The 144,179-nt window shown below is 36.4% G+C and overlaps 3 protein-coding genes, 2 non-coding genes and 1 pseudogene across 8 annotated transcripts; 4 read left to right on the top strand and 2 right to left on the bottom strand.

Annotated features, from left to right (window-relative positions):
• The first annotated feature begins 23,181 nt into the window (after positions 1-23,181).
• On the top strand, positions 23,182-60,420 carry LOC129280131 (transient receptor potential cation channel subfamily A member 1-like). 2 transcript variants are annotated; one of them, XM_064111987.1, is made up of 22 exons: positions 23,182-23,272; positions 27,363-27,702; positions 28,461-28,475; positions 35,281-35,498; positions 38,660-38,810; positions 39,247-39,408; positions 39,906-40,015; positions 40,932-41,054; positions 42,129-42,220; positions 43,081-43,207; positions 44,095-44,172; positions 44,585-44,724; positions 45,896-46,071; positions 46,893-46,976; positions 47,815-47,933; positions 48,547-48,662; positions 49,367-49,568; positions 50,064-50,289; positions 51,775-51,952; positions 52,467-52,511; positions 54,500-54,746; positions 55,515-60,420. In XM_064111987.1, exons 2-22 carry the CDS (start codon positions 27,414-27,416, stop codon positions 55,551-55,553), a joined length of 2,937 nt encoding a protein of 978 aa, XP_063968057.1. In that variant the 5' UTR covers positions 23,182-23,272; positions 27,363-27,413; the 3' UTR covers positions 55,554-60,420. The 2 variants fall into 2 exon arrangements, with proteins under 2 accessions (XP_063968057.1, XP_063968058.1); XM_064111988.1 differs by lacking the exon at positions 28,461-28,475 and having other exon boundaries at positions 35,299-35,498.
• A 2,035-nt stretch (positions 60,421-62,455) lies between these two features.
• LOC129280133 (C2 domain-containing protein 5-like) lies at positions 62,456-110,185 on the top strand. 3 transcript variants are annotated; one of them, XR_010296347.1, is made up of 33 exons: positions 62,456-62,553; positions 67,893-68,018; positions 69,222-69,308; positions 69,823-69,863; positions 70,818-70,863; positions 71,806-71,986; positions 72,387-72,472; positions 74,533-74,663; positions 75,750-75,881; positions 77,432-77,592; positions 82,971-83,068; positions 83,716-83,824; positions 87,448-87,562; positions 88,173-88,340; positions 89,110-89,229; positions 90,655-90,744; positions 92,065-92,122; positions 92,452-92,505; positions 93,741-93,815; positions 94,324-94,386; positions 95,180-95,281; positions 96,169-96,270; positions 96,882-96,942; positions 97,479-97,540; positions 99,074-99,160; positions 99,905-99,994; positions 100,777-100,843; positions 102,119-102,205; positions 104,909-104,964; positions 105,748-105,873; positions 106,493-106,639; positions 107,384-107,574; positions 109,725-110,185. XR_010296347.1 is itself a non-coding variant. In XM_064112554.1 (33 exons), exons 2-33 carry the CDS (start codon positions 67,929-67,931, stop codon positions 107,510-107,512), a joined length of 3,069 nt encoding a protein of 1,022 aa, XP_063968624.1. In that variant the 5' UTR covers positions 62,456-62,553; positions 67,893-67,928; the 3' UTR covers positions 107,513-110,185. The 3 variants fall into 3 exon arrangements, 2 of the variants coding, with proteins under 2 accessions (XP_063968624.1, XP_063968625.1); XM_064112554.1 differs by adding an exon at positions 78,635-78,682 and having other exon boundaries at positions 107,384-110,185; XM_064112555.1 differs by having other exon boundaries at positions 107,384-110,185.
• An 8,854-nt stretch (positions 110,186-119,039) lies between these two features.
• On the top strand, positions 119,040-119,158 carry LOC129281095 (5S ribosomal RNA). Its single transcript, XR_008586497.1, has one exon. It is a non-coding gene; the product is annotated as a 5S ribosomal RNA (ribosomal RNA).
• Positions 119,159-119,627: 469 nt separating this feature from the next.
• Positions 119,628-119,746, top strand: LOC135157375 (5S ribosomal RNA). Its single transcript, XR_010296368.1, has one exon. It is a non-coding gene; the product is annotated as a 5S ribosomal RNA (ribosomal RNA).
• Positions 119,747-124,977: 5,231 nt separating this feature from the next.
• Positions 124,978-126,516, bottom strand: LOC129280134 (uncharacterized; annotated as a pseudogene).
• A 2,207-nt stretch (positions 126,517-128,723) lies between these two features.
• Positions 128,724-139,685, bottom strand: LOC135157340 (uncharacterized). The gene is made up of 4 exons (XM_064112556.1): positions 138,229-139,685; positions 137,601-137,801; positions 133,963-134,015; positions 128,724-128,979 (listed from the first exon to the last, which is right to left on the bottom strand). The coding sequence occupies exons 1-4, from the start codon at positions 138,331-138,333 to the stop codon at positions 128,832-128,834; spliced, it is 507 nt and encodes a 168-aa protein (XP_063968626.1). The 5' UTR covers positions 138,334-139,685; the 3' UTR covers positions 128,724-128,831.
• Between the last annotated feature and the right edge of the window lie 4,494 nt (positions 139,686-144,179).

The raw sequence follows: 144,179 nt of genomic DNA, 5'->3' as shown, positions 1-144,179 counted from the left end.
TAAACTATTAAAACTTTTAGTGCATGTTATCAGTGGCGTGCATGAGCCATTTTTGACGGAGCATAATATGGCATTTGAGGCAACATTTTTGACATTTCTTTAGATTAAAAATAATTTTGTGATAGATTATGGAATATCATTAAAGAAAGTAATGATATCCACTAATTTTCATTTCTTTTTCTTCTTTCTTTTCTTTTACTTTCCTCGTCTTGGATTTGTATGGAGGGGGGGGGGGGGTCATTGCCACCCCAAGCCGCCCCCATCCAACACCAGTGCTTATACACTGTAAAAAAAATTATGAATCAGTAGTTAACACTAATTAATGTATTCAAGTAGAATTTACAATTTGTAATTATTTATCGTTTTTTTAAGTAGTTTTAACTTGTCTTTTAATTTACTTGATTTATTTGGGTTCAATATACATTTAAGAAAATTCATGTATTGCTAGCTTGCTTTGATTGAGTAAATCTAACTCAATTAGGCAAAGATGATTATTACTTATAAAATCATGTTGAATGTACTTATATTTTTAATTAACGCCTTATTTAAATAATGCATGAATATTCATTAGAGCAAGTAAATGTTTTTTTTTAATAACTGTCATATCTATTTGTGTTTGAAATTGTTTTGGATAAGGGTGTGCTAACTATTTTATTCTTTTGTTGAATCAAAGAAAGAGCAACATTAAATAGTCATTTAGCAGAAAATTTTAGATTTCTTTTTAGGTTTTCGAAAAAAGCAGTAATTTCTACTAATTTTTTGTTACGGTGTAGTAAAATGAAATACCTACTGAATCCATGAAAAATATGGCAATGATTAATAGGCATGATCGGGCAGTAATCAAGGATATGTACCCTCCTTACCTAAATCGACAAACTAATCGGAAATTTCACGAATTTTTTACATGTTTTGACAGACCTTCGATTGGTTCCTTTCGCAATAGATGACCTCATAAACTATTTCAAAAATCTGAGGTGCACAGAGCAAGTCATATTCGCCCCCCCCCCCCCTTCCTGATTATTATTTTCCGTCCGATGTCGCCTATTTTACTGCTTTTTCATAGAAGTAGGTGACAACTGAAATGAGTCTATTATCAAACAGATTAAAATGGATGTTGAAATTTTGTATTTTTTCCGTACAGAAATCTAGGACCCTGTCTTACAAATAGTTGCGAGTGATCCTATCAACCTCAACTATGGAAAGCCAGCAACATCTAAGATATACGTTTTTAATTTTTTGTTCAAATATTTTCTAGATATGGTGCATATTCATACATACATTCACTGTTTTCTTGACCATCCAGCATGCTTCTCCTTGTTTTCAAAGGACATTGTGCAAATTTCCTAAAGGAAAAATTATGTCATTAATGGATTTCATATACTTGAGGTTGATCGGATCAATCGTAACTCTTCGTAAGACGGGGCCAAGGTTTGTTACCAGTCCGATAACTGAAATTCGCAGATTGGTAAACTTTACATGACAAGTTGGTCTTTATTTTGCTTGCCTTTATATTGCAAATGCAGATAAGATCCCGAAGAGTGTTAATTTTGCTGTTTGTTGATCATTATTAAAGATGAAATACATTTTTCTTCATGGCCTAGATTGGAAAATATATGTTGTGTGTCGTGTACATTACTCCATATTCGGTGGCGGAGGTAGCGAGTCAAATTTTGGACGGGCACATCATCGCGTATATATGAGGTAAAATTTCTTTAACAAAGTCGCGAGCGAGCAAAAATGAAGACCATTTTCCTATAAGCATGATAAATAGGAAATGTTAATTTTATGAAAGAATTTGACAAAACATTCAAAAATGATATTATATATCAAATTTTTTTCCATTTACCTTTCTTTCCTCCTCCTCTTTCTTTTGTTTTTCGTGGTGTTGGAACTTTCGGGGGACAAGTGCCCCTACCCCGGGGCCCGCACCTTTTTCAACGCCAGTAATGTGTTCATTATATTTTCTCACTGTCTATGTCTTTTCATGAGAAATCGAAAGTGGTACTTGATTGCATCCGAAATGGAGGGCGTAGATCAAGAGACGTTCCTGTCTAATATGTATAACTATAGGCGAAGGTGAAGGTCACATATGTGCTCTCACCTCCATGTTACAAGGACGTTTGATCTGCAAGCATGCTTGATCTCGATATAACAATGAAGAGCTTAGTTCCAAAAGGTACTACTTACATCTTTTTTTTTAATTCAGAGAAAAGCGCATCTGTTTACCGTTTTTGTATAATTGCAGTAATAATAATAATGATATTAATAATATGTAACATTTCTTTGCCACTTATACCCATTTATTACACCTGGGTGTAGAGTGGCAAATTTAGATAAAGCCTTGCAAAAAAAACGAGTGCCATCGTGGGATTTGAACCCCGGACCTTGTGGTTCAAAGTCACAACAAGTCACACGAGCAACAGAAGCTCTTTTGTACAGGCGTCTATAGAAATGTGACATTAGAAAGTGCTTTTTTCCTGATGGTTGCGTGCAAAATTAAGATCAACGCTTTTGTTCAAAGACGGGTTCCTTCCTGAAGTGGTAGTATATCAATAACTCAATTTTCATCAAAAGTGGATGTAGTACTTTTTGGAACTAAGCTCTTCATATCAACACATTGAGAACGTGTCGATATTCTGGTGACTAGCAAAACAAAATGCTCCCAAACTAGGAGAATTATAAATGGAATTAACTCACATCGAAGCCAATAATGACTACCGCATTAGTAATGTTATAGAGGGTGGTAAATCTCATACTAAAAAGGCCAGAAGGAATTTTCAAATTTATAGAATACTCACCTAACTTTTAATATATAACATTATTTAATTAGCGGTTGGATAATACACACTATTGAACGATTGAACCTTAAGCAAATCTTGAAACGGATTTTAATTAACTTGAATTAATGGGCTGTGTCTGTTCATGACACCTGCATTTAACCTGTTTTAATGACCTTTTCCTGTCCCCTTCCTCCTCTTCCCTCGACAAGCATGATTATCGCTGTTGTATACTTCCCCTCTCATAGCATGGACCTATAACTCCGACCTGGACAAGGGCGAGGTGAATCGGGTCGACTGTCACGTTGAGGGCCGAAGTCTTGACTCTCACTGGTCGAGGCCGTAGGTCGAGGTATGACTCACGGGAATTCCCTGGGAGAAGGGAGCTTGGCTAGACCGGAAGGGCAGGTGGGCTGCTGGAGGCTGGGGAAACTGGACAGCTGAGCCAAGGGGCACCCAGTGCATAGGCATATCTTTATTATAGGCTTATATTTCCATACAAAAGCCACTGAATCAAAATTGATATAGGAACTTGATAAGTTGAAAATCATTATTGGTGCGGACGAGAGTGTGGGGTAGGGTGTGGTGGGTGAGGGTGTGTGTGTGCACGCGCACGCACGGGCAAACATGGATATACATGTATAAGTACTTTTTTTTATTATGGGATAACCTCTTCACTTAAAAAAGTCTGTACTTTTTATTTTTCATCATACAATACGGTATTATTATAAAGTAAATACATGTGAAATTACGAGGTTTTTGTTATTGGTATTATGGGTTATGATAATATTTATTCGAAAAATTTATATCAAGATGTATATTATTTAATTTGTTATATTGCTGTATAAGTGTACTTCACTTTAATTTGCATACATTTATTTGATTTATTACCCATTTATTATCTCAGGATAATGAACATTTTCAGCACGCGCTCGCATTATCCATTTGGTGATTTATCATCTTCATAAGTCACTATATAAACAGCCCTTAACAGGTCCGTTCAGAAGGGCCTGTATTTAAAAATTTAGCTCGTGCTTCGCGCTCGATTTCTCGAAACTGGCAATAAACAAAAAAACATTTCCGCCTTTGCGCCCCTCAAAAATTTTATTTTGCCCCCCCCCCCCATTCGCCCCCTAGTTTAAAAATACTGTCGCCGCCACTGAAGCTAAGTAAAGAAAACTAATCAATTAACCAATAATGGCTCTATTTAAAAAATTGCATAGCAGCCCAGAGGCTTAGTTTTGCTTGTTTTACAGTTTTAAATTGTGCATAAGTACATTTTTATTCCATACACTTTCTGATAATAAAAACATTGAAAAAAAATACACATGTAATAGAGCTGAAGATGAAACTATCAAGATGCGAAATAAGAATTAGGATAAAAGTAAAAGTGAGCCTACATAAATGGAGCACACACGAGATGACATTACAAAATATTTTATTCATATTTATAAAATATTATTTATGAAAAACCCATCAAACAATGCCATGAGAGTGTGGATGTACTCATGCTAATAAATTATGAAGACCATCATTGTACACAAGGTGAAGGCTGACTTGTAAAATAACGATCATAATAATCTATTTTACGTGATATAAGTGCAATTTAAGCTTTATATTGCCGTTTGGTTCTACCTGCAAATATGGTTGGTATACCGTGTACTTTCTTTAGATACCCGTACACATATCAATCCCCCGTAAATTTAATGTCATTGATGTGAAAAAAATATACATAAATTCATTACGTGATATCTCGTGTCGACTGATGGCGATATGAACGTGTCAATTTTAACATATAGGAAGTACACGATTTCGAGAATAGCTCAATTTCTTTTAGCCACTTTCTACAAACAGCCTCCTCCCCCCCCCCCAAACAAAAAGATATAAATAATGATGATGATAATAATAATAACAAGTGGAATGCCTCTGGCCGTCTCACCTGCATCACGCGATTCAATATAGCAGCAGTGCCGATTTTGAAAACTACTATAACTCGCACAAGATGTTCAGTGATACTTGGTTACTCTTATTTCCACGTTTTATGAACTAGACCAATACACTTATAGAGATATGATGGCAATTCAACAAATACCCCCAACGTGGCCAAAGTTCTTTGACCTTACATGACCTTTGACCTTGATCATGTGACCTGAAACTCGCACAGGATGATCAGTGATACATGTACTTGATTACTATTATGTCCAAGTTTTATGAACTAGACCAACACACTTTCAAATTTATGGCTGTAATTCAACAAATACCCCAATTTGGCCAAAGTTCATTGACCCTAAATGACCTTTGACCTTGATCATGTGACCTGAAACTTGCACAGGATGTTCAGTAATACTTGATTACTATTATGTCCAAGTTTCATGAATCAGATCCATAAACTTTCAAAGTTATGATGGTAATTCAACAGATACCCCCAATTCGGCCAAAGTTCATTGACCCTAAATGACCTTTGACCTAGGTCATGTGATGTGAAACTCATGCAGGATGTTCAGTGATACTTGATTAACCTTATGTATAAGTTTCATGAACTAGGTCCATATATTTTCTAAGTTATGATGACATTTCAAAAACTTAACCTTAGGTTAAGATTTTGATGTTGATTCCCCCAACATGGTCTAAGTTCATTGACCCTAAATGACCTTTGACCTTGGTCATGTGACATGAAACTCAGGCAGGATGTTCAGTAATACTTGATTAACCTTATGGCCAAGTTTCATGAACTAGGTCCATATACTTTCTAAGTTAAGCTGTCATTTCAAAAACTTAACCTCAGGTTAAGATTTGGTGTTGACGCCGCCGTCGCCGTCGCCGCCGTCGCCGCCGCCGCCGCCGCCGCCGCCGTCGCCGTCGGAAAAGCGGCGCCTATAGTCTCACTCTGCTATGCAGGTGAGACAAAAATGAAAAAAAAAATAATAGTAATAGTCTGCTTTCATATCAACAACACAATGCGAACTTCTTCCCCGAAACAATCACCCATTGGAACAATCTTACAAAAGAAATTGTCACATCAAGAAGCCTTCAAACCTTCGAAATCAAACTACAAAGGCCCTCCCAAAACCCAACCCTAAACTCCCAAACCATAGACAACACACCAATCTCGTCAGCCCCAAGTAACACTCCCTGGCGGAGGGGGACTTTGGGGAAAACGACTACAAGGTACGAGGTAAGAGTAATAATAATGATAATAATAATAATGATTATAATAATAATAATAATAATAATAACAATCATGATAATGATAATTGCAATAATAATGATAATGATAATAATAATTAAAATCATATAAAAATCATAACAAAAAAAACATAAATTTCTTCCAACTATTTGGAGACTATGCAATAATTAGGGGATATAATTCTAGTGTCAATCCCGGTTACATCTTTATAAATTAATAATTTCGTCGCTAAATCATAGACCTTATTAATTCGGGAATAATCTACCATGTCTACTGTACATAAATTTCATGTTAGATGATGAGTGTGTTACTATTGAGACCCCTGCTTGATAATAACGGTGCATTTTGGAAGGTAAGTGTTGTACCTGGAAACCTTGCCAAGAGGCTGAGATTTCTGACAAGCCAAACAATAATCATTACCCTTTTTGGAGGCACTTTCGAGTTAAAAAATTGTTTGACGAGCAAAAATATGTACTTCAAATCATGTCAAGGTGCATGTAGGCACTGCGGTCCCTGTCCTCCATCGGTTTATTTCCAGTTGGTCTAATGCCATTTCATCCAATTACCAACTCGTCTACTATAATTTGGTCTACCATCAGTTCGTCCACTGCCCACATGGTCTAAATGCCATTTCGTTCACTCACCATTTCGTATAATAACCAGCCGGTCCAATAGCGATTTAGTCCGTACACCATTCGGTTTCATTGGATTTGGTTGAAAAGAAAATGGGTATTTGACCATCTGGTTATTAGACAAAATGGTCATAGACGAACTGGCGATTAGACGAAGTGATTATTGGACTAAAACAGACATTGGACCAAATGGCTGTCAGACGAAATGTTGATGGCCGGAATGATACTAGACTAAATGAAGGTAGGCCATGTGTTGAGTGGACGAGTAGGCAATAGACGAATCGGCAGTTTACCCCTTCACTAGCTCGGGTACGTTAGTGGTCTAAAATGATACCTGTTTGTTTTGGGGTTTTTTTTTTTGGGGGGGGGTTGTTTGTGTGTTTCTTTTTCTTGCGGCCATACACGTCGTTATGACACGAATAAATATGCATGTAGAATCAACGATGAACATGATGAATAGGGCATTGATTTCAATGTTTGATTATCATTAGTCATCATACGTCAAGACATTCAGTTTCATTACATCTTTCTTAACAATTTATTCTTACTAGAGAAAAAAAATCTGAAGTCGAGACAAAAAATGTAATAAAAGAGGGCCCCACGCCGTGCGACAATGCCAAAGACTCCATCCAACTCTGTAGCATTGTCCAACATTTCGGAGGCCCCAAAATACTTTCAAATTGTTGCCTTTTCTCTGATTCTTTTTTTCTTCAATTTCCTTCATATATAATGAATTTTTACATCTGTTTGTAATCCCTCTTTGCAAATCCATCCACCTCGTTTGTGTATTGTTGACATCCATGCCAGGTTTTTTTTTGTTCAGAATTTGAAGAATCAAATGCATTCAGAATGTCATTTTATAATGAATTCGATTATCGATGAATATCAAATAATAAGTGTTTTTTTGAAAAAATAATGACATTTTGTTTGAAAATCGACATGAGTAAAAGCACCCAAATTAGTCTCCATGTATGCCTTCCGATTGAGGTAGGGTTGCTAAAGCGCATGGTCCTGGGAAGCGGGGGTGCTGCGTGTATTATTCTCCATAAGCAGCACCCCCAGGCAGTATTCGGGAAGGTGTGTCAAAACATAAAAAATGTAACCAAAATGACCTTCATTTTAACTTTTTTTTCAAAATTCCATCAGCACCCCGAGTAAAAAAATCGTTCCCAAGGCCCTGCTCTAATAAAGCGATGAAAGGAATTTTGATTGCAGTAAGAAAATTGTACGAATTCAAATTAAAATTGAATTTATTAATGAGGAAATAATTATAATAATAATAATCATCATCATAACAATAACAGCGCTTTATACTTTGGTTTTTTTAAGCGTTTTTAAGCGCTTTATTATCATTACCCCGGTCATAGGATCCATCGCTGCTCCATCTCCACTCACTGGGGAGTATCCTGGCCAGGTAAACGTTTACCGGTGCACACATGCCAATTTAATCACATGGAATTTCACATCCTACCGTATCCATTTAAAACCAGGGTGGAGAGCCGCAGACGTCGATAGGTGCCTTACCAAAGGACATTGGCGCCAGGTGGAATTCGAACTGTCGATCCTTGGTTTAAGAGTCAAGTGACTGAACCACTACACCACGACACCTCCACAATCCGATATCGTGATCACCAACACCAAATGTAACGCAAATTTATGGTGGTTCTCTAGGCTTTTTTTTTATTATTGAAAATCACGTCTACAAACAGAAGAAGCACCATTGAACAATAGAGAGAAAACCAAGACAGTTACTGATCAAGCATCTTGTTCTGAAAATGCATAAATGAATAGCTACCCCCACCCCTCCCATACACATACATATCCTCACACACAGAGTGTTGATTTACCTCGAGCTATTCGTAAACTAAGTCATTAACACATTTCGGAACCGAAGGGGGGAGGATTCTTCGGCTCCCCACTCTTTCCCAAATCCTGTTCAAAATCGTAAATAAAAATTACCATCTGATTGTGATTTTGTGCGTGGGAACGTTTTATTTGCTGGGGATGCTGAGGTAAATTTGACAAGCAAAAATAAGGGTCTCGCTACAAAATGAAGGTAGTTTTGGTCTGAAAGAAATTTGACAAGCCCCCAAAAAAGGTTTCAACACTAAATCTCGGTCATTTTCCATACATTTCACCAATTTGACACACCTACCAGAATCCCAGGGGGTGCGATCTATGGAAATAATACACGCAGCACCCCCCTGGGAAAATCTTGGAGGTGCTTCAGCACGCCCGCTTCCCCGGGCCATGCCCCCTCCCCACCGCCCACACACACACATCCTCACACAAACACTTTCAAATCCATTCCGCTGCCTCTCCGAAACATTTTGAGGCTGGCTTTGGGATCGGATGTACTGTTATGAATATTCCGGCAGCGAACGAAGCGAGTAATCAGTAAACAAGACAACTTTATATTCAAACTTATTATTTATTGTGTAACATATTTTATTTTGTTTATTTCGATTTCCAACATTTTACAATTTGTTTCGGACACTTTGATATACAAATGCTTAGTAATAATTCATATAATGTACAAAAATTATAATATAGATTAACATGTAAACAGGTTGGGAATGGAGGAGGCATGTAGGGTGCAGCCTCCTGATAAAAAGAATGTTCTTGTACATAGTGTGAACAATAACCCCACCCCCCCCCCTCTACACACACACCCACTCACACACACACAAGCACACACACAATTACAACTTGAGCAATGGACCAGGAAAGGGCCTCGGAAAGGGTGGTGCCGAGCGTCGTCGCAAGGTTCTACGAGACAACGAAATCTCGCGTGTACAAGGTCAAATACACCAATTTTTTTTTTTTGGGGGGGTCGATGAAGAGTACATTGATATGAATAAGATTTAAGAAAAATTCCACGTTTTGGAAGACAAAAAGTACATGAAATACAGGAGCCCTTCCCAACCATCTACCATCAGACTCAAGACTATTAATACACTGCGCTTCAAACTTTTTTTTTATTATAGATAATACTTGCAATACAATCGTGCTTTTGTCCTCTAGTTTCTCAAATTTTCCCAGTCTCTCATTCTCGCTGTGTTGCTTTATGTCCTTTTCTCTCTAGGCCTATATCTATGTCTGTCTCACCCCTTCCCCCACCCCCTCCTTTCTAATGGCAGTAATTTCAATAATTATAGGGAGGCAAAATATACCCCAAATGCCAATTTCCCCGATGAATCATCAAGGTTATTCAAGAATCTTGTCATACTTGTCTTTATCTTCTCTCTCTTTCCCCCTATCTATTTCTTTCTCTCTTCCTACCCCCCCCCCTCTCTCTCCCCCTATCTATCAATTTCTTTATCTCTCCCTTGCCCACTCTCTTTCTCTATCTCTCTATCTATTCCTCTCTATCCCAACCTCCTCTCCATATCTTTTGCTTGTTACCACTCTCCCCTTCTCTCCCTTTACCATCAGGGGTCCGTCACACAAAACTTAGCAATGATCGTAGAACATTTTTCTACGATACGATTGATACCATTGACTACAATGTACAATCAATCGTCAAAATCAAACGTACAATCAATCGCTAACCTTTGTGTTACGGGACCCAGATCACGCCTTCTCCCGATGATATATATTTCATATGTTGCACAATACGAGACACACTTGTTTGGGACGTTCCCAATTAAAGGGGCCCCAAACCCTTCATTCTTGGATTATGTCAACTTTTTTTTCTTCTATCACTTGAATAAATGGGCAACGAATGTACCCATTGTAGGGGGAAGCTGCCATCAAATTGTCTCCCTTTTTGCCAAAGACCTTGGAAATTATTTTTTTTTTCTCGATGATTTTTTCTTTCTTTTTTTTAGGGGGGGGGGGGTTGGTTGGATGGTTCTTTATTTTTATGAGTAATGATTATTTTCTAGTTAATTTAATTTTGTTAAAGTTGTAAATGCTGACTTTACCATTACTAAGTGGCGCCTTCAACACCGGTAGCCCATTGGGGAATATAGGGGTTGGGAATAAATAACAGGCATGTTAGGAGGAAGAAGGATATAAGAAGGCGAGAGTTGGTAATGTTACAGGGGCGGCCGCCGCTGTGATTTTTCAAATGTAAAAAAAAGAGGAATAAAACAAAAGGATGTGGCAAAGGGACATAGAGATGAAAGAAGAGGAAGAAATTGAAAGGTATTGGTCATGCATTTCTCTGCCCCCCCCCCCTCCTTCTCCAGTAATTTAATCAAGAAAAGTGATCGGGCCATCTTACCCCCTTTCACAAATAACCCTGACTGGGGAGGGGGTTTATGGGACATTGGAAAAGAGTAATGGTGAAGTAAAAAGATCCCGTCATTATAAGATACATATTTATTTCAAACATTCTTCGTCCAGCATGCAGGCTGTCCTTAATGAGATAAATTATTGGTAGGCATGTCACAGACCCCCAAATTGGGAAAGGTTGATGGGTAAAAAATGTATAAATTAAAATGTAAAACGTAATACCTCTGTTAGTCCCTGTTGGATTTTTGCCAAACGTCATGGTGTTTCTTTGAGTTGTTTTGTTTCTATCACAACTAACTCAATGTCAGGGTGAACTTTCCCCTTCCCCCAACCTCCCTTGAAGAATCAAGTTTAAGCGTGAACAGGGGTCCATATTTTCATTGACAGATCGACCATCAAACTCGGTTATGATCGTCCATAGACTGGGTAATAGAGAGGAACAAATGATGTAATGCGATTGGTTGTTACTAGGATATGATATGCTTGGTGTCGTATTTCACGATTTGTACCTTTTGAACCATTCTGAACCAGGAAACCCCGCCCACCCTCAAGGTTACACTTTGTCGCCATTGCTCTTCATGTTACTCAAGTATAAAATGATTGCGTGGTATAGATGCTTAGAATCTTTAAAATAGAAGGTGTACTCACATTCATTACAGACAGGTAAAATAACTTATTTGTTGTTGGTGAACTATGCGTACCTTGTGTTCTACCAAAATAGAAGTGATCAGAAATAATAAAAAATTGTTTTGTTTTTGATGGACACAAGAAGACATTCAAAAATTTTTACTAGCAGAGTTGTTATTTTTTTTAGTTAAATCATTTTCAAGATTGCTCGGTATATTATAGATAAGCTTCATAATGATTATTCAATTCAATGAATTACCTATATTTAGCTTAACCGATAATAAATGTTTCGTTTTCTACTCTGTACGCATACATTTTTTTTTCAACGTAATTATTTCAACTTTTCGATTTCTTGAAATTTCCCACCAAACATGCGATTTTGATTGATTACGCAGCTATAATCTAAGGCAGAGCGTATTACGATCTCGCGATTACTTGGCAAAGACCCTTTAAGTGAACCCTGGGCGGGATTAGACATAACGTCAGTTGGCATGAGGGATAAGAGAAGGGCAGAAGGGCCCCCATATTTGGAAACTTCCATTGATTTGCTGTCCAAGACATTCACAACCAAGGGGGAAGTTCCGCTGCGGGCGGAAAGGAGTTAAGTTGCGCCAATTCAGTGACCTTTTTCCGTGATTTGGTATCGATGTAGACGTAAACTTTCAATGGATCTAAATAATCCCAACCGGGATAAAAATAAATAAACAAAACAACAACACGAACACAAAGGTGAGTAATAGGGTAAATATGCAGAAGTGAGAATGGAGGCTTCCAATAAAATAGAAACCAATAAATCATAAACAAGACATACGGATAATGATCTTTGTCTTAATGATTTTTAAGACTTTGAAAAACGCGGCTTAATGGCTCCCAATGAGAATATTTTGTTATGTTGATTTGGGCATCTTATTGAAAGAGTGTTAATAAATAAAGAAATAGGGCCTACATTTAAGTAAAGATTATAAATAAAAAGCAAACAAAATCACAAATGTATATACATAAATTTGGAAATGATTCCATCGTCCTGCTATTGCACCCCATTCCTCCTCGGCTATTTTTGTTTGTTTGTTTTTTAGGTTTGCGTTAGGCCCTATAATGAATATACTTGTGAGATTATTATATATTTTCTTGTATGTACCAATGTTTCCCCGAGCCTGAATACATAGGCCCCTATTCTGAAGTCAGGTTTAACTTAGACCGTGGTCTAACTGTGTGCTAAAATTATGGAAAGCCAAAAGTGTCAACATTTTAATAAGTTGTATGTTTCTTATGTTTACTGTCCTCTTTCCTGGATTCATCGATGGTGAAGACAATCATCTATTTAAACTTCTTATAGACAATAATGAATGATTTGAGCGCCAAATGAGCTGAAATATGATATCTCTATACTGTTAGTGATTTATGTAACAATTGGCTATACATACTTAAACCACAACTTTAAACCTGAGTTTAACTTAAGCCCGACTTCAGAATACGGGCCATACAGTCTTACTATTCAGTGGAAGCGCCACACTAGAGGGCTGGGGTTTACCGAGCGATCGCCCTTGTTATCTTTAAAAGTGACAAAAATGGCTGAGAAAAAAAATGAAGAGAAACAAAAGGAATGACAAAGTGAGAAGGAAGTATTGAAATACGTTATGCTTGTAGCTACCCCCACCCCTTTAGTCGTACCCGCTTCAAATCATATATATCTAAACTGAATACACTGAATATTGCACAAAAAGAAAATATCATGTCGTCTCTTCTTTCGGGGGTTAGAATATTAAAATGGCCTGTCCTTTAAAGTAATTCTCAACAGAGAATTAAAACTTTCAAAACCTCCGATCAGAGTGAGTACCCCAGTGTGTTGGCTCGTGTGTAGCCGGGACGCTCCAAGATCCACCCCTCATAAGCCCCTAATAACCTTCCGAAGTAAAATGAGGGCTCGAGCGTGTAGCCCGCTGTGTAGGGGTTGCTTATTGTAATCTAGGGAATTAGCGGGCGGGGTGCCAAGATACACCCAAGTGTGTATAAATTCCAGGATGACACCCGTCTCCTTGCATTTTATACGAATTTGTAGTATATAGTATCAGTTTTATTTATAAGTTTTCATTTTGTAATATTTTTTGTTATGGTAGGTGTGCTGCTAGACCTGTAAGAATACAATGAATGCGCACCCCTCCCCCCCCCCCCCCGCGGGTGGCAGCTCATCCCTTTCCCTCCCTGGCATAAGCAAAATCCCCTTCCCCGTGGATTTTTTTTTCCTCTTCGCCTGCCCCCCCCCACCCCGTTTTGTCTCCGGTGTGTTTAACCCCATTATCTCTCTCCCCCTCTCTCTCTCTCTCTCTCATTCTACCCCTCTACACCCCCCCCTCTATCTTTAAGTCTCTGTCCCTCCCCACTCTTTTGGATTCGTCTTGCATCGGAGAATTATCACCCTTCATACTAACTGATAACTTAAATGATAATATTTCACCCAATTTTGATTAATCCTCTCTTACGGGACAATTCAGAACACCTTCTAATATTCATAAGCCAATAACAATTGCTACTTCGATAATACCCTTTAAAGAGATAATTGACTGGTTATAATATTCCACAATAATGGATTTACAAAGTTTAGAAGTAATTGCCCTAATCTGTCACGACTGACAATAATCCAAGTCAAATCAAGTTTAATGCCAAAAGATGAAAATAGTCCGCTACTGTTTTTGGATAGTATATCACGCAATCTCGGTCACCCAATAAGCCAGAATATCACACTCATTTTGTCCCAGTATCACTACCGGAAAAAACTATAGCTCCAACATTTGTGTAAAAACTCCCCCCCCCCCCCCCAAAAAAAAAAAAAAAAAAAAAAAAAAGTTCTACGACCAAGAAGAAATGGAAAAGAAAATGGAAAGATATGATTTTAGTTTCTTAACATAATGTCAAAATCTGTCAGAAAATTAGATTTTTAAAGGTAAATATTTTGCTCGATCGATTCGCTCTCTCTCTCGCTGGATTTTTAAGAAATTGTGTCACAGACGCCATGCTGTGCCCCCCCCCCCCCCAAATCGATGTTGGTTAAATTTCTTTGACATGGTTGATGTGATTGCGACATTCTTGTACGATTTATATCATGAATTTTGATTGGATTAGATTGGATGTTATTTTATTTCTTGTATTGTTTTACTTGCGTCATTTGCATCATCTCTGTCTATTTTCTTTATTGAAGGTCGACGGTATCGCAAGTTACGATATATATATGTTTTCTTCATGATGAATATTTTTTGGCATGCAACTTATATTTGATTGCAATACCATGCATGACAGTTTTACTTAAAGAAACAAAGAAAGAAAGAATAAAAGAAAAAGAGATCAAAAAATAAAAAAGAATATAAAACAGAAAAAAATAAACAAAGAAAGAAAGAAAGAAGCGAACAAATTAATTGGAAAGGGACAGGCAAAAAAAAACACAGCGAGAAAAAGAAAGGCCTGACATGATCATGATAACGATAATGGCAAAACCATAAATTTAATCAATGCAATACAATATCGCTAACGGCTGTTTTACAGGTACCCCTACCTGGAAAATTGATACCGGTATTTTTATTTCGATCAAATTTTATATCAATCGCGTGAGAAAATAATTCATAACAAACCAGCTCCAATGACACTTGCATTTACATCCGCATGTCCGACCGCAAAGTAGGTTGCCGCCCCTGATAAAGTTAGGTTAAAATTATTGATTTTGGGTCACAACATTGACATGCCATTATTATTGCCTATTTATTTGGTAACGGCAACATCACTTGAATGAAGAAAAGAAATGTCAATACCATTTCAAAACTTCGGTTTGATAATAAAAATCATTCTGATTTACATAGTTTAATAAAGTACAAGCACCTGGGTCAAAGGAGGAAAGTGATTTGTTTATTCGTGTTTCACAAAGAATTGCAATTATGGTAACTTTGTCATTTCTCTTTTTTTCTTTGCAATCAGGGGAAGGGGGGGGGGGGCAAATCCCGGTCATTAAGGGATAGAAATCCAACCAATATTGGAACGTTTATTAAAGGAAAAAAAACAGAAGCAGACAGTTAACGGTCTGAAGTCCACCCCCCTTCTGATAACATTATCATTGTAGAAAATTATAGTAAAATTATGATTACTACCATGAATGCTTTCTTTCAAGCGCCCTCTCCTTATCGCTCAATTTTTTGTTTAATAGTTTACCAACATGACCAACACTGAAATAATTCATTAGAATATTGAAAACACCGAGCATGCAAACACTATATGAATATATGCCATACACGTATAATATTAATCATTTAAGCCTCACATATCCGGTATCTCTATAACTTCGGCAAATATCCAAATTAGCTGAAATTTTATCCTGCTATCATATTTATATCTCGATGAGGTTACACGAAGAATGTTGACGTTCGAATTATTATTGGGATTTATGAAAGATATCTTCCCAATTTTCATTTCTTGTTTACTTTTCTTATTACTGGATCGTAAAAACATTGTATGTTTATCCGTTTCCCCAAACCATAAGATTACTACTGTTACTCTTTGATTAAATACACGTAGGCCCATTCCAAAAAAAATATATATTTAAGAAAAAAAAACACGAAAATTTAAAACAGGAATCCAGCCAATATAAGAAACATGCATGTTTAAAGAAAAAACAACAACAGAGGCCGAGGACAAACGGTTGGAAACAAAGTCGGACAAACTATATATATAATTTATCATGTTTGTAAAAGTTGTAAAATGATTTATCATAAGTATATGTATTTCAACTGGCTGCGTATCTCATTCTGATACATTTAAAATAGCGACAACTCCTTAATTTGCTCAAATACTATAATGCCTTTCTATTTTATTATAATTATTTTCATTTTCTGTTTATTGCTTTGTTAATTAATGAGAACTGTTCCGTTAATAGTGTAAAAGTATTCAAGCTAACACGGAAAATTATTGATAAAAACCTCAAAAATCAGGGGAGATGTGCTTATCACTTTTCACAACCTTTTTTTTCCCCTCTCATTAAAATTAATTTCACTGGGGTAGGATGTCCCTTTAAAGTACAGGAGTGCTCAAAAGTTTACAATGAAACCCACCACAAAATGCACATTCATGTTGAGTGTTGAATGTAGACAACAACGCTACAATGTTCAGCGAGCCTAGAGAAACTAACGTTATTGAATGTCATATTCAATCACCTGAATTCACAATTAAATATCTGGAAACATGGCATAACTTGAACACTTTAAATAATGTGCATTTTCTGGTGGCCAGGGTTCACTAACTTGAGTGAGCATCACTGTCGTTGGTCTTCGGATATTTTAACACCACCCCCCCCCCCCCCAAAAAAAAAAGAGGGGGGGGGTAACCTGCCAAATAAATATAAAAGAGGTCTTGATAGAAGGAACGGGAAGACATAAACATGCAGTTCTGACCAATGAAGAAACGAGATGTAAACTAAGAAACAAGAGAGGGCGCTAGACTACTATGCGCAGCAAGCATACTTTTTGTCGTCAACTTATGAGGCATGCCTTGGGTGTTGCAAGAAACATCATTAGACAATCAAAGGTATGGTCCTTAAACCAATGGTAAGTCTGGCAATTAATCGCAATTGGCACTTGGTTGATGATTTTTTTTCAAGAGAAAGTATATTTTGTCAATTGTATTCTGTAACTGATTTGGATGACCATATACACCTTTTTAACTTAAGGTCCAAATCAACAACGAATAAAAAGAGGGGATGGGGGTAACACATAACATTGAAAACTTCATCGAAATTAGATTTCAAAATATTTTTTTTTTAGATTTTGCTAATAACACCATGATGTTTGCCGACAATTAAGGTGGTATGCAAACGAGGCGAACAATAAGGGGTCCCATATTATTAATGTATTTTATTATGAAATATGATTTTTTTTTAATTATTATTATTTCTTTAAATTTTCACTCAGTTGTGTTTCGATTTAGTGAATTACAGAACTGCAGAAGGCATGGAAGGGGGACTTAAGGGCGCTTTGCCACAACTTTCTAATTTTACATTCGATTTTCAGAGCTACACAATGTCCATTTGTCTGTTCCTTTTCTCTAGTTCTATACGTTCGTTCATATCAACCTGTTGCTATACGATGGGCTCGACTGTTCACAAATCAAAATTCTAGCCAACTATGGCAATTTAATGGAATTGACTACTCTACATTCTGTTTGACATTGGGACGTGTGGGGTCTTGCAAGAATCTTGCTGTCGATTGTAAGTCAATTTTAGGCCACAAAATCAATCATAAGTGTTGCAATCAAATTAGCAATTGATCGCAGCTACTCTGCTTCTTGCACCAACAGCTATGGATCGTTTTGCTTTACTTGAAATTGATCTATCTCTTGTGAATTTGCAACTGAAATTTTGCAATTGATTGCAAGTAGTTTCGTGCAACACCCCCTTACTATAACATATTTCACCCGATTGACTAACAAAAAAGCGCTATAGGTATTCGGCTATGAATACTGCAAGTTACGCAAGACACTAAGGTTCTTCTTCATGTTCTTATGTAGTTATTGTTATGGAGTGATTATCTTATAATCCATGATAAAAAAATTGTAATAAAAATGTTCTTCAAACACGCCAATCAGACGGGTGTGGTGGCTCAGTGGTATAGAGCGTCCTCAAGAACAGGAGGTCGTGGGTTCGAACCCCGTCCTCAGCAATTAGCTTGTATGGAGTATAATAGCATGTTATGTTATAGTTTTGCAGGACCCGCTGAAAGATTAGTTTTCTAACTAAAGTGGCTACCATGATTGAATAAAGCATTATTAGTTTTATGATGTATCAAGAGTTCAATTCAAGTTATAACCCTAAACAAGATAATAAGAGAAAGCGTTATACAATAAAATATTGGTGAGAATATGAAACGTTTTATAATTCCACTATGTCTGAGTAAATGAGTAAAACTTTGATATCCAAATAGTAATTACTTGTGCAGGCACATTTGTTAAATCGTTTATAAACAGAGAATGTTTCCTGAATAGAACGACGCTAAGATAAGATTCCCCAAAAGTACAGTCACCTTATAAAATGTCAACACAAATGTAAATAGAACATGGTATTAAGAAGTGAAACTCTGTACCAAATCAATGGCAACACATCAATTTACATATGCTGTACATACTTATACAACAATGTATAATAATTTAATCGTGTCTGTCATGTTTGTTGTAGTGGCTCATTCTAGTGCAAATGTATTCAAACATGAATATAATTTGATCGTCATAAATTCATTAATATCTTACCAATTATCCGAATGATTGAAAAGTTGTTAATTGTGGATAGAACGAGTACGAAATACAGGAGGAGAAGAAGAAGAAGAAGAAGAAGAGAAGAAGAAGGTGGAGGATGAAGAGGGGGGAAGAGGAAGAAGAAGAAGAAGGAGGAGGAGGAGGAAGGAAGGAAGGGGGAGGAGGAGAAGAAGAAGAAGGAGAAGAAGAAGATAGTATGACGATATACCCAGTGCACTTTCGGAAGTAAGATTCACCAAGTGTATAGGCCCTAGTGCATATACAACATGCCTTTAACATTTTAACAAAAAAGTACAGTGAACTTTTAAAGGCCATATAAATGCCCAATTCCCTGAGGTAAATGATTCTGCACAATTAAAAAAAAAGTCGCGGTAAATGTACATGTAACTAGCTTATGAAACGACATACTAACAGATTTATCATTTTCCGGTGGGGGGGGGGGGCAGTCAAATGTATTGCTGTACACATGCGTGACCAAATTATTTCCAAACACCCCCTAGACGAGTTTTTCTCTGTGTGCAAAATAACCCTCAAACAATTTTGGCCCCTAAACAAGTTGTCGCCAGAATATGACCCCAAAAAGCTTGGGGAAAAACATACCCTAAACACGTTTGGCTAGTCTTTAAAAAAAAGCTTTGGAAAAAAATTACCCTAAATACCTTGGACCCCGCTATTGACCATTGACCAGTCTTTCAAAACCACCTAAAAAAAAAATCGGTGTTTTTTATCGTTTTTTATATACCCTTAACGAGTGCACGCGCGGCCCGCGTCCAAAACTGAAAAAAAAAACACGCCTTTAAACGCGGGTTTTTTTAGGGGGGTCACGCATGTATACAGCCCCCCCCCCCATGGCCATTTCAAAGAAGTTACATTTACATGTGCATTTATAATGATATAGGCATATAACACCTGCCGAAAGGAAATTCTTAAATTAGTTGCCACACCCCAAGTTTACCAGCATCCAAGACCCGATTGAGACAGAATTACTGTTATTCAATTTCGTACTTGTTATTTGTATTCAAATACTTATGTCTGCCACGGCATTGTACCATGGTTCACTTTCGCCTATGTGGCATTTTTTTTCTTCTTTAAATCCCAAAAGATATCTTGACATTCTAAAACATAAAATATAGAATGAAGAATTAAACGCTATTTTTTGTTTGTTTTATTTTAAAGCATTATACCGTTATAATTACATATTTTGGAGTTGCGCTATTGGAACAATATTTTGTCTGAAATTCAATTTTCATATTATATTTTTTTTAACTTGGAAGGTACCGTGCTTTCAAGCAACCTTGATGTTTTCTTAATTAGTTTCAACGAACCGACCTCAATATAATTTTGATAGAGGATTTCCGAAAATTGTGACTTTGATCCCGGTTAGGCAGCATTTCATTGCGTGGGATGTAAATCATGACAGGCACATTAAATACCAAGTGCAAACAAAACAGACAAAACAACAATGATAAGAAAGAAGAAGACCCCCCCAAAAAAAAAAAAAAAATAATAATAATAATAATAATAAATAGATAAATAAAAAAATAAATAAAAATAAAAATGAATAAATAATAATAATAATGGAAATAATATTAATGATAATAATCATCATCATCATCATAATGATAATAATAAAAATAATAACAATGAATAAATCAAATTAATCAAAAGTAAAATAAAAATGAAAGGTAGAATAAAAATAGAAATAAAAACGCTTGAACTTAACAACTAAATACCTCAGTAAAAGATTGATTGGACTATTAAATAGATTTGGTAAACAGGCGAAATACAAATGATTTCGTGAGGTTTTCGAAATTCGAAGGGGGCACTTCACCCCCCCCCCCCCCACACACACACACTAATTGACTTCCGTGAATACAATAATGTATACGCCTATGTTATCGGTTCCAGGGACCCCTATATTTATACCGGAAATATAGGGATGGGTGTGTCATGGTGTGAGAGTCCGACCACTGGTCATAGAGATCAGTGAGTCGTAGGTCCATGGTCCGACGTACGTGGGAATCGACACGGGACTCTCGTTCACATGGAGGCCAAATCCACCCCCCCCCCCCCCCAAAAAAAAAAAAAAAAAAAAAAAAAAAAAAAAAAAAACTTAAAGATTAATATAATTTCATGTATTACTACGCCTCACTCACTCTTTGTAAATATTTCTAAATAGTTGTGGCACATAATGATTTGTTTTTTTTTTCTCTTTGTTTTATCATTGGCTAGTTTCGTTTTGACTTATTAGCATTTTTTTATATTTATGTATCTGTATTTTATATATCCAAAGGTGTGACAACGGCTCAATCATCTGCTTATACTGTCATACCTCTGCATGTCTGCAACCTTGGTATAATTAGTTATGTAAATGATCATAATTTATACATTCTTTTTTTTTATGTAAAAAGCAATGTATTTACTTTTGTGATGGTCACACTATGTACATTGTCATGACATGCAGAAACGAATAAATAATTAAAAATATAAATGAATAAATAGATAAATAAATAAAATATGAATAAATAAAATAAAGTAAGTAAGTCAGTGGTGTAATCAGCAACATTTTCGAGGGCCTGTATGAACGAGTAAAGTGATCAGCTGTGATAATATTTCGTTTGAAAAGAATGAATACTTTGCAGTAAACTTGGAGCGTTAAATTAAAACAAGTCAGTTATTGAAGGAAAAGTATGCTGATGTTCAATAGCGATAGAATCATTTATAAGAAAAATGCTCCCTTTCAATAATTAGGGCTAAATATTAAAATAGTATGGCTAATGAATTATGAGCAACCACATAAAACCTCACTACTATAAGAAGTAACGGTCGCACGGTAAAAGTACACCAAGTCTAGTCTCATGCAATTTGTACCAGAAATGAACTATTCAAATACTTCCTTAACAAACAAAAGTACAGTTCTAAACATGCCATAAATTCGAACGTTTGCAATGAAAACATGATCAGGATACGATGGAAATTAAAGCACGTGGTATAATAATTTTGAAATTCGTTTGTGAATGGAATTCAATTGCCTCTCAACATGTTCAATAACAAATGCATGGGAAAATCATCGCGTCTGAGTTAGTGTTTTCTTATACCGAAGTTCAGTTGTGAACCCACAAATTTTAATAAAAGGGGACTCAAAGTCATGTACCCTCGAATGTTGACCAACCTCTCGTTATGACCTGTCAACTGCTGGGCAAGAAAAATCTCCATTTGTTTTGCATACAATTCTATTTTAACCAACAGAAAACTATGTTATTTTTTCTGAGCGTTATCGGGGGGGGGGGGTGCTCCCTCCCCCATTTTAAAAGATGAAAAGACAAGGAGAAATGGGAAAAGAGATACCTTCTTCGTTATTCACGTATGTACAATGCACGCAATCTTTATATATTTCTCCATGGAGTATTATAAGAACATTGTTTGCCTTTTCCCCCCTGTCTTATCTATAGTGAAATTTCAGATGATACTGAAACTGAAACTGAAACTTTATTCTATCGACCCCTTTCGGAGTATGAGAATATACACATTTATACATACATCATACATTCATACATAGTATACATAGATACATACATAACAAAACCTGAGTAAATATAAAAAGCTATAACAAGATGGCAAAAAAAGGTGAAGAAATCCTTGAATGCAAAAGATAATACTGTTGAACACACGAATAACAAAAAGAGATAGAAAAAGGATATAATAACAGATTAATATACAGGTATGTACATTTGGTACTTATCTACGAAACTGTGTCATAATAATATTAACAAACTTGGCAAGTTTTGAGTGTTTTGGGAATTTTAGTATTAAATAGACTATGCATTTTTAAAGTGTTTGGACGTTTGGCAAACTGAGAGGGAATATATTTCCTTCTGTCTAATTTGAAGTAAGAACACTCAAATAAATCCTGAAATTCATCACCATTCTTACCCAGGTTACAAAGATTACATAATCTATTCTGTCTATGAATACCTTCATAACGACCCTTGACGCAAGGCAAATAATGACTGCCACATCTAAATTTACAGAGATATGTTCGATCACTAGCGTACCTACGGGGGGGGGGGGGGGGCAGAGGGGCAGACTGCCCCCCTGACGAGTCACAACCCATGCAAGGGACATATCCCTGCCCCCCTGACGAGTCTTGAAGACCTTTTTTTTTTTTTTTTGCTTGTCAAATTTTTTTCTGGTACGAAATCCTTTATTTGTGGTTGAAGACCTTTTTTTTTTTGCTTGTCAAATATTTTGGCGAACGAGATCCTTTATTTGTGGTTGAAGACCTTTTTTTTTTTTTTTTGCTTGTCAAATGTTTTGGCGGACGAATTTGCCCCCCCCCCCCCTTTGGAAAATCCTAGGTTCGCCACTGTGTTCGATCTTTTTCATTAAGTTGTAATCACTGATCTCGTTAGGGGAGAGATCAGTGGTTTACATGACAATCCAACCGTTGAGATAATGTCCCCGACACGAGATGGCGCTGCTCAGTTTCCATGGAAGCGGTCGGCATAGGATCTGTCACCGACTGTGTGGTAATAATAAAGCAATTTTCCATTTTAGCTAAATTTATGTTGTTTATTTTATCACCAATTAGCAATCTTGCCCTAATTAGTTTTATTATTTCATTTTTGTGGTCAATTAATTCAAGTATTTTAAACAGTACAGCGTATAATCAAAACGAAATCGTGTAAAATGCCATGCCCAGTCCCATATGTTGTAATTTGTGTTGGATCTAGTAAGGCTAAGCTACGTATACCCAGTTGTGTGTCCGGACGATCAATTTTAGAAAGTCATTTGGAAACATTTACAAGCGAATTTTCATCAATTTTTAGTACAAAATGTTAGGAAATATTATAGAGAACAAAATAGAAGATGATAACAAATTAGGGTGTCTGGAGAAAAAAAATATTTTTCGTATTTCAAGAAAATATCACATTTTCTTTGTGAATTTGAAGAGAAATAACCTTCAGACTGACAGAAATATAACATTTTTTTTTTTAATCCAATTATTGGCTGCAAAAAAGAAGAATGAAATTAGGTCAATTTTCAGCATTTCCCTGCCATAGACTGTGTAGTTAAGAAATGGACACACACAAATCCAAATTTTTAGCTTCCGAGAGCTGTTGTAAATTTATTAATATTAGGGCTTAGGCCTAATGCCAAAAACTTGTCCATTAAGTGTCAAATAGGAATTTTTATGCTCTTTCTGATGGTATGATTTTTATAAAGATTTGGAAACCAGATCACAATGAAAAATTGCGACAAATTGAAAAAATTGTGCAAAACAGAAATTTCATTTTCCCATAGAAAACGCATGGGGAAATGGCAATCTCAACACACACACAAATAAGGGTTTGCAATTTATCTCTAAATCTTCATTTCAAATAATCCTATAAACTTGTCCTTACTGTCAAAAGAAGCCCCTGAATTTTCTCTTTCCATACATGCCAAACACAAGTTAATAATTAATTCAGATCACATTTTTATAGCAGCCTGAATTTCCAGAAAAAAATGGGCCATATTTTCCCCTAAATCAGCCTGTTTTATGCTGACACTTTTCAGTGTGGCTTCAGACACCCTAAACAAATATTGAATTTCAAATTTTTAGTGTAACCAAAGACAAAAAAGAAGGCTTCACAAATTTAAAGTGTCCGGACACCCGACCCCCCATCCTACTATAGTATAGTAGTTTTCGAACGCAGTAATATGCGCGTCCGGAATCATAATAGTGTCCGGTAATACAATACGTGACTATATACCCAGTGGTGGTGTGTCCGGACCACCCACGGCTACATCTCAGCCGCCGACTACAGAATAATTGAAGGCACGGCGCATTCAACAAATAACGTTAATTTACGAAAAATTAATACGAGGACTTACAGAATGAAGTCCTCCTACGAAACTTTGTGAAGTCAATTCCTCATAATTTGATGAATATCCCTCAAAATGCGTCATTTAAGCGTTGATTTTTCTTCTCGTTGACAAAATACGAGAGCTTCCTTTCTAGCTCTCAAATTTTTCGTCTAATGAGCGAAAGAGGGCGCGCGATTTATCTTCATATCAAAGACACTACAATTGAAAGACTAGACACAGAAATTATCTTACACGTAAATCGATGCAAAGCGTTATGCGAAGTCGGCAAAGTGTTCAATCTTTTTACTGTAAAGACTTTGGTGGAACGTTAATTGACAAACGAACGGTAGCACTTGCGGGGCTTTGTTCAAGGTACATAGAATTTTGAATATTTTCCAAAAAGTATTCTCGTCAGCAAAAATAATAAAAAAGTATGTTTTTTAAGTTATTGCATTTATTGGGGTCTCTATTTTATCAAACAATTATTGTAATTGCGCATACAATGAATCATGAATCTAGTTTAAAAAATACCACCAAGCTGAATTAAGGTTGCGAACTGTATTAGCGCCACCAACGACCTTCCTTTTATTTCCGTGGAAGAGACGTGCGAAGCCACTTTCCAGGCGGAGGTAAGCGATTTTGCTCTTTTTTGTGTCCTTTTTAAATTAAAAAAATATGTTAAAAATTGATAATGGAACGCTTTCTACCAGAAAAAGCCCTGGTGAGTAGCGGAATGGGTTTCGGCTAACATCATTCACGTTATGAAGCGATGTTAACGACAACTCTAAAATCCACTACAAAAACACGTTGGTTGTGCGAGGTTCGTATAGCATATACTAACCTCGCAATAGTGTGAGTGTGTCCGGACAGGTTGTATGTCCGGACGATCAATTTTAGAAAGTCATTTGGAAAACTTTACATGCGAAGTTTCATCAATTTTTAGTACAAAATGTTAGGAAATATTATAGAGAACAAAAGAGAAGATGATTACAACTATTGATTTCAATATTTTTAGTGTAATTCAAAGACAAAAAAGAAGGCTTCAAAAATATAAAAGTGTCCGGACATAGCCTGGAGGCGTCTGGGGAGTAAAAGTCATCTACTCTACGTAGGCTTACTCCCCACTGACGCCTGGTTTGCTTAGCCTTTGGTCTATACACACCGTAGGTTTTCCCACGGTGAAAGTAGACCTAAATTATAAGTTTTAGTTAGGATTTTGACCCCACACTAACGTACATGGGCCAAAACTAAGTTTTCCCCCCAAATTTAATATGTTTGTATATATTCCTTCAATAAATATTAGTTAATATGAAAAATAATTAAGAGCACGAGCGTTGACTTACCAAGTCTGTTTTTGGTTGCCATCTTGATGTCTTTGTTATTGATACCTAGGTACCACACGTGTGTATAGCTGCCAATTTAAATTTTAAAAATACTTGCATCGGCAGATAAATATCATGAATCGTAAAATACTTGCATCGGTTGATAAATATCATAAAATTTGCTTTATGATATTTATCAACCGAGGCAAGTATTTTACAAATTCATACCAGAGGTCCATCTCCTGAAGGCACAGGTCAAGTTCGAATATGAGTCAAATTGGAATAAGGTCAAAGGTCAATGAACTTTCCATGACTGGCACTGTGCTGTGTTGTACACATAATAACTTTGTACACCCAATAACTTTTTAAAGCTTCGAGGTGGGATCACCAAATTCATAACAGAGGTCCATCTCCTGAAGGCACAGGTCAAGTTCGAATATGAGTCAAATTGGAAGAAGGTCAAAGGTCAATGAACTTTCCATGACTGGCACTGTGCTGTGTTGTACACATAATAACTTTCTATATCTTCGAGGTGGGATCACCAAATTCATACCAGAGGTCCATCTCCTGAAGGCACAGGTCAAGTTCGAATATGAGTCGAATTTGAATAAGGTCAAAGGTCAATGAACTTTCCATGACTGGCACTGTGCTGTGTTGTACACATAATAACTTTCTATATCTTCGAGGTGGGATCACCATCACGGATGTGCTCGAGATTGTTTTGTGCGCGTTGGCCCACTTTTCAATGGGTTACTGCTGATATCGCTTCCGAATTCTCTATCTCCCCCTCTATGATTGCACTCCTGTGTTGTGAATGCACGGCATCATAACCGGCTGGATTTCAGCTGGATTTTAATACCAAATTCAGCTTTGAAATCCAACGTTATCCGCTCAAATCTGTTGATTATTCCAATATTTTGATATCTTATTTTAAATTTCGCCACATTCTTTTCTCATTTTGGGGGTTAATGAGGATAACAGACCAATTGATTGATCACTTTCAAAACTTGAATTGTTGATCAGCATGATCAGCAAGTGGTCAGTCTAGCAGGGTTCCCACAGTCGTGGAAAATCCTGGAAAATGTTGTGGTCAGGGAAAAGTTGGGGAATTTTGAAAATTTGTGAAAAGTTGTGGAAAAGTCATGGAATTGCATATACCTCTTGGCTATGGCAGCTTTCCAATTTTTCGTGTCTCGTATTCTGCTATTATAATTGGTGTTCATGATTTTCATTTCATATGATTTCACCCAGTTTTGTAACATCCCAAATTTTACATAACTCCCAGGACGCAGCGGGAAGTCATGGAAAGCAGCAATGTAGCCATGGAAAAGTCATGGAAAAGTCATGGAATTCTGTTTTCAAATTTCTGTTGGAACCCTATCTAGTTCCCCCTTTTAAATAATGCAGATATTTTTCCTATTCTTTTCTCTCTCTTTCTCTGATCCAGAATCAAGTCTGGAATGTTAAATTACTATTAGTATAGCTCACCTCAAAACTCATGATGAGCTCCTCTGCAGATGATACCCACTCAAGGAATGGCAAGAAAAAGAAGAAGAAAGGGAAGGTGGGGAAGGTCTACCCCATGCACCCGGTTGTCAACGGCAAGGGAAGCGATCAGGAGAAGCTCATCAATCAGAGATCGGGGAAGGACAAGGACCTGCTGGAAACCACCACCAAGAGGAATTCCGCAGCCAACGTCATTTCCAATTTTCAGATGGTGAAGAAAGGGGTGGAGAAATTCAAAGGCTTGAAGTGCGGCAGGAGGAGTACGGCTGGTATCTCTTCAAGTATGTTGATGGGTTTATATATCTCTTCCAATAGTAAACAAATATGTACTGCCACCAGATGAGGTGGTTGGTACTAGGTTCCCAAAGTGAAGCCAGTGTGACTATTTTCCAGAGGGGCGCTGCCCTGAAGGAAAATGGTTTGCATTTGTGTCACTGAGGGAACCATGTAGTCAGTGTCACCAAACTTCTGAAGTCTGTATATATGTGACCTGCAACCCCCAAACCAACTATAAGTCGCCCAAAATGAATACTGAGATTTCTATTAAGCTTGAAAAATCAATTTCTGAGCTTTGAAATTATATACATACATAACTTGCCAAAGACACACATTTTTGAGAAAAGATACTTGCCAAACTGTATAAAAAACATTCAAAGACAAAAATGTACAAATTTGCCTCAATAATCTGATGGGATGGGATGGGACAAGTAGATGGTCGTACTAAGTAACAAATGCAGTATTTCATCCAGTTGGACAGATATGACATTACCATGAGGTTTTGCATGATAATAAATACTGATCTGTGTTATGGAAAACACAGATGATATGCATTTATTATTTTCATTTTTTAATGCAGCATATTTTCTTTTTCTTTTTACTGTCATGAATGTTTGCAAATGTTTGACATATTTATTTCTTTGTTATTTAGGTAGTTTATTTTGTTGCGTTTGTTATAAATATTTGTCATTTTATCTCAATGCTGATTGTTGTGTTATATATATATACAAAGTCTCTTCTGCTTTTGTACTTTAATATATAGGTCTCAGAGACAATGGTAGGTTTGATTTGATTTCCACTTGAAGAAAATGAACTAATACACTTGGTGCTTGATTCTTTTTTCACCACTGTAATCACAAATTGGATCCTTTTTTTTCTTCTTCTATCTTATCCTTTAAAAATATTACTTTAAATCCTGAAAAGGCTCATTGGTTTGTGAAACTTAATTTCTCTTATTTGCTGTGCTTATTTTCATTTCTTTTCTTTATAATATGCATGTTGGTATATTTCTTTCTTTCTCTTCTTAATGCATAAAATGTAAGTATGAATTGGTACATTCGTATCATTATCACTTCTGTTTTAAATCCAAGTCAATATTCACCATGGAGCAGAATTTTTTGTCAATAAAGATTCTTTCACTTTTGTTCCTGGAATGCATAGTGGAATTATAACACTAACATTTCTGCGTATATATATGCTGCTATGACACTTGCACAATTTTGGGATCCCAAAAGTTTACAACTAGTTCATGCATCGAATCGTGCCAGGTTGTTCATGTCGTGAAGTGTGCAGAACAATGCTTGAAATTTTAGAATTTTTAAAAGCCTGGCACGACAAAATTCAGGGATTATTGGCGTGAACTATTTGTAAACTGTGCGCAATGTCGTCGGCCAAGTCGTGCCATGGCACGAGTGGCACGCATTTCACAACTAGTTAACTTCACGACTAGTTCACTACTATTCATTACTAGTTCACGAGAAGCTTACGAATAGGTTATGCATAGTTCTCGCAAATCTCAGAATTGCTCGCCTGAAAGGCATACGCATGCCGTTGCGCAGTTAGGCTCTTACGAACGGCATTCCATTGTGTTAGATTTTATGCTCCAGTGAATGATGATGAATTGAATGACTGCATGACCATGTCGTGCCTATTCATGAGTAAACCTGTCAGGAATATGGCGTGAACTAGTCTGGACTATGGCACGACCATTGATGCGCTTTGCTGGAACCAAAATATCATGCAAGTGTCATAGCAGCAATATTTACCTTGTCTATAAAGCAGTTGGTCTACTTCTCAAGATTTCCACGGGGGCATTTGGTCTACTATCAATTGGTCTACATGTAGTTACCATTTTGTATATACATCACATTTGGTCTAATACCTTTGTAATCTAGTTCTCTGTCAGTCTTACGCCCTGTAGTGTAATATTCATTTCATCCTCAATATTTGTTTGGAGCGTTGTGGCCCAGTGGATAAGTCTCCGGACTTTGAAACAGAGGGTCGTGGGTTCGAATCCCAGCCATGGCGTAATTTCCTTCAGCAAGAAATTCATCCACATTGTGCTGCACTCAACCCAGGTGAGGTGAATGGGTACCTGGCAGGGATTTATTCCTTGAAATGCGTGTGCGCTGTAATCTTAGTAATTACGGCTGCCAAGCTACAGCTGGGGTAATAATATCCAAGTCCTTTGGAAGCGCATAGAGACATTATTCATAATTGTGATATGCGCTATACAAGAACTGTTTATTATTAGGTGGTCTGTCTATGACAGATCACCTCTTAATTTCGTCAGATTTTTCTTTATTTTTATTATTTATTTTTAATGGCTATATTTGTCGCCAAGATATCTCGAATATGTATGTGTCGATTTAATTGAATTTCAAGGCATCTATAGGGTCTGTCATGGAAACGCCAAAATAAGCTTTTCAAGGTCATCAAGTCATGATGACGTCATCTAGACGCCATTTTGTAAAATCACATTATCAATCATATCTCCATTATCAATTATCAAAAATCAATCAAATTCACATGACATAAACTTCAGATTAAGGGTCATCAGGTCATGTCATCAAAGGTCACCTGAAGGTCACGACGCGCGCGTCAAAATTTTAAAATGCTCAAAATCACTTTTTGACCAAAACAGAGTACGTTTTAGGTCATTTTAAGCATTTCAAAAAATTGCGCGCGCAAACGTATGCGCGCGCGTTTCCGCGCGTAACGCCTCAATGCAACTCAGAAACACCGTTTTTTTATATCATTGCATTGATAATATAATTTTGAGCAATTTGATGCCTTGATCAACCTTCTACGACCATTAATAAGGAAATTAACACCCGTTAAAGTTTGCAGCACGTGTGCGCGCGAGCTCTCACTATAGGCCATATATGGGCAAAAACATGCCTATAGAAAATCCGCTGTAGCCCTTCAGAACGCATGGGGACCCCCAATTTTTTTTTCATATTTTGATAGAGTATGAACTAGAGTTATAATTTCATGTCTCATTTGACCCTCAATTATATTATGACGTCATCAAAATGGCGTCGGAAGTCAAAATATCCATTTTGCGTATTATGACGTCATTATAATTGTGCAAATCTGGCTCTAACTCCGTGAATATTGGTCAATTTTCACCCAATATTTGATATGTTGTAGCTTAGGTCTTACTCTTTCTGAATTATTGCCTTTATTTTTCATTTTGATAAACAGATCATCCTCAAAAATTGCAAATAATAAAGGCATGTCATTTTTACTCATTTTGCGTGTAATCTCTATGGGACATGACTTTTTCTCAAAACTAGATTCTACATTCTTCTATTTCGTAAGCTATATCTCCAATTTGTGTTGCCAGTTATCCCTGAGCTTTTAGTATGTAGTAGCTGAGATTCTAAGCTTTTGGTTGTGTTCCTTTATTTTTCGATCAGATGCCGGGATCATGCCCGTATTTCACTTGCAAGATTGGATTTGAGATTCTCGTGTTTTGCTTACGTGTAAAGTCTATAGGAAATATTCTAGCTCAATCGGTTAGGCGTCAGACTTGCTTCTCATTCCATCATGCGGGCAGGGGTTCGAGTCCGCGGGTGAACATGATTTTTTTGTATAGCTATCTTGCCCACGATCAATTATAAGAATTCTAACAAATAATAGCTAAAATATTGCAAAATAAAACAGATTATAATTACTTTTTTATATCATATCTATTTATCTGTCTGTCTATCTACCTACATGACATATCTATCTCTCTGTCTAATATATATCTATCTGTTTGAATATGTCCCTCTCTCTCTATCTATCCATATGTCTGTCTGTCTATCTACCTACATTGTATATCTATCTGTCTGTTTATCTCTCTCTCTCTCTCTGTCTAATATATATGTATCTATCTGTTTAGATATGTCTATCTATCTATCCATCCATCTGCCTGTCTCTATCTATCTATCTATCTATCTATCTGTCTGTCTGTCTCTCTATCTATCTATCTATCTGTCTATCTATCTATCTATATGTCTGTCTCTCTATTCATCTATATGTCTGTCTCTCTATCTATCTCTGTCTCTCTATCAATCTATATGTCTGTCTCTGTATCTATATGACATGACATATCTATCTCTCTGTCTAATATATATCTATCTGTTTGAATATGTCCCTCTCTCTCTATCTATCCATATGTCTGTCTGTCTATCTACCTACATTGTATATCTATCTGTCTGTTTATCTCTCTCTCTCTCTCTGTCTAATATATATGTATCTATCTGTTTAGATATGTCTATCTATCTATCTATCTATCTATATATCTATCTATATATCTATCTATATGTCTGTCTCTCTATCTATCTATATTTCTGTCTCTCTGTCTATCTATATGTCTGTCTATCTATCCATGAAGCTATCACGAGAAGGAGAACCATCTTCCAATTTCTCTCTTAATCCTTTGTTATCGCTTCCTTCGGGTGAAGGAACGATATCTAAAATCAATCGGCGAGCCGCCAGGCGAAAGTTAGAGCCCGCTTACATAACGCGATAGGACCACGCATGAAGCTATTACGAGATAGCTCGTAATAGCTTCATGATATGTCTGTCTCTCTATCTATATATATATGTCTGTCTATCTATCTATCTGCCTGTCTCTCTTTCTATCTATATGTTTATCTATGTTTTATTAATATAACCACCAATCATCTATCTATCTATCTATCTATCTATATATCTATCAATCTATCTCTCTATCTATAAGTTTGTCTCTCTATCTATATATATGTCTGTCTCTCTATCTATATGTCTGTCTCTCTATCTCTATCCATATGTCTATGTTTTATTAATATAATCACCTATAATTTATCTCTCCATCCATCACTCCATCCATCTAATATAATTATCTTTCTTGTATGTATCTGTTTGATTATGTAAATCTGTTTGTCTATCTATTTTTCAATCTAATATCTGTTTGAATATTTTTTCCTGTTTATCTATCTATACGACAGACCACCTAATTCGTCCGCATGACGAATTAAAATCTAGTTATTATTATTTTTTTTTTTTCTTTGTCTAATGAAAATTGGGTTCATAAACTGTCCATCAAACCATAAAGACTATTCAAGTGGTGTTTGACTAAGTGTATAATTTTCACCTTTTCAGTGTTATCCTTGTTTATGTACATTCACATTAACTTTTTGTTCAGGTGGACTTGCAGTATACACTGTAGGACAAGTGCAGCACACCACTTGGATAATCTGATATTTCAGCAGTTTGTGTTCATTGCCTTTCATTGATCGTTATATTCAAATATCATACATCTCATAAAATTACATATTTCAGCTCTGGGACCCGTTTCATAAAGAATTATAAGTACAGCTGGGCCCCATTTCATAAAAAGTTGCTGTGATAGCAACTCTTGCTGGAATATCAGCTTTCATTGGAAGAGCCTGGCAATCAAAAAGCAGAATCAAAATGTCAATTTTACTAAGTTACGAAACAGGCCCCTGGTGTTTGCAAATAAACTAACAACAGCCTGGTGATGGGTTTATTATTTTAATCTAAAAGAGAACCGACTCCAACTAACAACCACTGACAACTGACTAAAATGACATTTTAAAAATATTTGTTTATTTTTCATTATCACTCTTACATGTCATAACATATTGCACATCATTGGTTGTATTCACAGGTCAATTAATGCAAATTTGTATCTTTAGCCCGGGGGGGGGGGGGGGACTTCCATTAACGAGTGGATACCATGCGCGACCATGGGGTATCGAAAAGCACCATCAGCAAGTATGTTCCATATTCTGAAAATGCACCCATTATTTATTGGCATGTGAAACCCTACCCTTAACAAGTATTGGAAACAAAATGATACTCTTGGCAAGTATTCCCTGAATTGAACCCCTATAAACAAGTACCGCGATATTTTAATTGTTATGTCACGGGCGTCGGTTTTACCTTTACCTACATCATTTGGTTTAGTGCGGCCCCACCCACACCTCGCGCAAATTGTACTCTAAACACGTAGTGTTGACTGTTGGAGCAAAAAGCTAAGTAGGCCTACATCCTTTATAAAACATTTTAGTTTTTTATACCCTCGCAAATACATAGCTTTCATAGCAAAAGAGATGCCCTTTTTTCATTTGATTGTTTTTGACACCCTTATTACGTTACGTACGTAACATGCCCTATCTTGAAAAAGTCATCCTTTTTACGTGTTTTTTTTATTGCGCATGGTATCCACTCGTCAATGTAAGTTTGTAATAACAAGGAAATTCTCCATGTGAGCTGAAAATTAGTGACTTATATTGTACAAAAAGCATATGTCGGTTGTTAAGAGCAGGTTGTGCAACACGTAAATCTTTTGTTTACAAATCCTGAGAATATACCTCATTCTTATTTTAATACAATGTAGGTACATGTACTAGTGCATGTTTATTCGTAACAAAGAGTGTAGGCCTACATGTGTTTAATGCTTTTAAGGACGTTCCACAGTTAAAGGGAAATCCATGTCATTTTCACCAAACTTTGCACATAGATACTTTGGAACCTTAATATTCGAAATATGCAAAAATCAACATAGGTCCATGTGCTTGATTTTTTGCTATAGAGCTTCAAAGTTCACCCAAATTGATGTTCTTAAGAATTGCGCATTCAAAAGAATTTGGCATTTTCAGACCGCCCAAGATTACTACAATGAGTTTAAACCTCTATTACTCAGTCAAAATACATGAAAAAGTCATAAAATTTCGCAAGAGAGTTAATAATTGTACCATTAGAATGGAGAATCTATTTATAGTGCTATTTGTTTGCAATTTTTAGTTTAACAGCACTGTCAGTTCTTAAAAATGGCGTAAAAGATAATAAAATCCCAATCTAAAAAATGTGAAATTTCAGTAACAAACTACAAAAGTGCAATAAATGCTGCACTTTATTCAAAATCCATGTCATTTTCACCAAAATTTGCAGAGTTGTAGAGGAAGGTATACCAAAGAGGTACAAACATTAAAAAATATGGGTTCATGTGCTTGTTTTTAAACTACCAGCATTTTTATTAGAGCAAATGTGCTTTTTAAAACACAAAAAATGCGCCGAATGCTTTGTATCTATGTGAAGAAAAAATCAAAACCACTCTACCGTTTATTCAAACTCGGGGTAATATTCGTGATTCTTGGCAGCACTGCAGAGTAAAGTATTTTAAAATTGTAGAGAATTTTTTTTTAATGGTCCATGGAATAATTCAATTTTTTAGCTTCATGAAATAACGCATCGGATCTGCAGTTATAGTGCAGAAGATGAGAAAAATCAGCTCATACCCGCAGCTAATTAATCACCTGTTCATCCATTGTGACGTCAGCGCGCAGAGTGTAAACTATGCGCAGATCATAATGCGCACAAAAATAACTGTGGAACGTCCTTAAATAATCTGATTCAATCAAAATGATTTATAAGAAGTGACTTAAGATTTGTATTTGTAAAACGTAAGAGTATATTTATGACAAGTAAGTTGTTAAACGCTTTAAATTAACGTTTATATTTTCAGTGATCATTCCTGCATTTCAAATCATTTGAGTACCATTTATTCTTGTATTCTTTCTTTCTAGCGAAAAAATTTACTTTAGTCCGTGGGATCGATGCCAGTATTTCGCCAGACCCACTGAGTGCTAACGTTGCCAACGGGGAGCTGATTGGCTATTTTGGACACCTAGCGACATCAAGTGATGCTAATTTGATGATAGATTTGGAGTATTTAGAATTGATACTAAATAGGGGGGCTGATATTAACTGTACCGACAAGTATGGTCAGACAGCACTTCATGAGGTATGTTATTAAACATTATAAACTGGTGCTATGGATCCTAGGATCCTAATCATATGATTGGTTGAAATGTGTCATGTGACCAGTCAATTTTATTTTTTGTTATTGTGTATGCCTGCAGGAAAATTTGCTCCTGACTAGTATTAATGAAAAATTCTATTGGCCAGTCAGGATCCCAGGACCAAAATCCAATTGAAACCAGTTGGATTTCCAACTGGTTTCAATTGGTTTCAATTGGTTTTAACTGGTTTCAATTGGTTTTAACTGGAATTTAACAATTTCCAGTTGAAACCAATTGAAACCAGTTGGGCAACTGGAAATCCTAACTGGAACCAGTTGGGTAACTGGAAATGACTTCCAATTGGAAATGATTTCTAACTGGAACCAGTTGAGTAACTGGAAATCCCAACTGGAACCAGTTGGGCAACTGGAAATCCTAACTGGAACCAGTTGGGCAACTGGAAATCCTAACTGGAACCAGTTGGGTAACTGGAAATGACTTCCAACTGGAAATGATTTCTAACTGGAACCAGTTGGGTAACTGGAAATGACTTCCAATTGGAAATGATTTCTAACTGGAACCAGTTGAGTAACTGGAAATCCCAACTGGAACCAGTTGGGCAACTGGAAATCCTAACTGGAACCAGTTGGGTAACTGGAAATGACTTCCAACTGGAAATGATTTCTAACTGGAACCAGTTGGGTAACTGGAAATCCTAACTTGAACCATGCAGTTGTGTAACTGGAAATCCTAACTGGTACCAATTGGGTAACTGGAGATGACTTCTAACTGGAAAGATGGGTAACTGGAAATGAATTCTAATTGGAACCAGTTGGGTAACTGGAAATAAAACTGGAACCAGTTGGGTAACTGGAAATGATTTCCAATTGGAAACCAGTTAATTTGCATATTATCTGCCAGTGTGCACAGATTAATGTTTTATGAGATTCATCATCATTAACAATGTATCTATTTAATTCTTTTCAATTTCAAGTGCCACACTTTTTAAAGATAAGTATTTAGAATACTTAGCAGTGAAAACCATGTTCATAAATGTTATAGATTATAATTAAAACAGATTAAAGGATAATTAGTACACCACTAACTGTTACCAAATTACATCAAATAAAAATACATATATTTGAAGATCTTCCATACAATATATACATATGAAAGTCTGTATTTTATCAATGCCCTTTACATTGGTATTAATAGACATATAATACTGCTTCTGTGTTGGCATATGAGCAATAGTTAGTGCAAATGCTAATTAATTTGTAACTAATTAAGTTCATGCATTCCAATTAGTTCCAATTGGATCCAGTTGGAAACCAATTGGTTTCAACTGGTTCCAGTTGAAACCAGTTGCCTCCAATTGGTTTCAACTGGAACCAATTTGAAACCAGTTGCCTCCAATTGGATTCAATTGGTTTTAATAGGGAAATTGGAACAACTGGAACCAATTGACACCAATTGCCAACTGGTTCCAATTGCCCAATTGGTTTTAACTGGAACCAATTGGCAACTGGTTTTCAATTGGAACCAATTGGTTTTAACTGGAACCAATTGGCAACTGGTTTTCAATTGGAACCAGTTGTTCCAATTTCCCTATTGAAACCAGTTGGCCAACTGGTTTCAATTGGTTTTGCCCTAATTGGTTTTAACTGGATTTTGGTCCTGGGATATTAGATAGTGAACCCTCATGCCCGGGGGGGCCACTTCCATTGACGAGTGGATACCATGCGCGACCACGGGGTCTTGAAAAGCACCCTAAACACGTATTTTCCATATTCTGAAAATGCACCCCTTAACAAGTATTGGCGTGTGAAACCCTACCCTTAACAAGTATTGGAAACAAATACTATTGGCAAGTATTCCCAGAACTGAGCCCCTAAACAAGTACAGCGATGTATTTTCCATATTCTGAAAAGGCACCCCTTAACAAGGATTGGAAACAAAACGATACTCTTAGCAAGTATTCCCTGAAATGATCCCCTAAACAAGTACAGAGATATTTTATTGTTATGTCACGTGTCCGTCGGTCGTCGGTTTTATCTTTAGACACCATCATTTTGGTTTAGTACGGCCCCACCTTCCACACCTCGTGCAAATCGGACTCTAAACACGTAGTGTTGGGGCAAAAAGGACATCCTTTATAAAACATTTTGGTTTTGTTTTATCATCCCCGCATATTTGACCCTAAACACGTATATTTTTCCGAGCAAAATAGATACCCTTTTTTCAATATTTTTGTGTTTTTGACACCCTTATCACGTTACGTATGTAACGTGCCCTATCTTGAAAAAGACATCCTTTTTACGTGTTTTTTTGGTCGCGCATGGTATCCACCTTTAATGTAAGTGGCCCCCCCCCCCCCCCCCCCCCGGGCCCTCATGCTATATCTACAAGTATTAAAGTTTACAAGGAATCGTTTTGCTTTTAATAATACCAAATTTGATTGGCATTTTTGCTCAGAAGAGAAATTGTCTCAACTATATTCTGTATAGTCCTGTGTAAAAAATCTGCTATGACACAAAATGGTTTTTGTGTAAACAGTCTTTAAAAAAATGTGGAACAAATTGGGATGTGATACCAGAAAAATTGTTCCCTGGTTTTGAAGTATTTATATGTATGCATGCGTCGTGGTCTAGGGGTTATGACTTCTGTTTTTCAATCAGAGGGGAGTTGGATCAAATCCAGCCCTGGTGTGATTTCCTTCAGCAAGAAATTTACCCCCATTGTGCTGAACTCAACCCAGGTGGGTGTTTCATAAAGCTGTTCGTAAGCTAAGAGCGACTTTAAGAACGACTGGTGATCCTTTATTGTGGTAAAAGGTGTACACCAGTGGCGTTGATTTAGCACGTAAGGAAGGTTCACCGGTCGTTCTAAAAGTCGCTCTTAACTTACGAACAGCTTTATGAAATGGCCCCCTGGTGAGGTGAATGGGCACCCAGCAGGATTAATCCCTTGAATGCACTGAGCACTGGAAGGCAGCTCGAGCTAAAGTTGATGTACAAGTGCATTTCAGAATATATTATTTCCAGATAGATAGTGCTATATATATATTGTTCTTGTTGTTATTATTATTATTATTATCATTATTATAATAAGATATTTGTTTCTTGGCATTAACTTTATTCTTATTGATTATACTCTCTCATAGATTTCCAGAACCTGGGATCCTGACATTGCTGTGTTCATGATTGAGAAGGGAAGCAATGTCAACCAGGCAGATCTGTATGGCCGGACCCCTCTCCATGTGGCCGCTGCTGTTGACTTTCCTGAAATGATTAAAGTTCTTCTTAACAATGGAGGTATGTATGATGACAACTGGGGAGTTTTTGTGACAGCTGTGGAACATAGTGAAGGCTATTGTCAAGTGCCCTCGTGACAAGGAAGTCTTTGTCGTTGGTCGGTGAATCGAAACAGCAGTTTCGTCTGTGACTCTGGACAAAATAAATTGTACAATTCAAGAGTATTACAAAGAAGAAAAGCGGCTTCAGATGAGTGGGTGATACCCTTATAGAGAGTGAGAGTGCGTCCCATAATTTGGGATCCACATACGTGTATGTAAAATGCTCTATCACCAAGGATAGGATTTGCTTTGGCAATTCAAATTTTGAAAAATTGCTATTTGGAATGATTAAGACAAAATACAGGTTTTCGGCAATCTTACTGTTACACTTTATAATTGCACTGGGTTGTTCTATTAAAACCAACGTGTATTGTTACTCTTTGAATATCTCATAGCGTACTTGGAGAGCCTGACAGAGAAGGAACAGCAAACGCCTCTCCACTATGCTGCGCGGAACGATGCCTGTGAGAGCATGAGAATTCTTCTAAAGAAAGGCGCAGACATTCACGTCCGAGATTATAAAGGGCGTACACCGCTCTTGCTTGCTGCAGAGTTAGGTATGTTTACGTCTGTTTGAATTGCGAAGATCATTGTCAGTGTCACTGTTGTTTTATTGTTTTTGTTTTTGGGGGGAATGGTTACAGAGAGAAATAAGGATGTTGGTGATGACGATGATCATGGTGACGATGGTGATGGCGACAGTGATGATGACAGTGATGATAAAGATGATGATGGTAGTGATGGTGATGATGATGGTAGTGATGGTGATGATGATGGTAGTGATGATTGTAATGATGATGATGGCGACGATGATAATGACAATGATAGTGGTGGTGATGATCGGGATGATGATGATGATGATAGTGCAGAAGATGTTGATCATCGTAGTAGATATAGCATAGAGCTAGTGATGATGATGATTATGGTATGAGTGATATAATGATGATTGTGATCTTTGTAAATCAGCTTTGATTATATTTTTATATGTATAATTCCTATTTTCATCAAATTATGTTGACTTTCATTCTTATTCATGTTCATAATCAATTTTCAGATCGTAGTGAGACCTCGCACCTCTTATTAGAGATGGGAGCCAGGGCATACGATGTTGATCGTACAGGTCACACTGCACTCCAAGTGATGGTCACCAAAATGCCAGCTGTGGTAAGGTTCTTTCTCATTTGTAAAAGGTCAATATAAAATGGTGATACGGATTCTAATCAAACGATTGGCTGAAATCTGTCACATGATCAGTCATTCATTTTTGAGCTAATATTTTAATGACTGGTACTGATTACTAGTTACATAGACTGTTGATGGTTTTGAGAGTTGAGGATAGTATATCAAATAATAACGATCAACGTCACTATCTGATAAAACATATAATACACATCATTTTGGTTTAGGCATTAGAATGATTACACAATACCTATGAAATAGTCCAAGCTTTAAGGCCCTGTCACATCGTTCCTAACTATGGAACTGTTAAACCCACAAGGCGCAGGATTCAGACTGGTTTTCATAGTTACCGCAGGCGCGATAGCTCAGTCGGTAGAGCGGGGGACTCGTATTCCGGTGACCCGGGTTCGATTCCCACTTGGTGCGCTAGTGCCCTTTGGTAAGGCATTAATCCTCAGTACCAGGTCCTTCGGAGAGGACCTTAAGCCGTCGGTCCTCTGGTTGCTTGCTTACAAGCATTCATGCTTTCTTAGCAATCAGGTAAAAAATCACCACCACCACCACTTATGTATTTCACTAGTCCTGCCGATGCACGAACAAACCTGTGTCCCATTTGTTTTGAATGGTGGGCGAAAAGTCAATTTTTTTACAACCACGCATAAGTAATTACCGAAGCATGGCGAGCCATGCTTCCAGTAAATTTGCCATGCATAAGTAATTACCAGACGCATGGCAAATTTACCGGATACATGGCTGGCCATACGTCAGTAATCATGCATGCTTGCCATTCTATGATACTCCACAATGTATCAAAATCTGTTAGTTATCCAGGACCCTGACTTATTACTAATATAAAGATAATTTCTTACTTTTATTTACTTGTCTATTTCCCAACTCTTAGGCTAAGGAAGGTCTGAATCAGTTGTATCGATGTGATCGAGCCAACCGTAAGCAGTACTATGATCTCCATCTCTTAGAACCTCTACCACTTGATTCGGGAATAGAGGTCCCAGCACGCACCGTGGTAAGTTTATCTTAAAGTGCAAATCCAGATTTGAATATTACTGTATGACTTCTTGGTTTTTAAGAATAATAATAATCATAATATGCAACATTTATATAGCGCCTAATACAAATGTTTCTAGGTGCTGCATACTACATGTATTACTCGGGCTTTAGCACGGCTACCCTGATCGGACGCTCGAACATTCAAGGAATTTCTTCTTACCAGGCACCCATTAACTACACCTGGGTGGAGAGTGGCAAATGTAGATAAATGCCTTGCCAAAGGATGCGAGTGCTGCGGTAGGATTTGAACCCCGGACCTTGTAGTTCAAAGTCTGGAGACTTATCCACTGAGCCACAACACCTTTTAGCTCAAGTAGCAAGGCAAAGGTGTCATTCTGAGAAGTTTCTGTCCCCGTTATGATGGAAAATAAGCAAGCGAGAAACATGAATAATGCAGGATGTGTCATGCTTTTGCTTTTCTCCCTAGCATGAAGAAGAAACAAGTAGTAATGTCATTGAGAAATCTCATTTCCTTTCGAAAAGGCATACAAATCTTTAAAAAAAATATATGAAAAGATACAGTGGACTTCAAGTCATGTGATTATGATGTGACCGAAGCTTTCTGTTGTATCAAATTTTTAGTGATATTGGTAGATTGATTGAAATAGTAATTTTTTAATTTTTTCAATGCAAAATCTGACATTGTTAGTATAATATGGGGGGGGGGGGGAGTGAGATCTCTGCCATGTGATATAATGAGACATTGCACATTTGTGCCACCCTTGTATTAAAAGGGCATATTCTACAATGTATATATTGACACCCCCCCCCCAAAAAAAAAAAATAATAATAATAATAATAATAATAATAATAGATACCCTTTTTTTATTTCCTGAAATATATATATTGGGCTACATGTAGGGTTAGGGTTGTGATAGGGATTATGTTCAGAATAAAGTGGGGATTAGGGTTAGAACTTGGTTCAGACCAAAGGGTTTAAATGTATGTTTGGCCCAATTTGCAAATTCACACCAGGAACAATTGTCACTGGATCTCACACCCTAAGTCTGTTTGTATATTTTACTCACAGCTTCAGAGCATAGTCCTGTATAATCAGCTGGAGCTTATCATGCACCCGGTCTGTCGTCAGCTCATAGAGGTCAAATGGCAGAAGTTTGGAAGGTCAGTATCTAATCGTTTCTTTTTATTTGTTTGTATTACATATGAATACCAGGGGGTGTTTCACAAAGATTTTATGTATGACTTCAGAGTCACACTTAAATGCCCATGCGCACATGATCTGTAATGCGAAATCTGATTGATGGATATGAGGTAGTGCGCATACCGTGCACATGATCTGACCATGTGGTGATGTCTTATATACCGTATGCAACTGGGAATTTAAGTGCCTTTTACGTTGTACTTAAATCTTTGTGAAACACTCCCCAGTTGTGTTACTTGTCACAATTCGTCACAAGATGAATTTACAGCAGAAACTAACAAAATTACCTTCAATTGTGTTTGTGTGCCTTAGTTTCATTTTTGTTCTCAATGTATGAGCTGGATAGGCTCTCCTCAGCCAAGAAGGCTTGTCTATTGAAGAGTCTGTGCACATGTACAGTATGAATGAATAAATGTATTATAAATATCAGATTATTCTGCCACAAAACACTTGGCAGCATGTCAGTTCATAGAAGTATTAGCATTTATGAGGCGCTGATTATCTAGTTGCCTTTTCAATGGCGCACTATACTTCTATATTACCCTGGTGATAGCTCCAGCTTATAAAAGCACCTAATCCTGCCGGGTACCCATTTACGCTGAAGTAGTAATGAAATTATTTTATTTTCCATGTATTGGAAATCAAATATTCATTTTGTTGTAGATGGTCATGTTTCTGTTATTGTTTTGCCCTGTGTAATTTTGTGTAGTGATAGGAGGATTGATGCAATTACACATATTGCATTCGTATTTGTTCGTAAAAATAAAATGCAGATGTTTGTTTTGTATTGAGGCTTGATTCTATGTTTTGTTACTTACAGGACTGGGGCATTCAAGCAGCTTGCCTTCAATCTTCTATTCATCCTTATGTGGACGGTGTTAGCCTGCAGTCTCAAGAATCCATTTGAATACACATTTCCACAAGACATTTGGAGACTCGTTCTCGAGGTTTGTGCAAGCTTTCAAAGTGAATCTTAAAGCTAAATTACAGTAGTTGCAGTAAAACACTAATTTCGTGAGAAAGTCTGCAAAACCAAGGTTAAGTATGACTATATCATCGTGGATCTAGATCTGGTACAGTTACATAAACTGAACTTTGTGAAATCATAAAATCTAAGCTGAAATACGATCACACCGAAGATCACCAACACAGATAGGCACACGTGGGACAGTGTATTATTATTGCTGGAATAAAGACCTGACGGAAGTGACCGAATCCGCGCTTATTTTGCTTATTTCTCAGCAATTACACAATTTCTTCCAGAATCATTTGGCACATATTTTTTATTCATACAAACAGACACTTGGGTGGTCATTATATCAGATTCTGTAAAAAGTAATTTTGAGATCGTTACCAGAACTGGAATTTACCTTCAAATGCAAACGCTCATTGACTAATGCACATTGAGACGCATCCCACTAGTAAGATCTAGGGCCTGTTGCAGAAAGAGTTGCAATCAAACGCAACTCTAAAAATCATGCGTAACTTCATTTTCAACCAATCAACAGCGCGCATTTTGGACTTGCGATTGATTTTTTGACTTGCGTTGAACGCAACTCTTTCTGCAACGGGCCCCAGACCAATTAAGTGATGCATTACACCACAAAGCAACAGGGAATTTAAGAGCTGTTTCCAGTCCTGGGCCCCGTAACACAAAGATAAGCGATTGATTGCTAATTTGAAAGAACAATTCTGATTGGTTCCTAGTCAGTTTCCTGAGCAAAACTTAGGCAGACTCACTTGTGTAGGTCTACATAATGCAAAAGTATAAATCTATAGAATTGTTATTTTGTGCTTGCATGAAATGATAAAAATGTTATATATTCTTTGGCAGATATGCGGTGGATTATTGACCATATACCAGATCGTCTTGGAACTCAATGAGTATTCAGACTCAAAAAAGAAATTCATTGTAAGTATAAGTATGTTATCACAACGTTCATGTTTAAATGTAAAAGAGGATTAAGTTGAACTTTAAGCTACTGTAATTATATCTGCTCAGTGTCGAGATCAAAATGGTTTTCTTATATTCTGCCCCTAAACTTTGGAACACAGTCCCATATTCCATTAAGGGAACTTCTTCATGTTTTTAAGTTCAAAAGACCTCTTGAATCTTAATCGTTCAAACATTTTTTTTATTCATTGATTCTTTGTTAGCGCATGGAGATGCACAGGAAATGATAGACACTTTATAAGTACCATAGTATATTTATTATCATCCTTAAGTAACTATATTTTACTGGGTTGAAAGCCATAAATTGTATTTACAAAAATGAGACTTCCCCAGCACGCCTTCAACATTCTCACTCTATTTCTGTCGACAGGCATGGAGGAATTGGCGTATTACAGAGATAGAGAAAGATTTCAAGTTCTGCCACCCCCAGTGGCCTCAAGAAAGGCAGTACTTGGACCAAGAGGTCAGTGACATCAAGGAACAGGCCCCAAGCTACTTCTCTGATAAATGGTAGGTCCAAGAATAGTTGCAAAGGTCCGTTTGGTCCGTTTCCCAATTAAAACGATACATTCAAATTCAAATTTATTTATTTCACTTCCATCAAACAAAAACAAATTGTATACCATATATAAACATAAATATTTGTATCCGTTGCAAAAAAAAAATTAATAATACATATGTTGTGAAGAAAAAAAAAAACACTTTGACAATTTGGGCAACACATTGTAGGTTTTAAATATGTACAGGTGTATACTATTTTTCAATAGAAATTAAATTAAGATGGAAATGGAGGGACCCACTAAAAAGCAATGCTTGTACAATGTGGGCCCCTCAAAAAATAGATAACACAACAAATAACAAAATAACAAAGTACAAATACAGATATATGTAATCAAATGAGAAAAAAAAAATTATTTCCATCATAATAGTCTTGAAATAAACATTTTGTTCACATGTATTGTAGAGTGGGACTAGCATCTTGAGTGTCTAGACAGTGTGCGACTCTCAATAAGTCTGTAATATTATCATTATCATTATTGTTATTACAATTATTATTCATCTCTTCTATCTCTGGTATGTTTTTCATTCTTGAATATTGACAGTTTCTAGAATGTACATGTATACAGGTGTTTGTGATGCAAACTTAGAATGCCACCAAATGAATGAGATTCACCTTAAAAAGCTACATGTGTCCTCTTTTTCATTGCTGAATACATGTATGTACTGGATTGCAAAGTGTGCAGCAATAATAAAAAAAAAATTGCACTTTTATATGATATATCTCATACATGTACTTACAAATCCAGTTTGCCGTGATATTCACAGAGTCAAAGGACTTGAATTACCCACATTTTATATTTTTGGCAGTGCTGCTACTGATGTCATAAAGAAAGGTTATGACCTTGCTTTTTTACTGCTATTTTCATTTTTCATCCACTTTGTATTCATATTGTCAATGCTTTTCATATTCATAACAAAATAATGCACAGTGTAAAGTTTGTGGTGTTAGGGCCGGGGTGAGGTAGGCATCTTGGGTCTTCAAAACTGTTGTGTATCACCAACACTGAACATGGCCAATGCTTGGACTGCACTTTAATGCCAATAATATGTTCTTACCTATGCATTATTTGTAGTATATTACCCAAGCATCAACCATTGATATCAAATTTTATTGTCACAGGAACTTATTTGATTGGTTGATCTACATCTCACTGCTCATCGTGACCTTGCTCCATGTTGTTGATATCTTTGTGAGTGCGAGCGGTCTGAGTACAGCTACCCAGAACATATTTGCCATCGTCATCATCTTCGTCTGGTTGAGGTTGATGAAGAGTGTCAGAGCCTTTGTCAGATTTGGTGAGTTTGTCTTGTGAAAATCATCTTGAAAATAAACTCTAGTTGTTATATCAGTTTTATAATAAACTCATACAGAACTGTGTATTAATCCATAAAATTGTGTAATACATATTGCGTATGCGTCAGCATTCAAGCATAAGTCACATTTATGTCTTTGTGAACCCCTCCCCCGATGTGTTTATAGTTTTTAGTAGAATTTTACATGAAATTATATTTGAGCCATTTGTGGTGTTGATTGTGGCATTGCAAAGCAAAGCATGCATTTATGAATAACCCCAAGACAGGTCAGTGACAAGGACAATAATTATTTTTTTAGCAAGAGTTTCTGCATTTATTGTTATATCACAATACAAACTCACAATAATGATAGCAAAAATACAAATAATCAAAATATCAAATTTGCATAATTCTTACATACAAACGTATAATTAGTAATTAAGCACTATGGTAAGTAAAATGGTTGATTGAATATCAGCCAGGAGAAAAACCACATGTAAACCATGGTAAATATTCAGGTCGACATGTATATTACAAAAGTGGTGTTCCTTATATTAAAAGGGAAAGAGGGACAAGGAAAAACAAAAGGCTGACATTACGTGTGTGAATGTGGGTGCGCATACTTTCATAAAATATCATAAAGAGAAATTACAAGTATGGAAGCCACAGGACGTATACTTGATGTATATTGCAGTATATTACACCTATCTTGATCACATTTTATAACAATTTTCTAACAAGATTTTAGCTCTGAAATAAATTTTCTGTATCTCAGTGTGCAATTATTCCTAATACTGTATCAAAATGCTCGCATTTTTTTTCAGGACCGTTCATTGTTATGCTTGGCCTTATTGCAAGTGACTTTGGGACATTCCTGTACCTGTATGGAAACTTCTACGTACCTTATGGTAAGGTGAATCTCGTTATAATTATATGATATAGAAAAAGTTGTTGAGTCAGTCATGTGTTGTGTTGATGCTGGCATTGCAATATCATTGGTGGACTGACTAACAGAATATATCTGATGAACATGATTTATTGAAATAAAACTATGTAAATGCATATAGATTAACCTGAAGGCAGTTCAATTAAAAATGATTTTTATGATTTTCTGATTTTTAAAAAATATATACATGTATCAGGGTGTGATATAAAGTAGGTTGCCTTGTAATGATGATAAATGATAAATCCATAATTTATTGTTCGAAATAGACATGAAATGAAATACTCCGAAAATTTGCTTTGCCCAATTGATCGTGGGCCCGGCAGCCGCTGTGCAGCGCCAGATCGACGAGGCTCTATCCCTTTAATCGTTGAACGCCAAACAGGGTAGCAGCAACTCCCATCTTTTAATGTCTTTTGGTCTGACGCGGCCGGGGTTTGAACCCCCGACCTCCCGGTTGTGAGACGGACGCTCTACCAGCTGAGCCAACACACCGGTTGTATCTTTGTCTATCTATTCTAAAATGGGAGAAAAGAATCATTCTGAATTTTGATTGTTCGAGTTCTTGTCTTGGATTTTTCATCTATATGTAATGGTAATTCTACTATGTACCGCTATTATCTACTTTTTTACTTTCACAAGATGGTCATTCTCTACTGCTTTTAAAGATTAATTTCTCTGTTTGTAATTTATTCTTTCTAGTTCAGCAGCCTTATAATTCACACTTTGCACCTTGCCATATTTTAAATTACCCAATTTATGGTCAAAATGGTTGTTCATGTCGATGTTTTCTTTGTGTATAGCATGTGCCTTCTGGATGACATATGGAGGTAACAATGGCACCATCCCAAGCATGATGACAGTTGATCAGCTCATGTACAGTCTCTTTAGGATCACACTCGTCGATGAATATGATTATGAGGTAAGTCAAAAGATTCTCCATCCTCCTAAAATGCACATGGCTCGTATTCGGGAGCCCAGTTCAACTTGGGCCATGGTCTAAGGCATGGCGCACATAGCATGATCTTTTGCTATCTGATTTTCGCAGAAATTGTAATAGAATTAGATATGAACATTCCAACCTATAAAATCTTAACGATCAGAGATCCGAATAGTGGTATGATTACTAAAATTGATAGCTTCTGTACTATAGCAGAGGCATTGGTTTCTAGTAAGCTGGGCTTGATTCCCATGTGGTGCACTTTTGACCTTTGATATAAAAGCCTTTATCCATATTACCTGGTCTCTCGGAGAGAGGATCATTAGCCTTCAGTCCTCTGGTTGATTGCTTTTTTTTTAGCAGTCATGCAATCTGGTAAAAAAAAGTCATTACCTCCTGATAAAAATTGAAATGTGTAGACTTTTAAAAGGGCTTCCTATAAAGATAGAACTTTCTATTATGTGCTTGATATATCAATCTTTATTATTATTATCATTATTATTACTATTATTAGTAGTAGTACATGTAGTAGTAGTAGTATTATTATTAATATTATTATTATTATTATTATTATTATGATTGTTTATCTCCTCAGGGCATGCGGCAGGAGAATGTTTGGATGACATACATACTTCTGGTGTCGTTCCTCATGATATCAGCTATCCTCTGTATCAATGTACTCATTGCCATGCTCTCCAACACATTCCAGAGGTAAGGCATACTCTCAGGGTTATTAATATGATAAGAGAATGGGGGGGGGGAAAGAAAGAGAAGGTCATGTTGATGTTTGCATGACAGAGTAGAAAATACATGAGGACTTCAAGTTGTTTTGCCCCCATGATAGCCCAAACCGCCATCTTTTCTAAAGTCGCCCTTAAAGCAGATATGAACCAATAGCGCCATCTCGAGTCCTCAACTACTCATACGTGGCCAGTTTCCTGACCCATTAGGCTAGTGTAGTCTAGTAATATAGACCCACTTGAATTATAACATGCTAATTAACTACTTAAATCATTGATAATAATAATTAACAATTACTTTTCCTCTCAAAACATTGTAGTTTCTCTATACAAATACAATTATAGGTCAATTTATTCTCTGTAGTATAGTAGATATCTGAAAATGTATATTTCAAGACTATGTATTTATAACACACAGTCAATGAGAGACCACACACAATTCACTCCCCCTTTACGATCTCCACAAAAAATATTCATGCCCCAAGATCTCCACAAACAATATTCAAGAAAATTTAGAAAATTTATTTTCTACTTACAGCAGAATAATTATATGATGTTATTGACATTTTACAAATACTTTTAAAGCAAAGATCTACCATGGTTATAAAAGAATCTGTCCTGTATTAAGCAGAGGTAACGTTACAATCCTCTCATCAAAACTATTCATCTTTTCAGGGTGTATGACAATGCCACAGCCATTGCCATCATGCAGCAAACCAAGATCATCTTGAGTATTGAAGATAGTCTTGGGAAGAAGAAAAAGAGGAAGTACTTTGACTACATCCGGGCATTCTGCAGTCCGCAGAGCCTCTACTACGACGACGACATGACCTCGGAAGGAGGGGATGATCTCAAGAAGATGACCTTTCAAATTAAGGTAATGATTTTGTTATATCTGCATGCAAAGAAAAAGAGAGGATATCATTTTATTTTATTTTTTTTAATGATTTCTGATCATGTGGTATGTGCCATAGTTATGTAGTATGCATGATCTGTTTGTTGACGGAGCCGCAGCGCCTATGTTCAGATCGGGACCTGCACAATCCCTTACAGTATCCTGACATGAACATATAGATCACTCTAGCCCCTTACCACCCCTTTTTAATGGGCAACGGACAGCTACAGGCTTGCGATTGTTACGGTCAGAACGATTTCGGGGAAAATATCCTAATAAAAATATACTTTTTTTTCTTGAACATGGTTGGCATATCTGATGAACTGCTCAAACCATGATGATCTGATAGCATGGCAATTTATGAACTACATGTACATTTAGAAAACAAAGACAAATTATTTTAGGAAGGCCCCACATATGGAGGATCAGACATCCACATTTTATAGAGTTGCCAACGCTACTTTTTAACACTTTCAGGATTCTCTACAAGAGCTCGATGAGTACATCAGAGAAGAACAGCACCACGCCCACAACGGCAACATATCCAGCCTCCGATCGGAGATGGAGGAAATGAAACAGTCACATGAGAAGGAACTCAAGAAGGTCAACAGTGATTTGAAGGTGGTCCAGGAACTCTTAAAAGCAGTCCTGGACCAGCGGTCAGATCGAGGAGGCGGCGGGGGAGGTGGAGATGGAGGCATTCGTGAGTTTGAACTCTTAATATTCCCAAACTTGGCTCTGTAAAATGAAGGTTATCGATTGATCGTTGGGCTGATTTTTAAAGGGAAGTTCACACTGAAGAAAAATTTGTTGTAAAAATAGCAGAAAAATAATGAAAAATATTAGTGAAGCTAGGTTTCAGGACAATCCATTCAAGATTGAGAAAGTTATTAGAATTTTAAGTTTCTGATTTGTGACATCATAACCGAGCAGTTGCCCCATATGTTTTGTAATATAAAATGCATAAATTTCATTTTGTAATGGTTCGTGATGACTTATTTTTGTTTTCTCTTCAGGAACTGATGTGAAATAGTTCATCTATTGATATACTGATGTGAAATAGTTCATCTATTGATATACTGATGTGAAATAGTTCATCTATTGATATACTGAAGATACAGTAAAAATCAAAATTTTCTGAGAAAATGACATTTCATTGATTTTTTGCCATTCAATTTGTAGGAAAGCTGTTCGCATATGACGTCACAAATCAAATAATTAAAATTCTAACAACTTTTTTATTCATTGATGGGTTTTTCTCAAACCTTTGGCAATATTTTTAAATTATTTTTTGTGCTATTTTTACAATAAAATTTTTGTCAGGGTGAACTTCCCCTTTAAGACTGATTTCATTGATTTTTAGTGTATGATCCTTTGTAAACATCAGCCTCATGATCAGTATCAACCTTTTATGTTACCTGGTGCAGGAAACCTGTTGGTGTTGGGTTTTGGCATCAAGGGGGTGTTTCACAAAGATTTAAGTATGACTTAGAGTCGCACTTACTTGCTGACGCGTATATGATATGCAACGTGCAATCTTATATTGATCAATACGCAGTAGTGCACGTCCTCTTGGCATGATTCAACCAATGCGGTCACGCCTTTTATACCGCATGCAATTAGGCCTTTCAGTGCAACTCTAAGTCATACACTTACATCCTTGTGAAATACTTCCCAGGTGTTTTTTTTTTATCAGGGGCCTGTTACAGAAACTGTTGCATTTAAACAAAACTAACAAAAATCAAGCACAAGTCCTGAATACATGTGTATGATTGGCTCAAGACCAAGTTGCTTTTCATTTCTTGCATTGCATTTGATTCCATCTCTTTCTGCAACAGGCCCCAGTACAGCATCAAATATGAATTTTAGCTGGTTCTTAGATGAATCTCTCTAGGTCTTGAGTTGTCAATGTGATTTAGTTCACTTCTATGAAATAAAAAAAGAGGGATTTCATTCAGGAATGTCAAATATCATTTATCCTTCAGCTTGTGCTGTAATCATACAGTTGCAAACCTTTAGGTCAGACTGAAATAACCTGAGATTTTCAAGCTAATCAGTCACCTAATTCCTGCAATAATGATGAATAAAGTCATTAGCCTCTGTCTAAAGTTTAAATTACATGTGATGCATTTTGACCAATCATGATGCTTGAAATTATGTCCCTGTTTTATAATTGTTTTTATGGTAGGTACACTGCCTACACTTTCTACCCAAGAGCCACCGTGGAATGATCCCTCTGGTAACCAACGCAATGAGCCTCAGCCGATAATGGCCACTGGGAGTCCCCGCTTTGTTGGTAGGAGAGACACGGGAACTCCGAAGCCTCCACTCCTGGCTGAAGATATTATGGATGGTGGCCCATTAGGGTAAGTGTACAAATATCAAAGCTTTTGTAGAAACCCCTCAAATTGCATGTCACTGTCCTAATTCATTTCTAGATTGTGTGAATTTGTGTGTATTAAAACAGTCATTATATGCATGTGAATGGTGTCAATACAAGGAGTTTTACTTCATATATTGTCATATCATTGTTATCTTAACACCAGGGGCCCATTGCAGAAAGAGTTGCAATCAAATGCAACTCTAAAAATCGCGCGCAACTTGATTTTCAACCAATCAACAGCGCGCATTTTGGACTTGCGATTGATTTTTTGGCTTGCGTTTAAACGCAACTCTTTCTGCAACGGGCCCCAGAAGTGACAAAAGTCCCTTAAAAAATATATTTTGCTTTTCACTGTTGTTTACATGTAAAATGAAAATCATTACAGACCATTCTTGAAAAACGAGAAATAAATATTATTTAAACTGTGTTTTTATCATGTTCATTGTGTATCTATGGAAACACTAAAGATTTGCCCTTGTATTTTAATTTCCAAACAGAGCACCACCCAAGACACCAGACTTGAGTGTTGATGATATTGAAAGGTTTGTATGGCTTATTATTATTAGATCTTCATATTTATGATGGTAATAATAATGATAGTGCTTGATATTGTTATTACCAACATTATTGGTATCATTGTCACCATCATCATTAGTATTGTTATATTAATATCATTTTAATGTTATTGTATTAGTCTCTACTCTGATACCATGCATTGTTAATACAGACATGTTAGGTTTTTCAATTTCACAATGCACAGCTTTTACTGGAGCAGGGATGCCACATTTTAGACTAAAGTCTGAAAATTTTTGATATTTTCAATTTATATTCAGCCATAGAAAACGCCTTTTATATGTTGAATAGGGGTCATAGTAGATGATTCTCAGACTTTTTCATTAATTCTAAAAGTGGGATGTATCCCTGGTGAACCCTTTCTAGGCCGGGGTATTTTGAGAGATCATATGGCCTGCAATCGCGCTGAAAATTGGCATGCAGGTTTTCTTGGACATAATCTACAATATTGTATAGTAATTTATTGCATGCAAATTGCCATTAAGTCATTATGCTAATTTATGTGTAATTAGTATGCAAAATCATACTTTTTCCTCCTACTCCTTAAATGAAGCTCCAAATGTTCTAATTTTTGGTATAGAAACTCTTTTTGGTGTTCTTAGCAAATGAATGTGAAAAAAATTGCGATATCAAATCAATTTCTTGTGTATTATATTTTTTTTGCAATTTCTTATGTATTTCCTTGGTTTTTTGGACCTTTTGTTTTTCATTGTTTTTTTATGAACTTTGTTGAGGATTCTTTTGAGACCATAAACAGCATAAAATAAATCCATTTAGACCAGCAAAGCTAAAAATAATCATACATTTATGATTTTTGGTTGAAAACACAATTTGCATTGACTTTGTACACGAAATCATGTTTATGAGCAATCTTTGGTCCAAGACGCACTTACAAAATGTTGCATGATTTTGGAACCGCATACCCGGTTGTCCCAAAATTGTTCTCAAAAGATGCACAAGACGTGAAAGTAAAAAGTCAGCTAGCGGCGCGTTTAAAAAAAAATTAGCGGCGAAAAATATTGCGCGAATCGTCGAGGGGGGCCTCCAAGACCCCCCCCCCCCCCCCCGGCCTAGATAGTGTTAACAGGGGTGTGAGAGTTCAGATTTTTATCTGATTTCAGATTTTTTTGTTTTGAATTTCAGCTTATTTTTGGCCTTCCTCTGTACAAAAAATATGGGAGCTCTTTCTATTTCAGACTTTTTTAACACTCTTCAGCTTTTTTCAGATCTTTTTATTTGTGACCACTCACACCCCTGTGTTAAGAGGAAAAGATATTGCTATATTGTATTATAGTTCACTGGTGGAAAATCAATAACAGGATGTCAAAAGACAAAAGCACCTTCCTTTAGAGGGATGGAACATGCCTGTGCTTATTGATTTACCAAAAGTAGTTTGTTTTAACAATAGACAAATTATCATCTTGAATAGCGAGTGTTCTATTGTTCCATTTCCACTCAGCTGATAAAACAAACATAATCTGAAAACCAAAGATTGGAAAATAAAAGGATGTCGTATCCAACCCCACCATTTTAACTACATGCACTTTATAACTTTGTAGCACTCTCAAGATTTATGCATAGACAACTAAAAATATGAGAAACAGATAGCTAAAAAACAACCACACAGATTTAAAGTTATAACAAATCTCAAAATAATAATTAAAAAATAGAGGCAGCTTAGAAAAAGCTATATATTGCTATAAAATGTGGTATTGGTGCCCGGCAACCTCATATTGTCTTCAAACATTTTCTTATTTCTCATAAAGAACTTGTTCTTGTCAAAGGAATGTTGCCTCATATGTCATAAACTCTAAAATTAAGATTTTACTGAGAGTTGTCCTAAAACTGTTTACATTTTGAGGAATGAATTTTTAATAACCCACCGATGGTATGCAACAGTGGTATATGACAGGGATGTGTGTTTATCATTGTTATATTTCCTTTAATCATTTTCCAGCATAAGAACCTTTAAAAAGGAAAGCAAAAAACAGCGTAAGCTGAGACAACAACGGGAAGAATACCTCCAGCTGCAGCTGAACTCCTTTGATCAGCCGGGAGGGGCGAGGATACCAGGTCAAGGGTCGGTGAATAGGAAAGGGAAATCGGGAGTCCTCCCAGCAATAAGACAGGATGGTGATGAAGGAGATGAGGAAGCGCCCCCTGAGAGTCTGGTTGAGTTGGTTAGGATGCAACCTTCAGTGTTGGTGAGACTGCCTTCCAATGATTACAGATAATGCAAATGATGCACAGGTTATAATGTCGGGGGGTTCAAACATGCATATATTATCACTATGCCTGCATGACTCATAAAATACTGTAGATAGGAAAAGTATTTTTTTTTCTGGTTGAGATGGGATACAAGGTTTTTCATGGTGAATATTTATCTCAAAATGATCAACCTTTCTGACTCTATAATGGAGTGTTGCAAGAAACTTGCGATCAATTGTAAGTCTATTTTTGGTCCCTAAATCAATCACATGTCTTGTAGTTATTGCAAAGTAGTGATTGGTTGCTAATCTGCTCCTTGAAACAAGAAGTTTATATCTGATTTGCTGCAGCCAACGTTGATCTATCAGTTGTAAAATTGCAACAGAATATTTGCAATTGATCGCAAATATTTTCTTGCAACACTCCCTTAGGGGGTGTTGCAAGAAAATTAAAAAATTCCCCCTCCCCCTTTTTGCCTATTTATATGAACTAAGAACTGCAATCCGTGAAGTCTAGTTAGTATATCCATTCTTGTATATGAACTAGGAAGCATAAACAAACTATCATCTCTTTTTCCATTTGAGAAAGGTCATGCATGTAGATGAATATGAAATTAAACTTTCGTAAGTGTTACAGATTCATGAAGTCCCAATCGATCTAACTTTATAGGCAAAGTTACCCGTATATTTCCTGAAATTTCCAGGATAATTTGTTTCAACTTCAGCAATAACTTATTTCCGTTCCCTTTTTTTTCTTGCATGCAGTTTGATTCTGAGACACAAGGTGATACACCCAAATGCTGATGAAGTACATCTCTCCTTGTGATGTTCGCATCACAAAGACACATCACTCTTAACCCTGCCTACCTCTTCTAGCCCAACCTAACAATGTATCAAGGCCATGCACAATCGTGATAGTCACAAGAGGTTGAACTCATTGATCTGAAGTCCAGTTTAATAGGCCATGGTCTATCTCTATGCAAAAATTATGGAATGCTGAAAATTTTAATATTTTGTTTACGTTATGTTTCTTATCTTTATTTTTTCCCCAGTGTTTTAGTGGGAATAAATATAGTTAAGCTATTATTCCCATAATTGAGCATCAATTGTGCTGACAGTTAGAACCTGCACTGTTTACTATAGATTTGTGTCACAATTGGCTATTTGTATTTAAACTACAACTTTAAACCAGAGTTTGAATTAAAACCCGAGATCTGGGCCCCGTCTTACAAAGAGTTACGATTGATCCAATCAATCGTAACTCTATGGAAATCCATCAGTGTCATATTTTTTTGTACAGGAAATTTGCAAAGTGTCCTTTGTAAACAAAGGAGAACACACCAAATTGTCAAAAAATCAATGCATTTATAAATATACATTCATATCTAGATTTATTTTTGAAGAAACGTGCATTTTATATGTTGACTTTGCAGGCTTTCCATAGTTGCAATTGATCCGATCGATCGCAATTCTTTGTAAGACGGCCCGCAGAATACGTGCCTAGGTAATCGATAGTAATATGAAGGTGGTCCACAAATTCTTTGAAAAGCAGTTCCTATATTTCTGCCTCTTTGAGCTTGAGACACCAGGTGATACAGCCTTAGCTGATGAAGTACATGTACCTACATGTAAGTATGTTATCATGGCTTGAAAACACATCACCCTCAATCATTCCTACCTCTTCCAGCCCAATCTAAGAATACATTCACTGTCACTTTAAAACATTCCCTTTTTTTTTTCATGGACTACTTTCCACAACCTACTGCACAAATCTGTATTATTGGATAAGCCTTATTATATTTTGGATCAAAAATTTATCCTCCGGTCATTGGCTAAAAGAGCTTCACGTGATTATGTGTATTTTCAACTATTTTGGAATGTTGGCAGCTAGGCATACTATTTGAGAAAATTACGTCATTTTTATGACGTCATTTCCCCAAATAGTAAAACTATTTGGGGAAATGACGTCACGGCGCCATACGCCTGATGCGCGTGATATCAAAATCACCAACATTCAGCGGGGTATACGAGAGCTCGAGTGCTTACCATGGGCGATACTCGCGACGTCGCGGCTACGTTTTTAGACTACAGTTTCTGCTTTGACTTTTTCAGACATTTTCATTGACTATTAAAACTTGGATTTCATTAAAATTGGGTATGATTTTTAAAAAGAGCATAAGACCATGATAGTGACAAGAGAGGATAAAAGGTAAGCCATTATTCTGTTTTTTCCTTTTGTTAAAATTTTTGATCCAAAATATAAAACAAATATACTCTGCCATAATTTCGAGTTTCTGGTTAAAACTATGGGCCTCGGTGCCTCCAATAGTACCATTCACTTCGGGGCTGCGCCCCTCAGTGAATAGTACTATTCTGGAGTCACCTCTTGCCCATAGTTTTAACCAGAAACTCTCAAGGCAAAGTATATTTGTATAATATTGCAGTGAATGAGGATTTCCAGGGCTCTTTTTAAATTTAGTTTGGAATATAAAGCATATAATCACCTCTTGATTTCATGTGATAGGGCAAACTATAACTTCTGGAGGGATCTGGTTGCTCTCGCCATCTTTCCTCAGCTTCGCTTCTGAAAGACAGCTACATTCGGCTTGCTTCAAAAGCGATATATTGCCTGTCACCTTCGCCAAAAGTGATTATTTGTTTATTATTGTTTTTGCTACAGATCACAGTGTATGTCAAATTTTTAATGTAATAGCATTGACATGCTGCTTAGCAATGCTACTTGTCAATTAGTTTATTATTATTTGTTATACTTTCTTCTTAATTCTTACAAACCAAATACTTTTTACAGTGCTATGAATGTTTTTCTTTGAAGAATTATTTAATACACCCAAAGACAATGCCAGTGCACATTTTTATGGAACATCATTTAATGATTTTGTGTAGATTTGATTTGTAAATGTCAAGATACCAATATTTAAAAATTCTGCTATAAATTGACATCTCAGGTGAAATATTTTTATAGAGAAAGCATATTGTATTTTATGTGGCTTCACCAATTTGAATGGGATCGTCATATTTTTTTTTTTTTTAGATTATGATTTGGTAATTTCAATTCAAAGGGTGCATAGATATAGGCAATTCTTTCTTTTTTATTAGAAGCTTTTAATATATCTACACAGGTTAGAATTGTTAATGATAAAAAAAAAATCCCAACTTGAAATAAAACATTCCTGTCCTCTTAATTAATGGAAAGTAGGTTTTGATTTTTTTCATATAGTTCAGTTTACTTTAATCAATTCAAATTGACATGACCATAAACCTGGTATTTATGGAAATCAGTTGTGATTACCTTAAATCAGTCATAACTTTGAGTGTGTGTGATGCATATTATATATGATGACTTTTGTCTCACCTGCATAGCAGAGTGAGACTATAGGCGCCGCTTTTCCGACGGCGACGGCGGCGGCGGCGGCGTCAACACCAAATCTTAACCTGAGGTTAAGTTTTTGAAATGACAGCATAACTTAGAAAGTATATGGACCTAGTTCATGAAACTTGGCCATATGGTTAATCAAGTATTACTGAACATCCTGCCTGAGTTTCATGTCACATGACCAAGGTCAAAGGTCATTTAGGGTCAATGAACTTAGACCATGTTGGGGGAATCAACATCAAAATCTTAACCTAAGGTTAAGTTTTTGAAATGTCATCATAAATTAGAAAATATATGGACCTAGTTCATGAAACTTATACATAAGGTTAATCAAGTATCACTGAACATCCTGCATGAGTTTCACGACACATGACCAAGGTCAAAGGTAATTTAGGGTCAATGAACTTTGGCCGAATTGGGGGTATCTGTTGAATTACCATCATAACTTTGACAGTTTATGGATCTGATTCATGAAACTTGGACATAATAGTAATCAAGTATTACTTAACATCCTGTGCAAGTTTCAGGTCACATGATCAAGGTCAAAGGTCATTTAGGGTCAATGAACTTTAGCCAAATTGGGGTATTTGTTGAATTACAGCCATAAATTTGAAAGTGTGTTGGTCTAGTTCATAAAACTTGGACATAAGAGTAATCAAGTATCACTGAACATCCTGTGCGAGTTTCAGGTCACATGATCAAGGTCAAAGGTCATGTAAGGTCAAAGAACTTTGGCCACGTTGGGGGTATTTTTTGAATTGCCATCATATCTCTATACATGTAAGTGTATTGGTCTAATTCATAAAACGTGGAAATACGAGTAACCAAGTATCACTGAACATCTTGTGCGAGTTATAGTAGTTTTCAAAATCAGCACTGCTGCTATATTGAATCGCGTGATGCAGGTGAGACGGCCAGAGGCATTCCACTTGTTTTTTGTAGAGCCCAAAATCATCATAGAATTATTTGCAAGTTTAATGTTTGATTTTTTTTTCCACAGCTCTCTCCATTGTTAAGTGTGAAAAATATATCTTTGTTGAAACTATAGTGTTGGATAATAATAAATAACGAGGAAAGCTGAGAAATTATATATTTTAGGATTATGAGAAAAGGGGGACCTTCTTTCACCTTGAGAGATTTCTGTACATGTATACAGATATTGTTTTCAGACGATAAAGTGGTTGTCATCATCGCCATAAATCTAATAAAAAAAAGGCTTTTGTTTAAATGTCAAAATTCTATTAATATTATTTTTAAGGTACAATATTTTAAAAGCCCACTGGTAGTATGCAAACGAGTTTTGTGTTATTTCCTTTTGTGTTTTTACAAAGAATAATATATTTTTAAGTACATTTATTTTGTCAAAGAACCTCAATTCTAATTTTTGTTTTAAATATTATTTGAAGACTTGGGGGAAAACGATTCAGAAAGATTCAGAATGGAGCCTAGGTTGTTATTTCCTCTCACACACCCCGTAACCTAACCTAGCATATCGTGAAATAGAATGATTAGCTTTGGTCAGCCAATTCCTAGCTGATATTGCAACTTAGAGTTGCAATTAAATGCTGATGCATACATGATATGCAATGCGTAATCTTATTGATCAATATGCAGCAATGCGCGTCCTCTTAGTCTTAGCATGATCTGACCAATACAGTGATGTCTTTTATACAGCACGCAACTCGGCATTTAAGTGCAATTCTAAGTCATACTTATTTGTGAAACACCCCCCGTTTATTTATATTGTATCAAATACTGTGCCATTCCAGGACCCTGTGTCACAAAATCTGACATCAATCACCAGTTAGATGCTCTTGTTTCAAGCTATGTTATTTCATTCGATTGGCCGATACGATAAATGTCAGTGATAGTCTTTTGAAATGTGATCCAACTTTGCCTGGAATATTCTTACTAATAGGGTTAATGTGTTAATTATGAACAAAGTTTTGATTTTATTGTTGTTTGCTGTTCGTGCTCTAGAAATACTTATGTGTATAGTATAAATACAATCATGTGATAATGTATTGCTCTCCAAAAAATGATATTTTATTATGTCCTTGTAAAAAATACACTATTCTTATATCAACTATTTATTATTAAGCATATAACAAAATTGATGTTAATGTTTTGTTTTTTCTTATTTTCTTAAGAACTGATTTTTCTATTTCACCTTGACTGCTGATGTAAATATTATTTGCATTTTCCTGTGTGTGAATGTCATCTGTATTAAATGTATCTAAAATTCTATTGTACATTAAACTTGATACCATACAATGCGTTTTTTGTCTTGCTTGTTTATGGATACTGGATCAATTGCTTAAGAATTCAGTTCATTTGTTTTCCATTAAAAACTGTAATAAAATAAATACATACAAAATTTACCAGCAATTGTAAGTAGCCCCCCCCCCCCTCCCCGAAAGCTTATACTACAATGACAGGGCCCTTTAGAAAAATAGCTACCAAACAAATTCTCATTTAATGAAAGCGCGAATCTAGTCAAAAGACAATATTATCTGCAAACTTACTGCATACAAGTAAACCCCATGCAGACCCAGAAGGAAAAACCAGTTCCACTGGACCAGTTAGACCAGTAGAATTTTAACTGGTAACTCTGGAAATTGGAACATCGGTTTACTGGTCTAACTGGTCATACTGGTCCAGTTAAAAATTAAACTGGTCTTGAATTACTGTAATTTTATACTGGTCTTTTTTCTGGTGGTTGTTACTGGTCTCACTGGTCTTCATACTGGTATCCAATTCAAGCTGGTCTTTACTGGTATTTTCTACTGGTCCTCGAACTGGTCGAACTGGTCCTCGTACTGGTCTTACTGGATCAATTTATTACATGCATTTGGTTTGTTATATACCATGGTCAGTGGAATGTGATGGAAAAGATGGTTAGTAAATTAATGTTTCTGCTGTTATTTTAAATGTGATATATGAAATTACACGTTTTCATTGTGGATTAGTTCACACACTTATTTGGAAAGTTTTTAAACAACAATGAGTGCCATTGCAAGGATATTCCATCCTAAATCCTGATTTTTCTTTTTAAAATAGGAAATATGCAAATGAGGTAAACCACGTGATCAGCATCATGCAGAATTACTGGTATTACTGGTCTTGACCAGTTCAATTTCAAACAATGAATTACTTTAGACCAGTTGACTATATCAGAGGAATATATCTTGCTTTGATCTTAATCATAATTAAAGGAAATAATTATTTTAATGATAATGTTAATACTTGAAAATTATGATAATGTTAATAATAATAATTACAATATCAATAACAACGATAACAGTAATAAGAATGATAACAACAATGATCATAATAATCATAATGATAATAATTATGATAATTATAAGAAGAATGATGATAACAATGATAACGATAATAACTTTCTCTGAATTGCAAGATTCATATTCCATAATTCGTCAAATGATCCGACTTGAAATAAAGTCATTATTTATTGGACCAGTAACACCAGTTTGATGAAAAAACAATTTAACTGGTATTACTACTTTGCTTCAACTGGAATGCAATTGTTTGAACTGGTCTCCAGTTGATTTTTACTGGTCCAGTAAAAATATACTGGAAACCAGTAAAATTCTACTGGAAACCAGTAAAAATTCTTACTGGTCTTACTGGTTTTTCCTTCTGGGGAACACTGCAAAATGTGAATGAAGAACACGAAAGGAGAGATCATGAGAGAGAGAGAAAAGTGAGTGAAAGAGAGAGGAGAGAGGGTTTTACCATGAATGAACTCTTTGTGCGCTGGACCATGAACCCATCTGTACTGAATGATTTTCAGGAGGGAAACAATGCATTGTTTGTTGAGTGTGAAATGCGAAGTTCGCACGGCACCGAGTGTGCATTGGTGCGAAGTACGCGTGGAAAGGGTTAACATTCGCTGATTTAGCTTAGCCAAGAAAAATTGAATGTGCTCCCTCTTTTTTTTTCATATTTGATCTTTGCACCCCCTATATCAGAATCATGAATTCAGCACTACTGCTATATATAGGCTTATAGTTAACTTTTTCATCCCAAGGTAGGTTTGAAATCTCAATTTTTTAATAATAGAATTTGTAACCAGAAAAATGAATTATATTTTTGTATGCGTATGATATAGGTATGTTTAATAGTCTGCCGACCATAGCTGAGATAAATTGGAAATGAATTAATTCATGCATTATTAATTCAGGCTGGAAGGGTTTTAAGCAAGCAAATGAAAATGGTGTTGGCCCTCTCGGTTTTTTTTTTCCTGGAAGATGCGATATTCCTTGTTGAAACGATTATTTTTTTCCTTTGTGATTTTGTCAAGAAATGTTACCGTACAAGCTTGTGCCAAGGAATGTCTCTGTGAAAGTGTCCTTGATTTTCGTCATTTTAATAATTTAGAAACTGATTGTAAGTATTTTTTTGTTTTTATAGTTTGCATATTTAATCATCAGATCTTTTTAAGTAGAATTTAAAGTTTGCAGATTTTTGTTTGTCTCACATTTCTGAGCCGACTAGCTCACTAAAACACTAGCTCATGAGCTGCAGCGGCCTGGCCTGGGTCTGGGACAGTCTGACTCAACGATGCCGCAAACATGAGCTCCCCCAGCGCATCGGCGGATTCTTCGCGCTATCCGCTGCGGAGCGATAATCTGCTGGGCCGTGCCGGGGCCAGTTTATTAACACCGGCGTCCATAATCATCATGACCATGGTTACTTCTTCTTCTTCTTCTGGAAACAGAACAGGCCACCGTCTCATGTACAGGAAAATTGAACTTTGAAGGCACGGCGCATGCAAAATTGCAACAAACTCCCGCAAATTTCATAAGACTAGGCACTTCAGGTGAAAATTAGGAAAGGCTGCCGGCTGTTCCACTTCCAGCATATTTGATGGGCTCACAATGTCAATGAGGCTCAATATCTACAAAACTGTTTGAATTGTCAAATTCCGATATCTAGAAGTCGAGTTATTGTCATCTTTGTGATGAAAAAACAGGCCTTTTTGTGGACAAAAGAAGATTGCGAAATCTTATTATTCTCTTTGTTTTGGGCATGGCACATTTATAATACATAACATAGCTTATGGGGAATTGTACAAGCTTTTTATTTAAATCTTAAAGTACTCAGATTGATTTGACATATTGGCATATGATTTCTTTGGTTCAAGGGCAACTACCCCTGGACGATAACCCCCCACCCCCACCCACCCTGGACAATTCCCCCCCCCCCCCCCGGACAACTACACTGTACCCCTATCCAAAAATCTACACCTAACCTAACCCTATTTCGGGGGTAATTGCCCTGTGGTAGGTTTGTGCACAGGGTAAACATGACTTGATATTGATTTTCTTTGCTTGAACATTAGAAATTAAGTTTTCAATGAATATAATTTGTAATCAAAGAAAGAGAATTAAAATAATAATCTTAGGATTTGTAGAAAAAAATAAAAACAGATTGATTTCAATTGTCTATTATCTCATTATTGTCTTGTTATTATGGTCTCAATAAAATTGTTGATTTTATTATTGTCTCATCATCGTTTCATTATTGTCCCAATTAGAATTATGATTATAATAATTATTATTATGATAATTATTTTTGTTTCATTAATATTATTTTCTAAATAATTATTACAATTATAATTACTATCATAGTAATTATTGTTATAATTATTTCATAATAATAATTATTATTGAAATAATAATTATAAGGCCTATAATTATAATTATGATTATTTTTATGATTATAATTATAATTATAATAATTTTTATAATAATAATAATTATTGATGACTTATCAATATTACTGTCTCAGTAATTATTACAAGTACAATTACTTTCATTATAATTGTTATCATTATAATTATTTTATAATTATTATTATTGTAATAATAGTTATTTGTCTCAATAATTATAAGGCCTTTAATTATAATTATGATTATTTTTATAATCATAATAATTTTTATAATAATAATTATTGACCTTTCAATATTACTGTCTCAGTAATTATTAAAATTATAATTACTTTCATTATAATTGTTATCATTATAATTATTTTATAATAATTAGTATTATTGTAATAATAGTTATTATTGTCTCATTAATTATAAGGCCTATAATTATAATTACTATAATTGTAATTGTTTCTACAATTATATTTATTTTAATTATAAACATTATTATTATAATGATTATTATTGATATCTCATTAATATTAATATCTCAGTAATTATTACAATTCAAAGTACATCATTATAATTGTTATTACAATTATTTTGTTATAATAATGATTACTGTAATAATTATTATTGTCAATAAATACTAGAATTGATGTCTCAATTATTACAATTATAATTATTATCATTATAATTATAATTGTTATCATTATAATCATAATAATTATAATTGTCTCAATGTTTATTGTCTCATATTATTAATGTCTCATCATCACTGTTAATTGCCTCATTATTGTCTTCTCTTACTTTTTCATAATATCTTCAAATTAATAATTAACACCATAACAAAGGTCCATAAATCAGATATCAAATTCATGAAACACATCTCATGTATGTAAACCTATTTCTAAATTAAATTCATGCAAGGAGCTTTCTGTGCCATTCAAAAATACGACTTTCATTAACAATACCATATTCTAGACATTCAGACGCATTCCAACAAAAAATCACATATCAAACAAAATTCTTGAAGTTTACTTGCAGTTTTGCTCTTAATACTTATTTCACACGAATTCTACAAAATTATTTTCAAAATAACAATTTGATTTTCATAATTAACACAGCTCAAATCGTAATTTAAAAAAAAATATACAACGGCTGAAACATACTGTGTCTGAATACCAAGACTAATCTCAGGCCCAACGCAGTGGGGATGACGTCACTCACAGCTGTTCGTATACGCTCAAAACAACCCTGCTCGATCGGCCGAGTCAGATTCACAAACACCTCATGACACTCAAAACTGAAGCTCATATTCGCAAACTCTCTACGGACCAAATTTGATTAGAATTTCACAAAATGTTCTCAAATATACAATTTTATTACTGACCGAGTTTACAAGGGATCCGATGATTACAAGAAGGTGATTTCAAGCAAAGAAAAATAAATACCTGAATATTAGGTCCTTCCCTCGCATGAAGGTAAGTTAGACTCCGTCTTGTATATTTCCGATGTTTACCGAAGATGTACGAAGCAACCGCGGGAATTTTTGACCAATCAAAATCAGCGGAATAAAGGAAGAAACTGACTCTGTCTTTTCGAGCAATGCCGAATGCAACTCCAGCGCTCGGCCAAAGTGCCGAGCGGAGCGAACTGTGTGTGTTAGATAGGCGCTCGCCATTCACTGCAATGCAAAAATCTACGTGTAGCGCTGTGTCCGCGCGATCGCCCGCCCGACTGAAGTGCCTAATAAGACTAGAGTAGAGTAGAGTCAGTACCGGTACTCAGTAGATCCTCCTCCGAAACTTACCGAACGATGTGAAGTCAATTCCCCCATGATGAATATCCTTCAAATAGCGTCATTTAAGCGTTGATTTTTCTTCTCGTTGACAAAATACGGAGCGAGCTTACATTTCCCAAATTTTTCGTCTAATTAGCTATTTTAGGGACAGTGATTTTCACGGAAAGGGCCTCTTGAAACGGAAAGTGGCATTTCAAACTGAAAATCACGGAAAACCTATTTTTCCTCAAAATACACAGAACAGCAACAGAAATTTTCCAAATTCTCAACAAAATATGAATATTAAATGGCCACAAAACCCCAGAAAACACGATCCCACTTCGCTACAATCATGACAATTCACACATTGTGTCTTTGTGACTGCACTTGATATCATCACACTCGATCGTACCCCAAGCCCGTACCCGGCCGGCCAGGCGGGCGCCGTGTTGGGCTTCACATGCACACATCGTTCGAACAACACGGTTGTGTGTTGCTGCCCTCTATGTTCGAAGATGTAACAGCAGTTACAGCACGATATCAAGGTCTTAAAATCCAAAATGGCGGGTAGGCGAAAGTTGTTGACTGCTGATAACGATGTCCAAAAAACCCCCCAATTTATCGATGAAATTTCATTTGACCATAAAATAATGCTTATGACAATGTGAAGGTGAGGATGTATTCATGTTAAATGCGTTTGTCAAAATATTTTGTGCACCCGCATAGATCCGATTAGAACGGATTCTATTTCGTTGTTGGTACAGTGGCAGATACAAATTTTGACCAGCGCGAGTGTTGTGATATTTAGGGACAGTGATTTTCCGTTTCTAAAAATTGCCTTTTCCGTTTGAAGAAAAATCTTAAATTCCGTTTCAGCATGTCTGAGAACGGAAATTCCGTTTCCCCATAGACTTTGTGTACACGAAATTGTGACAATTCCGTTTACATAGAAAACCAATACGCAATGAGTAGCGCGATGTCAAAATGCTAGCGCTGGTCAAAATTTGCATCTACCAATGTTCTAACATCGCTCTAAAATCCATTTTAATCGAAGAGATTTGAGCTCAAAAACTATTTAAAGAAACATAATCAACATTAATAGATCCTCACCTTTCATATTAGCATTATTTTATGGTAACATGGGATTTTATTGCTGATTTGGGGACTTTTCGGACATCGTTTTGAGCAGTCGACGACTTCCGCCTATCCGCCATTTTGGATTTGTTGAATCACCGTGATCATTGTATTATGACCGAACGCAGAGGGCAGCAACACACGGCCGTATTCTGCCTTATATGCGGACGTCAGTGTAAACTAATTTAGATCTATACGATCGAGTGTAGTTACGATGTGTTGATTGTCATGATTGTTGTTGCAAATTGAGATCGTGTTTTTTTCAGTTGATATTCGTATTTTGTTGAGGATTTGGGATTAATTTCTGATGATATTTTGTGCATTTTGAGAAAAAACAAGTTTTCCGTGATTTTCCGTTTGAAAGCCACTTTCCGTTTCAAAAGGCCGATTCCGTGAATTCCGTCCGTTTTCTGCGATCGCGGAAAATCACTGTCCCTAGATATTGCTATTCAATGGGTTAACGGAATTGTCAAATTTTTTTGTACACAAAGTCTATGGGGAAACGGAATTTCCGTTTTCTGGCATGCTGAAACGGAATTTAAGATTTTTTTTCAAACGGAAAAGGCAATTTTTTAAAACGGAAAATCACTGTCCCTACTAAAGAGGGCGCGCGATTTATCTTCATATCAAAGACACTACAAGGGAAAGACTAGGCACAAAAACTATGCTGTTGCATGTCTATGGTCTATATTATGTTCCACTTTATATGTTTGTCATTTTGCCTCCGACGAAGATTCTGCTAGGATCAAAATCTTGACTCTCTAAAGACTATTTTACCCGTAAATCGATGCAAAGCATTATGCGAAGACTTTGGTGGAACGTTAATTAACAAACGAATGGTAGCACTTGCGGGCTTCGTTCAAGGTACATAGAATTTTCTATATTTTTTGTTTAATTTGTCATCGCTTTAATATTTTCAAAAAAGTATTATCGTTTTTTAAGTTATTGCATTTTAAGCAGTTCAAGGCCCTGTCTGACTTTTTTTCTTTTTTTTTTGTTTACACACAAACACAAACTCACCGAACCATTGGAAGAACATCTTAAGTATTGGAAACCCTTAGAATAATTCTAAAAAAAATAAATGGTAACACAAAAGTTTATTATAATCGGTTATGAAATGAATAAACCTTACATGTACTTTGTGCTCATTCTTTGTTACAGTTACTTATTGGCATTTAATGGTATATTTCGTGAAAGATGCCTGGTAAACTGCGGGTTCGGATCGTGGCAGCAAGGGAGCTGCCTGTCATGGACAGAGCAAGTGACCTTGCTGATGCTTTTGCGGAGGTAAGTGGGTGGCCAGATCTAGCCATGTTTAACACAATACCATTTCAGGGGCCGTATTAAATTATTTGAATTACACAATAGTCGGCCTCTCAAGATTAATGTGTCTAATCAGAAGCCTGTCTTACAAAAGAGTAGATATGATTGATCCAATCAATCTCAACTATGGAAATCCATTGATGTCATAATTTTATATAAAAAAAAATTTGCACAATGTCCTTTGTAAACAAAGAGTAGCACACTGACTTTTCAAGAAATCAATGAATGTACGAATTTACAGCATATCTAGAAAAATATTTTAAGCAAACATGCATCTTAGGTGTTGATGTTGCTGGCTTTCTATAGTTATGATTGATTGGATCAATCGCAATTCTTTGCAAGACGGAGCCCTGGTTAGATCCGCACTAGGTACAAGTATTTATAGTAACAGTAATCAAGGGAGCTTGTCCTGAAAAGGTTTGAACAGTGGATGCTCTCAGCCAGTCGGTTGCAAGGATTTGCAGTAACTTATTACAATAGCAATTAAAAACCAGTGACTCTTTGTTTCATGAAGTACTCTCCATAAAGTTCATGATTCCCTTCTCTTTTTTAGAGAGATCAAAGGGAGTTTTAAAATTTGATTATTGTTTTAAATATGCATTAGTTTTTTAAAGTGTTCTTTGTATCATTAAAACAATACTAACCAATACAGTAGGAAGGGGAGTGGGGTGTTACAATTGACTTTTAGCAGTGTTTTGTATCTAAACTTTCACACATAGTTTCTTGAGCACCTTACACAGTGGATATGTTTGCTATTTTATAAATGGACAACAAATTATGCCAAAATTCAGCATTGGGTCTATAATGTCATTGCTATTATGTGTAGAGCTGAATAAAAGCAGTTTCATGCAATTTTTAAAATAATTTTAAAGGATCATACCGTGTTATTCAGTAGAAAAAACTTTAAATACTGTGGACCTCAGGCAGGAGACAGTGGTTGACCTTTTGAATATATAGAGAAGATGCATCATTAGGCCTACATGTGTATACTTTTTGTCATTGAGAAAAGGTTTGGGACAGGTCCATATTTTCTCTTCAAATTGGCAGTGCCATAGTTTGTCTATTTTATTACTGAATGCTATGTAACATGTATATTTTATGTACAGTAAGTCTTAAAATTGCAACTTCATCCTCTCATTCTGGTCTGTTTTTTTTTCACCTTTACAGGTGCGCTTTGGTCAAAGCACATACAAAACAGATGTCTATCCAAAATCGCTAAACCCCCAGTGGAATTCTGAATGGTTCAAATTTGAGGTTTGTGTGAAGCTGTATTATAATTCGATAAACTCTTACAGTTTGATACAAAAAACAAGATATTCCAAGTTTGTGGTTGATGTAATTTATCTGGAAAATAAGTTGTTTTTATGCTGAATGGAAAAAAAAAATCCCCACTGTTTTTTTTTTTTACAATGGGAGTGCATATCTATAGATCAGTTTGAAAAATTATCAATTTTGTGGAATTGTAATCTAAACTGAACAGACTTGATTTTGATCTTAATAAAAATGATGGACTATCTGACTTGGCGCCCAAGGGTGTGGGGAGGGGGGGGGGGTCACCAAGAGTTACGTCTGAATTCAAGTCATGTTAAGTGTAAAACACAAATTTCACATGTGATCTCATTGATTAATATGCATTAACATGCTACTGCTTATTTTACTTTTGACCATCATGATGATGTGTCCTTTGATGAATGACATTTTTACCTATTCTGATTTGAATTGAATAACATTTTTTCTGATTTTTATACATCCCCCCCCGGTGTCACAGGTTGACGATGAAGAGCTCCAGGATGAACCCTTGCAAATTAGGTAATTTCCTTAAAAATTTGGTGTATCTTAAAGTTAATAATAATAATAATAATAATAATACAGGTATATTTACCCAGGGAAGCCGCTTCAGTTCCGAAAACTGTTCTCCCAGCGGGCCCTGCTATTATTATTACCCCGGCTTTAGCTGGGCTACCTAGGCGCTCAAAGCATTGAAGGAGTTGAAGGAATTGAAGTTAAGAGAAAGTACTTGCAGCCAGCAAAGAATTATTCCATGAGAAGGCCTTTATAATCAAGTTAAATTTTCACTTTGTCAGCGTAGATCTAGCTCTGCTACATTATTACATATGAACCTAACTGAAATATTGGCTGAAAAACGCTCACACAGAGGAGACTCAACAACACAGATTAGCCAATATGTGGGACAGTGTATTGTTATCGCTTGGAGAAAAAAAAATGGGCATTTGGCGGGAATGCCATTTTTTTTCATTTGTCAGCATTTACAGAGTCATTTGGCACAAATTCTCATTTATGCATACAACACTTTGGTGGTCATTTTAGTATGTTCAAACTATTTTTCAGCTTGTTACACAACTGATCTTTACAGAAACCTGGTTTTCCATTGTGTAAATCAGGTTGTTTGATGTGTTTTTCTTTTTCATTTTTCCATATTCCCTTTTTTCCCCTGGGAGGGGGGGGGGGCAAAATTTGATGTTTATTTCCATTTTGCAACATTTCATATTTGACTATGTAAGCAACCTTTCAGCTCATTGCATAGATTTTTTCTCTGATTTAATAACCATCATGATCAGTTTTTATTTCCAGAGTGAAAGAAAAATAGTGTCAATAATTCTAGTATCTGGTGCGATTTCCAACCGATAAAGAAAGATGTAAAGTCGTAGGTATGAAAGAAAATTACTTTTTAAGCATGGAATTCAAATAGGTTCACTGCAGTTTTTTATGTCATTCTTATTTTCATGTATATTCCTTTTACAGGGTGATGGATCATGACACATACAGTGCACACGATGCGATAGGAAAGGTCAGAAAAGTATATTTAAAATAAGATTTAGATTACAGCTGCATGATATTCCAATGATAATATGAAGATATTGTGACACTGAAACCCTTACTATTATTGATATGATATTGGGTTTTTGAAATGACACAGTATCTTCTCTCATTATATGCATGTTGATACTGTTCAGTAATTAAAGCTACAGACTGTCAATAGGAAAATCCTCAAGCCCAAGTAATGTATTTAAGATATGGCAATTATAACAGGTCTAATCCTTTTATGCAGTGTAGAGGTTATAAAAAGCATCACCTCCTTGCATAGATTCAACGCAATTTACACATACATATCTTAAAGCAGATACGAACCGATAGCGCCATCTTGAGTCCTCAACTACTCATACCTGGCCAGTTTCCTAACCCATAATGCTAGTGTAGTCTAGTAATACAGACCCACTTGAATGATAACATGCTAAATAACTTCATGTACTCAATACATTTATACCACAATAATTATGTTACCAAGTAGCAAAACAATTACTTTTCCTCTCAAAACATTTCAGTTTCTCTATACAAATACAATTATAGGTAATTTTATTCTCGGTAGTATTAGTAGATATCTGAAAAAGTACATTTTAAGACTATGTATTTATAACACACAGTCAATGCGAGACCACTCCCCCTTTAAGACTTGACTTATTTTTTTCCATCCGGGGCCCATTATACAAAATATGGTTATTAATCATTTAGTTGATTTGGATGATTGATTACACATTATGATCAGCACAATCAGTTGTATACATCAGTATTGTCAACAATCGCTATGGTTTGCATTATGGCACATAATTATCATGACAATTGCCCTTGATTTATATTCATGAAATTATTGCACACTGCCATTACATGAATTTGGCAATAATTAGAGAGAGCAAGACTACCAACTGACATCATTTACATCTTCCTTCCGCAGGTGTACATTGACCTAAATCCCCTACTGTGGAAGGACAGCGTCTCGGATATCGCTGGCTGGCTGCCCATCTATGATACAATGCACGGTATAAGAGGGGAGATTTACATCATAGTCAAGGTGGATCTTATCGAGGATGTCAACAGGTTCAGACAGTCATCCGTCGGAGTCCATTTCTTTAATTGTGAGTTCGCCTTGTAGCATCCGTGTGACAAATTTGATCTAAAAAATGTGTCTTAAAAAATTTGGTCTTAAAAATTGTGCGAGGCTTGGAAGGAAAAAAGTTTTGAAACGTTGCGGCGCAGTCTTTTTGCATTACAGATTTATAATTTAAAAAATGTTGAGGGGGGATAAGAGTTTCGCAAACTTTATGAAGTAATGATCAAGCACATTGAAAATCCCTTACACAGATAAGCACATATGGGAATGTGCACTATTATACCAGGGTGGTCAGTTTGAGATTGTTAGCACAAAAAGTAATACAATTAATGTTTAAAACCAACTATATGTCGATTCCCATTTACTTTAATGAGTCAAGAAATGATTCATTTGATGTGTTTGTTTGTGTTTTATTCTTTCAACAGCAAGTACAATGCCATCAGGTTACATAGTGACCGCAATCCATGGCTTTGTGGAGGAACTCGTGGTCAATGATGATCCAGAACATCAGGTAGGCCTTGAAGTTTATTCCCACAATCCCCCTACCCCTCCTATTTGTATGGTAGGGGGTCCAAAAGCTATGCACCACTCATCGCGCATGCAATTTCAATGGCAAAATGCGCACTCTGTGTGTGGAACGGTCACGAACGATTCCGGTTCAGTTTTTCTACAGAGGCTGCAATAAATCACTAAATGCAGAGAAAACCAGCAACTGGTTGGAATTTTAGAGTTATATTCACTTTAATTCTATATTTTCCTATGATAATATGAACACACAGTATTTTAAAAATTGGGGCACAGAAAATACTATTTCTTTGCATGATAAATCGAGTGCGTAGCTTTAGGACCCCTTCTACTTCGGGCGGCGAAATCAAGAGTTGTTCAAAAAACACGGCAGGAATTTTGTATTAGTGAGTTTTGTGATATTTTCTTCTTGGTTAAGGATCTGTAGAATGTTTACCACAAATTAGTGAAAGATAATTTGTTCAAATATTAATATTGGTATAGTTTTTATCGTTTATATTATAAGTGCATAGCTTTAGGTTCCCCCATCATACATCTATAGCCACGTTGAGATATGATATAAAGTATGTGACCAGGCACTTCAAAACCAACAGTAAACCATTTGGGGAGGTTCCCTGTTAGCTGCTTAAATTACGATTTGTTCTTCAAACAGTAAAAATGAAAAAAAATAGCTTATCTTAAAGAGTAATTCCTGTTCTTCTGTCAAAATTTGAAGTTGTAAAGCTGAATTATAGATGAGACACAAGAGGGGCTTCTTTACCCCATTTTGGGGGTTTATTTCCAATTGGTCTACTTGCCAATTCGTCCACTCACCATTTTGTCTAATAACCAGTTTGTCCAATAGCCATTTAGTCCATATACCATTTGGTCTAATTTGACTTGGTATTAATTGGGCGAAATGGATGAAAAGAAAATGAGTTTTGGACCAACTGGTTATGAGACGAAATAGTAATAGACGAACTGGTGATTAGACGTATTGACTATTGGACCAAATGGTTGTTAATGGATGGAATGGCATTAGACTAAATGAAGGTAGACCATGTGATGAGTGGACAAGTTGTCAATAGATGAATCAGCAATATACCTTTTTCTGACTGCATGGAAGTCTCAGAGATAACATGTGTACATAGATATCATGCTTGAGTGAACGCCAAGTTTCAGATCTTGTTTTCTCCTTATTGTTGTTGTTTTTTTTTTTTTTTTTAAGCTCTCAATGAAGTTCTTTTACATTCAATCAAGTACATGCACCTATGTGGGAAATCAAGTTTGAAGAGTTATATAACATTTTAAAGCTTCGGGTATGCTTCAAGATGAGTTAAAATCTAAAAATATATGTTGGCAACGTATTGTTATGAAAATGAAAATCCCCCTCTTCAATGTTCAAAGTTTATTCATATCAACATTTCAACATTATCATACATCAACAACTCAATACAAACAATAACGAAACCATAATGAAATGCATAAATAATTAAATAACAATAAGAAAGTACTAGAAGTATTCTTGTAGTTGGTTATAAAATAATGACTAACCAAGAAAATGAGAGATGTGGATATGAAGGAGCCATAAGTGAAAGCAAAGCTCGTTGGTTGAAGGCTCCTTTTGTTGGATAGTTATGATTTGATGCATTTTTTAACCATTCAAGATGTTGGAAATATGCATGAATGATATGAAATAAGTAAAATGTTTAATACTTGAATATGAAAAATTCAACTTTTCAGTGGATAGATATCATTTGAGCCAATCATGATGTTGGAAAATAACATGTATGATATAAAATAAGTAAAAATCTTTAATACTTGAAAATGAACACATTCTTGTTCAGTGGATAGATATGATTCGATCACCAAGAGTCTCCAATGAAGCTAGGCAGAGGCTGTTCTCTAAGCTATCGGGTGAGCTTTAAAGAAAGATTGGACTCAAAGTCTTGGAAACAGTGGAATATGATTTGATGCGCTTTGAACCAATCACAATGTTGGAAACATACATGAATGATTTAAAATAAGTAAAAATGTTTAATACTTGAAAAAAAAAATCTTTTTCAGTGGATAGATATGATTCGATCACCAAGAGCCTCCAACGAAGCTAGGCAGAGGCTGTTCTCAAAGCTTTCTGGTGAACTTCAAAGAAAGATTGGACTCAAAGTCTTGGAATCAGAGGGAAATGCCGTTCTAGGGTAAGATCTTCTATACAAATCATACAACATGTCATGTTTTATTATTTGTTACCAGCCACCACAAACTAATATAAACATGTCGGCCCGAATTCACAAAGATGGATTTTAAAGCCGTCGGTTGAACCCATGGTTTATGCAGATTTCCTGTATAAATCACGCTTATTTTCCGCATATATTAAAAAATGTTCAATGCTGATGTGCGCTTTTTTTAAAGTGCGCCACATTGACGCCTGTTGCCATGATTAGGTATTACTCTATTTTATTCATGCGTCCACTGTTTGAAGAGTGGACTCATTAGTTCAAAAGAGTGGACTCATGAATAAAATAGCGTAGATAACCACAGCAACAGGCGTCAATTTGGCGCACTATGACAAAAGCGCGCATCAGCATTGGAAAATTTTTAACATTCGCGGTAAATAAGCGTAATTTATACAGGAAGTCTGCATAAACAATGGGTTTCAACCTGCTATTTTTTAATGCTCATTGCATTTAGACATAATAGCCCTAGTAATAGTGAAGCTCCCAATGTAATGTATGTGGCACTCAGGCAAATTTAGAATCCACAGGATTCTTTTCAAATTCATTTATTTCACATCCCTTAAAAAAAAAAAAAATGAAAAAAAGATACAATACATAGAGGTAAATATCAATAAAATGATTCCAAAATTAAGTAAAGTAAAACAACAATTACAATTGTAACAAACAATCGACAAAACAAAAAAATACATAAGGTAATGAATGGGATATGATTGGGTAGCAAAAAGCCATTGGCCTATATTTATCATGGCTACTCCCTGATTATGTTCATTACTGATAATAGACAAAATCTTCCAATCAACATTTTGGGGTACTCTTTTTGATGATATGATGTGAATCATTTTTGTTTTGTTGATTTTCCTTTTATGTTTGTTTTTGTTTTTAAGGGGAGGTTGGTACGACAGGTATTTCAGAGATAATATTATTTAAATGATTATGATAAATATCAAAATTATTTTTCTATTTTCCTATGCATAATGATTCATGCATGCAAGTGATTAATTATGGTCCTAGATGGGAAATTATATATATATTTTTTTTCTGCAAAAGGTATTGGCAGTGCTTTGACCTGGAAGGAGAGTCAGGGGTAGTTGTCAGAGGAATAGGTACCATGGCAACCATACAAACAGCCAAACTACCCCCACCACCACCGACAAGCCCACCCAAAGATGGACCAAGAGAGTAAGTTTTGTTTCATGTTCAGGCCTGCCAACTACTCATTTTTTCCATTTATTTAAAGGAGAATTAAACCTTTGGAACAAGATAGCTTGTGTGAAAACAGAAAAATCAAAGAAACAGATCAATGAAAGTTTGATAAAAATTTGACAAATAATGAGAAAGTTATGAGCATTTGAATATTGTGATCACTAATGCTATGGAGATCCTCAATTTGGCAATGCAACAAAGATGTGTGATGTCACTTGTGAACAACTCTCCCTATTACTTTAGTATATATTTCACTTAAATTGCCTCTTTTATCACATCTATCAGTAGATTATGTGTTCTTTCTATAGGAGGGCATGTAATACAGATTTTTAAAGAATACATCATGGATAAAGAGTTTATATCACCATAAGAAAAGGCAAAAAGAGACATTTTTAGGGTATTTCATAGTCCATCAAAGGGAAAGTTGTTCACATGTGTCATCATACATCCTTGTCGCATTGCCAATAGGAGGATCTCCATAGCATTAGTGATTGCAATGTTCAAATGCTCATAACTTTCTCATTATTTGTCTGATTTTTGTCAAACTTTCTTTGTTCTTATTCTTTGATTTTTCTCTTTCCACACAAGCCTACTTGTTCCAAAGGTTTCATTCCCCTTAAAGCCCATGTACATGTATGTATTTCTGTGGTGGGGTATGGGTGTATAGAGTAATGTAATTTTTATATATTTTCATACATGTATATAATTCTTATATTTTCTCAATGTTCAAATATAAGAATGCTAAACTCATCTTAATTTAAAAAAAGTGAGGGAGACACACCTGACATAGAGCAGAAAAATTTGCACGGCACGATAAGATCTCTTTTTTTTTCATTTTCAAAATGTTGGCAGTCCTGCATGTTGTACCTCTTCTTAGTTTACAGGTCTACCTGCAAGCTCACTAGATCTTTACGGGGCATTGCAAGAAACTTGTGATCAATTGCAAGTCTATTTTTGGTCCCTAAATTATTCATATGTCTTAATACAATTAGTTGTAAATTTATGATTGATTACTGATCTACTTTTTGCAACAAGGAGTGTAATCTGATTTGCTATGTAAGCTAAAATTGATATATCAATTGTAAAATTGTAACAGAATATTTGCAATTGGTTGCAAATATTTTCTTGCCACACCCCTAAGACTCATGCGGGGAAAAAATAAGTTTTTACTACTCTCATCTTTCAACTTTACTATGGAAATATTTCCGTAAGAGCATCTATGTAATAACTATTAAATACATCAAAATCCTTTAGAAAAGACCAACAACAACAACAAAAGTTACCTCAACAGTTGATTATAAATGTTGATAAGTTTAGCATCAACCAATCAGGTGGAATCATTACAGTAGCTTTAAACTTTTATTGCACATTTTTTATTATTAGCAAGTTTCATGAAACATGTCTCTGGTGTTCAAAAAAATGCTTTAACTTTAATATGTTTTTTTTTTGGGGGGAGGGATATTTTACTGTGATTAATTTTCAATGTTTTTTTATTGGTGTTTGTTTGTTTGTTTTCCTCACCGCAGTGTGAATCCCTTAGATGACCAGATGCAGACTGATGGTCAACCTGGTTACGGTTCACCAGCAGTGACCATGAATGTCGCCAAGCAAGCTGCACTGCCACCCTCGCCCACCAAGAACGTTCCAACTCCTAGATATGCCTCGGATTCGGATCTGACTGGTCAAGGTTTGTTTTATTCTTTCTCCTATTACAAGCATGTGTGCAGTTTCATATGAAATTTTTGAAGCTATAATAAGAATGAGTCAATGGGATATATATTTTATTGAATCTTTTTTTCTCTATCTCTCTCTCTCTCTCTCTTCCTAATATTTTCTCTTTGTTATTCTTATTCTTATTGTTTTTTGTTTTTTTATTCATTTTTTTTCCATCTCATATTCCTCCTCTTTATTATTATCATTCTTCTACTACTACTACTAACTACTACTAACTACTACTACTACTACTACTACTACTACTACTACTTCTTCTACTACTACTACTACTACTACTACTACTACTACTACTACTACTACTACTACTACTATTACTACTACATCTACTACTACTTCTACTACTTCTAACTACTTCTAGTACTACTACTACTACTACTACTACTAATACTAATACTACTAATACTACTACTAATACCACTACTACTACTACTACTACTACTACTGATGATACTACTTCTAACTACTAGTACTACAACATGTACGACTACTACTACATCTTCTTTTCCTTCCTCTCCTGCTGTTTTTTCTTCTTCTTCTCCTGAACGATTTTATCTTCTTTTTCATTTGTTCGTCTTCAAGCTTCGGTCAGCTATTATGTGTGCAGATATAGTGTGCCAAATCACCCAATTTTAGTTGCACATCATCTGTTTCAAGCCAAAGAAAAGTTTTGTGGACAAACTCATTACGTCTCAGTACTCAACTTCACATTATTTGGAACTTGTACACAAACATGTTCTAAGCTTTGTTGCTGAGTGTTAAGAATTTTGTGACATTTAATTGTTTAATGAAACATGTGTGTCATAAAATACATTTAAGTCAATTTCGTTTCATTTCATTGTATTTCTTCATGTGTAAAAAAAAAAAAAGACATAAATCCAAAATATATCTAAATTATTAGAAATTTATACAATACAATGCATTATACGATGAAGGCTATGAGCCCTTGAGAAGCAAATTAATGTGAAACCCTGGTTGTTTTGATATTTCCCTTTCAGCTCAATTGCCTAAGATTGTAATAGATACTGACGGTGTACCCACTCAAGGTTTGATTATGTGTTCTGTCAAGTATTCAACATTGACATAATATTTATCCAACAGCAAAAGCATGAATTAACACAATATTGATCATTCTGATCAAGCACTTTCAACAGTTCTTCAACAAGCATTAACTACTTTAGCCATGGTGACTTTCTCATTGCTTACCCCTTATTCCCATTTTCTTTTCTTGTAGAAAGTATATTCTTTTAAATCATAAACCCACATGTTGAAAATGACATGAAAAAAGTGTGTACGTCTGAAATGCATTTTTGTCTGATAATTTCAGCATGAAGGTTGAGCTCTTCCTTGTTTAACATACATGTATACACTTGCGCTCAAAAGATAGTGAACCCCACCACAAAATGCACTCCTTCATGCTGAGTGTTGAATGTAGACAACAACACTGAAATCCTCGGCGAGCCCAGAGAAACAAACTTTATTGAGTGTAATATTTTATCACGTAACTCCATAATTTAATATTGAAAACACGGCAAAACTTTAACACTTTATATACGTATGTTCATTATCTGGTGGGGTTCACTAACTTTTGAGCACCACTGTAAATTGTGGATGCTTCAAATACACCTGTTTCACCGCATATGCCCTGTTAGCGCACAATATGCATTTCTACTACCGGTAATTGTCTGTATAGATAACATTATAATATTTGTATAAATTTTTTTTTCAAGTTGTTTCTTTTGCCATACATGTAGCTTATTTTTACATTTGTCAGCATACTCTGGTAAAAAAAAAGTTTGGGTGTGGCAGCCTCTTTAGACTTTTAAACTTGAGCGAATGAAAGAAAGGTTCTAACTTTGGGTTTCTTCATGGGTTTATGAGGAAGTTTAATTCAAGTATTCAATCATTTTTCTTGTGTGATCATAAGACTGTGTTTGCCTTCTTGATCTCATATTTCAATTTATACCCCCCTTTTTTTGTCTTGGATACATATGTCAGTGTCAGATTTATTTGGGGGGTAGGGGTTTAAACCCCCATCTATAGCTCCCTGAAAATGATAATAAAAGGAATGTGGGATCAAGCTCCAACACCCCTTCACTGTTTACGAGAGTCGGGACGGGGGGGGGGGGGGGGGGGGCTTGGTGGGGATGTAGGACGCATTTTGTGGCAGCTCATCGTTATTGGGCCAAACCAACTTTCAAACCCCCCTCTAGATCCGTTGCTGTATGTAACTCACTTTTCACTCTTTGAACAGTTTTAGGCTTGGTATACATGTAAAATTTAGTGGAAATAATACTACATAGTTATATACATGTAGAATAGATAAAGAATTCAAATAGATTTCAGCTATGCTGTTAAGACATGAATATGTCTTAATCTGTTAGAGCATATACTGTATGCATAAACAACATAATTAAACGCACCATAGCCAGAACTTTGTTATGTCGCTCACTTTCTACATGTACATGTTTATGATCGCTTTGTCTTTGATATATTCCAGGTGAAATTTGAACTAAAAATGTGATGGGAACGGTGAAGTGATTAACATGATTTCTTCTTTTGCTTCATGTAGGTTTCATTGGCATCACTCACCACCTAATATCCATAGTGGTTTCACTGACCAAAAAGTGTTAATTTGCAATACACACATCTGTGGGCTTTGTGCGTTTTAGTTCTGAAAAAGTAGTATTTTTGACGCGAGTACGAATGACAGTCTATATTAAAGTTGGAGAATGGTGGTAGTTTACAGTTTGCCGGACTAGTGGTGTTTTGGTTGAGGTTGAGTATTATTTTTTTTTTTGCTCAAACACAATATTCACATCCTGTTGGATCTCACCCTTAAGAGGTTCTATTGTTATAAAGCAGTGTATGTTATATACATGTTGGTAATCTTTCTATTGTCCCCGGCAGCTGTCCATCATCTCCTGCTCCAAGGCCCCCCAAAAGAATAAAATAAAATAAATAAATAAATTAAGTTCAATAAATAAATAAATAATAGATAGATCTATAGAAAGATAAATTTATAAAATAAATAAATATATAAATACTAATTTTTCTAAACTGTGCCATACCAAGTCACAGATTTTTGTATACCAAGTGAACTCTATTTATTCAGTGTAACCATAAAGGTTGGTCGTGCTTTCTCAATGACAGTAGATCATTCCTAGTTTAACTGCATAAATTGGACTTTGTGGAGCAATTACTTGTATTTTCAGTACATATAGAGTACCAAAGTGATGACGTCACAATTTTTTTTTTTTGCATTTCAGCGTTTCTGATACCATATTTTGTTAGAGCATGATAAAAAAAAAACCACAACTCAAATTTGGTGAGAATCAGTAGGTGGGGCCCCAAGATATGACCTCATGAATACATAATTAGCCCCCTGGGGGGCCACTTCCATTGACGAGTGGATACCATGAGCGACCATGGGGTCTCGAAAAGCACCCTAAACACGTATTTTCCATATTCTGAAAATGCACCCCTTAACAAGTATTGGCGTGTGAAACCCTACCCTTAACAAGTATTGGAAACAAAACGATACTCTTGGCAAGTTCCCTGAATTGACCCCCTAAACAAGTACAGCATTTTAATGTCACGGACGTCGGTCGTAGGTTTTACCTTCACCTACATCATTGCGTTTAGTACAGCCCCACCTCCCACATCTCGTGCAAATCGTACTCTAAACACGTAGTGTACATCCTTAATAAAACATTTTAGTCTTAATTTTTTACACCCTCGCAAATTTGACCCTAAACACGTAGCTTTCCTAGCGAAAATAGATACCCTTTTTTCATTATTTTAGTGTTTTTGACACCCTTATCACGTTATGTACATGTACGTAACGTGCCCTATGTTGAAAAAGACATCCTTTTTACGTATTTTTTTGGTCGCGCATGGTATCTACTCGTCTATGTAAGTGGCCCCCCCTGGAATTAGCCCCATTGAAGTCGATGTATTATTGGCCTGGTTCCTAACATTTAGAACCAGGCCAATAAATGGGGCTAATTATGTATTCATGAGGTCATATCTTAGGGCGCCATGGGCCGATTCCCATCAAATTTGGGTTGTGGGGGTTTTTCATCATGCTCTACCAAATCATGGTTTCAAAAACGCTGACATTCAAAAATGGAAAATGGATGATGTCACACTTCGGTACTCTATAGATGTATATATGTTTTTACAGTGTATGGTGAACTTTCTATGCAGTAATTTAAACCAACTTTATAGGTTTAGATATTCATTGACTTTTTCAGTCTGTTGCACCCATCCTATTTAGAGAGATTCTTGATTTAGGCTCATCATGATCATGTTGTGTAAGAAACGAGGCTCAGACTTTGCAATATGGATATTACCTGCACATGCTTTCAGCACATGTGACCCACTATACATGTATATTCCAAATTACAATATACCCAAGTAATGTGAGTACAGAAATTGCTGTTTCAGCAAATTTCTGGTTGTACCATTATTATACATGTACATACACACATGTACATGTATATCATAATGGTCCAGTGGTAACACCCTCTCATGAATGGTACAATGCAGGTTGTGGGTTCAACCCCCAACATAGCCATACAAGATATTCATAAAAATAGGATCTGTATCTATTATACATGTAGTGTAGCTAGGTGCCCAGAATTTCCACTAGAATTCTTTTGTCACAACATGTCATGCAGAGCTGGCTGGTAGCAGTTTTAAGACTTTAGTTAGTTTTTCTGGCTTTCTTGGTAACTAAAACAATTATTATCATCCATTATCTTTATCTAGTATTATTGGTAATAGTATCATCATCATCCTTGTCATCACCATTGATATCACTACATGTACCTTTATTGTTGTTATTCTTCAACATCAACTTCATCAAGTTGTAATGCTATCCAATTATAACGGGTTACGCAGACCATGAAGAGAAATAAGAATTGGGAAAACTTGTGCTTGGATGTGTTGACTGTTTTCTGCAACATCCTATCCTCACATCAGGAGTAAATTTGTTGTGGACGAGTGGATGAGACTCCGCCCTATGAACCACTACATGTAGGTCCAGGGTTTGAATCCCACCACAGCACTTGCGTCCTTTGGCAACATGTACATGTACATCTACATTTGCCACTCTCCACCCAGGTGTAGTAAATGGGTACCCGGTCCGAAGGAATCCCTTGAATGCTTGAGCACCTAGGCAGCCCAGGTAAATCCACGGTAATAATGTTACATTATCCACTGGGAGAACAATTTTTGGGACTAATGTGGCTACCCTGGATAAATATGATATTATCATTATTATTATAAAGCAGAAGCAGTCTTACCATTCCTAATTGTGTTTTGATTCAGGGAGCCACGGTACTGCAGGTAGTAGTGGGAGTGGGAGCGGACCTCATCGGATCGGTCTACCAAGGACAGTGCTGGCACAAAATAACGTTGATATGCTGGTAAGGGCTGCTGTCAATGCTCTCCCATTCTCACTTGCTCTCATATCAAGTCAAATGACAAATTGATAATAATAGTTGGCAATTTCATAGACTATTTTAATACTGTACACCGACCCTGACACGTGGGACCATCCAGAAATTAGTTGTTTTTAAGTTATAATGCTCTTAATACTCACTGTGAGTATTTCACTTGCTTTTGTAAAATCAAAATACCAAATGAATAATTAATTATGATTGGCAATTCCATGAATTATATATATCTGACCCTCACATGTGGAATATTCTAGAAATTATTTATTTTGATTTTGCATGGCCATACGAGAGCTTGAGACATAATGCTCTCAAAGTATCTTGGCTTTAGTAGTTGGATATATTGGTAGGCCTGTTATTTTATTGAATAGCCCTGATGATAAACGTAGCATCAGTGATTTTATTTCATTGTATTTTCAGTGATTTATTTTAGCATACTCGCCAACTTTCTCTATATAAAATAATAATTCACTTGATGTATACTTTTTTGAAAATATGGAGAATAACATTTGTTCCAAAGTTCAGGGAAAAATAACTTGTTGTGTTGTCTTGAGCCATTCATGACACAATTTGTTAGGACACTTCTTTTTTTTTTTCTTCTTTTTTTTGCAATTTAGGAGTATCCATTCTTCACCATGGTAACTTTTCCACTTGGTTTCTTGGTTCACCTTGGTGGCATGGTGTCTGCTAGGTCAGTCAAACTACTTGACAGGATACACAATCCAGGTTCGTAGTCTGCAAACTCTTGCTAATTGTCTTCCCATGTGGATGATGATGATATTGATCCACAGCATTTACATGTATATTGCTCCATATTTCTGTTCAAAAACATTTAAGGCGCAGGCACATCCAATTAAGCTAATTATTACACATCTTGAGAGACGATTGAAGAGTTCAATGTTGTCAATTTCACGGAGTGAAGAAGGGTGGGGGTTCCAGAGGCGTGGAGCCAGGGATACATGGAACAAAAGACGAAAAAGCACGGTCTCCGTATTTCTGTAGGTGTGTGATGGGTACATGAAGAGTGACACCTTCTGTAGGAAAAGTAATAGGGACAAATAAAAAAATTGGAAGGTAAAACATATTGCAAAGATATAAAAATTGTTGTGAAAAGTATACATTACAATTTCAATAAAATCTCAACATTGTTAGTTTTTCAGCAGACATTTCACAACTTTCGTGTTCGCTTTCTGTTTATTAAGTTCTAACACCGACTTCATGCTTCGGAATGGATTTCAACTTGAGAAAAATATTGAGTGTAATGCTCATGTACATGTATGTAGTCTAATTGTCATCTACCAGGTAATTCCCAGATGATCTATTTCCACTTTGTCTACTGGTGCTCATTATTTTGCACTTTGTCGAAGTAAAAGTTTGGTTGAAAAAAAAACGTCCATCTCATCATATTGACTACATGTACATGTAAGTGTTGTTAGACCAAGTGAATATTGGATGAAATGGGTGGAGCAGAGGTGCCTTGGCAAGTAGTACTGATTTTCAGTAATTATTATTACTGAAAAATAAAGAGAATATTGATGGTTTCTTGCAAAATTTCAAAAGTTTTCTAAATTTTCTGATTTTTTGTCTCACCTGCATAGCAGAGTGAGACTATAGGCGCCGCTTTTCCGACGGCGGCGGCGGCGGCGTCAACACCAAATCTTAACCTGAGGTTAAGTTTTTGAAATGACAGCATAACTTAATATGTATATGGACCTAGTTCATGAAACTTGGCCATAAGGTTAATCAAGTATTACTGAACATCCTGCATGAGTTTCACGTCACATGACCAAGGTCAATGGTCATTTAGGGTCAATGAACTTAGACCATGTTGGGGGAATCAACATCAAAATCTTAACCTAAGGTTAAGTTTTTGAAATGTCATCATAACTTAGAAAATATATGGACCTAGTTCATGAAACTTATACATAAGGTTAATCAAGTATCACTGAACATCCTGCATGAGTTTCACGTCACATGACCAAGGTCAATGGTCATTTAGGGTCAATGAACTTTGGCCGAATTGGGGGTATCTGTAGATTTACCATCATAACTTTAAAAGTTTATGGATCTGATTCATGAAACTTGGACATAATAGTAATCAAGTATTACTGAACATCCTGTGCAAGTTTCAGGTCACATGATCAAGGTCAAAGGTCATTTAGGGTCAATGAACTTTGGTCAAATTGGGGTATTTGTTGAATTACCGCCATAACTTTGAAAGTGTGTTGGTCTAGTTCATAAAACTTGGACATAAGAGTAATCAAGTATCACTGAACATCCTTTGCGCATTTTAGGTCACATGACCAAGGTCAAAGGTCAATGAACTTTGGCTTAATGGGGGTATCTGTTGAATTACCATCATAACTTGGAAAGTTGATGGATCTTTCTCTTGAAACTTGGACATAAGAGTAATCAAGTATCACTGAACATCCTGTACGAGTTTCAGGTCACATGATCAAGGTCAAAGGTCATGTAAGGTCAATGAACTTTGGCCACGTTGGGGGTATTTGTTGAATTACCATCATATCTCTATAAGTGTATGGGTCTAGTTCATAAAACGTAGAAATAAGAGTAACCAAGTATCACTGAACATCTTGTGCGAGTTATAGTAGTTTTCAAAATCAGCACTGCTGCTATATTGAATCGCGTGATGCAGGTGAGACGGCCAGAGGCATTCATCTTGTTAAGTTTCAGTTTCATGTGCTGTCCCATAGTATTTCTTTACTCACAAAAGTACTATTTCCAGCATTTAAGGACGTTCCACAGTTAAAGTGAAATCCATGTCATTTTCACCAAACTTTGCACATAGATACTTTAGAACCTTAATATTCGAAATATGCAAAAATTAACATAATGTAGGTCCATGTGCTTGATTTTTTGCTATAGAGTTTCAAAGTTCACCCAAATTGATGTTGTTAAGAATTGCGCATTCAAAAGAATTTGGAATTTTTAGACCTCGCAAGATTACTACAATGAGTTTAAACCTCTATTACTCAGTCAAAATACATGAAAAAGTCATCAAATTTCGCAAGAGAGTTAATAATTGTATCGTTAGAATGGAGAATCTATTTATAGTGCTATTTGTTTGCAGCTTTAAGTCTAACAGCACTGTCAGTTCTTAAAATGGCGTAAAAGATAACAAGAACCCAATCTAAAAAAATGTGAAATTTCAATAACATACTACAAAAGTACAATAAATGCTGCACTTTATTCAAAATCCATGTCATTTTCACCAAAATTTGCAAAGTTGTAGAGGAAGGTATACCTAAGAGGTATAAACATTAAAAAATGGGGGTTCATGTGCTTGTTTTTAAACTATCAGCATTTTTTTAGAGCAAATGTGCTTTTTAAAACACAAAAAAATGTGCCGAATGCTTTGTATCTATGTGAAGAAAAAATCAAAACCACTCTACCATTTATTCAAACTCGGGGACTTATTCGTGATTCTTGACAGCACTGCAGAGTAAAGTATTTTGAAATTGTAGAGATGTTTTTTTTAAATGGTCCATGGAATAATTCAATTTTTTAGCTTCATAAGATAATGCATCGGATCTGCAGTTAGAGTGCAGATGATGAGAAAAATCAGCTCATACCCAGAGCTAATTAATCACCTGTTCATCCATTGTGACGTCAGCGCGCAGAGTGTAAAGTATGCGCAGATCATAATGCGCACAAATATAACTGTGGAACGTCCTTAAAGCACTGAAATGTTCTTGTTCAGGTTTGCAGCTCTGGTATAGCCTTACTGGACATTATGGTAAATGGACTAAATACATGTAGGAACTATTAAAACCAAATGATTAGTGGGCTATCAGGCTGTAGGAGAACAGGGGTTTGACCATGCATGATTGAACTAAATGGAAAATAGACGAGCGTATACAGACCAAGTAGCAATTTACCAGAGAATTACCAACCCTCAAGAAATTTACATGTACGATCCTCATCATCTATTAATCTCTTACAAATTCCAGTTGCTAAGAAATCATGCAGGGAACGGGCCTTTGCTCATGCAGGGCCTAACCTGTGGAATTCTCTCCCACAGAGTTTGAAAACCCAGACTTCAGTGACCACCTTCAAGGGCAACCTGAAAACATACCTGTATAAGAGTGCTTTTTGATAGACATTGATTTATTGTTCAGACATGTATTATATGTCAATAGTTTTTGTTGTTCTGCTCTGAAGCGCCTTGAGCATCTACATGTAATCAAGATGGAAAGTGCACTATACAAATCTCATGTACTATTATTATTATCAAATCTTTTCAAATCCTTCATTCAAAATTCTAATTGAAACTTGGGGTTGAACATACAAAAAGGTTATTTTCCCCACTGGTCTTATCTTCTTTGCAGACGAACCCGAGACAAGAGACGCTTGGTGGAGAGAGCTTAGGACAGAGATACGCTCTCATGCTGTAGCCATGGGATGCCATGCTGTAGTAGGATATAAAGAAACCACAAGTATCTGGTGAGTATTTGAAGAGCTTGATCTTGAAAGTTACTAAAATGTTAGACTGGAGTTTCTGTCGTTTCTGGGTTTATTTCTTTAAAATTCTGAAACTTTACTTCCATCCCCAGCACATGTAGCGGAGTGACCGAATGTACTATACAGAGGCTAAAAATTTTGGTCTTCCAATATGTCTGGTTTCAGCAGTTTTAACAGCAGCCATAGTTGATCTTAAAGCTGATTAGCAAGCAAACTTGTTGCAGCTTCCTAGTCCTAATATCACCTAATGTTATCAGTCTAATTAGAATCTCATTCTATTTTCTCTCTTTACTTCAGAGAGGGGATATGTTTGTTTTCAGCCTCTAGGACAGCAGTAGTTGTTCTGGCTATAGCTGTTCTGGAAGCAGTATCGATACAGAAACATAGTCCTACTCTAATATTACTAATCATAGTCTGATTAAAGACCTATTCTTTTTTATATCTTTGTTGAGGAGATTCTTTTGCCTGATGCCTCTGGACCTGCATCCACTGAAGCCTTTCAGGAAACGTTGTTGATACAGAAACATAGTCCTACTCTACCCACACTGTTCTAAGTGTAATCTTATAACCCCCTCTCTCTCGTTACCTTCAGTGAGGAGATATGTCTGCTTTCAGCCTCTGGGACCGCAGCCATCGTGAACCTGGAAGCCGTTCAGCAAGCAGCCTTGATGCAGCAAAATAGTCCCAATCTAACAATGTCACTGGATAGAGCTGAATTCCACAAAGAACAACAGGCAGCCACACCACCCATTATTGAAAGGTACACGTAAATTTTGTTCAATTTAGTTTCATTTCCTAACCCACACCTGTAGAAAGAATCATTGGGCAAATTCCATAAAACATGTATGTCCGACCCCCTCTATGTGGGGCCTTCATGAAATTTTCTGTCTCTGATTTCTTGTTCTATTGACAGTCTGTAGTGCTCTCAAATGACCGTGACTTGGTCAGTTTAAGAAGTGAAGTAAAACTTGAGAAAAATGGGGGTCGGACGTACAAAAAGGTTGATTATTTTATGGAATTGCCCCATTGTCTGTCAACCCAATGCTGTCTCACAAAGTATTTTTTCATGTATTTTGAACCCCCTTTATGTAGCACCTTCCAGAAAAGTTGTCTCTATTTTCTAGTTCACATGAAAAGTTGCATTGCTCTTGAAATATTATGGCATGACCAGTTGATCAGGTAAAGCATAATGGAGAAAAGTCGGAGTCGGACATACAAGACATACGGAAAGGTTGATTATTTTTTGTCATTGCCCGTATGTAACTGCAAGGATTTAGGAAGATGCGTTTACATTATTAATGTCGCCCTTATCAGAGACTTATTCTACCATCATCACTTCCTATTAGTAAGTTTATTTTTTTGGAGATATCAGCAAGTACAAAGGTTTTAATCGGTAAGTCCATTAAAGTCCATTGTTCGTGCTGCTGACTCAATCTACTACGTTCAGTGTTCATCTACTTGTCTTGAGAAACATTGCATTTCAATCTTACTTCATTATTAATGTGCAACATTATCATTTTTTCCCCAAGAACTGACAGTGGAAACCCAGTCCTGGACCAGTTGTCCTGTCGCTGTTCCATGTGCCACATTCCTTACAATGACTCGTCCCTTCCATTCCCTGTACAACTAACAAAATGTGCAATATGCAAGTGAGTATATGGGTGAAGGCGTGACTTAGGGATCCAAATGCCGTCCGTCCGTCCGTCACAAACATTATGACACATAACTCCGCAACCATAAGTCACTTTTAAACCCAACTTGGGTTGTAGGTGTACTTAGGAGACCTGCATGTTATTGTGTTCGGAAGTCACATGGGAAGGTCAAAGTTCATTTTGAGGTCAACATTACAGTTTACATGCAAGACTCTTATGACAAATGATATTCCATCCCAGTTATTTCACAATGAAGTTTTGATACAATTCTGTTGCATGCCCTCACAAATCACGATATTTCTGGTTATTTTCATACGTGGGCGAGACACAAATCACTTATGCCTTGTTTGTATGGTAAGGTCCACCAAGTCTGCACAGTCCCACTTGTCTGCGCACACACATATCTGCGTGATTCTAATAAAAAAAGATACGCAACGTGCACAAACTTTACATCTGCAATACATAGATAGATATTCATTAAAAATCTGACTCAAAATGGTAGAAAAATATTGAATTTCAGGTATTCCATCTGACGGCCTCAAAATGCAGCCTTCCTCATCAAAATCCCAGAATCGTGTGTAAAGCGAATGGGTGCGCAGACATGGGGCACCATTCTTTTGTTCAATCTGAAAATGATTGGCCGAGATTTTTTCCAAGAAAATCATATTTCTTTCAAATTATTATGAGATTTTTGGCACATTATCAAACTGAAAATTGTTGTGGAATTAGAGCAAATTCATGTTAAATAATAATTTACATAATTAGATGCACAGACATGGGGCCCACCTTCATACAGAATGCTTTCAGTCTTGTTAGTTTAGTGCAGGAAGAACACAATTTCTAGATTTTTTTTTTTTTTTTTTTGGGGGGGAGTAATTCATTCATTAGCACCATTACCAATGATGAACCAGGGGTGCATTGCATAAAAATTACAATTGTTTCAGCCTGTCATTATACTGACTTCCATATCATTTGAAAGAAAAAAAATCATTTTGATTTTGATCATATTGATTGATTCATTGATTGATTGATTCTTTATTTCCATGCAAAAAAAATTGATCATACAACACAAAATATTTTGACAATATTTCACGGTAAAATAACAATAAACAATCATTGCATGGGAGGGGACAGTCATAAGCACAAAGGCTTGAAAAAGGACACCCCTCATATTGAGCCTTTCATATCATTTACCATTCATTTGTTTATCTCTGAATTCAAATTCTTTTATTTAAAAGTCATGTTAATATTAGATTTTGTACCAACTTTGTATTTCAAATATAAACTTTGAACAAGAGTTTTCATTTAATAGAACGATATCATTGTTAGAGAATTTTATGGAATTACGTTGTGTTGAATATCACCTTTCTGAATTTTACATGTATCCCTCATTATTTTTTCTTCAACCCTTCTCTCCTGCAGACGTAGCAAGGTTCCTGATGTGCTATTCACCACCATAGAGCCGCCATCACATCTCTTATACACAGGGCATGGCTGTAGTATTCAAGCAAGGTGAGTCGACACTGCGACCTTCAGGATGTTTTGTAAAGTCATAACAGTAATAGTACACGAATTCACTTAAAGGGGTGCTCCAGGCTGAAAATTATATGATATAAACGATAAAGAAATATCAGACAAACAAAACACTAAAAAAAAATTGTTCAAAATCGGACTATGAATAACAAAGTTATGGCATTTTAAAGATGTGTATTATTCCGTTGAAACAGTTCTAGGCATGTCTGCTATTCAATGAGCAAATTGATGATGTCATATCCCCACTTGTTCTTTTGTATTTTATTATATGAAATTAGGTCTATTCAAATTTGTTCTACCAAGAACTGAAAAGGTTGGATTGACAACTGATTTAATGCATTAGATATTAATTGCTGCCACTTATTTCATTATAAAGGAGACACATTGTTCACACATGTATGAAAAAAATGAAACAATTATGATTTAATGTAATAACATAAGAAAAAGGAAAGTGGGGATGTGACATCATCAGCCCACCTAATGAATATTCATGATGACGTGCATATATCTATTTTCACAAAATATTGCTAAACTTTAAAATTCAATAACTTCATTATTTGTTATCCGATTTTGATGAAATTTTCAGCATTTTGCTCAGTGAATTTTACTCTATTCATTTAGATATAAATATTTTCAGCCCTGTGTATCCCTTTAATGAAGCGTTATGGCCCAGTGGATTAGTCTTTTGACGATGAAACAAATGGTCATGGGTTCGAATCCCAGCCACAGTGTAATTCCGCATTGTGCTGCACCTAACCCAGGTGAGGTAAATGGGTACCTGGCATGAATTAAATTCTTTGAAATGCTTTCGATCTGTGATAGGGTGTGGGACTAAAGCTGCTGTAATAATATCCAAGACCTTTGGAAGCTCATAGGGATGTTATATCATAATGTGATAGGAACTATTAAAAACAAATTTCAGCAGTATTTCTTTTGTATGAGGTTTTAAAAAAATGGTAGAGGAAAAATTATTTTTCTATTTTTTTTTTTTGCTATAAGATAACTGAGAACTGTAAACATATCAAAGTCTTCAAAAAATGTGAGCATAATGTGATTTGGGTGATACATATATAAAGTCTTGTACACATTCAATTCATGTGAATCGAGCCATTACAAGGGTGTCATACATGTAAGTTCCTCTGCCTAACTCTGGATGTTTTTTTTTAATACACATGGCCATAATGGCATTTATTTGATAGCATAAGTGATGTGATTTCTTTAATGATACCTGAACATTGTGAGAATTACATGTATTGCCAAATTTTGATATGCCATGCAAATCATCTCTTTCTTTTGCAGAGTTTGTAGAAGTAAGAAAAAGACACAAGGGGAAGCAAATGCAGCATTGATCAGTGATGTAAGTTCCGAATGTTTTGTTTCTACATGTATTTCTCTCTTGTTCTATACAAATATTTATATTCTGATGACATGAATTGGAGAATGGAAATTTAAGTCTCGTTTTTTTGCAATTCACACAAGTTTTTCAATGATTTGTGTTTTTTTAAACAATTGTATATGGTGCTTTGTATTTATATGATATACTGCAAATACATAATTGGTTAACTTTTCTGTTGCAAGAGAACTTTAGCCAATTCGATTATACTTTTCATTACAGCCACTCTCAAAACTATATATACATTATTATGAAAGTAATCATGTCAATCTGTCTTTTTATTAAAATCCTAGGCCCTGCCATTCATGGAATACGAGCTCCACAGACAAATGATGAATAAACTTAAGGTGAGATATTATTCTTTTGATGCAGTATTGTTAAACGTTGGAATAGATATCGATTCTACAGTAATCCTGAAAATATGCCAGTGGCTGTACCTACATGTACATGTATGCTGGGCCCTGTAGCCCAATGGTGTTTGATTGATTGTGAAATTTGGAACCACAGTTCTGATTGGTCTAAGATATTTCTGTGAACAAAATGCAAATGGAGTGGTGTGCTTGATTGCCTATTTCCATTTGTGCTATTGATTACAAACTTGTTATGAGGGCCTAGTCCTGAAGTGCAGACTGTCATTTGACATATTGTGAAGGGTAGAGACTAGACTTCAAGCTCTCTCGAGCTACCATAGATGTATGAATGAGTGTTTGGAGACTAGTGAATACCAGAATTATTTTATGTGAAAATTGTAAAATTCCAATTTTGAATATACCTTTATTTTGAGAATATTTTATTTGTCACATTCAGATGCTTGTTAACAATGATAATTTCAATCAGGAAATCAAATTTCAACTTAAGCTGATGGTAATCAAATGATTGAGAATCTGATCTAACACCCAAAGTCTTGCATAATGTCAAGTGCATAGCTGTGTAACTTGCAAACAGCTTTATGAAACAGAAAAGTTGGTGAAAAGCTGGTGACTGGAGTTGTAGAGCAGGAGAGAAGATTCAGCGTTTCTGGCAGGTTGACTGTCCGTCTTCAGAAGAGCATTTCATGAAAGGACTTGTCGGATTTGGTGAGTCCTAGAAGGACCAAGAAAGGTGGATAGAGGTAGAAATGAAATGGAGGGGTGATCAAGGTTAAGGGTGTGACGGTAGAGTATTCTTTTCTGAAATTGGAGCAGTCCTTAAAAGGACTGTAAACCAGAAAAGTTGCGAGGCTTGTGTAGTTGGATAAATCAGAAAAAGGCCGGCTTGAGTCGACGAGTGGAGTTCTAGAGCAGGAGAGAAGACTTCAGGGGAGCGTTTCATCAACATTTTTTGTCTGACAAGTTGTCAGATCTAAAAACTTACCTTGATTTCTTATTGACTGAAAAGCAATGTTGCTCTGATAACTGTCAAATAAAACAGGACTTATCAGATAAAGCGTCTGACAAGTCCTTTCATGAAATACTCCCATGAAGACAGACAGTCAACCTACCTGAAACATTGAGCCTTCTCTCTGCAACTCCATTCGCCAACTTCACTGCCACCATGCAAACTTTCAAACATGTGATTCCCCTTCTCTCTGTTTGGTTCGCAGGTCAAAGGTATGAACTGTCTCTTTGGATTGAAGGTTCAAGTCACTGTAGGAGAGACATTACTTGTTGGAACAGCGGTAAGTTTTGTATTGTTCTTTTAGTACCAAAGCCATCTATTCTCTCACTGTGTAAAAAAAGCTGTTTCTCCGGCCCATATTCTGAACCCAGGATTACCTTAGACCATGGTCTAACTCTGACCATAAATTATGCAGATTTTACTACAAGGAACTCTTCATTGATTCACAAGATGTTACATCTATGACATTTCCACCTTTAGGGAAGAATCAAATTTTGTTTCATGTTATAGTGAGGAAAATATTGAAATATTTCATGTATGAAAATACAAAGAGTGTGGTTTCATCAGTTCTCTCACTTACATACTGGCCAGGATGTGAATATAACTCGGAATATTAAACAAAACTTTCTTATTTGAAATCTGATTTTAATGAATTTTTAGCCTTACAGTGTATGTTTGTTTTGATTTTTTTGCTTTTATTCGAATCAGCTTTTTGTTGGGGTGGACTTGCCCTTTGAAAAGAGTGTTATGTACCAATTGTGTTCGTATATTTTTTTTATTTTATACAGACTGCAACAGGTGTATTCCTGTCTGCTCTTCCTCCACCTCCAGCTCTGAAATTATCGACACAGGTGAGACCATCTTTCAAACACTACCACATCACACCTGTCTTAAAATTTATTACACAGGCTCCCAGTCCAGTGATTGTGAAATTTTTAAAATTACTGCTTTCAACATATCAATGTTTCCATGCAAAGGCTCCCAAATAATACCTCGCAACCTTGGATCAGCTCAAAAGGATCTTTTATGTTGTCCTAGTTTTCAGACCAAGTTTTATGGAAAACGATGCTTTGCCCATGCTGCCCCTTTACATTGGAATACCACCTCCTCATATGTAAAGAACTCTTCTACACTCAAGTTTATATCCACCTTGAAAACATAGCTGCCAACCAGTACGTGTTTTGGCGTATTTAGTACGTTTTTGCAATCGAAATACGTCAGTATGTTTTTTCTTTTAAAAAATATGATTTTGTATAAAAAAAAATCATCTGTTTATGTTTCTATTTCTTAAAACTTACACAAATATTGTTATTGGATCAATGTAATTTCAGGTAACTTGTTTTTTTTTCAATCATTTTGTTAAAACCGGGGTGAGATATACACATGTTTCAATGGGTTTTTTTTTCATCTGCAAGAGCAGTGCGCATTTTAGCTTGCATGCAGCTTGAGCGCGCGCGCCACGCATATTATTATGAAATACAGTTTTTTGGGAAAAATACCGTTTTTTAAATCACAGAATACAATTTTTCATTCCCAAGGTTGGCAGGTCTGTGAAAACATACTTATTCAAACAGAATTTTTGATAATTCCAGTGCTCAAATGCAGCTTATAAATCGATGTAAACTAATCATTGCTATTTGACAGGGACCAATAGGGTCTATGGATAAACATCTGCAGGCATTCCAGGAAAGGCTTGATAAAATTACAGCTAAAAACAAGGAGATCTATGGATTACTGGAACAACAGGTACGTTGGATACATGTATGATTTCGATGGACAAAAAGAAAACAAATTATAAGGATGATGTTGATGATAATGCTGATGATAATAGTAGTGATGTTGATGATGATGGTGGTGGTGGTGGTAATGATGATGAGGGGAGGATGGTGATGATGATGATGATGATGCTGGTGGTGATGATGATTATGATAGTAGGAGTAATGATGATTAATATGAAGATGGGAGTGATGATGATGATGGTGATGATGATGATGATGTGATGATGATGATGATGTGATGATGATGATGACAGTGATGATGATGATTATGATGATGATGATGATGATGATGATGATGGTAATGATGATGATGATGATGATGATGATGATGTGTTGATGATGATGACAGTGATGATGATGATGATGATGATGTGATGATGATGATGACAGTGATGATGATGATGATGATGATGGTGATGATGATGATGATGATGCTGGTGGTGATGATGATTATGATAGTAGGAGTGATGATGATTAATATGAAGATGGGAGTGATGATGATGATGATGGTGATGATGATGATGATGTGATGATGATGATGATTATGATGATGATGGTGATGATGATGATGATGATGATGATGATGATGTGATGATGATGATGATGACAGTGATGATGATGATGATGATGTGATGATGATGATTATGATGATGATGATGATGATGGTGATGATGATGATGATGACAGTGATGATGATGATGGGAATTATGATGATGATGATGATAGTAATAATAATAATAAAAAGACCTTGCTCAAATTGAGTATTAGATTTAATCATACTTGGTATTCAATACTTGTTTAGACCATAGTTTTCAGACCTTTTTAATACTTCATGTATGTCTTCTGTGATCCTAGGAAAGTGCAGTAGAAGTTGATGGCCCACAGCAAAACCAACCTAATGAAGAGTTGCTTGACCCTCAATTGATCTCAGGTCATAGAGAAACATTTGTCATTGAGGTCAGTACTTACCATATACCTATGTATTAAGTGCTTCATTTAAACACAGAATTCATGTAATATGTATATATATTTAGTATTACTTCATGTTTGATGCTGTGCCTGCGCTCTGCATATTGGGCAAAATAGACTGTACATTTTGTTTTTTCACTGGCATTACTATACATGTACATGTATATTTAAATTAACTTTATTCATCAAGCACAGTATCCCATAAAGATATACATGTACATTGGAACTGTTTTTTTTTTCTATTGAAGTGGGTACCTTTATACCACTTTTTCCAAGTACCTAGCTGTAACAGTGACAGACCTAGGATTTGTTATAGGGAGGGGCCCACTTTACTTTTTCTTCAAAAAACGATTCTGACAAGCAAATATAAAAGGTCATCATTCCAACCTCCCTGCACCCCTCGACAAGGGGGAGAGACAGCCATTTTGAATTAAAAAACAAAATCTAAATTGTTTTTCTGAAATTGAAAGATTCAGAAACATAAAACTACAGCCACACGTTCATTAGCTTTCAGAATGTTGAAATACAAAGGTAGTATTTGATAGATACCCATTTGCTGATTCTAGGATTTAACGATGCTGCCCATTACTTTGTTATAGATTGACGACATTGAAGATACTGAATCCGTCATTGAGCTCTTTGATCAAGCATTACCACAAGGTGAGGTTTCCTTTGTTTGCTTGTGTTTGATTTATTAAGGGGTGGTAATTCAAATCTGTCTGAGTGACCACTGTCTTTAATGGCCACCAAAATAAGCTCCCATTTGAAAGGAATGTTATAGAACCACAGTCCAGGCCTATCAAGAAGTATGGATTTTCTGTATTTCCTACGGAAATCAAATTAAAATACGGCAGTATGCTTTTACACGGTAAAATACGGAAATATAAAAATTCATTTGTGCGACTTGTGTTACGTCCGTGTTAGTCATTTACGATACAATTGTGATTGTTCTGTGTTACATTCTGTATTAGCATGGAAATTTGAGTCCTAGTTATAATCCATGATCTTTTTTTTCATAATCCACCTTCATTTATATCTTTGGGAAGTAATTATCCTTTTCCAAAAGACCGTTTTATTTCTTGCCTCCGTCTCTGTTGAAGACAAGACAAGACCGGCCACACTGTGCTTCATAAAGTTCATAAAGTTTGCAAATTGTTTTGTGATCATGTTTTGTTTTCTTTGAATGATAATTACAGGGTTTCATAGTTGCAGTACAGAAATGTTCCCTGGTAATTTTGAGCCGACACAACACATACAGGTAAGATTTAAAGGCCAAGTCCACCCCAGCAACAAGTTCTAATTTTTTTTAAAGAAGTGATACAAACAATACAATGGAAATTTTTACAAAATTGGAATGAAAAAAAAGTTTTGCTTGATTTCCCAAAATATCAAGCTCAACCCAAGCAACAAATTGATTTGAATACCCAAAATGAAACAAGCACAACACTGTAAATTTAATAAAAAATTGATAAAAATTAAGGAAGTTGTAGCATAGCATTTCAAGATGCGCTTCATTTTCCGAAATATTAAGTTTACCCCCAACAAGTTGATTTTAATGAATTGAGAAAATCAATGGTGCATTATACATGTACATGTGTATCAGAAATATCATGAAAATCAGAAGAAAAAATAAGAAATTTGAAGTGTTAATAAATGTTACTTATTTTCCCAGTGACCATTATGCACAATCTGTTTCATCCAAATTGCAGGTCATCCCATCCACTGGGACTGGGTGATAGTTAATTGCATTCCTCTGTTCGTTTACCTGTTAGGACTCAGAAATTAAAATAGTTATTTTTGTATATACATGTAACCCATCTCCTGTAATCTACAAGATGTTTCTATTGTTCCACATTCTTCATTTGTACATTATAGATTGGTATGTCCTGTGTAAATTACATGTAATCTACAACTTGTCTTTCACTTTCACAGTATGCTGTAAGTGACCTGCAATGACCTTCTTTTTGTTTGCAAGTTTACTTGTATCAAAATTACATTGTATATCATATTTGGGGTAACTTTAAGAGCCCATACAGGGGGGTAGGCTTAATTTATTCTATTCTCATAAAACATATTTACACAATTATTACAAACAATGCATATGTATATACAAATATTAAAATCGGAATAATAATGTGTAAAGAATGTTCATCATTTACAAAGGTTGATAACTGATAAGCAGAGGCCGCGGAACGGTTTTTTCAAAGTGGGGGGGGGGGGGCTGAGCCAAAAGTGGGGGGGCTGACCATGCTAAAAATCACAATCATATGGTCATTTTTACGTTTTTGTACACGGTTTTGGAAAAAAGTGGGGGGGCTGAAGCCCCCCCAGCCCCCCCCCCCCCCCCCCCCGGTTCCGCGGCCCCTGATAAGGAGAACCTTTGGAAAAGCCTGATATGGCTTTGCAACTAAAAGTTCTCACATATTTGAGAAGGTTGCAATAAAACAGTCAATTTTCAAATCATTTTATATCATAACTTCATCTGTCAATTGTCAGCAAACTTGCTTTAATTGTTTACACGCAAAAAAAGCTGCGTGTTAAATAATTCAGTACAGTACAGTCAATTGCAAAGTAATGTTGCTGAATTTGTAGCACTTTTTTTCAAAGGGAGGGGTTAGGGAATAAATTTTTATACATAACATTGTTTTCTTAGATTCAGTACAACTGCAAGACTCCCATAACATCATAATTTATAGCCAAGCAGGACTATAAATCCAACATGTAATGGAATTGAGAATTAAATAAGTTTTGTGGAAAAAATACATATTGATTTTTTTTTAAATCCTTTTAGACGATCACAATGATGAGGCGAGCCTTGTTGACCGACACTAGTGGAACAACTAAGGTTGTGACAGGATTAATACAGGACATGATACAGGTTAGTGTGGTTTACATTTACTGAATAAACTTATTGAAATGATGTGTGAGAATACTGTAGTGGCATACCTGGAAGATATTGTTGGATGGTAAACTTAACCTTACAAGCAAAAAAAAAAAAAAAAACAGAGGTTAAAGGTCACCATTCCAGAAGCACTTTCCTGTCAAAGGCCATACATGTAGGTTATAATCCTTGGACCTTTATTTGTCCACTTGGACCTTTATTTGTCAAAAAAAAAATCTGACGAGGAATAGAAAATGGGGAAGGGTCATAAGTTTGTAAGAATAGCACAGGGAATCTGTTTCAAGCTGTTTTAAAAATAAAACCGTCACAATTGTTTTTTTTTCTCACAGGGAATCTGTTTCAAGCTATGTTGAAAATAAATCCATCATGATTGTTTGTGGTTTTTGTTTCCCCACAGGGTATCTGTTTCAAGCTATCTTGAAAATACATGTATGTAAATCCATCATGATTATTTGTGGGTTTTCCCCACAGGGAATCTGCCCCCACAGGGAATCTGTTTCAAGCTATATTGAAAATAAATCCATCATGATTACATGTATTTGTGGTCCAACCCCCCCCCCCCCCCCGACAGGGAATCTGTTTCAAGCTATATTGAAAATAAATCCATCATGATTATTTGTGGTTTTTGTTTCCCCACAGGGAATCTGTTTCAAGCTATCTTGAAAATAAAACCATCATAATTCTCTGTTTGTTTGGTTGGGTTTTTTTTTCCCCTCACAGGGAATCTGTTTCAAGCTTCGGAAGCTTACACCTTGTTGTCTGAGTAAAATGGACATCGAGTTTGCTTTGGATGAAGATGAAATCATTCAGGTCTGTATTTAATTGATACAATAATCTATTTACCTAGTACTTTCCTCCTCCTCTTTATCATTATCATCCTGATATAAAAATAAAACCAAACCTGACTTTGTTCAGCATAAAAGGTAAAAGAAAGTATTGCAGCAAACAATTATTTTATGAGAAAGTCTTTAAAATCAAGGTAAATTGTCACCATATTATCATAGATCTAGATCTGGTACATTCAAGTAAACTTACATGTATCTTTGTGAAGTCATGAAATCTTAGCTGAAAACCTGTAATTCCGATTATCACTAACACAAAAAGGCATACATGTATGTGGGACTATGTATTAACATTGCTTGTTCTGGAGTTCTGTGCTTATTTTGTTTATTTTGCTTTCGCGTATTATGTATCACGCTCGGTGTCCGTCTGTCTGTCCGTTAACTTTTTCTTGTAAACGCGATAACTTCAGTTTAACTTAAGCTAGCTAGGCTGATATAATTTGGTGTGTATGATACTAACATGGATCCCAAGAAGCCTATTGATTTTTAGGTCAAAATGTCAAGGTCAAGTCGCCACATTTCACTTTTCTTGCTTCACCAATAACTCCATTTTCCGTGTCACGGTTACAGGCGGGCGTATTATGTGCTCGCCCTAGCGACACTCTTGTTTATACATACTGTACATACAAACACCTGAGTGGTCATCTTATTGAATTCAGTTCAAACTCATTTTGAGTTCGTTACCACTAAATAACTATTAATCTTTAATATATCTTTGTCATCTCCTATGTCTTGATCCTCTTTTTGCAGATCTGGTTGACAGCCGCAGTCGTAGGCATGAAGCCAATTGTTGCTGCTGCTATCGCCCCTCAAAAAGGTAAATTCCTTTAAATATTTGTTTGATTTATCTACAAAAATAGCAATACTGGCCTGAATTCACAGAAGACATTCACTCTCTAACGAGTGAGCATCTTTATTGCTGTAAAAGCTCAACAAATTGGCTATGTGATGAAAAGTGAGTCTTCTCATTAGATAGAAGCCCATATTCTGAAGTCGGGTTTTAACTGAGACCATGGTCTAACTCTGTACTGAAATTACGGCAAGCCAAACATGTCAAAATTTGTTCACATGGTATGTTTCTTACACTGTATGTTTACTGTGCTCTTTCCTGATTCTCTAATGGTGAAGACAGTTATCTCATATATCCTTCCCAGACAGTTATGAACGATTTGACAGTCAAATGTGCTGATACATTGAACCTCTATTGTTAGAGATTTATGTCACAATTGGCTATCCATAGTTAAACCGCAACTTTAGCCCAGAGTTAAAATTACGGTACACCGACTTCGGAATATGGGCAAGAGGGTCTATAAGGCCGATTCTTCTAATATTTTCTTTTTTATTGTTTAATTTAATTCATTGTTATTAGCCAAAAGCTACATGTAGTCAAATGATCAAATGGTCATCGACGTAGACAAACATCGTTATAAAAGTTTGAGAAAATCGCCCTCGTGAACCCTCGGCCTTGTGGCCCCTCCCCAGAATAAAAAAGCCTGTGATCGGTCAGTGCTCCATGCATGAATATTGCTAGTGAGGTTAGGGCATGCAGATTGCAGTGTTTATCATATTGCTGATACAATACATGCCATTAATACATCCAGTGGTAGTATGACATTTGAATGTTTCATAACCCATTGGAAACTGAACCGAGCTGAGGTCTATGGAAAATGTGTATCCTGCAATAATGGAGGTGCATGAACACTAATGAAATACATAGCTGTAAAACTCCCCAGGGAGTGGAAGATGTGCATACATTGTGTGCGGGAATGGCTGATTGAATCCGATGACCGGGGTAATAAATATATATATATATCTGTAAAGCGCTTAGACACGTCGTTCCAATGTATTAAGCGCTATTTAAAAGCGGATTATTATTATTATCACACAAGAAGTCTTTTCAGTTAAACAACAGAAATTGCTTGTTCTGTTTTTGTTATATTTTCTTTAGTGTGCATTATTGATTGATGATAAAACACAGTTATTTTTTGTGAATGTATGATTTCTATAATTCAAAGATTTAAATTACACTGTAATGTCCTTCAGTCGTTTTGGATATTCCAGAATTAAGTGGCAATTTTGTTACCTTCATCAGGCCCCGTAAAGCCATCTGCCGATTCTGAAATGATGTTTTCAATGGAAGAGGTATCGGAGACTACAGCCTCATCCACATTGACAAAAGGTACTAACTGGTTTTAATTATCAAGCAATTGATTAGTTCTGATTCGTATTCCTCATTGTAGATTATTGTTCTACATGTACATGTATGCGTTTCAAATTCAATTCAATTTATTTTTCTCAGTACAAAAAACAAAATATGAATAGTACAAATATTACATAAATCAAACAGAGACATAAAACAATGTATTATACTGAAAGGGTAGTAGACAAAAATAAATAAACCTTACATACATGTATACTACTGCCGACCCAAATTAAGTAACATACACATGTAGTATTTAACAAAAATTACAGCAGAAAAAAGGGCAGAATTACTTAACCCATACAAACAAGCAAAATAAAGTGGAAAATTAATAAGTAGTGATGATTTGGTCTTTATAATTCCTCGTAAAACGTTAAGAGAGCAACTATCCTTAATTTCCTTTGATAAAGCATTCCAAATTAATGGTCCCCTATGATAAATTGAATATTGAAATTATTTGTTTCTTACTTTAGTTATATGAAATTATTGTCACTACGTGTAGGTTTATAATTATGTACATTATGATTTAAAACAAAATGATTACAAATTGACGGGTAAAAGATATTTATAATTGTACAGCTATACATAAAAATTGTGGTTCCATCATTATATTGTCATAACATTTTAAAATCCTCCGAGACTTGAAACTTGATTCACATATAGTCAAACCTGAATAGCCGCCACCTGTCTAACTAAAGTTATTGTGAAATCCTGTCTTTAGTGGCCATCTAAATTCAGCCTGAGTTTCAGGTCACATGACCAAGGTCAAAGGTCATTAAGGATCAATGAACTAAGACAATGTTGGGGGAAATTTGGCAACCATTCAAATGGAATTTGTATTATAGAACAGTGGCCACTTTTTCTGTTTCACTTGCGTGGCCGTAATAGATAGGTTTGACTGTACAATGTTTCTTGTGTAGTGCTAATGTTAATGCTACTCAAGGGGACACGCCAACATGTGCATATACTGTAACTGCAGTTAATCCATATTAAGCAATTGGGTGCGAATTCAAAACAAATACATGTACATGTATGTACTGTTAGGGATATTTTCAATTCGAGTGCATCTGGTGAATGCATGCATGTGATTGTATTCTTTTTTTTTTTTTTTTTTTTTTTTAAAGGAATGGAATTTTGACACTGAAATTTTTTTATGCAGCTCATGCATGTATGTCATTTTTTGGTTACACTTCGTAATTCCGAAGGTTCGTAATTCCGAAGGTTCTTTATTCCGAAGGTTCGTAATTCTGAAACACGTAAATTGCCTATACCTCGATGTTCGTTAATCCGAAAACGTAAAAGGGTTCGTTAATATGAACATTTGTGGCGTTATTTCGAAGGTTCGTTATTCCGAAGGTTCGATAATCCGAAAACGAAATAAGGTTTGATGTTCCGAAGGTTCGTTAATCCGAAAACGAAATAAGGTTCGTTAGTCCGAAAACGAAATAAGATTCGTTAATCATTTCGTTTTCGGACTAACGAACCTTCGGAATTACGAACCTCATTTCGTTTTCGGATTAACGAACCTTCGGAATTACGAACCTCATTTCGTTTTCGGATTAACGAACCTTCGGAAATACGAACCTTTGGAATAACGAACCTTCGGAATAACGAAGCTTCGGAATTACGAATGTATGCGCATTTTTTAGCGTTGGTACTGGAGCTTGATTTTCTTGCGTAACCTCATTACTTTAATTCCATGTTATTGTCAATCTGCTAAATTTGGGCCTGATATGAAAGTTTTTTAGCACTGGATTGCTTTTGGGGCATTTTTTTTTAAGGTAAGATTTGAATCGGTCAAGTGGGTGTTGTCGTGTATCTTGGCAATTCTTCATGAGAAAAATAATCATCTCACATCATGATAATAGGAGAAAGAACCAAAACGGGATAACCCTTAATACCATAATCCTCATTGTGAATTGGTGAAGTGCTTGTTCAATTTTGTTAGGCATTTTTGTTGTTTGAAAATGACTCAATATTATGTTTTGATATTGTTTATACCATGGTCAGATACCATAATATCATGATTGTGAGTTTAATATTGTTAGAATGAAAAAAAAAATCAGGTAAATAACATCTAAGTATTTTCCTGCATTTAATGGTAAGAACCAAGGCAAGATATATAACAGGCACTCAAGCTCTTAAAAAAAAGGTTAGAATCAGAATTGAATTGCCTATACATTTATCTGCAAGAAATACAGTAGCATAATTAAAGTGTGATTCTTGACATTTTGAGTGAAATGAAAAAAAAAAACAGCGGTATTTAGGCTTACTTTTTTTCATTCCAATCTATTTGCATATGATTTTTCTTTTTAATGTTAATTCACAGTCCTATTAGGGATTGTGTTTTATTAAAGCCAAATCATTCGTGTTTGCAGTTAGAAATATTAGGTTGTCTGTAATTTGTTTACATCAGCCTACATTTAGTCCATACACCGAGTCTGTGGAAAACAAAACAAAGATGGTAGTCTTGACACAGTGCATTTCCTGATAGTAGGTTATTATTATAATTGTCATTGTTTTGAATTACAGATATTAAAATAAAGATGCATAATTTGTGTTTGAAGTTGTAACCCTGTACATAACTTGTTTAAATGCTTGGAAAATTGATAAGGTTCATCGTACATATTATACTTGGTAAGTTAATAAGGTTCATTGTTCTTTTCTTTTTGTAATCAAAAGCTGGAGCATCATCTGGAGCTGAACCAATGCAGCTGGAAAGAAGAATTCATCTCGCGGTAAGAAAACACAGATTTTTGTTGTTATCAATCATGGTAATGGTTATTATGGTTAGATTAATTTGTTTTAACCCCCCCCCCCCCCCATCTCTCTTTCTTGGACGTATTTGTAATTGTGATTATGATTATGATTATATTGTTGTTCATTTTACATGTATTAATATGATTTATTGTTATTACAACGGTGGTCCAATTTATACAAGCAATTGTGCTTTCTTTGACCCCTCCACATGTCAATGATTTGTATATATGTATATTTTTAATTATGGAAATAAATTTGAATTAAATTGAATTAATGAAAATTAGATATTTGTATATTTTTGTATATTCAGCTGTAATTTGATAAGCCAGAGCATTCTGTCTTTAGGCACTTTTGAGAAGATCAAGGAAATAGATTTTAAGGTTTTTTTTCAAGAGTTGAATCCTACATATGGATAGCAATATTCTCTTCATCATCAAGAATATAATTATCAACATCTCAGTTGTCATCATTCACTTCCATCATCATCACCACCATCGTTTTTTCATTGTCTTAAAAATCATCATCTGCACTATTACCATGATCATCATCATTACAATCATCATCATAATCATCACTATCACCATCTCCACTATCACAATCAATCATCATTATCATCATCATCATCACCACCATCTTCATCCCCATCATCTCCATCAATGTCACTCTCACCATCATCTGATCATCATCACCATCATCATCACCACCATGATTTATTTACATGTATCAATTTATTTTTTCTCTTGATACGTTTTTTTTTTCAGAGTAACAAGCCATGGCGACCAGAAGTTTTGATCACTCCTTTGGCAATTATCCCTGGGGCAATCATCGATCGTTACTTGGGCAACCTGAACGTTTTCTTCATCAGGGAAACAACATCAGTGAGAGAAGTAAGATTTTTTTTTTTTCAATAATTTATTGTGTCTTATAAAGATTGATGCTGCATGATGCATTTGAGTTTCGAATTATTACCAACATGTACACATGTAAAATGCCAACTGTTCCTATGAAATGGGAATATTCCTATTTTGGGGAAAGGAAATTGCCATTTTATCCCGTGTGCTCCTCTCTCTGAAAAAAAAATGTAGTATTGAATGGAAAAGTAACAAATATTTCTATTTGTGGAATATTCTTCATATTTTTCTCCATTTCTTGGTCGTCATGGTTGGTATGAGGAGTACCCCCCCCCCCCCACCCTTCACAGTACAATGTTCAGCTTTTCAGCGTAGCATTAAAATCTTTCTTCCAAATGAGAGGTTGTGCACAAATGTTACAAATAATGTTTACTCACACTTCTGTATTAGAATACCTGGTTTCCGTAATACAAAGGTGAGCGAATAATCGTGCACTTGATTTTGACGATTAAGTGTGCATTGTATTCAATGCAATCAATAGTCAACATATTTTCTACGATGATTGCTAATCTTTGTGTTGCTGGTCCCAGGGTTTATTACTATCTGTTTTTCTAATACTTTTCTGTTATTTGATCTCTCGATCCTCTGCATCCAGTCTGGCGGGGTGAGCGGTTTCATGCGTAGTTTCATCGCTGAAGTGAAAGCCATTGTGAGACGTCACGTCGCCGCCTTAGGTGGGAATGCCCTTGTAGCTTACGCTCTCATCGATTGCATCATGGAGGAAAGTCCTCATAAAAACCAAGTGAGTAACTCTCCTTAACGTTCCTTTGAGTTCTTGATTTTATTTTATATTTATTTAGGATTTAACTGAACGTGTTTACAATAATTACAACACAATCGTAGATGAAAATTTCTAGTAACAATAAAAAATGACTACTGAACATCAAACAAAGTAAAAAGCAAGTGAGTAACTCTCCTTAACATTCCTTTTGAGTTCTTGAATTTTTTTGATTTTATTTATTCGGTTTAAAGGATAGATACATGATACGAAAGTCCAAGGACGAAACTGAACATGTTTACAATAATTACAACATAATCGTAGATGAAAATCAATAGTCACGACCAAAACAGACTACTGAACATCGAACAAAGAAAATCTAAGTAACAAGAAAACTAATATCCATATAAATGAAAACCAGTAGAAGAGTAGAATTATTATCACAGAAGTTATCAAATCATTGCAGTATTGTAACATATAGTATAGTAGTCTGGTCATTGTAACATGGAGATAAACACAATTTGTAGTCATTTAAAAAAAACTGAACTAAATTGCATTCGATTGTAAAGTACAATATTCTCTTTGAGAAAATATTATTTTTTGAGTCAGTGCTTTTAGCGATATTGAGTGATTAATGATTGGCAAATTTGTGGAGCAATTTGCATCATCCTCGCTTGTTGATACTATTCAATTGATCATGTAATGTATATCAATCACTGAACTGCCATACGATTGTGTATTCTATTTCTTTTCAATTTCTGCATGCAGTGCCAATGCCTGATTCACGTGTGTGGAGATGCCGTTCACATCCAGTATGAAGATTCATCGATAAATCTTGATGGAAGCAGCGGAAAGAACTCTCATATTGTCACGGCTGCACCCGCCACCCGTAGCTGAAACAAACCTATGGTATCACCAAGGAAAAGTTAATTGCTTGCAGATGTGAATAGAAAAAGCAGGTATTCTAGTGCTGTTATCGATAACCTCTTCATTGCTAGTCTTGTCGATAATCCCATGTTTTTTTACACTTAGCGATATCGATAACCTTTCTCTCGTTGTCGATAATACTCGCTATTACATGTATGTAGAGACATGACAGTGATTTTCCTTTATTGCGGAAAATGGACAGAATTAACAGAAACAGCCTTTTGAAAGTGGATTTTCAAATGTAAACTCACGGAAAACATATTTTTTCTCAAAATGTGCAGAACAGCAACAGAAATTAATCCAAAATCTCAACAAAATACGATCTCAATTTGCTATAATTATGACAATCCAAACATCTGACTGCACTCGACTCCATTCGATCGTATCGAAACATTCACAAGCAGCGCAAGCTCAATTTTAGCGACCCAAAACAAGTACCAACTAACTTAGAAGGCAGCACACGGCCGTGTGTTGCTGCCATCTACGTTCGAAAATGTACAGCACGATATCAAAATGGTGGATAGGCGAAAGTCGTTGACTGCTCAGAACGATGTCCAAAAAGCCCCCAAATTATCGATAAAACTTCATCCAACCCTAAAATAATGCTAATAACGTGAAAGGTGAGGATGTATTTATGCTAAATATGTTTGTTAAAATATGTTATGTAATTGTTTACATTCGATGAACGCGAAGCATTCTTGGTACAGTGGCAGATACAAATAATGACCAATGCGAGTATGTGACATCGCTACAATGCATACAAATTGCGTATTGATTATGTTCTTTTGTCGATAGTTATCAATATGAGTAAGATATTTTTAGTGATATATCGACAGAGAATTTTCTTACCGATAACAGCATTAAGGTATGCCACTTAGGCTTCATAAAAGAGTCTAAAAATCCTCTTGATGACCCCTGTCCTACATGAAAAAGGTGTTTTCAATGGACAGAGATATGTCTGAATTCAGACTTTAGTCTGAAAAGTGCCATTCCTGAAAAATTTGCTAAATTTTATGGAGATGAATCAATTCTAAGCAGAGCTGCCAACCGTTGTGAAATATGGCAAGAATACAAAAGGGCATCAAAAAGGTAAGAATTTGTGCAAAAAATAGGAGGCAAGTGAGCTACTTTGAAGGAATATGTGTAATGTTCTATGCAACCATGTACACGAGCATTGAATTGTGTATGCTTCACCTATGAGCATGTTCGAGATAGAGTGCTTAATGTTTGTTTAGGCCTACATGTACGTACGATATTGCAAAGGTTCATGGTAAATATCTGTGGGAGTTGTGGTAGAAAGTGATGGGGAAATTACACTTGAAATGAAAATAGGGTCGATTGAGAAAATATGAGGTTTTTTTATTGAAAATTCATAATTTAGGCTAGGCAGAATACTAATTTGCTCTGGTGATGGTTAGCAGGTCTGTCTAAGGTGCTCATAAGTTGTAATGATCATTAATACATGTATTAAACAGAGAGTAATTGGGCCCTACTGGGGTATTCTGCACTTGGAGGAAAGTCAACAAGGTGTGAACCATTTTAATAATAATAATATACATGTACAGTTCTTGTATAGCGCATATCACAATTATGAATGATGTCTCTATGCGCTTCCAAAGGACTTGGATATTATTACCCCAGCTGTAGCTTGGCAGCCGTAATTACTAAGATCACAGCGCACACGCATTTCAAGGAATAAATTCCTGCCAGGTACCCATTAACCTCACCTGGCTTGAGTGCAGCACAATGTGGATAAATTTCTTGCCGAAGGAAATTACGCCATGGCTGGGATTCGAACCCATGACCCTCTGTGTCAAAGTCCGGAGACTAATCCACTGGACTACAACGCTCCACATAATTATCATTATTCCAGTAGTCTTGCTAACATTCATCTTTTGATCATATAGTGGTATATGTTCTCTGATTGAAGTGATGAGGGGCTCTATAGGTCTTGGTCATATGTGGTATTCATTGGCCCGTATTCTGAAGTCGGGTTTAACATAAACTCAGGTTTACAGTTGTAGTTTAAGTATGGATAGCCAGTTGTTACATAAATCACTAACAGTAGAGATATCATATTTCCGCTCACTTTTGGCTTCCCATAATTTTAGCACAGAGTTAGACCATGGTCTAAGTTAAACCTGACTTCAGAATACCGGCCAATATCTCCAAATTCTCGTAGGTAGGCATCCGATGGAAACTGAAACAAACCAAATGAAAGATGGGTGGAATGACTCAAGACATCAATAAACCAATATTATTACTGACAGGGATTAAATAGATGATGACGTCATAGTATCCCTTTAAATAGCTTCATTGAGCAAGAGCCTACAACCATACCATGCTGAATATACCGGTACTCGTCCGATCACCGAAGTCAAGCAGCATAGGGCTCGGTTAGTACTTGGATGGGAGACCGCCTGGGAATGGGCTACGACCCCCCTGAGTACTACTACGACCTTGACGATCACCACGAAAATCCACCTGTCGCGGTGATCGAAGGAAGGACGAAAAAAAAGGGGAAATGATGACCATGTCGGAAGTTTAAAGAGCGCTACCTGGTGACGAAAAGATGAAACATCGTCTGCTTGTGTCCCATTTAGCATTGACATGCATACACTAAAATCATATTCAGTCAATCAATCAATTTTGTTTGTTTTTGTTTGTTTATTTGTGTTTTTATTGGTGTCTTTGTTTGTTTTATTGTTTGTTATTGTTCACTTGATTGTTTTGTTGTATTTTGTTTGTCTAATTTTACACACAGAAACACACACACGCAAACACATGCACATACACACAGACACACATACAATCACACACACACACACACACACACACCCAGACACATGTACATTCATACACAAACATACGAACACACACGCTTACACACACACATACACACATGAATATACACACACATACAAACAAACATACAACACACACACAAACATACGCAACATTCATTCTCACACAAAGACAGAAAAAAGTCTGACATGAATTTTATGCATTGCTTGTTCTTTATGTTTTAATAAACATAGTTTCATTCTTCTTCTTTGTTTTTCTGTTCTGTTTGAATAATAATAATATGAATAATCATAATAAAATTGGCCTCTTATAAAAGCAAGAATTAAGCATACAAAATATATGCTTTCGTAAAATACCATCATCTATCGCCTCGGTGAAAGGCATTATGTACAAATAAAATAAAAGATCTTTGGCACTGTGGCTTTCAACATCAACAAAGCCAATATTTCTTTGCAACATGGTATCAAATTCCCTTACAAAAGGGCATAAGTACATATAAAAAGTAATACATTATAAAAGCCTGTACGTTTCCACAAGAAGGCATCAAGTATCATCAAACATATCTGGCAGGCAAGTTCCCTAACAATAGGGTTTAAGTACATATAAATAGTGATACCATATAACAGACTTTACGTCTCTGCAATAAGGCATCAAGTATCATCAAACATCTCTGGCAGGCAAGTAGATTACCTGAGCACCCTAGCAAAAGGGCATAAGTACATATAAACAGTATTGCATTATAAAAGCCTATACATCTCTGCAACAAGGCATCAAGTGGCAGGCAAGTTAATGGCCTGAGTTCCCTAACAAAAGGGCATAAGTACATATAAAAAGTAAAACATTATAAAAGCCTATACGTCTCTGCAACAAGGCATCAAGTATCATCAAACATATCTGGCAGGCAAGTTCCCTAACAATAGGGTTTAAGTACATATAAATAGTGATACCATATAACAGACTTTACGTCTCTGCAACAAGGCATCAAGTATCATCAAACATCTCTGGCAGGCAAGTAGATTACCTGAGCACCCTAGCAAAAAGGCATAAGTACATATAAAAAGTATTGCATTATAAAAGCCTTTACGTCTCTACAACAAGGCATCAAGTGGCAGGCAAGTTAATGGCCTGAGTTCCCTAACAAAAGGGCATAAGCACATATAAAAAGTAAAACATTATAAAAGCCTATACGTCTCCGCAAGAAGGCATCAAGTATCATCAAACATCTCTGGCAAGGAAGTAAATTACCTGAGCTCCCTAACAAAAGGGCATAAGTACATATAATCAAAACAAGAATAATACAAGCATATGTGCAACCAGCCTCAGATTTCACCAATTGATGAATATTATGAAATTCATGTTCTCTTTGCAAGCTCAGAGTCCACGACAGTTTTGAAATGATCGTAACTGTCGTAGGTACGATCCGTGAACCCTGGAGTAAGGGACTTGCGAGTTCGGGGACAGAAAGTGAATAACTTCTGAGTGCTGTTTGTCACCTTGTCTTTGGACGGAATGTACCGTTTTCGATCGCCACCACAATTGAATACCCCGCAAGCTGCGCACGGTTTCTTTGATTTGTTTGGCATGATAGGCTTGGCTTTGGGCTGTGGGGGAGGAGGGAGAGTAACCTTTAAAGGCGCTGATGTGGAAGGCTGAAACGACAAGGATGCCGCACGTGGCTGTGATGGAACTACCATCAGAATTGGCGCTTTTGGCAAGATTGGCTTTGCAAGTGTGGGCAATGGATGAGCTTGCATTGGATCATCAATTGGCGTGTTGAGGTCTAACTTCCTATTCTGTCCACGCCTGTTGCCCGTCTCGAAAGGCACCGTCGGGTACTGAACCTGTTCCCTGTCAGGCATGCTCAATGTTGAAGGCAGGGATGGTGCATCGGGAATGGACTTGGCCGTCATTACACGGCGGTGACTGGGAGCCTTGGGAACAACTGTGGACAGAAAGTTCATCCTCTTATTTTCCCTGGTGAGGAAAGCCGTAATGGACTTAACATTGATATTCGGTAGAGGAATCGGCACCTCTGCCAGCTTCCTGTCATCTCGTACCCGATCGACGATGCGTTTGTACTGCCCTCTTACGAGGCATGCAATTTTGGTGGGAGATGACAAGGAGCTGGCCTTGGGTCGATTTTTCAACATTTTGATCACAACGTACAGCAACCTCGACTCCTCGGTAACGGCAGCTGCCTGAGCGTACCTCATCCACGCGAACTTTGTCTTTTGGGCTGCACTGGTTTGTGGTGACTCTGGACCATGAACTCTGCCAAATAGTGTATGGCCCCATTTGGACTCATACCTCTTCACAAATGATTTACAAGATTTGTCATGGTCCGAGAGAGCTGCAGCTGCCGCGATGATCTGGAGACGAAGTTCAGGTGGAATCAGATGCTCGTCGGCTAGTTGGATTAGCAGGAGAGCCAGCCTCTCTACCTCCTCGAAGCCAGGGAGATGTAGGTGCTTCCGAGGGGCGAGCACGTCGTCCAGCACTGGATTGGTATCACAAGGTGGTTGGTGCTCAGACTTGACCAGGACAGCATGGTTGACGCTGATGCCGTCAATGGGATCCTGCTGCTCTGCGTCTCTCTCAATCCCCTCGTCATTGTCGTCATTGCCGTCTTCATCCAATGCCTCTTCGTTGCCCTTATCATCGGCTGATTCGTCCTCCTCCTTGGCCTGTTCCTCCTCAACTGCATTATTTTGTTTGAAATGAAAAAAAAAAGAAAAAAAAAATAACGATTCAATACATTCAACAAAGGTACATATTAATTAATATACTCTAAGATAATAATCCATACTACTTTTGTCAAATTATTGTTTAACATGTTATGTTGAAATGACTATGAATCAACATTCAATAAACATCACACAAAGTATAAAGATCATATTAGATAAGATTCAACCGAAGATGAGCATAAAATTAGAATTTTATCTCACCACGACGAACGTAGTACTCTTTGGCGGTGAAATCTGTGCATTGGCAGTACACATACTCCACCCCGATAAGCTCCTCCTCCTGTCCCTCATCTGTGTTGGCAGGCATGGGTGCGATGAAGTTGGGGTCGAACAGATGGTCCTTTCCAAAGAGCACTTCCGCATGCTGGTTCAGCCTCTGGATGAGGCACGGGTCAGTGATTGCTGAACGGGTAGGGCCTTCTGTCTTCCTGCCTTCCATCCTCTGATTCCACTGAACCATGAAGGCAACCAGTGAAACCTGCATGAATAAATAACAAAAATGAGAATGAAAATATTGAGTTAATTAAAACTATAAAGGAGTCTCTCCAGATTCTAGTTTCCTTCTCTCTCCCTATTTGAATATGATATTACGTGAAAATACTAACCTGGAAAGGCATGATCCCACACCTCTTGGAGGGGATACAATTGACCAAGTGGGAGTGCAGTCCCTCAAGAGCGTTGCTCCCTCTACGGCACCTGTATTTGTTTAGCTTGACGCCATTGATGGTCGCCGTCCCGGTAGAAACGTACAGGGGAACGCCCGGTGGATCCTGTAATGAGACATCATGAATTTTCGCAATATTATAATTTAATTTTGCCTTTGTAAAATAAAATAAAGATATTTTTCTTTTCAATGGGCATCTTTAATATTGCCTAAAAGATCAATCAATCATCTGAACTGATTACCTAAATAAGCAATAAAAAAAAAGAACACATGTTGAATCCTCACCTGCATACACCCGAGGTGTTTGCTGGCGACCGCCCAATGGTCGTCCACGGCCTCCGACGACTTGAATAGGTGGATACCATCCACGTCCAGGCCCGCATCACCTTTGAACTCGTCCAGGATTGCCTCGATGGCAAGGGCAGATTCCTGATAAGAATGAAAAGGTTGAAATAAGAACAATAATTCTAATTATTTCTATCGTAAACTCATGAACTACTCTGCAGCATCCTGAAAATAAAAGGCATCAGATTTTGTCACATTCAGATTATTTACTTACTTGTTGGTGTATAGTAATTCCATGTTCCTTTTCCATGTTTTATTCTATTATAATTTGAAAAAATCAAACAAAGTATCTCACCTCAACGCCACGGGTGACACGGCGGACATAGGCCTTCAGCTGGCTGCGAGTCACGAACCTCACCATCTGCCCGTCCGTGTAGGCTGCATACAGAGCCTCGTTGCCCTTCCGGATGGCGGCCGTCAATTTCCCCATATCGGCCTCACTGTATGCCATGATGGCCCTGGCCATGGCGCTCATAAAACTGCCGTACTTCGAGTGTGTCTGCTTGACTACCACGGCGTCCCATCGATGAAGCCAGTGGCGTACATCGAGGCGGATGACCATTCCCTCCTGAGTCCACTCAGAAAAGAGCGTCTCGAGCCACGAGGCTCCACCATCCCTGAAACAAAAAAAGAGAAAAAATCGTTTTACAACATCTATTTTTGCATACTCGTCTAATCTATGCATTGCTATTTGCTTTTGAATATTAAAAGGTGACTAACGAGACTTGGAAACTCAACTCACCTACAACAGTTACTGTCCGTGTATAGGATCTTCGGAGCAGGAGCGTTGGCCCTGGCGAATCTGGATATTAGCCCCCGTGCCATCCTGGTATAGGCCTCTTGGGACTCGGAGGCTGTCACCACCGACGTGAGGAATTGTCCCCACTCGTTTAGCACGCTGGTCAAGTACTGCATCGTGCCCTGGCCATCTCCGTATACCTTCTTCAGAATCTGTGCAGAAAATAGAGAAAAAAAACAATATCGCGATTTTGTAAATGACAATCAAACTATTAACAATATTTTGCGCACATTTTGGTTGTTGTTAATTATTGGAAAATAGTAAAAATAGCCATTCATTGATCTATTCCAGCATTTTTTAAGCATTACATCCCCATTTCATTAATCATTTATGTTCTATTCCATTCACTGTAGCTGCTCATTTTTTTATCCCATTTTGTTGACAATTCAAGAGAGATAGAGAATTTAAAATACCTGCTTTGTGCCGTCAATACAAAGGATTTCTCCAGTGTGGCTGAGAAGTGAAGCCCGGTATACTGGCATCTTTCCCATTTCCAGGATGAGCTGGGCTCGTCTCAGGACCCGAGCAGAAGGGAGAGGCGTCTGGGGAATGGGCAGGGTGTAGGTGGACTTGATGAAGGGCAGGATTCCCTGCTGACCTGAACCATGACCTTCTGACGCGTTCATCAGCACCGTCTGGTAGAGGTCCCTCCTCTGGGCATAGGACGTGGCATGGTTCTGGGACAATATGCGGGCAAGCTTGCTCATCGAAACAGAATTCAGGCGATCGTCCAGGATGCTGACTACGTCTCTGTCGATGGCTCGCTTGCCGCAGATGACAGCCGGGAAGAGGCTCGAGACCGAAGGGGGGAGATTGGCCAGGATGCTTGGACTGGAAGCATTCCATCGGTATTGCAGCTCGCTTCCACTCGCCTGCCGCTCCTTCATGCAGTGGAAGCACTGGAGCCTCTCCGTAAGGAGGGTGTAATATCCACTCATCCCGCACACCTGCAGAAAAGGAAGACAGAAATGTCCAACTGTTTAATCTCTCATATGTCCAGTACTCTGCTACGGTACATTTCATATGACATGTTTTTCCTTTAAAGGGAAGTCCAGGCTGAAAATAACTTGATTTTAAAAAATGTAGAAAAAACAAAGAAAAATATTGGTCAAGGTTCGACGAAAATCCATCAAATAATAAAAAAGTTATGGATATTTAAAATTTTGGAATTGTGACGTCACATGCGAGCAGCTGCTCCATAGGTCATGTAATAAATAATCAATAAATTCGAATCTTTTTCATGATCCATGATAAAAACTTATATTTTCTCCTCAAAAACTAGTAAAAATTATATTTCTGAGGATATATCAAATGCTCAGATAAAAATAATTTGAATTTTCTGAGAAAATGGCATTTTACTTATTTCTTACCATAGTATGTACAAGAGCTGCTCGCATGTGACGTCACAAAATCAAAACTTGAAATATTCATAACTTTTTTATTATTCGACGAATTTTCGTGGAACCTTCACCAAAATCTTTCCATTATTTTTTCTACATTTTTTACAATCAAGTTATTTTCAGCCTAGACTTCCCCTTTAATTAATAAATGCATATCCTTCTGAGCATTCAATGTTTCTTTTTCTGCGATAAAAATCATTACATCATCTAAGAATATCACCGTAACATCACCTTACCTGTCTAGCAATGGAAGCGAAGCCACTTTTGGCGAGAAAAGTATCAGCTGGAGCAGGGCATTTGGAGTTGGGGCACCGAATCTTCATGTCGAGGACACCAACCGGCCGCCAAAAGAAGATCTTTGTGGTGAAGAACGAGGCCATCGGTGGAATCGTCGACTTCACAGACGTCGGGACAGGGGGAGGGACAAACTCCATCTGGGCCTTGAAGACCCTGGACCCGGAGGGAGACCTCTGGAATAGGCCGTACAGCCCGTCGCTCTTGGCCCATGGGACGTTCGGGGGATGCATGGGTTGGGCATTGATGGGCGGGTGTTCCCACGTCTTCTGCCATCCCTCCATCGATCCGTCTTCTGGCGCCGTACTTGAAGAGATGTCCGGCGGTGGCGTCGAGATAGTGGACGGGGCGCTGATCTTGTCGGCCGCCAGCAGCTTGGTGTCCACCGTCACTGACAGCTGGGACTCCTGAATGGAACCGTCGAACAAGGCCAGAAGCTCTGCGTCGTGCACGTATTCCTCATCAAAATCCAGGTCCTTGACCTCCTTCTTTGCATGCTTCTGAGTAATAGAATAACACAAACACGCGAATAAAATGAATCATTTCAAGAAAGAAAACAAGGATTTTGAAGATTAAATGTTTCTATTAAATGGCTTCACAAATGTAAATATATATTTTAAAATTTAGAATTATAATGAAGATTTACATTGAAAGTGACTGAATAATATCTATACTGTAGGTATAGTTGAATTAAATTTCTAATCTTTCATTGCTCCGATGTACAATCAATGTCTCACCGATTGACGCTTTTCTAGCTCTGTCATAACAAGTGGAAAACACTTGACAAGCTCATGTAGCTGCTCCTTCTGCCATCTCAGTGAAGGATTCATCTCTCCCTCCAAAAGAAACCGGTCCAGTAGCCACACGACATATCCAACGCCATGCTCTAAAAGCCAGTGGAAAGTTTGGCCTTTGAACTTTCCAAACGTGATGACGATCTTCGCCCTCCATAGATCCTGCCTGGATTTCTTGGCCTCAAGCTCAGCCTTCACCGGATCGGACCACAGATCCTCGCACACTTTGGCATCGTCGGGGAGCTTCCAAACAAGATCACCCTCTGTGGTATTCCGTAGCTGGGCCTCCGGTTTACCATCACGGCTCATGTGGATGGGGATCTGTGGGTAGGTGTGCTGCTTAAGGTGGCGGTCCAGGCCCTGCTTCAAGGTGAAGGTTTTCCCGCAGACATCACACTTGTATGCCTTCTCCTCGTGTGTCTTCCGGTGTCGCGTGAGGTTGGAGCGCACCCCAAACTTCATTCCACAGTCGGGACACTCGTGAAGAACCATGATGACCCATATCTGGTTCAAGAAATTAGATAAGAGAAAAAGAAATTATTTCAGCTTTAGTCTCAAGTCTAGCGAACATTATTCAACAGCACAATCAGTGTTCGATAAACCTTGAAATTCAATATTGATAACAAAAAGCAAAAAAAAAAAAAAAACATTTAAAAGGCATACAAAAAAAATTATAATCACAATGTAGTCTTGTGATCTTAAGGAAAAATCATGATTATGAAGGTGAGAATCGCTGTCGTTATATATTATTTCGGACAAGTGTTGAATTACCAACAAAATTGCATATGTGTGGGACTGGACTATAAACTTATTGATCGAAAATGACCACAAAACTCACATTTTTCATCGATTTTATTCAAATCATAACCAAAGATGATACGCACATATATTTTGACACGTATTCCATACATTAAACAATAACAATATGCCTTAAATAGTCATTTCAGCGCGAAAAAACAAAGTTTGACTTACCGAAATCACAGCAGAAAAGACCGATATAGTGACGTCATGAACAAGCAGTCACTGGATTGGTCGGTCGACCTGGCAAGAGTCAGTCAACTGCAGTCAACAGTGGCTTCTGATTCGACGGTCGACCGGTCAACGAAACATTCTCATTGGTCGGTCGACCGATTCTCTAGTACTCGGGAGAGTAACTGTCTGGGAATACCGGGTGTTGTAGGCATTTTTTGCTTCAAGAAATGCCCCTTTATTAATTTCTTCATTTTAAGTCGTTGGTATTTGTTTTCCTTATAGTATCACTTTTGTCTCTTTTTGTTGTCTTTTTCGTCTCCTTCGTCACCCTTTTTAATAGAGCAGGAATAAACTTTTCGCTTGATGTCCGACATTCAAGGCAATGATGAAAGTCGTTTGTTTGCAAGCACAGGGTCTCCAAGAGACGAGGCGCGCAGTTCAAGGCCTACACCATCATGTGAATTGTTGCGTCACACACAGGTGCGCATCCAAGAAAAAAAAAACACGACAATATCTCCAAATTCTCGTAGGTAGGCATCCGATGGAAACTGAAACAAACCAAATGAAAGATGGGTGGAATGACTGAAGACATCAATAAACCAATATTATTACTGACAGGGATTAAATAGATGATGACGTCATAGTATCCCTTCAAATAGCTTGACTTTGATGGAGCAAGAGCCTACGACCATACCATGCTGAATATACCGGTTCTCGTCCGATCACCGAAGTCAAGCAGCATAGGGCTCGGTTAGTACTTGGATGGGAGACCGCCTGGGAATACCGGGTGTTGTAGGCATTTTTTGCTTCATGAAATGCCCCTTTATTCATTTCTTCATTTTAAGTCGTTGGTATTTGTTTTCCTTATAGTATCACTTTTGTCTCTTTTTGTTGTCTTTTTCGTCTCCTTCGTCACCCTTTTTAATAGAGCAGGAATAAACTTTTCGCTTGATGTCCGACATTCAAGGCAATGATGAAAGTCGTTTGTTTGCAAGCACAGGGTCTCCAAGAGACGAGGCGCGCAGTTCAAGGCCTACACCATCATGTGAATTGTTGCGTCACACACAGGTGCGCATCCAAGAAAAAAAAAACACGACAATATCTCCAAATTCTCGTAGGTAGGCATCCGATGGAAACTGAAACAAACCCAATGAAAGATCGGTGGAATGACTGAAGACATCAAGAAACCAATATTATTACTGACAGGGATTAAATAGATGATGACGTCATAGTATCCCTTCAAATAGCTTGACTTTGATGGAGCAAGAGCCTACGACCATACCATGCTGAATATACCGGTTCTCGTCCGATCACCGAAGTCAAGCAGCATAGGGCTCGGTTAGTACTTGGATGGGAGACCGCCTGGGAATACCGGGTGTTGTAGGCATTTTTTGCTTCATGAAATGCCCCTTTATTCATTTCTTCATTTTAAGTCGTTGGTATTTGTTTTCCTTATAGTATCACTTTTGTCTCTTTTTGTTGTCTTTTTCGTCTCCTTCGTCACCCTTTTTAATAGAGCAGGAATAAACTTTTCGCTTGATGTCCGACATTCAAGGCAATGATGAAAGTCGTTTGTTTGCAAGCACAGGGTCTCCAAGAGACGAGGCGCGCAGTTCAAGGCCTACACCATCATGTGAATTGTTGCGTCACACACAGGTGCGCATCCAAGAAAAAAAACACGACAACATCTCCAAATTCTCGTAGGTAGGCATCCGATGGAAACTGAAAAAAACCCAATGAAAGATCGGTGGAATGACTCAAGACATCAATAAACCAATATTATTACTTACAGGGATTAAATAGATGATGACGTCAAAGTCTCCCTTTAAATAGCTTCATTGAGCAAGAGCCTACAACCATACCATGCTGAATATACCGGTTCTCAAGTACATGACTCCGGGGTCTAGTGAGCGCGATCACTAGTTTTTTTTAGTTTTTTTTTTAATGCTTTTTAGCCTTTATTCAGATAATATCACATTTTTCATACATACATGTACAAGGGTAATAAAGAAAACATATATAATAAAGTAAAATACATATATACAGCAATATAACAAATGAAATATTATACGTTATGATAAACATTTTTTTAACAAAGATTATCACAACCCATAATACAAACAGAGAAAACAGTTCATCCTAACATCGTTTACCACATAATATCACCCATAGTAACCATCACATCCAGATGTCACTCTGACAAAATAACAAAATATACACTATTTTGGGATATAGCCTGCCGAGCTACTAGCACGTAGATACAGCATTTATTTCACATAAATTATCAACACTTTCATTTTTCAAAGTATGAAAACAACTTCTAACAAATTCTGTCTGAGAATCATACATACATAATGTTTTTATACCTCTTAACATTAATCATGTGAAGTCATAACTAATTAAACTGTTATGCCCTAACCCTAATTATGCCCGGGTTTAAAAAAACAGAGATAAAACTGAATCAGCACTAAACTCTGAAAAGACCCTATGGCCACCGCAACTTAAACTTTGATGCAACAACGTCTCCTACCAATTATCATTTTTTAATTCACTCTTTAAAAAGAACTCCATATTAAAAAACGTGCTAGTGTGCGGTCCTTGGAAAGCTAGAATGACTTCCCCTACAACACCACACCCTTATCTCGCATCCCCTCTTTTCATATTCAAATGAAACACCTTCGACGCAACGGAATTGAATAATTCCGTCACGCATGCTGGAGCACAATTAGTGTTCACCACTTATTGCCGTATAAACAACATTTGCCAGCTATACGATGTAACGCTGGCAAATACATGTTCATCCTAACATCGTTTACCACATAATATCACCCATAGCAACCATCACATCCTGGGCCCCATCTTACGAAGAGTTACGATTGATCCAATCAATCGTAACTCTATGGAAATCCATCAGTGTCATAATTCTTTCTACAGGAAATTTGCACAATGTCTGTTGTTGTAAACATAGAGAAGCATAGCGAATTTTCAAGAAAACATTGAATGCATGAATATACATCATAGAAAATATTTTGAACAAACATGCATAATAGATGTTGACTTTGCTGGCCGTCCATAGTTGCGATTGATTGGAATCAATCGCAACTCTTTGTAAGACGGGGCCCAGATGTCACTCTGACAAAATAACAAAATATACACTATTTTGGGATATAGCCTGCCGAGCTACTATAGGATACTACAAAGAAGGGGAAAAGATTTTACTAAACCTCAATCCGAGATAAAATAGAAAATAAAAACCAATCTCTATCTTCTCGATCTTATTTACACCATTGTGATTATGCTGACTTGTAATGAATCAGAATCAAACTTTTTTTCTTTTTTTTTTCTTCCTATATTTCGAAGGAAATATGCACTCTTTTTTACCTATGCAAATATCGCTGGCAATAGTGTGTTCCTGAAATAATCTTGAAACGTTTAATTAATTTAACACAATATCACGTATCCTTGTACATAGTTTGTTCAAACATATCTTTACGTCAGTCACTAGTTTTATACTGTATACATCACTAGTAAAACATATTACAAATTTAAAGCTTGAGATACAGTGAGCCTGTCCTCTAAACTATCTTCCACATAACCATCCTTCGCTTTTTCCCCTTTCCATCTACAGTACCATGCCTCTTCCATACTCTGTCATTTACTTTTGCCCTGGCAGCTGCCGTGGCTCCACTTGCCCTCAAAGAATGGAGACCAATGTTTAAATCACCGCTTACCTCCTTAAGACGAGCGACCACTGTTTCACGTGTTCTCGTATAGCTCATTTGCTTATTCTTGTGTATCAGAAATTTTCTTCCCTTATTTGCATATGCGGTTTAAATAAAAATTGATCTGATTTCGGATCTATCCCTGCAAACTCCATATACCTCTTAACAATGCTAATAGGACAAGCATTTGTTCTCCCTTTACAAATAACTACATGTACATCATCTCCTTTTCTGTTCTGATCTGTCTTACTCTTTGAAATGTGTACGGACATATGATCATCATAAAAACTGATATCACTGCATTTTAAAGATCTGGCCTCATCGAATCTAAAAAATCCACTAAAGCAAAGAATAATGAATGCTAAATCACGAAGAACAAGAACATCATGAGTATCAGAATGTTTGTCGCAAAGATTAATAATCTGCTCATTCGACAAAATGTCCTTTTTAGACACTTTCTTAACGTTTTCCCTCTCAGCTGCTTCAACAATATTTATTACAAAATTATTAGCTGTAGGGTCTTGATAACCTCTCAAATTATGAAACCATTTAATAGCATACAATGCACCTTGAATGACACTTGGAGATTTCCCTCCGTCGATCAAACTCGTCAGGTATAAAGCTATATGAATAGGCTCAGCCGGGATCGCTCTGCCACCCTCTGTGGTAATAAATGTTTCTCATCTCTTAAATGTTGAATAATACTTGTTAACAGTCCCATCACTTCTCGAATGCACCAGATGAGATGCCATGCTATCTGATAGTTTCCGAAGCTTGCTGGTAACTGCTCCCGATGCCTCTACTTCATCTGAAACCGCCTTGCGTAGACCTAAACCTGTTAAAACAAAAACCATGTCTAAAATTGAAATTTCACAGCTAACATTGTGAACCCCCCTTGCTCTCTGCTCTCGTTTCTGCTTTCATCATGCACTTTTCATCTTCTGAATTATCGGCCAATGTGTTCCTCTCATATTCGGCAACCAACTTCCATCCTAATGGCGAACTGTCCGCCATTTTTATCAATTTCTGTCTTTTTTTAACTAAGTCTATACCTTCGACGATTTTGTCCTTCGCACCTGCGACAGCTCCTGATGTATCATTGGATTCGTTGAGACAATGCTCGGCCTCTTTAAGTTTCCTATGAATTTTCACATTCACTTTATGCTGCTCTTCATTGCCTTTACGCTGAAACTTAAAGTTCTTGGTGTGCATTTCTTCTATCTTTGCGACTTGTGCATCGCTTAATGCTTTCTGGTTGTCATTTATAGACTGGTGAAAATTGCTCAACCTATTAGATATCAAACCGTCCAAGTCTGTTAGCAATTTATTTTGCGACTGGCTCAATTTTGAATCAATAAGCTCAGAAACTTTTGCCGGATCCATGTTCGAAGATATACGTAATGTAGCTGGAGACTCTTAAAAAAAAAACGTGCTAGTGTGCGGTCCTTGGAAAGATAGAATGACTTCCCCTACAACACCACACCCTTATCTCGCATCCCCTCTTTTCATATTCAAATGAAACACCTTCGACGCAACGGAATTGAATAATTCTGTCACGCATGCCGGAGAACAATTAGTGTTCACCACTTATTGCCGTATAAACAACATTTGCCAGCTATACGATGTAACGCTGGCAAATACATTTTTCACTTGTATTTACTGTATAATTATGCGGTATTGTATGATGAAAAAAATCCAAACATAAAGACTTTTTAAATTCTGAGCAAATAATAAAATTGATATATATAAGACTTTGTTTAATAAAGATGTGAATAGACTATCCCATAATAAAAAAATGTATTTATTCATATCTCCATATTTTGTAAAACAATACAAAAAAGAATAAGTCTCTACGTTTATACTTAAAAAGTGTACAACAATCTGAATAAAGATTATATATATAAAACGCACAAAAACAAAACGTCAAAACAAAAAAACAGAAAATGTGAAGGGAGAGCAGCCAAACTGAAACCCATCTCTTTATCTTTTACCCATAATGGCATCTTGATATATTTTATAATATTGAATTACTATTATTCAAATACTATACTATAAATCATTTTATACAAAAGCTTTGTTGGAAGATAATCGTATATTGATTTTTTTATATATATATTTAAATTGATGGGTGAGGATCAGTGGGAGAAAGAGTTTAAAGAAAGAAGAAAAAAATAAACACTTGAGTGTAATTGACTCAAACCGACAATTGGGAAAAATTTTCCCATTTTATATGGTGTAGAGTCAATTCATCCTTTCTTTTTGCGTTTTAATAGAACTGCATATTTCTTTACATGTAGGAACCCTTCCCACTTTACGGTTATTGTAAATCATATATTTGACAGGGCGCGACAAACCCGCTTGCCCGGGGCAAGTGAAAATGATGTGCGGGCAAGCATTTCTCAAAGTCAATTGCCCGATCGGGCAAGTGGTTGTTTTGGAAATAAAATATCAGTAGACCCTCTAAATTTCAATATCTTTTGGATAATCACAACTATCTCTCAGATTATGTCACTTAATAAACCTTTGTAAATTTTGTCATGATTTCAATTTGTTAAGAACGTAATAAAAAAGTTTTGATATTGATATTTAACTTGAAAATAACCAAGATAAACATATTTCTTGCAAAGCGGGGAAACGTTGACAACAAAATTCTAATGTTGTTTACTAGAAATTTAATCATAACCTTGACCAACATTTTGGTGCGGACAAAGTTTCTTGACACTAACTGACGAGGCATCGGTCATCTGGCCTGATATTCATGCATTTCCAAGCTTCATTGAAATAAATTCTCATACTTGCAAAGTTATGTTGACAATCCTAATCTTTGTTCAGTAGCAGAAAAATGTCTTTATCCCTGGTTCTGCTATGCAGACATAAGATGGAAATTCATACAAATTTAACGATGGTCGACTACATCCTTTTGACTACTAAAAACATACATGTACTTGCACCCTGGGATACAGCATCTTCCAAGTCCTTTGCTCCTGTACTGTGGAAGGTGCTCACATGGTTCGGCACGTTGGGCAAGCAGCGACTCCTTGAACGTAAGAAAATGCCCTGGTACTGTTGTGCTCGGCTAGGGCGTTGAAAATGACCTCAAATAGTCCATGAGTCCAGATGAAGCTCGAGGAGGGTTCCTCACGCAGTGTGTACATTCATCTTGCTGGCACTTGCTAAATATAACTGTACCTATACGCCTATCAGTGTGTGACATACAGAACTTGAAATCGTTATAGAACTTGCTGTCCTTCAATGTCTTTCCTGAACCTCCAAGAGCTTGTTTGATTCTGTCGTACTCCTCACTGCCACTCGTCACTCCACTGGGAATGCAGCAAACATTCACTCTCTGTCCATTAAACTGGAGATGTCTCCAATAAATGTCTCTTATAGCAGCAGCGGCTTTGTTGAATACATGTACTTGATGCTCCTTTCTCAGCCTCTCTTCTGCCGACAGTCCACTCTGGGCGCATGGATGATTCACTTCACCATCTAAGGTTGATGGAAGATACACCGATGTCAATGCATTCGTGCAAGGGGCCCACAGATGTTCGATAGGGTTTAAAGCGGAGTCCCCAGGACAGTACGACGTAACAAGAAGAGAATCTAAGTTGGTATCTCTGAAAAATCTCCCGTAATAGAACAAGTTGATCCAGTGGTTAACATTAAAATCGGGCCCACCATTTACAACAAGGTATAGAACAGACTTCCTTGGAGCTTCCTTCTTGTCGAGGATGCTTGTCATGTCGTGGAGATGCGTAGCGACGTTACATGGAGAATGGGGGCTCCGAATGAATACACTAGAAGATCCAGGCTGGGGAAATCTGAAATAAAACAAGGAAAACAAAAAATATATTTTACTACAAGATAAAAGCAAATAAGAAAATTATTACAAAGTCCTGTGATAATAGTACTTGACAAAAAGGTCCACTCTACTTAAGTTAAACTTTATTAGTTTTTATAACCTCATATTAGATATTTTTTAATATGTACTTCTAAATAGATTTTACCAAACAGTGATAGATGGAGTCATGTCAATTATTTTAACTGTGTTTTCAGTACCTTAACCCTAATAAGACCGGGGGGGGGGGCTGATTCAGCCTGCCCCCTCAACATTTTTTGGTGATATTAATTCGCCGCTTGACCGCGTCGCTCACTGATGTTTTACTGAAGTCTAGCACAGCTTTTGAGACCAAAATTGTGACCCCTGGGTACAGGGTTTCGAACTTATGCAACATTTCGTGAGTGCGTGCAGATCCAAACTTGCTCAAAAATATAAATCAAATTCAAATAGTGTGTTTAGCCAAAATTCTAACTTTGTATATTATATTTGATATGCTCTAGCTTTAAAATTGTCTTTCACTAAATTTATCACTCCTATATCGTCAAAAGTTTTGTCAAAATCCTTCTGATTCACTTCTCCACTGCGAGTCGCCATTTTGAACTGAGCGCCGTACACTATCACTATGGAAAAGTGAATACAAACATTTATAAATCACTGCAAAAGTTTCAATAACTTTTGTGGAATAGCGCCATCTGGTGACCATAGTCTGAAATTTGATATACATGTGCTGTTTTCATCGTAGGGGTATTAACAGCGCGGTGCTGACACCTCAAACAGAAGATAATGTAGGTCAAGCACGTAATATAACGTGCCCAGCACAGATCGTACACTCGCCCAGCACGTAATATTACGTGCTACGCAGTCAAGTGGTTAAGAATTATTTGCCCAGCACGTAATATTACGTGCTACGCAGTCAAGTGGTTAAGAATTATTTGCCCAGCACGTAATATTACGTGCTACGCAGTCAAGTGGTTAAGAATTATGAAAATAATTTAAACTAGAAATTTAATTCGTCATGAGGACGAATTAGGTGGTCTGTCTTCAATTTTTATGATCATGCTCATTTTCAATTCAATGATCCAATATAATGTTAATGTAAAATGATGTATTAAGATATGAATTGATGAATGAAGTACTGATGAACTGATTGATTGAACTGATGTGAAATGAACTGAATTGATGAGCTAAACTGATGAATGAACTGATGAACTGATAGATTGAACTGTGACCTGAACTGAAGTGATAACTTAACTGATGAACAAAATACTGAGAAATGATTATGATCAAAATCATGATCATAATGAAATCTAATGAAAATATAGATATAGAGAAGGAGAGAGAGAGACGGGTTATAGTCATGTAAAAATACATGAGCTGGACCGAAGGATGAAAGAGGAAACATGATCAGAATGCATACACTTGGAAGCAGAGAGGATAGTGTAATGAAACATGGTAGGGGTGAAATAAGAATACAAAGGGCAAAATGAAGAGCTAGAGGAAATTAAAGAAAACTAGAGGTAATTTGTCACGCTGACAAATTAAGGCGATATGCTTGTGACATTTTGAATTGAAAATTTGACCATGTTTCCGACATGTTATCAAAAAACGGAGACCACGTACATTACCGATAGCCCAAAGTCTCAGCTACAACATATTAAAATTTGGGAGAAAACTGTGGAATAACAATCGAGATACCCGGTCAAAAAACATTGTCATGCAGATTCATGTTTTGATAAAAGTGACCTCCCATAGACATAACACACAAATATGACAAATTATGCATTGTCGCCTTTATTCGAAAATTTGACTATGACGTCATCCAAATGAAAAAAAACCTTTAATAAAGACCTTTCAATCACTATAAAACAACGTTAGAAGGAGCACAAACACCACATTCATCTCGCCCCCACCCATTCCTTTTTTGGCAATTGTTAAATCAAAATTTACCATAAACAATATGGATCAGTATACCAAAATATCATGTGTCGCACCACAAAACCTTTTTTGTTTAATTTGTAAGTTTAATTTAATTTACCAAAAAGACCATATACTTCCAGAATAATTTACGACTACAAGACTGTTTACACTCTACACACACATACATGTTCAAATAAGTGCTCTTTAAAATCTAATAAAATACATTTTCAATTCACATTTACAAATCACTAGAAAACAGTAATTAACAAAATATATCACTTTTATTCTCATTGCTTCATACATGTACATGTAGGTTTGAGTCCCACATTAATCACATCAAATGAATTATCCAAACAAAACACAGAACAGACAAAAACTAAACAATTTAAAGTGCTATCAATGATACTAACTCAAAACTTCTTTTCAAATTGTCATAACACAAACAAGTAAATGTAAAACGTTATAAATTTTGTAATAAAGAAATCAACAATCATATCACTTTTGCAACATTATTCATTATATTCATGTAACATGTAATTCTTTTAACAATTACGTACATTTTATAATTATTTCAACATTGACAATCACTTTTCATAATAATCATATTACAATAAAGTTCAATAATTAGTTCTTTAACCCATTAAAAACAAAGACCACATATTTATTGCTAAGAACAAAGAAATCCCTATTGTATAACAAAAATTTTCTTATTTTCATAAATCTGTCAAGAAATTAACAAATATGATAAAGCGCAACCATAATAATGACAATCAACGGAGAAAGAGTTCACGGGGGGGGGGGGGGTTTCGTACAAAAAATTGAGGTCCAGATAGAGTAACATAACTTTTTTTTTAGGTTAGGTTATTTCTTTATTTATTTTTTTTGTCAAAGATGGGGGGGGGTTTCAGACGTTTTCAGAGCCAAAGGGGGGGGGGTTAACCCCCAAAACCACCCCCCTGCGTACGCGCCTGTTCACAACACAGATACCTTAATCATTCTACTTTTTTCAGTTCACAAACCAACCCATCTTTGCCAACTTTGTATTGGATTTTCTGACCAAGGAATTCTGCAAAGTCCAGTACTAACTCCCCAGAGACCTTGATGGTTGTCCCGTTAGTCAAGATGACACGCACAGGAGTGCTGTATAAAATAAAAATAACAATTTCCATTGATAAAAACCTAAACACATTACGTCTAAACACATTTCGTCTTTCGGATGGTGACGTTAAAGGTCGGTCCCCAGACGTAAATAATCATATCTGATTGATACACGTCTGTAAAAACCTAATACACACACACAAATGTTATTATTTTTTTTGTATCAAAACAGTCAAATGCAATAACTTTTGAATAAACAAAATTTGCACACTTCAAATTAATATAACCCAATTGAAGAGAGAAGAGTTAGTTTACACATTAAAAAAAAAAAAGTTCATCAAACTCCAAAAAGTTTAATTCAAAAATGACCAATTTACTACTAAAAAGATAGGCATCTATTTTACAAATTCAAGATATAACTAGATTAATTCGATTGTGGGCAGTTGATGGGTATGCCTCTGCAGTCAGACCGCAGCTCGCGCGATAATGAGCATATTCACGGAAATTTATTCAGCGGCCCTCTAGCGGTCTCCGAAGGAAAACGTGCGATCAATTTGGCTTGATTTTCCAACTGAATTGGAGGGGCTGAAGTTATAGCTCTGTACTGGTCGCTAACTTCAGTTTACGTCGAAACGAATTGTGGTAAGTTATTCTCAAGACCTTCATCTACAGTTTGGTATATAATTTTCCATATTTCGACATTTTCAACCTACCATTTTTACCTCTTTAATTGATGCTTATTTTAGTAATATTTTAACTGCGATTTTGTAGTCGGAATTTCACTTTTGGTTCCTGACTTTGCTACATAACCAAATTGTTTCGATCAGGATTTTTTAGAAAGAAGAAAAGTCACTGTTCAAAATATGTCAGAACCAACTTGACGCAAACTCACCTTATATTTTAATTTTAGAGAAAATGATACCCTAAAAATCGAGAAATTTACGTTTTACCCGGAAGTAACCTTCTCGTTCACTCCACGATGGCGCGAAATAATGCCAAAATTACGTTCGTCGCGGGTTGGTAGAATTTCGCCTTTGGTCCCATACGTTGAAACTTCTGTAATGATGGCAGATGGCTCGCATTATATGTGTCTGTGGACGGTGGACTTGTTTTTTTTTAATTAAGACTCAATATAAACGAAGCTTAATAAGTAGATCCCTTCTAAAGTTTTATTCAATGATTATCAGGTTTCCGAATTCCATCAAGTTTTTATTATAGATTGAGATATTTCTTGATTTATGTTGAAAATTGTTAACCTTTTTTCTTAATTAGTCGAAGTTGAGCCCCATGATGATTTTTGCCCCAGCCCAGGCTGCGGTTAAGAATTAAATGATGATTAGCTCAGACAGTCTACTCTAGAGACTATAAACAGTTTAAAGTCAAACTAAAAAGTCTGGTACTACCGTACTCAGTAGTCAGTAGTATTTATAAACCATTTTGTTCAAATAAAAAAATTGTGGCTGTCACAGACAGTACTTAGACTTAACTTAGTTAGTCTCTTAATTGACGTACATGTAACATAATTCATACTTTGAATGGTTATTTAGTAATTTAGACTATTTCTCTCTTTTTTGTCTCTTCTACTCACAGATCTGCATACTTGCTGACTCTGGTCTCTGCTTGCTACTTCATTCTGGGAGAGTCCATCATGTACTATAATGGTCAGACCATGATTTCGACAAAGCCCTTATTTCGTTTACAAATTTTGGACTGATACAACAGAAAATTTATCTTTATCGATATTGGAAACAAAAAAATTAGAGCACAGTTTTGGGGAGGACTAAGAATACTGACTTGGACAGGAATACAGCTTGACAAAAATAAAAATTCACAATTCAAAACCAAAGGACATTTTTAATGTTACTAATAGTGCATTGCAAGAAACTTTCTACTCAATCACACATTCCAAAATTAAGGGTAAGTCCTTTGATTAAACACAAACATGTAGTTGATTTGCAATTGAAATTGAACATAAGTTTCTTGCAATGCCCCATAATCATATTTTGTTCTCAAGCAACTCTGTTATATGTTATCTAATGTGCTGAAGGTTAAGTGCCATGTATGTTCACAATTTTTTTTTTGAAGGTATAATATATTTGTCCTTTTAAACGGTATTTGAATGTGGTTACGCCTTGTTTTTGTTTTCCACAGTAATTATTGCATATATGAACAGAAGTGAAATATTTGTTGTGAAGCACTGTATGAATGTTGTGTGATCATGGAGCTATGGTGTGATGGTATTATAATTAATTCATCATTTTTGTTATAAGACTGTAAACCTGGTGGATGTGAGGGAGTGGCCTGGATGAAAGGAAAGTGAGCATGTGTCCAATTACGGATTTGCATATGTTTAGACAATTTTGTTCGTGGATAAATATTAATGTGCATTCCCTATTCCAAGAAAAGAGTAAAGGAGAAGTCCACCCCACCAAAAAATTAATTTGAATTTAAAGAAAAATAAAGTATTGCAGAAAATTTCATAAAAACTATGATTCAAAATTAAAAAAAATACTATTTTGACATTGAGAAATTTGCCTAATTTTATAAAACAATTATATGCTCATCTTGGTCAATGTGCAAATTACAGACTCGATTATGTCACAAGCACTCTAATTTCTTGTGTATTTTTTTGTTTGATACATGTACATGACATGTATATTTTATTTTAATTTTCATTAACAAATTTTGAGAGGGATTTTAATTCCTCCATTAACATTCGTAGTTTCCATAAATGTAACCTATTGTGATTCGAGGAAGATTTTTTAGATCAAATTTGCTAAAATTTATATAATAAAAATGCAACAAAAATTTAAAAAGTAATGTGATGTGAGTGACATAATCAACTCTATTTGCATACCATTGTTTTGTGTATATAACTGTTTTGTGTTAAAAAAGGGAAATTTCTTTATTTATTCAAATAATTTTTTGTTGATGTGCACTTGACCTTTAACTCACTTCCCTTCCCACCCCTGCCCAAATAAGTGTAATCAAGAACTTGAAAATCAAAAGCAGTGATTAAGAAGAAGTAAGAATTAATCATAGAGCTATTAATAGCTCCATGATTTAATAAATGCAGGCCTAAATAGAACTTCACATGAAAGTAAAAAGAGAATAAAGCTGGGTAGGAACGATGAAGGAATATGATTTAAAGAAAAAGCATAAACATATCCCCATCACCCCCCCCCCCCCCAAAAAAAAAAAAAAAAAAAAACAGTCCGGCGGGTTCGAACCAGGGTCCTTTCACACGCCAAAACAATGCGCTTACGCAATTCGCCATCGATCTCTTCCGTACTACCTTCGGGTTTTTTAAGCTATATAAAATGTTGCAAGTCTGTGCGCCGCTGTTGACCAATCAGAACGCGTCGGCAATTCTACTGCAATTCCAATCATTTTGCGATGGACATTGCCGTGGTTTTTTGTGGTTCCTGACTTTGCTACATCATGAAATTTCATAATTCTTTTTCAGTCGTAAAGAAGAATGTCTACGCTTTATATTGATTATAATATCAATTTGACGCAAGTATAATTTCGATGCAAAAATGCGCTCTGTTTATTCACATATATTTCTTGAAAAAAATCATTTTTTCTAAGCTAAATATCGGTCTTCAAAATACATTAAATGTGCATTTTATTTAGCTGATCAGAAATTTCAAAGTTTTATCTATAAAATAAGACCAATTTTGTGAGGAATAAACGATTCTAAGAGCAAAAAACACCGATCGGAAAGTTCGTCTTCACAGCTCATTACGTATGCATAACCACGGACGGCTATGCATACCGCTGAATAAAATAGAGCACTTTCGGACGGGCTGCGGACTGACTGTCTGACATCACATGATACTCGATAGACCCTTTCTATAACCCTCAGAGTTACAGCCCGTTAGTCCTACAGCCTACCTTTGATCTTTGACCTTGGGTGGATCACGCCCAAAATCTAATCAGTTGATCTACTCCCGGGGGTGCACCCCTAACATATTGAGACCAAGTTTATTGCCCTTTGATATTGCGCAGATCACGCCCAAATCGAATTAGTTCATCTACTCCCAGGGGTGCACCCCTGTACCAAGTTTGATGAAAATCCACCCAGACGTTATTGACATTTGGCGTTAACGACGTAAAAATAGCATATTGAGACCAAGTTGATTGCCCTTTGACGTTGGGCGGATCACACCCAAAATCTAATCAGTTCATCTACTCTCGGGAGTGCACCCCTAGCATATATTGAGACCAAGTTGATTGCCCTTTGACATTGAGCGGATTACGCCCAAAATCTAATCAGTTCATCTACTCCCGGGGGTGCACCCCTGTACCAAGTTTGATGAAAATCCACCCAGAGGTTGTTGAGATTTTGGTTAACGAGGTAAAAATAGCATATTTAATGCACACATCTGATGAAAACAGCTGCGCGATATCAATTACAAGCCCAACGTCACTATCTCATCCCTAAACCCAACAAGTTTGGTGGGATCGCCAGGAGAAGTCCCAGCGAGCATCCACACTATCAGATTCCTTGGTAATTAGTATACAAATCCTCCTACCTATTAATGGGAAACTGCGTTTAATAAAGACAGATTTATAACTCTCAGGCTGTCCAAATTAAACAGTGGCAACTGTGGACGCATTCATATATAATAAAAATCAAGATTTGTATCGCAATTCAAATACCAAGATATTTTTATGCTTGTTCAGACAAACAGAAATATCCCGCTAATAGCCAAACAGAATAATTATATTTGCTCGATGCAAATGATTGCGCCATGGGGGCCACACATACTATTCACACTACACACCACGGACAACAGACAACTGATGAAAACGGATGACAATAGATCACTTGAGCTCAGGTCAACTAATAACGATATAAAATGTCATAATTATATCAGTCATCCTTTTAAAACTACAACACTTGTCACATTTTGTGTCCCACTTTTGTTAACAGACCCAAAACAAAATTTTTTACACTTTGTAAAATAAAAACATAAATAATCCTAATAAATCAACAAAATATGTCAACAAAGTACAAACCTTCTGCTCCTGATGCCAGCAACAATTCCGTCCAGCCAGATTTCGTTTTTGAACTGTACAAATGTAACAAAAATCAAATAACATTACAAAACAATTACGTACAATATTACAAACATGCAATTTTATGTCAAAACAGTACACATGAATTTAAAAAAAAATTCCCACCCAAAGCCTGGATTTAGTACCAACATTTCCCAAACTTCCCCATCGTGCACTTTCCTCGCACATCCTCCCGCTTGGTGTCAAATGTAATTATTACTTATCAACTGAAACAGTTTCTCCACCCCTTGTAGTTGTAGTTGTACTGCGATTGTTATATATTTTGAGCTATTGACGTTGATTTGATGCATTGTTAAGTAATGTGTTGAGCACCAATGGAGAGGGTGTAGATGGAGGTATCCCCATTTTATGGTGCACCAAAACCCATATTTGGTACCAAAATTTTGAAAAGTATGGGGGTTGGTGACCAACATTAGTTAACAACAAAACGATTCCCCACCCCTTGTATTACAATAACATACATTTTGAGCTACATGTAGAATTGATGTTAAATCAAACTTTATAATGCACCCAAAACATGGTTGTTATTACCCAAATTTACAAACAAGGGAAACGCTCTCGGCGGTCTCGCCTGCATTGCGCAATTCGATACGATGAAAAATTGAGGTTGGGACATTATTTATGGGCAGAGTGGCCCATTAGCAGACGCCTAAAAATGAAATCCTCTGAATATAATCAGTATTTTGAAGTGAATATATTGACTAAGAATCATCAGAAGAATTATTTACTATTATTTGTACCAAGATTGATAACTTTCATGAAATATGAACAAATAACAAAAATTGATTAATTAATTGTGAAAAACATAATCCAAGTCTACTGACCTAAAAATACCTTTGACCTTGACTATGTGATCTGGAATTTGTGTCATATGATTTGTGATACTTGATAACCCTTGGGTACAAGTTTCATGGAATTTGAACTAACACTTTTGAAATTATGCAAAAAATTCAAAATCTTGATGTTGATGCCACAACATAGTCTAAGTTTGCAGACCTGAAATGACATTTGACCTTGACTTTGTCACCTAAAAGACTAATTACATGATTGGTGATACTTGATAACCCTTATGTTCAAGTTTCATGGAATAGGAATGTATACTTTCAAAATTACAATAAAAATTAAAAATCTTAACCTGATGCCACAACATCGTCTAAGTTTGATGACTGAAAATGACCTTTGACCTTGACTTAGTGACCTGAAATTCTACTCACATGATTGAGGATACTTGATAACCCTTTAGTTTAAGTTTCATTGAATAAAAACTTATACTTTCAAAATTATATTAAAAATTCAAAAACTTAACCTTGGTTAAGTTTTTTATGTTGATGCCACAACATAGCCTAAGTTTGTTGACCTTAAATGACCTTTGACCTTGACTTTGTGACCTGAAATTCTCCTCACATGATTGGGGATACTTGATAACCCTTTAGTCCAAGTTTCATTGAATAAGAACTTATACTTTCAAAATTATATTAAAAATTCAAAAAATTAACCTTGGTTAAGTTTTTGATGTTGACGCCGTCGCCGCCGCCGCCAGAAAAGCGGCGCTATGTTTCGCTTTTTGCTACGCAGGCGAGACAAAAATCATCAACTCTTGCTTTGCGCTACCCTCACCTCCATTGGAAAATCTTGGCCCAGCCAGTATAGTGGTATTAGTAGTAGTAGTAGTAGTGGTAGTGGTAGTGGTAGTGATAGTGGTAGTGGTAGTGGTAGTGGTAGTAGTATTAGTAGTAGTGGTAGTAGTAGTAGTAGTAGTAGTAATAGAAGAATATAGTATTAGTAGTAGTGGTAGTAGTAGTAGTAGTAGTAGTAGTAATAGTAGTAGTAATAGTAGTGGTAGTAGTAGTAGTAGTATAGTAGTAGTGGTAGTGGTAGTGATAGTGGTAGTAGTAGTAGTAGTAGTAGTAGTAGTAGTAGTAGTAGTAGTAATAGTAGTATATAGTATTAGTAGTAGTGGTAGTAGTAGTAGTAGTAGTAGTAGTAGGAGTAGTAGTAATAGTAGTAGTAGTAGTAGTAGTTGTGGTGGTGGTGGTGGTGGTAGTGGTGGTAGTAGTAGTAGTAGTAGTAGTAGTAGTAATTATGATTTTACAAAAGAATACCATCTGTACAAAGGTACCAACAATACGCATACACTCTATCGTTTGCAATATTGCTCGACCAACACTGTTGGAATGATCAACTTTGTTTGATTTTTCACCTTTTGAGTAATTTTTTTTTAGCTTCCAAAAAAGTTCAATTTTACCACCAATGATCATAGATTATGATGACTAGTTTCTGGTTATCTTACACTACCACCATTGGCTACAAACTAATTAACTAAAGTTAAATTTTTTTGCTATTGTCAGCTTTAATTTCTGCGGTGAGATGATTAAAGTGCACATAGGCCATCGGGGTTAGTTGGCACAGCGTTGTGGACTACAGTCCCACCTTATGATATTTGTGTTAGTTGATCTTTTTTAATGAATTTTGTATCATTTGTACCAAAAAAGGTGCTCTGACTGTAAATCTAAGGTTACATTGACCGTGACTCTAATGCTTCTATTTTTAGACTATTGTATTAAAATTAAGACTGGACTGTGTGAGAGCAACCACCCATATGTATTACATTCATGATCCAATTAACCCCATATTATGTGCAACTAACCCCATGGTTGGGGTTAGTTGGCACGCTTGACATGGTCATGTTTACGGCAGATTTTCGAAATAATCATTAATGGTCTGAACATTTTTATACCTTGAATTGGTAACACAGATGTCTACCTTTTCACTGGTATATCACTCATTCCTGAAATTAAACTTTCCTGTGTTTTGTGAGCATTTTTCTGAAAAACGTGCCAACTAACCCCCCTCTCTCCTACATGTACATCGTAAAATTATACCATGTAACATTCAACATAAGGAAGCGCCATAGATTTCAATATGTAACTGTATGGGAAGCGCGCACACGGTGTATGCACCCTTTTCCATTGACTTTGTGTGTAAAAACTTGGCCAATGTGCGTAGGTAAAACATAGGTGGAAATGAGCATGCATCGTAGGGAAAAATAAAAAATTTAGAGTGGCAGCCCAAACTCAGCCTAAAAGTGAGTTTCCGTGTGACACTTTTTGACAACATGTGCCATAGTTCGCTTAAGCCCCTTGCTCAGCTCAGCCAATGCTGAGGTTGAGCAAAGCACAACACACTGGTCAGCCTCGGGGGCGGCTGGCCGTGAAAATAATGACAACTTTCATCATCGCAAATCGTAAAAAAGGGGTCCCATTTAAACAGTTTTGCGTTGGTCATTCATTTTCCATTCAACTGACTGATATAGCCCACATATCACTTTAGCACTCTATTACAACACCAATTGTCCTCAAAACTACTCGTGCTATCCTGCTCAAACTTGCAGAATTAGTAGTCTCCAATACAAATTTCAAATAAATGAATTCAAGTTACTAATGGGGTTAATAATTTGACCTTGAAAATATTATGAAGTATTGTTTAATTTGTTTTTAATCCATTACCATAAAAAGAGGTTAAAAAAACAACAACACAAACAAATTTCAACAAAAATTATGATAAACAAAACAATTTACCTCAATTTTTGTTGACGGAGAAGCTCGAAGTCCGTTTTCCTCTCGAATTACAGCTGAACAACACACTTGCAGTCCAGGGGTAATGTCAGCTACAGCTTGCTCTCCCCATAAGGTAAGGCTTATGATATGACCATCATCTCCAGGCTCAGCAAGTTTGAGTTGCCTTCTCTTGTAATCTGGCGTTTCAGTCAACACTCCCACCTGGAAAAATACCATTAACAAATGCATTATTTATTTAATTTCAAAAACATAAAAACTTCAGATTAAACATGTTATACTTCAAAAATAAAACAATTTTAATTACTTTGAATTCCAAAAGTTCAATAAAAACTAATGAAAATCTATTTTTTTTAATATTTAAACAGATTCTCACCCTATATCATTTTACTAAATATACCAGTAAAAATGTACATATGGAAACTTTTAGACATTTTTATCATTCTACAAACTGATTAATGGAAATAATTTTAAATACAATTTTTGGATTTTCTTTTGTTTAAAATCTAATTTTCGTAACACCACAATAAAACAAATACTTTAATACATTTATAACATAATCTGTAACAACTTCTCAAGACCATCAAAACAAATAAATGTTGTAAAACACCAAGAGTAACAAAATACAAACCTCTATCAAGTTTCCTTCAACACTGAGTCGTTTTTTTTTTGGACTCCCACGAGCTTCACTCACAGTGACTTTTGGTGGAGTTATGAAGTCATCCACAACAGCCATGTTGACAGCAAAATCCACAATTTCCGGAAACACCTAAAATACAATATCAATTAAATATAATTTTCAAAAATTGCAAAATACTATACTCCACCATTACATTAAAAATGACTGTTTGTAATTTAAAAAACGAATATAGATCTATTAAAAAAAAAAACATTATGAACTCTATCTATAGACTACTGGCCTACTGCAAAATACTTCTAACATAATAATAACTGTTGATAAAAATCAAATGCGTCAAATGCAGCACAAAGTGCATCTTTTTCGCCCAACGGTCGTTTTGGTGATACTGCCTAATTGAATGCAACACTAAGAAGCTATCCATCTCAAAACAGCAATTAAAGAGAAAGACCAGTTCTGGTCATGCGATTGCATTGTGAAAGAAATTTGTGGAATCGATCAGAAAAGGTTGATCATCTAGCATATAAGTATTGGTATGTAGGCCTACTGCAAGGTTCTGGAATCATCAAAATGATAAGAAATTTGGCGCAGTCTTGGTAAAGTTACAAGCACTGTACACAGAAAGATGTATATGGGACTACGCGACTACGTGCGCGATATGTATTTGGTCCCAATAGATATAATAATTTACCAAATATATCAATAAGAAGGCGTTTTCCCGACTTTTCCGGCAACCTTTGTATCATCACGTATTAGTCAAAACATATTCTTTCACATGCATGATTGGTAATGAGAGCTTCCATTTTATTTTTTGGAGAGAAGGGCGTTTCCAAAACTGGTCTTTACCTTTAAGGGGCGCAACTAACCCCAGGACCCAAGTAACCCCAGAGGCTAGACCAGTCTCTATAAAATCAATCAATATTTACAGAGAAACTATTAATTTTCCAAAAATGTGCTGACGTCATAATATGCAAATTGAAATTTTGAGTTCGGAGGCCATTATGATGACCTCATGAGTTAATTGAGGGTCAAATGAGACATGAAATCATATCTCCGACTCATAATCTATCCAAATATGAAAAAAAAATCGGAGTTCCCATCCATTCTGAAGAGTAACAATGAATTTTGTATAGGCATGTTTTTGCCCTTATATGCTATGTATTACAAGAGATCGCGCGCACGGACATGTCTTGAACGGACGCTCATTCCGTTATTACTGGTCAGAAAAAGGTGAACAAGGTATCAAAATGTTTGGAAAAATATGCCAAATATGATGACAGAGAAAATGTGGCGATTCTATGTTGCAAAATGCCAGAACGCGTGCGCGTTTTTTTGCAAAATGCTTAAAATGGCCTGAAACGTACTCTCATTTGAATAAAAAGTGATTTTGAACAGCTTAAAATTTTGACGCGCGCATATGCGCGATATGCGCGCGTCATGACCTTTTATGTGACCTTTGATGACATGACCTGTTGACCCTTGATTTGAAGTATATGTGATATGAATATGAATGACCTTTGATTGCACATCATGAAGATATGATTTCACAAAATGGCGCCTGGATGACGTCACGATGATCTGATGACCTTGAAAATGTTATTTTCACGTCTTACATGTATGACAATGACCTTTGACTGTGCCAAAATTGAAAGAAATTGACAAAACCGATCTGGAGTTATCCTTGGAACAAAAAATTGGCGGAAATAAATAAAAATAAATAATAATAATAATAATAATAATAAAGAAGAAAGAAAATTCTGACAAAACTAATAGGTGATCTGTCGTTGACAGACCACCTAATTACACCATTTAATAATCAGAATCAAGTGGAACTGAACACATCACTTTTAATAATCTCATTAATAGACAACTCAATTCAAACACACAGATGCAGACATATCTCTGTAATAGAACACATGATTATAATAGGAGTGGGTTATACATGTACATGGGTCAAAAATACCTTTTTTGTCATTTCAATATGGCAATGGTTTTTTTTATTCCTTGTAATGTATCTCAACATGAAAGGACAATATTTTTTGTCTTGGGTCCGAGAAAAAATGTGCTGGGCCAAAATCCAAAATGGCCGCCAAACCCCCCAAAATCACAGTTTTAGCCACAACTTCTTTATTTGGTGGTCTTTTTTTCCGGTTTTGGTGTCTATTCATATGTTTTTTGGGGCAGGCAATTTGTTTTTCCTATAATTAGTACTTTTAAGCAATTGTTTGTAGAGTTAAAACGTAACTTTACCTAAATTTTCAAAATTTTAGAGCCTTTTTCAGCCAAAAAGTAGGTTTCATCGTCCTGGGGTTCTTGGTCTTGGATATTAGATGATACAAGTTCAACAATAGCAAGCAGCTTTTATAGCTATATTGATTTTATTCCTCTACTCTTTACATATAGCATACAAATAACCACATCAGGATTTGTTAAACACAATATCAATATAGCATAATATGCAAAATCAATAATCACATAGCACATTACATTCATGTGACAAAAATGCAGTCTACAGTTTCCATCAATATAGACCCACAAACAAGTTTAGACTGGTCCAAATAACAATTGCTCAAAAAGAAAACAATTAGATCTAAGAGCACAGCAAAGCGTCCAAATATCAATAATATTGAACCAGTTTGTACTCACTAGAACATGTTAAGCTTTCTACTTTAGCTCCAAAGTGATGTGCGGTATAAGTTATAACTAAGATCTCCCCAAGATCCGAGTAAGTTACTGTTAATTCTAACTGCAAAATTCGTCCAAACGCACGGTATCGATAACACATGTCATCAGCCAATGATCAGGTCTAACATTACCCGTCGGCTCCCCAAGCTAACGAACGTTCATCCTCAGTCCAAAATACAATTGCTCACGAGTCACGGTCCTCAATCATCCATAGTCGAAACAGCGGAAGATCCGGCAACTTAGTCCAGACTACAGTCTACACTAGTCCAGGTTTCACTTCAGCAAACCACAGTTCACTCCTACTTCCATCAGAAGCCTAAACAAAACTGTGAGGGTTCCCTCGAGTCCGATCGTGTGACCTCAAATCGATCAGCGATCCAATGCGCGTACAGCCTAGCCCAATTCGGACGTCCAGCTACACAATACACACACGCATTCCAGTCCAGCAGACGGTCCATTCCTCCAACGCTCCCGGTAACCCCGTCAAATGTCCAGTATTTCACATTTCTGACATGAGTTCAGTTCCGCTCGCTGCCACCATGTAATGTTATGTTGGTGGAATGACACTGTATATCACTGAGATGGACACATGACTGATTGAACTCTCAAATATCAAGTTTATTCAACAACAACTCCGAGCACGTCGTCCTTACATCTTGGTTACATTTCGCGTTACCTAGCAACCCCTAGCAACCACGCGCATGCATAAACATATCATAACATGACACCTTTAACATTTAAAACTTTGCCAATCCAATCTTCAGTAGCCATACCCCTTTGATAAACAATGTATTGATGACTATTCTTGTACAATATCTTTGTAGATGGTACAATAACTTTGTAGATGTATTAGTGGATTCCTTTTCTTTCTCATCACAGTAACACGAGTGAACTAATAAATAATTGAGAATCGCAGACTTCACTGTCAAAACTTCTCGTAATCCTTTTTTACAGAATTTTTTTGATAATCATGCAACCTATTGTCTCAATTAATCACTGCACGCCATGGTGAAGACGATCCCTTCTCTTTGTACTCTAGCCGGAGATTTGTACCAATGAGCCTGATGCACATAGATTTGTTCTCACTTTTCCTCATAAGATATGCCCTTTGCTCTAACAAGAAGCGCTTTCTGTTGAGCGATGTTGGCAGATCCGTAACAAAATGGGCGATATGACGAGGGGCAGTCTAGCCTTCACAATCACAGGTCGTTGAATGCAAACATGCTTTTTGCTGATATGAGGTCAAAACACGATCTCGATCCATCATGGCCCCAAAACGCACTATGATTGGGTCGTGACCACGGCTTACATTCTGCTCACTTCCATGTGTAGATCTTCTTGGCAACCTGTGGGCATTAGCAATGAACATTCTCTCTGACTCTTCCTTTGAGAAACCCAACTCTTGAATCGCATTTCTCACCACCTATAGCATCTTCTCGTCTTTCTTTTTCTCAACACTGTATATGAGCAAGTTCATTTTTCTATCGTGAACCTCTAAAGCCAGAATCATTTGTTTCAGATCTGTTTCAAGCTTTTCATTCTTATTCAAATTAGGCAAGTCGCTGTTTTCAATGTTAGTGAGCCTTGCAGCGGAATCCGCTGCTGAAGCTTGCAAATCTGCAATGTTAGAACGAAATTCAGCCATATCCTTTCTCATGGTAGTGATAGGTCTAGTTTTTCTATAATCTTATCCATAGACTTCACAAATTCTGCGTGGCTCACCGTGTCTGGATCTGGAGTAGGCGCCATGTTGACATTCGCTCGGACTCGGCTGGGCTGGTCCGGCTCACCGACTGTAGCTGTAGCAACCTTTTCGACCGAAGTTTTGGAACTTTTGCCCGACGAAGCCCCGGACGACCCAGGCTGATCAGACCTTGTTACGCTGACTCGAGTCACTGACGAAGATTGGATTTTTAAGTTAAGATTCCTATCCCTCAGTAAATACGGTCCCTGGCTTATTTCTTGAAATGAAATCATCATTAGCATATTCATCAATACAAATACCATTATTCAACAATAACAAATCATGAACATTCCTCCCCCCCCCCCCCCCCCTTGAGAAAATTCCAAAATTTCATCAGCTTTCTTTGAAGCTACATGTTCCGTTTGGCTCCACTACAGTTTGTTTACCCTAAGTTCCCACCTTCGGCAATGACAAGAAGATGCAAATAGGAATAAAGCGTTTTTGGCATTGCTCACTTGCTCAATATGTGTGAATTTACTAGTATTCTAAAAATGATTTTTATTACAATATAATCACATGAGATAAAATTTTACCTTTGCACGCTTCTTGTCCAAGACAAAGGTGGAAATGCATCCATCCATGTAAGCAGCTGTTCTTTTTGCCAGCGTTGAAGGAGATTTTTGTCGCCCTTTCTCAAATACTCCCCCAACAACCAGCATGCCCACCCAACATCGTCCTCAAGGAGCCACTTGAAAGTCTTGCCTTTATACTGCCCGAAGGACAAGATGATCTGGCCCCTCCACAAATCGTCACAGCCACTGACCCTCATCTTTGCTTCAGCTGCCTAGGGCTCTAGCCAGGCTTGGTCGGTATCTGAAGTAACATTGGCTGTCTTAACGACTGAAGCTTCAGTAGTTTGGGAAAGCAGCGCCTCACCGGGTTTATATTCTCGTATTGCAGGGCGATGATGCAGCTTGGCGTGCTTCTTGAGGGACTGCTTCAGGGTGAACGTTCTACCGCAATGGTCGCATCTCTCGCCCTTCTCTGCATGGGACTTCTCGTGGTGGTTCAGATTTGATTTTGTTGAAAATGTCTGCTCGCATTGTCGACAGACTACAAAATAGAACTCACTATCAAAACTACTCTTGTACGGTGTGAACTTTAAAAAAATCTCTTCTTTAACCCTACATATCTGTCACACACAACATTGCTAGATTGTTGGGGGAATACAATAGAAAATGAGTGTAAATGTTTAAAATAAGATTTTTATTACTTGTTGGAATGCTTTCATGTCATGTAATATACCATTTTGAAGGTCATAATTTATTCTTTCTTTTTCTTTGATTTATATAAAAAGTGCGCCCTCAACGTTGGTGTAGGGCGCCCTCATGTGTTCAAGATTATTATATTTCATCAGCAATTACCACCTGACCACACAAATTTGGCACTTTTAGAAAAATTCTTTCTTTTTATCCATTAGCCACTCAATGACTAATTATAACACGGGTTATGTTCTGACACAAACATTTAAATCAGATAAATGCATGGAACTCAATTTCATACTCAAAAAGGCAGG

The sequence above is a fragment of the Lytechinus pictus genome, chromosome 17 (assembly GCF_037042905.1).
Source record: "Lytechinus pictus isolate F3 Inbred chromosome 17, Lp3.0, whole genome shotgun sequence".
Classification (NCBI taxonomy): domain Eukaryota; kingdom Metazoa; phylum Echinodermata; class Echinoidea; order Temnopleuroida; family Toxopneustidae; genus Lytechinus; species Lytechinus pictus.
The sequence above is the reverse complement of the archived record's forward strand: the minus strand, read 5'-3'. Positions and strand labels throughout refer to the sequence as shown.

Excerpts from the sequence above, each read along its gene's own strand:
- LOC135157340 (XM_064112556.1), bottom strand. The coding sequence starts at position 138,333 with ATGGCTGTTGTGGATGACTTCATAACTCCACCAAAAGTCACTGTGAGT. Across the intron at positions 134,016-137,600 it reads CTCCGTCAACAAAAATTGAG|TTCAAAAACGAAATCTGGCT; the intron begins GTAAATTGTTTT and ends ACATTTGTACAG. Across the intron at positions 128,980-133,962 it reads GCTGGCATCAGGAGCAGAAG|CACTCCTGTGCGTGTCATCT; the intron begins GTTTGTACTTTG and ends TATTTTATACAG.
- LOC129280131 (XM_064111987.1), top strand. The coding sequence starts at position 27,414 with ATGATGAGCTCCTCTGCAGATGATACCCACTCAAGGAATGGCAAGAAA. Across the intron at positions 41,055-42,128 it reads AGGTCCCAGCACGCACCGTG|CTTCAGAGCATAGTCCTGTA; the intron begins GTAAGTTTATCT and ends TTTTACTCACAG. Across the intron at positions 47,934-48,546 it reads TCGATGAATATGATTATGAG|GGCATGCGGCAGGAGAATGT; the intron begins GTAAGTCAAAAG and ends TTATCTCCTCAG.
- LOC129280133 (XM_064112554.1), top strand. The coding sequence starts at position 67,929 with ATGCCTGGTAAACTGCGGGTTCGGATCGTGGCAGCAAGGGAGCTGCCT. Across the intron at positions 99,995-100,776 it reads ATGAAGATGAAATCATTCAG|ATCTGGTTGACAGCCGCAGT; the intron begins GTCTGTATTTAA and ends CTCTTTTTGCAG. Across the intron at positions 104,965-105,747 it reads AAAGAAGAATTCATCTCGCG|AGTAACAAGCCATGGCGACC; the intron begins GTAAGAAAACAC and ends TTTTTTTTTCAG.